This window comes from Juglans microcarpa x Juglans regia, chromosome 3D (assembly GCF_004785595.1).
Source record: "Juglans microcarpa x Juglans regia isolate MS1-56 chromosome 3D, Jm3101_v1.0, whole genome shotgun sequence".
NCBI classification, from domain to species: domain Eukaryota; kingdom Viridiplantae; phylum Streptophyta; class Magnoliopsida; order Fagales; family Juglandaceae; genus Juglans; species Juglans microcarpa x Juglans regia.
The window spans coordinates 37,904,964-38,049,142 of NC_054598.1; the positions used below are offsets into that span (position 1 = coordinate 37,904,964).

Consider the following 144,179-nt stretch of genomic DNA (forward strand, 5'->3'; position numbering starts at 1 on the left):
CGCAGATAAAGAAAAAATTAGATATAGCTACAGCTAGCAATCCATGCAAAAGCAATTCATGTATAGCCCTTATTTTCTCTATTTTTTTGGGTTACATACCTTTTTTAGAAAAGAGAAATTACACATACTAAGAGAAATTACACATACTTTTGATAGTAACTTCTATTGACAAAACGGTGTGAACACAAATAATGATTTCTTATCTCTTTACACAGGGCCAAGTCATTGAATCACATTTGGAATAGATTTCTTATCTTTGTATACCACCACCCACATACAAGGTATGTGACTAAATTTCCACCAAAAAGGAGTTGATAGACTCAAGTATTCTCAATCGATGGAAATATTTCCACCAAAAACCAAAATCGGAAACCCAAAACCAAAATCGGAAACCCATAGTACCCAAAAGTTCAACAACCAAGAAAAACCCAAACTCAAGAACCCTAACGGTTCAAATCATCCATACCTTCTGTCCGATAGAGAGATTGAGACACCGAGAGTGAGAACTGAGAGGGCTGAGACTGCATGAGGGCTGAGTGCGAGAGACTGAGTGCGAGTCTGTGAGAGGGCAGAGTGCGAGAGGTTGAGTCTGTGAGAGGGCTAAATGCGAGTCTGTGAGAGGGCTGAATGCGAGTCTCTGAGAGGGGAGTCTGTGAGAGGGCAGAGTGCGAGAAAGAGGGCTAGCGTCTGGAAGAAAATCCATTTTTGATAAAAGTAAAACGACATCATTCAGTTATCGGGTATTAACCGATTTAGCCGACTCAATTCGAAATTCAAACGAAAGTCTTCCGTTCCACACCGTTTCATTTCGGGTCGGATAATTCGGAATTTCCAGGTCAGGTCAGGTCGGGTAAGCGGCTTAAATGTACACCCCTAGTAATGTGTAGTAGGTGTGGAAGTCGTCACTCTTCCACCTACTATATACACACATACACAAACACTATGTCCACGGCTAATAGTTTATTGGTTGGGGCACATCAACCCAATTTATGTTATATATCTCAGACTTTCTAAATTTCCAAATCATTCGATCAGTTGTGCATCATTTATATTTAAATTTCACTCTTTCCATAACTATATACTTTTAATTTAAATTTAATTATTGGTTCCAATTAATCTTTTTTTTCCTCTTCCGATCACTCACTTATTTTTAAAAAACAAAAATATTAACTTCATCTCATTATAAAATTCATGAGTACTAACATTGAGGTGAAAAATCTGAATGTTTAAATTAATGAAAGTAATAATAGAAAAAAGTATTAAGTCAATTAGTACCTCACATTCTGATGATATTTATTTCCCTCTCTTGTAAGTGATATCCGCAGAACATCGAGTTCCCATTTCCCGACCCTTTTGTTTAAAATAATAGAACATGCATGCATTTGAGCGTCTTGATGCCAAGAACCAATGGTGTATATATATATATATATATATATATATATATATATATATGGAAAAAGCTATGCTTACCGTTGGGGGCTCCCGCTGGGAGCTCCCGTTGGTAATTTTTTTATTTTTTTTAAGTTTTTTATTTTATTTTATGATTAAGTAAGAATTTTTTAATAATATTGTGAATTTTTTTATTTTTAAAAAATATTTAAAGATGTTAAAAAATTTATATAAAAATAGTAAAATAATAAAAAAGCACAAAATGTATTAGCGAGCCGGAGCCCCCAGCGGGAGCTCCTAGCGGTGGGCGTAGACCCACCATATATATATATATATATATATATATATATATATAGCCAATCCTCTGATGTAAATGTTGCATTTTCCTCAATAATCTCTTTTTACTTAGAGAGTTATAAGTCAAAAGAAAATGTTAAGTGAATTGAGAAAAGGTGTCGACGAAATGCATCGATGTGCATTTTGTCTGTTATAAGTCAAAGGAAAATGCTAAGTGAATCGGTGCATTTCGTGATCGGTTCCTTTTATCAGTCCCTGTAGAAAGGTCCCAAGTCAAAACCATGCTACATATATCTTGCCTTCTTATCCAACGAATTATTGATCATCACCTTCAGCACACCTTCTTTTTTTTTTTTTTTTTTTTTTTTTTTCTTAATATGGGAAAACAAATTAATTCAGCATTGATTTTAAGGCTCGTTTGGGTACTAAGAATATATCAAAATATATGTGAATAATAGAAAATTATAATTTATATATAATAGTGAAATAGTAAGGAAATTGTAGTGAATAATTTTTAAATAATACTAGTGAATAGTAGTGAAGTAGTTCAAAAATATTTAAGAACAGTTGTGTTAATCCCAAACAAGCCTTAATGCATGGATGCATGAATTCAACATTTCTCTCATTGATCAATAAGTGAAAAATTAATTTTTTTGTAAGTTTTTAATTATAATTAGCATATCTCATTGATCATATATATATATTCCTGCAAACTCATCATGATCAACTCCTTTTTTTCATATATCGGTCGATGTAGACACAACAACCACAATATATATTAAAAGTGGTTTGTTAAGGGCAATGGTAGTTGATGGGGGGTTGTGTTGGAGGGGGTTGGTGCACAGTCCCACATTCTTTTTCCTTCCACAGTTTTTTCTTATTTAAATTTTTCCCCAAACGGGAATATTCTACTGTAGCAACGTCACCTAACATCTTCTCCGATTTGATCAATCGGATGCTTCAAGTGGGGATACAAAATCTCACAAAGTAGGACAATTTTAGCCATATTGTAGTCAAGGATCGAGTGACTTTGATCAGCTGGATGCATGTTCTCTTGGCAGTAAACGCTTATCCCCCTACGTCCTACGTACTCAAAATATGATCATGTGATCGTACCCATGCACGGCATGTATAAATGGCGCCCCGGGGGGGGGGGGGGGGGGGGGCGCATTATACGGTGGCCCCTCCCCCCTCAAAAATAGAGTACAGTACAATTAAGTTTAAAAATTATACTTGAATCTAAAAGTGATAAAAAATATATTTTTAAACTTAAATTGTAAATTTAAATTTGTAAATATGATTATAATTTAAAAACTATATAAATGTAGTTTTTAAATTTATTAGTGTATATTTTGTGTAAGTTATAGTGTAGTAAGGTGATCCTTTTATAGATTATCTTCACAATACAAATCTCATACTTCAGCAATGTGGAGACTCTTGTATTGCATTGACAGTCTATAAAAGAGTCACCATATTATGCTACAACTTATACCAAGTATTAAATAAAAGTTATATTTAATATATATTATTATATTTATATATGGTAAAAATAATAAATATTTATAAATATGTATAGTATAGATAAATATAAATATATATTTGTATAAAAAAAATTGAGTGCGAACTGCGAGATAGGGAAGAGACGGGGCCCCGCTGGGACACCCCCATCGTTCGGTAGATTAGGAAACATGAACTAGAAGGGTAGTTCTATAGCCCCCGCTTGTTTATCCCGCTCCCACTTCCTGCTTGATGTGGCTTGAGCTACGTGTCCGTTTTAATTATTAAAAAATAAACAAAGATCAAAACGAAAAGGAAATCCCACGTTTATTTTGAATCTCTGCCCTGTCCCTCTCCAAAGTCGACAGCCTGCCATGACCCACCATTTTTTTCCTGTGCCTCCTCCGTTGGCTATGGTTGCGGTTGACGTAAACAGAAGAGATCTTTTCTTTGAAAAATGCTGGTTGTAACCGGCTGGTGGAAACGCTACGGAACCGGCACACTTTTCGATAAAAAAATAATGACAACCTAGGAATCGAGAACCCAACATCCACTGACTTTTACTATGCTTCATTTGCAATCCAGGCACTCTCTCCTCATAACTATGGGTGGGAATTTCACAGTTCGGAAACCCAAACACTCGGTCGGTATTACAAATCTCTTTAGTTCTTCTCCAACACAAATGGCGAGATAGCCTTTTGGGACTCCATTAATGGCGGAGGCTTCCCGAGTAGAGCTATTATTTGACAAAAAAATTGTTCTTTTGTGAAACTTTATGCTCTTGCTATTGCTCGTTGCTTTTGACGCATTGGGAAGCTTTCTCCACTTCTTGAGGATCTGCCGAAGCCTAACAATCTCTCTGATTTTGTTAGGCTTAGCTAAAAAAGAGTTTTTTTTTTCCCTAGAATTTTTTCCTTAGACGAAGCTGAAGAAAGAATATAAGACTGGGAATTTCACAGTCCCAGCCACCTGCCACAAACCACTATTTCTTCTGAATTTCAGTCTCAGCCACCTCCCCCACACCCATTTATCTAAGTCTTTACCTCTTTTTTTTTTTTTCTTTTTTTTTCTTTTACCTTGGTTGAAAATTAAAAAGGAGAATGACATATTTACTTCCATCACCAAGAAGGTGAAATCCAAGTGGGGAAATTAGGTGGGACGTTATTCGAAGAAGATGTTTAGGACCAAGTTCACATAGGAGCAAAATGACAAGATGTTGGGGCTGGCCGAGATTCTAGGGTGGAGAATTCAGAAGCATGATGGGGCGTGGTGCATCAGTTCTGTAACAAGACCGGGGTCAAGCCAAGGATTTTTGTAGCGAAGCGAATGATTTTTTTACAAAGAAGCCAATGATTCAAAGCACACACTTGATAAGAAGCCCAACAAGAACTGAAGGAAAAAAAGAAAAAGAAAAAAAAAAGACACCCAAGGAAAACAATCTCTTTTGGACGACATCGAGAGATTCACCATGAGAACTAGCTCGTGATGAGAGCAAGCATTGAAAAAGGAATTCCTTTCTTTCTGAAGACATTATTTTCATGATTTAAATCTTGATCCAAGGGTGAAAATGAATGTTTTTTTTCCTTTTTTCTTAGACAGTTTTGTGAATAATGTTGAAGCTCAACTTTGGTGGCCTCTAAAGTCTTCCAGTACTAATCTTACAATTCAACCATTTGTAAAATTCTCATGAAAATCCAAGGATAGATATGTCCTATTTTATTCGAATGTTTGTCTAAAGTGAAATTGCTCCCCCTCTCGTAAAGACGATGACTGAAATCAAAACTTTGTTTTTTTTTTTTTAAATATCAACTGACATGGCATAATGCCACATCAGCCGATTACCCGGTGGTTCCCCACCACCGATTGTATGTAGAAGGACTGCTTTTCTTTACCATCTTAACAACCAATACAACTTCGATTTTAGGGTCTTCTCTCTCTCTCTCAATTCAACCCAACTCTCTCACTTTCAATTTAGCCCCACTTGGCAAGTGGCATGTGTAGGTTCTCCCTAACCCTTCATTGTATCCAATTAGTTTGTTCTTTTAAACGAAAGCAAGCTTGGCAAATTCTATTTTGCTGAGCCAAAACAAGCAACAACCGCAAGAATAATTTTCACCATGTATACTTATTTGTGAGTCCTAAATCAGTGTCCTAGAGAGGAAACTCGTTTCAATAAAAGCTCATTCAAGTATCATAAATTTTCCTATTATTATCCAGCACATCGCAAGTATGTGTCAACTTCGACTTGCCTTTGTAAGCGAGCTTTTCAATCTTTCCGTATTTCTTTAAATTTTTTTCGTTTACTTTCATTCTTTGGGTATAAATTGGTGAGCTACTTGGTCGAACTATGCCATATAAATTTTTGGATTCTTATTTTTTTTTTATTTTTACTTTTACATTGTTCTTGTGAACATGATGAATAGATTTGTTCTTTTAGGATCGGTTTCTGAAGATGGGAAGACGAAATGGGCTTAGGGTTTCTCTTTGGTAGGATGGATGGAGGCTTGAAGACGATCTGAAATCTCTAAAGATGAAGAAGACAAAATGGGCTTACGGTACGGTTACGGGGAAGACGAAATGGACATATGGTTTCTCTTTGGTGGGATGGATGGAGGCTTGAAGACAAAATGGAAAAAAGAAGACGGGAAGATGAAATACGTGGAGGCTCAAAGATGGAATTGGTTTGAATATGGGAAGACGAAATGCTTGGAGGCTAGACAAAATGCTTGGAGGCTTGAAGACGAACTGGGTTTGAAGATGGGAAGATGAAAGAAGATGAAATGGCTTTATTTTTTTAATCTATAAAGGTGTGCAACATAAAGCCACGTCAAGAGGAAAGGGAAAGCAGGATGAAGGAGCGGTGGGCATAACTTTTTCCTAACTGAAAATATGAAATGCAGGAAACATGAACTGCTTACAAAATGGAGTGCGCACTCTATAAAATGGAAACATGAACTGCTTACAAACGGGCAGGAAAAAAAAATGAAACGGCGTGACATGATTAGTCATGAAACAAAAAAAAGAAAATGATGTAATAACAACTGCATCACAATTAGTTTACAATTAAGTAATAAATAATTTTTTTTTTGGTACTTTAGACTGTTGTTAGGACAATCATTTTGAATTAAAGTAATAAAAAACAATTTTTTAATATGAAGTTGTAGATAAATTGTGGAGTAGTTGGTGATGTATCTTTATAAAAAAAAAAAAAGAAAAAGAAAAAATGCATGCTCTCGTCCGTCCGTGAATGATCATTGATCAACAAAGGTGGTCAGCTAGGTCCACCGTTCAAATGATTAATTATATATATATGTATATATATATATAACATTTGTACTAATTCTGTTTCGGTTTCTGAAAACACTATTCTCAATCTTCTACCGAAATTTTTTTAATTTTTTTATTTAATAATTAAGTAAATGTTTTTAAATGAATATATATTTTTTATTTTTGAAAAATATCTAAATAGTTTAAAAAATGGTGAAAGAAAAAAAAAAAAAAAAAAAGTGTTTTGAGTGTTCGGTAGATTCTCTGTGGACGTTGCAACGTCCTTCGGTTTCTGTGCTTGGCCGTCTGCCTGAAGGCTGAAACGATTGGATGGTAACGTGGGAGTGCAACTACTGGCCACGTACAACATCTTTGATTTATGCGAAATGATTTATACAATTTTAAATAGATAAAATTTTAAAATTACACTTGATTTGTATGTAATCTCCACTGACGCTTGTCCAAGAAGTTTTCACCAACAGTACCAGTAGTACTAAAGTGATTTAAAACCTTTTAGGTCAACTGTGATATAATTATGTTATGATCTTTGTGAAGAAAACTTCACGGCCTGGTTTTGAAACAAGCTATGTACTGTAGCATACATATATATATATATACATACATAGAATTAATACTAATGTTTTTCATATAATTATATAGAAAGAATAATTTTTTATTTGATAATCTATATGATGCGAAATTAATGAATTAAGTCGTTTTCTTGTTCAAAATTGGGGACGACAAAAAAAATTTAAGTTATATTAATTAGTGCTAATTATAGCTAAAAAGGGTCATGAACGGTATAAACATAAAGGAACAAGATCGATCGAATTCTACGGAAAAGACAAAATTCTAAAGCCATAGGAATATATAAAAAGCCAATAAGTAGTCCCTTAAATATATAAGATTTTATCCTTCAATAAGCCAATAAGTCCTTAAAAAAAAAAAAAAATCATGTGCGGTGTGAAAATAATAAGTAAAATTTTTCATTTTATATATTATTAGATGTGCATACGATAGAGAGATATATCACTACAAAAAAAAAAAAAAAAAGATTTTTATAACTATTTAATTGCTGCGAAAAGATTATTTGTGATCAAAACACTCATTTTAGTTATAAATAATTATTTTGTTAGAATTAACTGGTCACAAATAAGTAGTTTTCTTGTAGTGTATATGGACAAACTCCATTAATTATTCTAATTAATTGATGTATAAGTCAATTAATGTTAGTTCTTAATTAGGTAATCAATTAAAGCGAATATTCTTTCAAGAGCATATTATTAATTAATTAAATATAGGGATCTGCTATATATAATCTGATGATCTTATCGATATTTCCATTAGCGTACCTGCAAGGTATAGCAAGCTATATATGGCAAATAACTCTGATCATGATCATCATGATATATTTAGTCAACTAAAAGCTTGTGTGTAGTTAGATCAGGTAAATAAAAATGCAATTGGTTTATGGTTAGGTATATGAATATGATAACCACGTGAAATCATGGTAAAAATATATCATATTTTACGCTAATTACATCCATTTAAGGTAAAACGAACTAGGGGTCCGTTTGGTCAACAGGAAATACCCTGTTCATGTTTTTTCAACGGGACCCAAGCTGCGCCGGACCTAAAACGTACGGAGAGATCCTATTCTTTCAAGAGATATTAATGGCCTGGTATCATGCACCCGCTACATACCTCTATTTAATTAATATATAATTTTTAATTTTTAATTTTTTATCTTAATATTTAAATATGTATGTATTTTAATAGAATAATAAAAATGACATGAATTACGTATTGATTAAATGGAGTGTATAGTATAAGATTAGGTTTCCTTATAGGCTTATAGCATTTCTCTTTTGTAATCAGTGGAGGTTGAGGGGACACATAGAACATGATGCTAATTAAGAAGTAGGACGCGATGGTAGATAGATAGATAGGAGTAGTACCAATAAATGCATGTGAGGTTGGACAAAGGACGAGGCCGATTCTTCAAGATATTGCTCTCCATCAGCATTTCAGAATCACATGATCGTCGCAGATCTAACCTTTGCTTCCCAGCTTCCCCAACCACACTCTTCTGTCTAAGTCATCCCTAACTTTTCCATCTACTCTCACTCTCGCTTTTTCTATTGTCTCTTGTTGACTTAAGTACTGCGAGACTTAACTTCTCTCGCAGTATTCTATTAATTAATTAATTAATTAATTATTTCCTATTTTACTAAGGACGGTTGTTATGGGAGCAAAAGCACATGCAAACTCTCATCTAGAAGTATATATATATATATATATGTCACCCGTGAGTCAAAGGTCCTCACGTGTCAGTTGTAGCAGATGCACATAAACGATGCAAACCTCCCACACGTACGCGCTCTTCTCTCTAGATATTTCTTTGTTTTCCTATCTCTATAAAATCTGGTATGGACCTCACCGCATGACAAACAAGCTACATGGGTATGAAACCCGGCCAGAATATCATCTTCACTTGCCTCGAGGGCCGGACAAGGTACTGCTTCTTATTCATCTTCTTCTTCCTCTTTATTCATGATTCGTCTACTCCTAGTCCTAGCTACCAACTCAGGTTCTGTTCATTAATTTAGCTTCTCTGTGGCGTGATTTTGACCTTCTGACTAATTACATGTAGTTCATTAACTACCTCCAGATGGTTTCTGAGGTGGCCGTTCAAACTGAGATTGGAACACGATCAGATAACTGGATACATGCCGATCATGGAGTACAGGTGAGTGGATTCCATACCATGCCTGTTGAATGAGCAGTCTTTTTGCCGATTGATCTTTGGTTCTTTGTCTGTTCTACCTTGAGTACTTATGGTTTAGCTAAGGCTGGAGTCATGAAAAATGAAAAGAACCCTAATTGAAATTGCTTTTTGCACCAGTCTTTACCGGCCGGAAGCAAACCACTGTACTTTTAATTAGTTTCCTTGCCGATGAATTTCCCATAAATATGAAGTGATAGGAGTGAACCAGAAAATCTAGTATAGTATGATCAACACCATACGACTTTTTGTTAATTAGGTCTCTTTTCTCCCTCGCGCAAAAAGTATTTGCTCTCTCTCTCTCTCTCTCTCTCTCTCTGCTTTCTGAGTTACTTAGTTATGGTCGTCCATGATGATGTACATACGGGCATGAGCCTGACTTGAGAATTCTTATATGCAAGTATGTAGCTAGCTAGCTAGTGCGCATATGTATTTTATGCGCTAATACTCAGGAGCAAAGCTGGGCTTTAGATTGCCGTATTTTTTTGACTTCTAGGTGCACTGAAAACACGTAAAACATTGGAAAGAGTACTTGCTAGATTTCAGTGTACGTGTAGAGAGTAATCGTAATTCTCATGGATATCAGATTAACTTTGTTATTGGATCAATCAAAAGAGGTATAGGTTTTGATATAAAGAAGGGTCAATGATGAGGATCTTTCGTATCTTCTGAATCAGGTGATCATGATAATTCTGAGATGGTTTTGGATATATTGGTTTAGTCAGTTAGAACATAAGACCATGATGATAAAAGGCTCGAATTAAAGAAATTTGGCTGTTGATAGAAGGTAATTCATTATGGTCATGGAAAGAGTACTTAAGGTTTGGATTGATCATACAGGTTGAAGGTCGACTTGGGGATCGGGGGGTGTTGATTGCTAATACAGTACTGCAAATTAAGCAGCTGATGTCCTGATCATAAAACATTCTAAAACATTGAGTTGTTTCAAAGACTTGCACACCATTTTGCTAGGTTTTAATCTTTCTAAGTCTGATTCAATGCTCAGAGATGAGGAAAATTGGAGATAGCAAATGCTAAAATATTCACGGAACCTGTCTCTCCTCTTCCTGCATAAGTGTGTGCAAGTGCGGCAGATGTGTCCTAGGCAGCAGAACTTCTATAGGAGTTGAAAAAAAGTACGTACGTGGAGCTTCTATATATATGGGATCAATTCATTTGCTTTACCCAATTAGGGGATGAAAGACAGGGACCTGTAGAATAAACTGAACATATATATATATATATACACAGCTGACCTTTCTCTTTTAATGAATATTTTCGACAAAAAATGTAAAAGCAAATAAAAAAAAAAATATGGAAAGTTAGGTCTGTCATAGCTAGCTAGAAGATCAAGTTTGCTGCTTTACCCAGAAACGTCAAATTTTGAAAAGCCGCTGTATATATGCATATTTGAATCCTAGAAGGTGAAGCTGTGCATTTACTTTACTGGTATTGATATGATCACTGTCAACCACTGTACTTAATTCGTAACTTTTTGGAGTAGTACTGGTACAAAAAATACTTTTCAACGGTGAAAATGGTATATATTAAACTTCCACGTACAATTCTAAACTATATGTTCTTTTGCACACAGAGATACACTATAAGAAAAATGAGAATTTGTAACCGATTATTTGTGACAAAATTTAACAGATTCATTTTAATAAAAAATAATTATTTTTATAAGAAATAATTAATTATAAATAAATAACTTTCTTATAATAAGAGTTATTAATATTATTTTACAAAAATACTTTCATTTTATAATATTATTATACAATGTATTATATAATGTATTGTGCAAGATGTCTTGTGTATAATATCATTACTCATTACATTTGGTGCTAGCTCCAATTTCCTTTTCTTAAAAAAATAAAAAATAAAATAGATATGCTCAAGCTTACGTAAGTACTAATTAATACTCATGTGCACCGTACCATCAGTACGTACTTAAAATCTTATCATTAATGCCATATATGTAGTCAAGGAACAAGTTTTCATTAATTATCATAAGCCTGCGTGCATGCATGGTACGTAAGATATATGATCTTAAGATGTACAATATTGCAAGCAATTAACAGTTCGTACGTATTTTATGGTGCACATGATTGCCCCAACAATAAAACCAACAGATTATATATATAAAAAAAATGAACAAATATTAGCTAATTATTAAGAAAGTGGTGGGTTGTCTAATTTTAAAATTGCTTCTAGAAAGTTGATCATTTAAAGTCTTCGATCATATAGAGAATATATATATATTTTTTTTAAAAAGTAATTTATTTACAAGGTGAAAAAATAGCATTCCCAAAATTGGTACATATAATTCCTATATATATATATATATATATTGATATCTTTACAAGAAAAAAAAGATGTGAAGTAGTACTGTACACACACACACATGACACACACACATATATATTAATGGAATTGATCCACTGAATTAATGGTTGCAACTTGTGCATGAATTTGTGAATTAAGCTTGATTATGGTGATCAAATATATAACATTATAGATAAAATCAAATTAAAGTACTACTTAAAACTCTCGATCAATAAAATCGAAGTACTACTGCCAGCTTGACGTATAACTTGATCTGTTATTATATGCCCATTAATATAATTCTCTAAGTTCAATTAATACATGATACATATAATTGGAAAACTCATGAAAATGAACGGCTAAGGAAAATGATCGGTCATTACCCCCCCAAAAAAAAAAAAAAAAAAAAAAAAAAAAGTGTGGGAGGGCGCGCAGCTGGTCGTTGTTATAAAGAAGGGACGCGCGCACATGAATTCTTCATGTAATGATCTCTGTTACCTGTGAGTCAAAGCTCCTGATCTCACGTGTCGAACGTACGTACGTAGCAGGTGTGCATACCATTGGATAAGAGTTCACACGCTTCAAACGTCCCTGCTCGATTCTGTATGTTCTTATCTGATTATCTATTAAATCACTTCGAAACTAACTAATAATTAGCATAGTGAGTAGTTGGTTCTCTAACACAGCACAACCTAGATCGATGAGCTAGGGGTCGGATACCTTTCTTGATCTTGATCTTCTTCTTCTTCTTCTCCGCCTCCTCCTTCTAGCTTCTTCCTCTTCCTTTTATTTGTTCTTTCCTTGATGTGTTTAATATTTCTTGAGCTTGTTTAATTAGGATGCACTTGAAGCTTACTCGATCTCTGGCTTTTCTTCTGCATGTTTTTCAGCTGACTCGGTTATATATCTCAAGATAATATCAGAAAAGAAAGATGCTGTATACGACGACCATGTTATTACTTGTATGATCATCGGATGGAGCAATTTGATGATCATCGAATTCGGGTGAGTGGATTCCATGCTATGCTTGTCAAGTGAGCAGTCTTTTTGCTGATTATCCTTTGGTTCATTGTCTGTTCGACCTTGAACCGATGGTAGAGACTAAAAACCATCAAAATCCTAATCATAGCTAGCGGCTAATTTACATGATACGATCTAAATAAACTATGAGGTTTTGAGGGCATCGATTCAATAACTTTATGTGCGGCTGCATATATATGAATCATGAGCATATTTTATGTGTAATCAGGTAGGTTTAACCTATATATGTGTTATTAGGTAGATCGATGTAAAATCAAACGGATGGGTAGGGTCTTTTTTTTTTTTTTTTTTTTTTTTTTTTTTTTTTTTTTTTTTTTTTTTTTTTCATTTGTGGATACTGCATGCTTTGGCCATATGGTAACGCGGTGCACTTGAAATCTTGCTACATAATCCAGTGGATACAAAGAACACACACACACACACGCGCGCATATATGGGAGTAGGAATTCTGGCGCTAGATTTCAATCATGTTCAAACAGTTTTGATTATGATCAAATCTACATCATGTGTGTGTTCTCCAGCGTTCATTACTATCTCGGATAAGCTGGGGGATCTTCGATAAAATATATATAACATGAAGATCATAGTTGTGTTTATATATGTGAGTGTGTGTGTATATATATATATATATATATATATATATATATATATATATATATATATATAAAGATATAGTACTACAAATTAACGTCCCATATATATGTACCATATGGATAGAAAAATGGAAGATGGTGTAGCATTTTGCATATTTAAAAACTCGTCCTCAAGTTTTGTAGCTTTACCCTTTTGGTTCTATATATGTATACGCAATTTAATACTTTTTAGATGCATGTGTTCATATATATGGCCCTCGCCGCTTATAATGGCCGACTTGAACAGAAGTCTTTACAGAAACCCGTATGTATCTTTTGAGATCAGAATTCATTAGGCCAAGTTAATTTCCCTGATCAGTATGCCTAGCTAGCTAGCACCAAATGCCAAGATGTAATGATGCTATGCATGATGACATTAGCAACAAAAACTATGGCAGTAGTACTACTAGACAAGATGCTGTATATTTTTTGTAGCTTGGTTAATTGAACCCAAATAAACATGATCAATTAATTTCCATTTAGAAGGTCTAATTAGCTGCTTAATTTTATATATATATATATATATATATATATATATATATATATATATATAGGGAGAGACAATGAACTGTCCGACCTTTAATTTAACTAACAATATAACCAAGTTCCCAGATCCCAGTTAAATATAGTTGGGTAAACATGACCTCCTTTAGGATCATATGGAACTTTCGCTAAAGCCTAAATGGATACAGCAGCACCCAGTTCATGATGATATCCTATCGAGGTGCATGCTTGAATATATCATGGTAGTTGTCGTGTGAATGATCATTTCGATCGGAAGAAACAATGAAATCCTTCAGAAAATGTACTTTAATTTAGCACATAATAATACTATAGCGTTAGTACAATAACAATCACCAAACCTTCCACATAAAACTAGAAAATAAAACAAAAACTCTAAACTTAGATGAGATACAGTTTTGTCTAAAACTTCGAGGTCGATAAGACAATGCATCTGAGGAATTCGCAAGGACTGCTCATTTGACAAGGCTTCGCATGGAATTTGACACCCTATATATCCTTGGAATTTACCGGATCTGTCAGCCAAATATGTTTCCAGATCATGTGATTTCTCAAAAGCCAAGCATTCCCCAAAAAGTTTATGTCCGCGACAATTCTTGAAGGTATGCTCTATCTCTCTCTCTCTCTCTCTCTCTCTCTCTCTCTCTTCATTTATATATATATATATATATATATATAACATATAGAAAAAGAATTATAAAAAAAGACATGATCTAATTTTGTAAATATGGTTTTTGTCTATATATAATATTTAGAAAATTAAGTTCGCAAAAACTCACCTAGCTAGCTGTGTATGTAGGTAGTCCTTTGAGACGCCGAAGTCTCACCTTTTTGGGTGTTCCCTGCATGCAAGGCATAATTTCGCTTTAGACTTCATGAAGCTTATACCACTACAACAAATTTACTATTTAGGGAAGAAAACTTTCTGTCTCAAAAAGTTTTGATTGTCTCTTAAAGTGTTCTAGGACGAAATTTTTTCATCTCAAAAGGCCTGTTAATTTCAAAAGGTTTTTTTACGAAAGTTTGCATTTCCTTTCGAAAGTGTTCGAATGGATTCTTTTTAGACGAAAAGAATTTCGTCCCTAATAATTATTTCAACTTAGAAAATACCGTTCGCATGGATTTTATTTATTTGGGACGAAAAAACATTCTGTCCATAATAATCATAATTTTATTTTGGTGAACTAGTCACAAATGGTCGTTTGTGGTGATTAAGAAGCGTCCCAAATAACCATTTGCGGCTAAAAAAAAAAAAAAAATGCAAGACGGATCACGCATATAATATGCTCAAGGCTCCTTATAATCGAACAAAAAAAAAAAAAAAAAAAAAAAAAACAAAAGTTTCACAACATCTACCTCTTTAGTCTTTAACCATAAAAAATATATACGATCTATAAATATATATATATATATATAAGATGTATTCATGAATTATTAGAAGTACATAAGTGCATATATATATATATATATATATATATGAGTCGTACGTACATGATCTGCATTGGGGGAACCATGTTTAGCCTAGAAGCCTACAAAAAAAAATTATTATTCAGATTCAAATAAAATTTGATACTAAGTAATATTAATCATAAAATTTTTGAAAACTTCTTGAAACCATTCAGTAGTAGCGCCTTATCATAGAACAACTATTATTAGGAGAGTTAGATGCAATCATCTCACAGCTCCATACCCCATTTAGAAAATATGGCACTATATATATGATCTCGGCCACACTCGTGCATGCATGCAAAAAAACTATATCAATATATATACATAGTTATGCGCACATAAATGTAATATATGCATATTTGTCTCTGTATATACATAATGCTTAAAGCACACGTCAAGGTTTATAAAGTTATATATTAGAAAAGCTAAAATGCTATAAATTAATGAAAGGAAAATGTTATATACAATACCATTATCTCACTATGTTGACGTATCATTTTGATTTATTTTTAAAAACAAAAACAAAAAGATGAATATTCAAGGGTAATGGAAAGTAGCACATTTTCAAGTATGATAAAAGTTCTCAAAATGAAATCCAAATATTAAATATAATAACGATATAAATAAGGAAGATACATGATAGTCATGTTTCGTTCTTATAATACATAATAACGCAATTGGATTATTATGTAATCACAAGTAAATAATAGGTTAATTAGAGAATAATACAAGTAAAAGGATAGGTTCCATTTATCATGCTTCAATATCAACTATCATTTAGGGCTAGGACTATTAGAGTATCTAATCTCTTTTGCATGTAGACCATTGATTTCAAAATTATGCATGCCATGATGCCATCATAATTTCCTTCAGCGTTTGACGGAAAAAAAACCATACAAGTCTATGTACAATTGAAAATCGGGCTTAAAGCATTCCGAATGCCTATTTGATATCTTTTCTTGTTGACTCTTGAGTTGTAGTAAACTATTTTTTTATTTCCATGCGGATGATGAATTATTTTGATAAATGTCAACAACAAAGGATATATACTATCAGCAAGATAATATCTTATTGTACAGTCATTTTCATTGATTGAGTAGTTGACTTTCGGAGCACGTCATTCAACAAGCTTTTTAAAGTGAACATTCTTTCACAATTATCATGAGAATTTTATTTCACAATTATCGAAAATAAATATTCTAGTAATATGCTAGCTTTGAGAATATTATATATCATAATATAATATCTTTTTTAATAATTTGAATCAATTTAAATTTTGGTTTGTCTTATAAACTTGGATTAATTTGAAATAGGATATAATTATATAATATTGTATATGAGTAGATATTGCAAATACCAAAAAAATGAGGATATTATTGGTAGTTAGATGAAATATTTTAAATGATTAAAAATATTAAATTAGACATAGAAAATAAATAAATAAGTTAATGTATGATATATTGTAAAAATTAATATAAAAAAAAGTTTTAGTGATATATTTTAAAATATAAGACAAAGCAACCATTGAAAATCATGTTATTAGCGGACCAAATCAATTGTCTATCCTATCCATATCTAAACAGTCTCAACAAACTTTTTTGACAATTCTCCTAATTAATAGTAACTGAATCTTTTCATTGATGCATCAAGCCATCAACATGAGTGAATTCTATGGTGTTATGAAATGACAAGCCGTCTTGTCTTGTCTTGACCTTGTCCTCTTAATGGGCCTTATTGCCTCGCTTAGATTTTTAATCCGACCCAAAACATAAAAAGGGTAAATGCTTCCGCTTTCGTTTTGTTCCGTTTAAGGTTGTGTTTGGATGTTAAAATGAGTTAAATTGAGATGATAAAATATTGTTAGAATATTATTTTTTAATATTATTATTATTTTGAGATTTAAAAAAATTGAATTGTTTATTATATTTTATGTTGGAATTTGAAAAAGTTGTAATGATGAGTTAAAATGAGTTGAAATGAATTAATGATCCAAACGAAGCCTAAAACAGTTTGGTACGAGTGTAATTTTCCGATAAGTAATATTAAGTGCAACCGTGGAATACATAAATGCTACATAATCATTTTACAGAAGATAGGATAAAAATTGAAAAACACCTTACTAGATTAAATCTATAGAAGAACAAAAGGGAAGCCGAAAAGAACACATATAATGGAGAAGAAAATAGTTTGATTGGTATACTTGAGCTTTTTACCACTCATAAAGCCGTCAATTAATCTCATTGCTCCCAAGAGAACCAGCACGGCCTACATTTCTTCAAGTTTTCCCCATTACTACTACATATAAGAGTATTTACATCCGCTTCCCTATAAATTTCCCAAAAATCTAGCTAAAAAACACACTTCTTAAAATTTTTTTCTAAATTTTATTCATCTTCAAAAAAACCTCATACATCCAACGTGAGAGCCCTAAAATTTTTGTAGGTTTCCTTTTCTTTGTTCTTAAGGTAATTGGAGCCCATTTGGTTATTGTGGACTTATTCGGCTTGTTGTGGTTATAAGGGGCCAATTTTAGGCTTGAGAGAGGGAAAATGGGGACCAGCCCGTGAGCAAAGGGAAGCACAACCTTCCCACCAAAATGGCGTTGTTTGGTTGGCTGGTGGGTGAATTTTTTTCCCCCTCCATGGAGCAACATCATTTTGGGTGTGTAGGGTAAAAACCCTAATTCTTCTTCTCATTTCTTTCCTACGTTGGACTAGAATCGATAAAACCGAAAATACCGATTTAGAAGTGTAACCGGTGTGGTATCAGTTTCAGTTGTTCAAATCTCAAAATCGATATTTACTGATTCAGTTATACAATACATCCAAAATCGGACCAGTTACACCCCTTTCTGCTATGTCAAATTCTAAACACTGAAATGTCAAAGCTAGATTGAGTAGCAGATCAATACATAAATTTCACAAAACAAAAATCAAACTCGCAGTGAATCTATATAGAATACTCACTAACAGTGAAACAAAACAGCATGTCAAATTTGTCGCACACTACAATAGAAAAGCTAGATTGAATAACAGAACACATCAAATTGGTCACTCATTTTACAATTGTTTTTCCAAAACCTGTAACAAAAATCGCCATTACAGAAACCTTAGAGAAGCATACACAGAAACCATTTTGGTATAGTGGGCTAGGATTTTTGAGATCTACCTCAACATTCAACAATGGAGTTCCAGAGATACAAAATAGTACAGCACAAATGAGATCATGCACAAAATTTTTCTTAGAGCTGACGTCATGAGAGATAGGGATTGTGTGTGTGAGTTTGTGAGAGATGCAATGGTTATTGCGAGGTTTTTGTGTGAGTTCGTGAGACAAAATTTTACCTATCGTGAACAATGTCGAATGGGCTGTCGCCGATGGACGAGTGTGAGAGAGAGCCGATAGCAACTAAGACGTGGGAGGGAAAGAGAGAAAAGGATGGGAAAATAATTAAAAATGAGAAATGGGATGTATAGTGGTTCCCTTAGATTGGGAAGGACTGTGGCAAGCATAAATATCAACTCTAAAATAGGGAATCGGATGGGAGGACAACATGCAAAATTTTCCCAAAATCACATCTCAAGATTTGGAGAAGAAGAACGTATAGGAAGTTGAATGCCAGTGCTCTAACTTATCATAAGATTGAGTTAACTTGAGGAAATCCTTAATGAATCATATATTATTGGAACGGCTACGAAACCCACTCTTCTCAATGATACCATTGCTCCCGCATTTCTCTTCTCAAACCATGGCCTTTATGACCTCTAGTTATCCTTGTAATGGCCCACTGCAATACTAGAAGACCTAACATTCAATCTTGGGTTAAAAAAAAAAAAAAAAAAAAACCAATATGCCATCATTGGACCATTGGTTTTTCACGAAATAGCTCAAAGACATCTCATTACCCTTCTGCCAATCTTGGTAGCAAACCGCTCATCCATCTCAATAGTTCATGATAAACTTACAATTGGAGAGAAAATTAACCAATCCGAGTTAAATATTTACGAAATTTACAATTTATACAGTCTTTTTTCTTCCAAAATAAAAATAAAAATGAAATATTGTTCCGTTGAATATATATAAAGAAAAAAAAAATTTTGTTAAATAAAAGCAACCTGCACAAAGCAAAGCAGTATTTATGTTCAACCACTTCTAGCGAGAGAATTGTTGATAACATGAGAATTAAAAGAGAAAGAGAGAGAGACAGAGACAGAGACAGAGACATCAGAACAAACTCGTACTCAAATAAATCCAATTTTTAAGTTTAGTTCTAATTCTAGTTTTGGTTACTTTTGATTACGTAATTTGATACTTCAAACTGTGCATACTTATAGGGAAATATATATATCTAACTCGTACACACACACACACACACTTATATTTGCCAAAAAAACTCCTTTCTATAAGTGTCAATTTCTAAAAGATTTAAAGAGCTCTTTGTAAAATTGAACAAACTAAAATCTTGTCCAATTTCTTTTTCAAGATATTTATATGCAAACAAATTCTTTTGAAATTTTATTTTAGACAAGCTGGAGATATGAGTTTTGGTAATGGTCGTACCTTAGCAATTGATAACGGGCCATCACTAGCCTAGACCCATTTATATAGTATGCCTCATGGCCCAGACAGTTAGCCCATCCGTCCAAAGAGCGTGGAAAAACTCTTCTTATTCTCCATTATCTTATCTCAAATATTTAGTTCTCATTTGTTTTCATAGATGAGATGTGATAATATGAGTTAAGATTAAAATTAAAAATTAAATAAAATATTATTAGATTATATTTTTTAATATTATTTTTGTTTTAGGATTTGAAAAAATTAAATTATTTATTTTATTTTGTGTGAAAATTTAAAAAAATTAGAATGATTAGATTAGATGAGATTAGATGAGTTGAGATAAGATAATTATTATCTTTCATTCCGCTCCCAATCACCTCTTTTCTCCTCTCCACTTTGTCCAATTAGGAAAGTACAATATTGTTTTAAAAAAATATGATCAATAAAAAGAGATTAATTTTTTAAAACATAACTATTAGAAAGTAATATTTTGAAAATAAGTTAAATAGAAAAAGAAAAAAGATAATTTTTTAAAAGAAAAAAATGATAATATTTATATAATCAAACTACTTTTTGGAGGCTTTCAAATAGCCTGATATGGTTTCATAAACCTTTCAAACCATCTTATCTTAACATTTAAACATTGTTCAAACATGAACATTTTTTAATTTGAAAATTTTAACTTTTTCATCTAATCATTACTTAATTATACAAATTTTTCAAACTTTCAAACAAAACACAAAAACCAATTTAATTTTTTCAAATCTCCAAATAAAAATTATATTAAAAAATTATATTCTAACTATTTTTTAATTTTATAATATTTTTAATCAATTTGTTCTCTCTCTTTTCTAAAATCTCATAAAAATATTAACTTAGGTCATTTCACTACTGAGCTTTACTATTCATCATCCCACACACCACATTTATTTTTATTTTTTGTTTTATTCTTCCTAAACTACTTGAATTATTCTTCTCATCATTTATATATCACACATTTAATAAGAGAAAAAAATTAAAAAATCAAAAAATTATGTGTGGTGTGTAGTGTAAGGATGATGAATAAAATTTTTCTTTTAGTATTATTAACAAATTATTTTACTATTATTTATAAATTTTTTATCTAATCTAATCTAAGCTGTGTGTAGACCATGTGTGCTTGCAGATGACAAATGCAGATCATGATTCCTTGTGGGCCGAGCATATAAGCCCAGTCAGACTCCCTGATCTTTATGGTTTAATTATGATCATGATGAGCTCTGTGTGATATTGCATGATTTAGTCCTGCGATTTCCACTTATCACCCTACACACACACACATACCATGGACATTTTATTTATGATATTGATGATTTTTTGTTCAGATAATTTATCAATATTTTATTTATAAAATTTGTGAGAAGAAACAGAAAACAGATTGAATACTTTAAAGAGAGAAACATTTAATTCAATTTCCTTATAGAAAATAACAATTGTCTCTAAAGGAGGGTGGCTAGAATTAACCACTATCTTTCATTTTTTTTTGAAAAAATTGGTTTTAACAACATTTAAATTAAACTTAAAAACATAATAATTTTCAAGGAAATCAAAGAAAAGTATATGTTTTTGTAAGGCATGCATTTTTTCTTTCCGTTTCCTTTTAACACATGATTCTTTAGAATCAGAAAAAATAGCATGATAATATTTTCTCTTATTACTATTTTTAGCAGAACTATATTCATTATATAAATTAATTTCAAAAGTTCTATTAATCACAATAAACTGTCTGTAATGAATAGAGTAATCATATATGAAGTTGTTAGGAATAAAAATGAAACATCTTTTTCTTCTTTATTAGATTCTTTCTTTATGCCGGCTTTACCCTTAGATACGTAAGTATCTTTGGTGGCGTAATAAGTGGAAGTAACCTAAGAGATAGTAGAGACGTTTTTCAATTTTAAATCAAGTTTAACCGTTCTTACTGGATGTTTGAATTTTTTTTTTTTTTTTTACTATTATAGCATCAGAAATATATATATATTAATTTACCTCTGCGCGAGCTTCAACGTACGAACCCTAAATCTCTTTATGCTAATTGGTATGTTATTTAATTATCAATTAGCAATGGACAGGTCACGTACAATTTTCACTGCAGCTGAGTGATTCATTTATTTATATAATATTGATATTCCTGAATGAGCTCAAAATTGCATTATTGAAAGCTCAATCCGATATAAATTAAACTCTAGTCATGAACTTATAAAATTATATCCCGCCGGACTAATTTATATATTTATAGTGGTTGAGCCCGTTTTCTTTGGGACGACGTACGTTGATTATAATGTGGTCTACCACAGCTTGGAATTACATCGGACAAAGTAATTTGAAACATGCAGTTTGATTTTCTATTGTCTACAAATAATATTTTTAAAACAAATCGGCCTTATCATGCTCTAATCTTTGAAGACTAACGAATTAATAATGTGCTAAATTAAATAAATATTTACAAATTCGTATTTTAGTAGCATTCTTATAAGAACTTGATCAGACAGGTTCGCTGGCTTCCATTTGTCCATATATATATATATCTCTATCAAGCAATTTATAAATGTACGTGAGGATCCCGCAAGTAATTATATATGTGGATTGGGATTATCCAAATCAAAATGAAGAAAAAGTCATTAAGTCCACGGTCATTAGTCGTGCATACTGCGTGGGCGTGAAGAAGATGCATGCTAATTAACCTAGAAAAAATCAGCACCAGTACTAACCGAGCAATATCTATGCTGTTTTCTGTGAACCCATCAATATCTAGAAAGGGACTTGGAAAATGTTAGGAATTTACAAGGATGTGTAAACAAATTAAATTGTATTTGTTTAATTTTATTCAAACTTAAGTGAATTTGATCTTTTTTTTTTAATTATCAACAAATTATAATATTTTATATTTATGAACAGTTTATTTTTCTGAGTGAGTTTGAACTTATTTACAAGTTTAATGTTTATTTTCGACAAAATAGATTACTTACATTACTACTACTTCACATATGTTTTTTTATCTACAAGTGTTGACCATGCAACATTAGGCCGCCGGATTGGTAAATTTCTTTTAATTTATATAGTTTACATATACAAATATTTGCAAGGATTCAAGCAATACGAATTGTTTTGAATTTATTCGAGTTGATTTGAGCTTTAAATGAATTGTGCCTTCTAATTATCAATCATGATTTTATATTTAATTACCGCGATAAAAGCTCGCAACTCTTTTTTTTTTTTTTTTTGTTCTAAGAGATTGTAGATCCATTATGGAAAGTAAACTTGGCTAGCATTTTCCGACGTAATGTCGACACTTGATCTCCTCCCTCCAACAATTTCAAGCAACAACACTCCAGGTAAAATAATTAAAGATCTTTTAATAGGCTTTTCCATTTTGGGAGTCGAAGCAGAAATAAGACTTTCAACCTTTACTTCGATGCGGTCTAATTGCTGACCTATGACATGAAGAATTTGATTGATAAAATTGTTTTGTTCAATAATCTTTTTTGTTTTAATAAATTTGAAATCAGGATTGGGTACTTTAAAGTACAAACATTTAATTCAGTTTCCTTATGGGAAATAACAATTGTCTCTATAGGAGGGTGATTAGATTTAACCATTATGTTTCCTTATTTCTTGACAAAATTGATTTTAACAACATTTAAACTAAACTTAAAAACATAATAATTTTCAAGGAAATCAAAGAAAAATATATGCTTTTGTAAGGCATGCATTTTTTTTCTTTCCATTTCCTTTTTAACACATGATTTTTCATTATAAAAAAAGGTAACATGATAACATTTCCTCTTATCACTATTTTTAGCAGAACTATATTAATTATATAAAGCAATTAATTCAATTTTAAATGCTCTATTAATCACAGTAAGTTGTCTGTGATGAATAGGAGTAACCATATGATCTGAAGTTGTTGGAAAAAAAGATGAAGCATTTTCTTCTTATTTATCAACTTTTTCCTTTATGGCTTTACCCTTAGATATATAAGTAGTATCATTGATGGTATAATAAGTGGAAGTAACATGGAGGGAGGTAAATACATTTTCAATTTTAAATCAGTTTTTACTGAATTTTCGAAAAGTTTTCTGTTACTATTATATCAACAGAAATATATATATATATATTAATTTCCCTCTGCGCGAGCTTCAACGTACGTACGCACCCTATATCTCTTTATGCTAATTGGTATGCTATTTAATTATCAATTAGCAATGGAGAGGTCACGTACAATTTTCACTACAGCTGGGTGATTCATTTATTTATAATTTTGTAGCAATGATTTTAATATTCATTTATTTATATATTGATATTCCTGAATGAGCTCAAAATTGCAGTATTGAAAGTTCAATCCGATATAAATTAAACTCTAGTCATGAACTTATAAAATTATATCCCGCCGGACTAAAATTATAGAAGACGTGCGTCTTCTATGGGATGACGTACGTTGACTATAATATTGTGGTCTACTACAGCTTGCAATTACATCAGACAAAGTAATTTGAAAAATGTTGCTTGATTTTCTATTGTCTACAAATAATATTTTTAAAAGAAATCCTTATCATGCTAATCTAATCTTTGAAGACTAACGAATTAATCATGCTCTAATATTTACAAATTCTTATTAATTTAGTACCATTCTTATAAGAACTTGATCAGGCAAGCTGCGATGGCTTCCATGCGTCTCTATATATCTAGGAATTTATAAATGTGCCTGATACCGGCCCGCGTCACCACTTGTTATAAGCTGATTGAATAAATTAATAAGCTTCTGGATCGAGATCCCCGCCAGGAATTATATATGTGGATTGGGATTATCTAAATCAAATAGAAGAAAAAGTCATTATGAGGTCTGTATGTTTCGTGTAATCCATCGATATCTAGGAATTAGTTACTTGGAAAATGTTAGGAATTTTTAAGGTTGTGTAAACAAATTCAATTGTTTTTGTTTAATTATATTTGCATAATTTTTTAGCGAGTGGTACTGGATAATCAAATTAAATTTTATTTTTTTAATTTTATTCAAACTAATTAAGTGAGTTTGATTTTTTTTTTTAAATTATCAACAAATTATATTTTATATCTACGAACAGTTTATTTTTCCGAGTGAGTTTGAACTTATTTACAAGCTGTACTTTAATAGTGTTTACTTTCGACAAAATAAAATATTTGTTTAATGTTTATTTTTAATGAATGAAATTAACTTTAAATTTGTTGGAACCAATCTATATATAATAGCTTATCTAGTGGTTTTGAAATAAGCTAGTTTCCTAGCAATTGAGCACAGGCAGAGTACTATAAGATTAGCCTTCTATTTTAATTTCTTCCCCTTGTATAAATATGAAAGGACCTTTCTTAAAAACGACATTAGTTAAAGACTAGCAAGGCTGATCAGGCACTAACATTCGCCAGGTTTATTTATTCCAAAATCTTCTTAAATAGAAAAGATCAAGTGCTATATCCTATAGAAAAACTTACTGAATGATATATATATATATATATAAGGAATTACAATTAATTTAAAACCTACCGCCCATTGAAGTTGCAAGTGAATAGCACTGGAACTTCATGGAAAATCCGATTGCAATTGTAAGCTGGACAACATATATAATTATTAACTTACCAAACACTTGCATGATGCATGATATATGGTTGCCACGTGATTTGACTGATCTGAACCTTCCAACTTGCAAGCCAATGTGTAGGGTTTAACATGATTTTCTGTTTACATTAGTTGATTATGATATAGATTGTAAAAGAGTTATAACTATATTATTATAAAAATAAAAATAACAGAAAAAACTGTAAACTCAACTCCTGATTATTCCAACTTGGGTGATGGAGGCCACCAAGTAGGAGATCTTCTTCCACGATGGCATGGCTATGGATTGGATTCAAATACAAATAGTTGGTCTTGATTTACAGGATCACCATATCCTACTCCTACGTAATAGGGACCATTTTAGCTAGTCTTGAGTTAGTAGGCTTGGAGTCTAGTAATATTTGGTCTTCAATACGCGTATCTTTATTTTGTGATCGATGAATTTTATTTTTTAGCTAGTCAACAAATTTTAGTAAAATATTTCTTAATAAGTCAAGTAACTAACAATTTGTTAATTTCTTTTTCATGGTATAATTTCAAACTTCATTGGAATATATTCCAATCACGAGGTCAGTCAACTAACAACTTGCAATTTCTTTTTCATCTCGGAGTTGCGTACGACATACGTGTGTGATGGTTTTGTACCTATTTATAGGAAGAAGACTATTCGTCATTACTCGTGTTATCTTCTTCTTCTTCTTCTTCTTCTATTTCCAAACATCCAATAACATAGGTAATTTTTGTCACTCAGTGCTTTGCTGCCCGATTTGACTAATTCCTGTTGCTCCCTCGAGTTTATTTGTATGATTTTATTCGATCTTACTGATCATATATTTATACTTGGTATCGAGTAAGTTATAAGTAATTCTGATTATTCTTATATATCAATGCTGTGCATTTTTGTTGTGAAATGGTTCTCTTCTTTCACATATAATCTATAGAATGCAATTCCCTTCTTTTGATAGTATTTTTGGGATCTAGTTTCTCTATAATTTTTGTTCGGATTTTATAGCTGTTTAAGTGAATTTCTCGGGTGCCACATATATGACTGTTTAAATGAATTTCTTAGACAATATTATATGCTCAATAATAATATAAGATTTATTTTATCTGTCTATTTCCTTCGTCCAAAATCTTAGAGTTGAAACAAAAACTCTACTTCATTTGTTTTCACAACTCTTCCTATCTCATCATATTATTACAATTTTTTCAAATTTTCATACAAAATAAAATAAATAATTTAACTTTTTCAAATTTTAAAACAAAATAAAATAAACAATTTAATTTTTTTCAACTTCTAAAACAAAAATAATATTAAAAAATATATTTTACTAATATTTTATTCAACTTTTAACTTTATTTTCATTTCATCTCATCAGTAAAAATAAACGAGATAGATAGTATTAGTGAAACACAAAAATGTTCACCTCTCAAAAAAGAGTTTTCTTGCTATATACCATTTTAAAGAATTTACTCAACTTCTCTTGTTACATGCAGTACTGGTCTGGCTTGGAAAATATTTTTTCTTGAATTTCAGCTACACATTAATCGTCTATATATGAGGCTGTAACCAGGAAAATATTCATTGCCACCTCCTTCTAACCGTTACTTTCGGGCCATTCTTGGCTATTGAAGTAAATAAAAATAACTTGGTCCTAAAAGAATTTCATAAAAGTAAAATTTTAAAATGACGTAATTTTATATAGTATGTCAAATTATAAAATTATTTTTACTGTAAAGTAGATTTAATATATTACATAAAGTTACGTTAATTTGTAAGTTTATTTTATAAAATCTCTTCGTAGTTATAATATTTCTTTAAAAATATAAAAAATAAAAAAGGAAACAACTCGACAAATCCAAGAGAGGAAGAGTGTTTTAAGTAGCAGAGTTACATATGCATAAACAAATGAGTTCTACGCTATTTATTGAGCATCAATATAGATTTTTCCTTTGAGAAATAATAATCACAAGGATGAATAGGATATTGATTTACATTAGAGTCTAGTGGTTTGTACTTTCTTAATTAATGCTTATATATTTTTATCCAGTTTCTCAATCATATTTGTCAAACGGACGGTGCTACTATGCCGTCAAGTCAAGTGTGTATGGTTGGACGTGTTCTCTAGTATATTTATATTTTTTTAATTTTTTTTCTTTTTTTTTCAAATATTTTTAATTATTTTAAAAAAAATATTAATTCAGTAACAATTATTTTCTTAACTATTAAAATAAATTTTAAAAAATAAATATATAAACGATCAAATTAAAAGAACAAACTCAAACTATATAGTATCATTTTCTTTATTAAATTATGTTGAACATCCTCCTTTGATTCTCCGGCAAGGCAGATTATTTCAGAGGATATCAGAAAGAGAGGAAGTTGAGGGACGCTGGGAACAATGTTCTCTAATAATGAAATTTTCCACGAGACAGGACCTAAACATCTCACAGCTATGGACTGGTAAGACCATATCCTCAAAGAAAACTGATAACTGAATTTGCCACTGAATTGCCTTTTTTTTTTTTTGAAGTTTGAGTACTTTTTATCTTTTTAGAGACTATTGATTCGAGGTTATCTTTATCGCAATGATTAATTGTATGAATTGGCTAAACTATGAGTCATAATTATTATGAAATTACGGCAAAAACATATCATTTATTTATGTATTTTTTTAATAAAAATAGATGGTATTCTAATTTTATTAATTTTTTTAATATAAAAAAAAAAAAAAAAAGAATTTGGTCTCCAAGTGCTCCCCCACATCTAGCAGGGCCCCATCATATCTAGCTGCATTGCGAGAGAGCCACACCACCAATATAATAAGCGCTGGAACTCTATACATGCCCAATAAGTTTAGCTTGTCAGAGTTAGGGAAGAGGGTCCTCCAAAAAACTAAAAACCAATCCTTCCTTCCAACCATGTGCCACATCGGCATGACACCAAAAGCCTTATAGAAGAAACTCCAAACTGAGACAGCTGCAGGACATTCGTCAAAGACATGAGATACTGAATCAATCCCAAATTATGAGCAGCACCTACATTTAGACGCCAATGGAATGCCACATTTTTTTTTAACATTTTCATCAAAGTTGGCTACCCCATTATTCCATAGCTTCCAAAGAAAGACAGGAATTTTTTTGGGAAGCATATGATTCCAAATAGAAACTTGGAAAAAGGGAAAGCTGGAAAATGGGGCCTGAGCAGATTTTTGTAAAACTGCCCTCAATAGCGTGTTTCCAGACCCGCAAGTCTATGCCAGGTTTGAGCTTAACATTATACCTCACTACCTCTTGAATCACATCTTGATCAAAACATATTACACTCTCTTTTACAAACATATCAAAGTAAGTAAGTAATGGTCAGTTCCACCATATGAATCTTATCGGTCTTTGACGTAATTTTCTTGTTTCAACAAGTTGATACGTAGCTTCTTGAAATTCTACAATATTAACGATCGAGCAAACCTTTCGCAGCTGTTTCCACAGGATTAGCATCACCTAGATTTTAAAATACTGCTGGAGATTTCAAATGAACATGCCTAGTTTTAATCTTGTTGCAGGAAAAATACAGATTACCAGAGATCCGTCGTTGCCAGCTTAGTTCAAGGAGTATACTCCTTAGAAAGGGACCGCCAGACGAACAACCCTGGTAGGTATCGAGAAGGTAATGCTGAACCTTGGTGGACTTCCTTCAATTTCCACCTAGATGAACCTCTCATAGATGACAAGCGCATATTCGGTGCTATTTATAAATACAATGGCAAATACGCATCAGCTGATTCAGACGTCCCAGAATATGTTATTGCCTTCCGGGGCACACTCCTCATGCCAGAGACAATGATTAACGACCTCGCGTTAAACGTCAAATGCTTCCTTAACAAACTTGAAGAGAGCCCTCGCTTTAAACTTGCCCTGAATTATGTTGAGCGTTTTGTTGAGGCGAATGGAGCTCGAAATGTATGGTTGGCTGGACATTCTTCGGGGTCAGCTATAGCATTGCTTGTTGGAAAGAAGATGATTCTCAAGATGGAATGGTTTCCTAAAGCTTATCTTTTTAATCCTCCATTCCTATCTTTCCCCATAGGGCTGCTAGAGGACGAGAAAGTGAAGAAACGAATCCACTTTGTACAACGTGTGGTCAAGGCAGGCCTCACTTACTTTGCTGCAGAACCTAGTAAGCTTCGAATGGAGGACCATTTTGCTATGTTATCCAGCTGGACTCCTCACCTGTTTGTGAACCGAGCTGATATTGTTTGTGCAGAATATATTGCCTACTTCGAACGCAAAGTTGGAGCCGGAGAAACCATGACACTAGCAGAAAATAACAGTACGAGGAATCTAGTCAGTCATGTTGTATTTCGGAAAGATTTAAAAGATGCAACGCATCTCCTTCCTTCGGCACATCTAATTGTTAATGAGAGTCACCCAAACAAAAAAGCTGCTGATAATTCTTCTTATTCTCTTGAGGCTCATACAATTTCCCAGTGGTGGCGTCCTGATGTTCGTTGCCGATCAACTCTGTATCAAGATCGTCAGAGAGTGTTATCAATTGTTGACTGATTTTGTTACTGTTAGTTTGTCAGTTTGTTAGCGAAGAGCTGCTACAGCTCAACACCTGTCTAAATAGATGTACTAGTCGAGTGAATGATATCATCCGATATTCCTTTTTCATTTCTTTCTCCTCTGTTGCAGTTTCTCCATTCTCTCTCCCAACTCCATTTTTTACAAAACGGACTTGGAAAAAGGTTCCCCAGAGAGAAAAGTGGTGGTGAAGTTCTTAATCAAACATGATCATCAATCAGAGCCGCCTGTATTGGCGAGTGTGTAAACAGACCCGAAATATTTCCTGACGATGGAGTATGCCATATTGTGGTAAAAATCAGGACAACACACATATTCCACAACCTAAATGTTGAAACTAGAGAGAATCTCGGCTGGGCTTAAATGCCCAGTCCTAATGTAATAATAAAGTGGCTTACAAGCTTATACATTACATTCGTTGGGCTGTTGCATAAAGCTGCTTTCTTTGATACTTTTCTGGGGAGAGTTTGAATGGTTGGCCTCGCCCTTGCTCTAAAAGATTACCACTATCATAAGTGTGGAAATCACGAAACTTTTGTAATAAGAAAAATAACCATTTCCTTGCTTATGAAAAGCTTAAGAGCTCTTTACACCTAAAGAAAAGCTTAACAGCTACTTGTGGCAACTAGACCCCTGTTTCATATCCAAAGGAATTCGGTAACACATTAGGTTTCAAAAACTTCAATCATGCCGCTCTAAACTTGTCTATTTCCCAGGTGTCTGTCTTCTTTTTTCAAGAAAGCCTATGCATCTGAATAATATTGGAGCCTGCATACGTGAGTGATCTCTCTGTGTCTCTCAAACTTCAGTCCATAGTCATGAATTTCTTTTCTGTTTTCTGCATTATTAAGATCATGATTAAGTTTAAACAAAACTCTGAGATAATGATAGATTTATCTCAATAACTTCAAACATGCTAAACCTGGAGTACTATTCTTACTTCGTTGTTATAAAAAAGAAAAAGAAAACTATAATATAATATACAACAAGTACAAGTCACATAAACTAATGTAAAAATAATGTATTGGTATACACAACGTAAGTTCATTGAGTTGTAAATGTGTTCCGTAAAGTTTAAGTCGAAATTGGAACAAAAATTATAAAGATGACAAGTTTACTAGACTTTGTGAAATCAACCTAGTCGAAGTAAAATAATAGAATTCTGCTACATACAATTACTTTTACGTATTTTTTGTGCATTCCACTAATGTGATTGGCCAAATCAATTATTTTATATTAAAAAAAATGATAAACCAATTAAATTAATAGAGTGCATAAATAATACGCAAAAGTGACTGCATATAAAATTTTAAAAAATTTAATGACAACTTTGGATAGCATGAAGTTTAGCTTGGTGGCTCCGGAAAGAAACTCAAAGACCTACAATTTAATGTTTCATAATTATCTTCAACCCCAATGTTTAATTGGTCAAAATAGCTTGAGAATAAATTTCATTAGATGTTAAAGGCCCAACATAGATTAACACCTCATCTTAGATTTTATCAATTTTGTTCCTTGTTGATAGCATGTAAAGGCTCTATTCAACCATTTTTCTTTTCAAATTTTGACCTGGATACCTTCACCAATTTTTCACATGAGGCATTCCTCAACCGGAAGAATAGATTGAAAAAGACTTCTCCATAAATACGAAGGCCTTGGACCTAGCCCAGCATGTGAGAGAGATGTGTGAGGGAAATATTTAGCTTTAAGTATTATACTAAGCAATGAATCAAGATACATTCTCAATCTCTATGTCTGTTTTGTTAAAAAGGCTACATTAAAACTGTGTACGTCTCTAAATCCCAAGTCTCCACAAGATTTTCCTTCACATAAGGTTTCCCATCTTGACCAGTGGATCTTGATATTTGGAATGGAAGATAGTTGGTCAACACAGAGATCTTAAAGGCTTTGATATAGGAATTTAAGTTTTCAGTTAAGATCTATTCTGCCATAGTACTCAAATAAATCAATTTTTAAGTTTAGTTCTAATTCTAGTTTTGTTTACTTTTAATTACATAATTTAATACTTCAAACCATACAAATATATAGGGAAATGAGAAAATATATTTGCAACCGTAATTTGTACAACCGTCGCGTAATCGTTTTAAAAAAAATAAATAAAATATGGAATCCCCATGAAAAAATTAATTTATTAATAGTGGACCTCATATTTTTTCAAAGCGATTATATAGTGTTTACGTATTTCACAATTATATATTGAATTACTTTAAGAAAATATATATATATATATATCTAACTCGTACACACACATCTATTTATATTTGGCAAAACAAATCCTTTCTATAAGTGTCAATTTCGAAAAGATAGAGAGCTTTTTGTACACATCCTGTAAAATTGAACAAACTAAAACCTTAATCTTTCCTTTTTCAAAATATTTATATGCAAACTATTCTTTTGAGATTTTATTCTGGACAAGCTGGGGAGATGAGTTATGATCATGATCGTACCTTAGCAGTTGATGATGGCCCAGCACTAGCCTAAGACTACCTACCTAAAGAGCGGGGAAAACCTAAAAACATGTTGCTTCTCCCTCACTCTCAAAGCCCAACCCCCAAAAATGAACTTCACTACTCTTTATAGAAAAAAATTGATGGGTTTAGTTGCTTAAAAGTATTAGAGTTAAGGGGCCCGAATCCCATATAGTTGTCGTTATCTCTTTTAATTATTTAAATAGACTTACTAATATTTTTTGAAAGGCTACATTTGGATAGTAAGAATACTTGAGAAATAGTAGTGAAAAAGTAATAATAGAATAATAAATAGTAGGTAAAAAGTCATGAATAGTAAAAAAATAAGTGAAAAGTAATAATAAAGTAAAGAATAGTAGTGAGAGTACTTAAGGTACTCTTGGTACCCAAACCTAATTCTGATAGACGCCAACCTTAGTTTTTAAATACAGTTTTATATGTTTACCATATTGAGTAAAGAATAATAAAATAAAAACTTTAAAAATATGTATGAAACATATTAATCTTCCATTAAAATTATTTGTAATAGTCTTGTCATTCATTCCACTCCCAAGCACCTCTCTTCTTGTCTCTGGTTTGTCTAATTAAAAAAGTACAATATATATATATATATATTTTTTCTAAAATATGATCGCTAAAAAGGAATGTTTTTTAAATAATAAAAAAACTAAATATTAGAAATTTGCATGAAAACAAGAATAATAGAAAAAGAAAAAAAAATTAGTTTTTAAAATAAGGAAATGAGAATATTTATATAATCAAACCCAATTAGAAGTCCAAATACAAATTAATGCAGCACACAAACGCTTTATCATGATTTCATGTGGGTGAGTGTATGAGCCTTTTGAGACTCTCCTAATTATGGTTTAATTATGATGAGCTTTCTGTAATATTGCATGATTTAGGCCTACATGCATATATTTGCACTAACTCCATATATTTTTCATCTGTGAGCTGCTTAATTTAACGTACGTACCCAAGCCCACCCTATCTCTTTATGCTAATTTGTATGTTATTTATCAATTAGCAATGGACGCGTACAATTTTCACTATATCATGAGCTGCATGGGCGCACGATTCATTTTCTTTGACCTGGCCGTTTTATTTATATATTTTTAGCAATATTGATGCTAATATTTATTTTTTCAAAAAAAAAAAAATAAACGGTACTTTATAATTTCTTGATCAATGACCTCAAAATAATTATTGAAAGTTGATTAATCCGATATTATAAATAGAACTGTATTGAACTTATAAAATAAATCCCGATTCCTGTCTAATAAACTAATTTTTTTTTTTTTTTTGAAGGTAAAAACTGTAATTTCATTCAATATCAAATTGTGTCTATACAATGTGTATCGTGTATAACTGTGCTATACATTTCCTTTGGTACTCCCTCCATCCAGACCCTTTCTTCCTCACTAGACAAACCTAGTTTTGCCAAACAATGAGCCGCTTTATTTCCCTCTCTCTTTGTGAACTGTATCGTCTAGCCTTGATTTCCCTTCATAGCTTGCTTCACATCCTCAATCAGTTGCCCATACCAGCTCCAACACTCTTCCTTCTTTTTTACTGCCTCGATAACCTGTAATGCATCCCTTTCAAACACCACGACAGGAACATTCAACTATGCACAAAGCTGCAAGGCCCTCCAAAGGGCATGAATTTCTACTGTCACAGGATGAGCAACACCCTCCTTGTTCATGCATAAAGAAACTAGGACTGACCTTTATCATCCCTCATGATAATCCCAGCCCCCATCTTATTAGTCTTTGAATTAAAAGCCGCATCCCAGTCAACCTTTACTGCACTGCCCACTGGTGGCTGCCACCTTCCTACTCTACTTGTTGTACCTCTTTCTATTTTGTCCTCTTGTGCATTACTATGAGCCAACTGAAACTCATCTAGGCAGTCCCTCGCTTGCTTCACCACTGTCTTAGGACTAGAGAAGGAACTTTCGAAAATAAATTTGTTTCTCCTATGCCAGATTCCCCTCATGATCACTGCCACCACTTCCAGCCCCTCTTGTTGTAGATTCAAGGTCATTGATTCCCATATTCTCACCATGTCTCTCTCAGTACTAGGCCATTTTTGCACAGGACTCACAGCCTCAGCCCACACATCAATAGCAGCAGGGCAACTCCACAGAGTGTGGCTAATTGTTTCCTCTTCCCTTTCACAGATAGGGCACTTTGGATTCTCCATGACTCTTCTCTTAGTCAGGTTCACTCTTGTGGGAAGATAATCATTAAGGACTTTCCACATAAAGGTTTTAACCGCACATGGAACATTTAGGTTAAAGTTTTAAATTTCGTACCGACCGGCCGGTACGGTCGAAATTTTTCGTTTCGGCCATCCGGCCAGTACAGGTACTATACATGTTTCGTACCGGCCAAAATACCGGTCGTACCGGCCTCAATTTCGGCCTGTACCGACCTATATTTCGGCCGGTACCGACCGATATTTCGGCCTGTGTGTTTTTTTTTTTTTCGTTTTTTCAAACTACAAGCTTATTTTTTTAACCCTCAATTCAGACTAGACTATTTATAATTTATATATATATGTATTTGCATATAATTTATTTATATATAGACTATTATTTTAGAATATAATTTTTATATATAATTTATTTATAGATCGACTATCCCGAAACGTTATCCCGAAATGCTATCTCGAAACGGTACCGGTACCGAAATATTTCGTTCCAGTGCCTTGACCGGTACGGTATTCAAAACATTGATTTAGGTTCCACACTTCCTTCCAAACAAAATTCTTCACTGACACCCCCCCCCCCCCCCCCCCCCCCCCCCCCCCCCCCCGATACTTCTCCCCTACCCCTCCTTCTTCTCCCTATCTCCAAATGGTAAGCACTTTTGACGTTAAGCAGTCCAATTTTGGTATGACCCCAGATCATTTTGTCCCTTTGTCCAGACAAACTAATTGGGATATTACAAACCAACTCAGCTTCCTCTTCCCTCAAGGTCTCTTTAACTACCTCTGCCCTCCAGCAGCCCCTTTCAGCATCAATAAACTCCTCCACTCTAGCACTACCCTCCAAGTTCTTTACTGGAGATTGTATACAATAAGTAGATGCCTTTGGGATCCACCTATCACCCCATATCTTGTTGTCTCTGCCGTTACCCACCCTCCACATGAGCCCCTCTTTGAGTAAATCCATAGCTCCCCACAAACTCGTCCAAATCAAGGATGGACCCGAACCTAGCTTAGCCTGCAACAAATTAGTATTTCTGAAATAGTTCTCCTTTAAGATCCTTGCTGCCAACGAGGTGGGATTAAACAAAAGCCTCCAACACTGCTTAGCCAATAATGCTCTGTTGAAACTTTCCAGACTTCTAAAACCAAGCCCTCCATCAGCTTTTGATTTCCCCATATTACCCCAGCTACACCATTGGATTCTCCTATCATTTTGCTTAAAACCCTACCAAAATCTCGCCATCATCCCAAAAATTTCTCTGCACAGCTTCACAGGTAGTTTGAAGACACTCATGTGATAAGTTGGTATTGTTTGAATCACTGCTTTGAGAAGGATTTCCTTACTTGAGGGAGAGAGAAACTGGTTCTTCCAATTGTTAATCCTTTGCCAAACTTTATCCTTAATACCTCGAAAGGTATTATACTTTGATCGACCAATCATGGCTGGAAGTCCAAGGTACTTCTCATAGCTGCCACTAACCCTTACTCCCAACTCCTCTTGGATCATTTCCTTCACTTGTGCCTTAGTGTTTGTGCTAAAGAAAATATCAGTTTTCTGTTTGTTTAAACACTGGCCCGAGGCAAGTTCATATATATCAAGTAGTCCCTTGATTTTCTCTCATTCCTCCCTATTTGCCCTTCCAAAACAACATAATCATCAGCAAAAAGAAGGTGAGTCAGTCTAGTTCCTCCCCTTACCATGGGCACCCCTCTTATAACTCCCTTATGCTCATAAGAGTTGAATAAACTGCTCAGGCCTTCAACACATAGTAAGAAAAGATAAGGGGACAAGGGGTCCCCCTGTCTTAGCCGGCCTTCAACACATAGTAAGAAAAGATAAGGGGACAAGGGGTCCCCCTGTCTTAGCCGGCCTAATCATCCCACCTGGTTAACCATTGATTAAAGTTTCATAAGAGACAGTGGTAATACAGTTCATAATTAAAACAGTCCACCTATCATCAAAACCCAACTTCCTCATAACACCTTCCAAATATTTTCATTCTACCCTGTCATATGCCTTAGACATATCCAACTTTATGGCCATACTCCCCACCTTCCCAAATCTCTTCTTTTTCATGGAATCAAGTGCTTCGTATGCTACTAGAATATTGTCTGAAATAAGTCTTCCTGGAATAAATGCACTCTGAGCACTCGATATAATCTCATCAAGGACTAGTTTCATACTATTTGCTAACACCTTTGCAATAATCTTGTACAATACATTGCAAAGACTAATTGGCCTATAATCAGTCATTAGCTTGGGCTCTTTCACCTTCAGAATCAGTACTATATAGGTATGGTTTAAAGACTTATTTAGACTTCCCCCTCTCATAAAACTCAAGACTGCTGTGCACACTTCGTCGCCCACCACACCCCCCAAAACTTTTGGTAGAAACAAGCCCCATATCCGTCAGGCCCCGGGGACTTTAAAGGTCCCATTTGAAAAATAGCTGCCTCCACCTCTTCCCTTGTAAATTCTCTCATCAGCTTCGCATTCATTTCAGGGGTAACTCTCTCTTCTATTGTACCCAAGCACCCTTCAAGCATCTCACTTGATGGACCTATTGATTGGAAGATACCCTCAAAATACTGTCTGAAAGTTTCTAACACTTCTTTAAACCCCACCTCCACTCTATCTTCAGCATCAATCACAAACTTTATACAATTTTTCCTTCTCCTCTGGGATGCACACGCATGAAAGAACTTTGTATTCCTATCCCCTTTGAGAAACTAGTTCCTCTTTGCCCTTTGCTTCCACTTAAGATTTTCTTGTTCTAACAACAAGCCCACCTCTTGTTTCAGCTTTCTTATCTTTGCAACATTATTGATGCCCTATAGATTACTGAGTTTCTCAAGCTGGTCAGATTTTCTTTAAGTTCCTTTGAGCAAGCCCTCTCCATCTTCTTACTCCATCTAGCCAAAGCTCCACTGCAGCAACAGAGCACTGAACTCTCTGCAGTGGCTGTACATTCCTTGCCCCCCTCCTCCATCCCTCTTCGACTGCCTGCTCACACCCTTCCATTGAGGCCCAATTTGCTTCATATTTAAACAACCTCACCCTTCTCTGGACAGCATTGTGACCCACTGCCGTGTGTAATACTAAAGGCTTATGGTCAGAAGCCCTTGCCACCAGCCCCTCTACAACAAAATCCTTATACTTTGAGGTCCATGAAATGTTTGCCACCACTCGATCTAACCTCTCCTTAATAAAAGAGAGGTCCGTGTGCTGGTTACTCCAGGTAAACTTATTTCCACTATATCCCAGGTCATACAAGAAGTTATCCTCCAAGACTTCTCGAAAAGCCCTCATTTGAGACTCACTCATTTGACTACTCCCTTGTTTTTCTGATTGTGAAGTGATCTCATTACTCCCTTTCCTTTACTCCTTCCACAGTCCTCACGTTTGCTTTAGTCTCTATAAGGAACACAATCTTGGGTCTCTTTTCCCCCACCAACAGGTAGAGGTCTTGAACTGTCCGAGGATTTCCAAGCCCTCGGCAATTCCAACTTAGGAAATTCATAATAACTGGCAGGGATGTCCAGCAGCCTCCGCCATGATCAGCTCACTAACCTCCTCAAAATCATCATTCCCTTTCCTCACCTTCCCTCATTTCTCCCTCTTCTCTCCTTCCCCCTCCCATCATGCACTCATTTTATGCCCCATTGTTGTACACACCACCTTACTAGGAGGAACCTTAGCTCTAGCTCTCCTCTTCCATTGCCCCCCACTAGCCTTCACTTTTTCTTTTCCCTCATTCTCTACCTCCCTTTTTTCCACCTGACCATCCTTACTGCCTGGGATCACCTTCGGGTACCACACCCAGCACCATTTCACTACTCACCGTAAGCCCCTTATGCAATATCTCATGCCCCAACCCATCCACTCCCCAACCAGAAGCCACCAAAAGACTCTATTCTTCTACCTCAGCTCTACCCCCTCCCTCTACTTTCCCCCTAGATCTATCAGACTGCAACTCCACCCCTTCTTCAAAGACAACCCCCCTCCTTCACCTTCCCTACTTTCCACTCCAGTACCCTCTTTTGAACCCCTCTCCTCATCCCTTTTCCACCCTCTCCCAGATTCTCTACATGCAATAGGTGTCACTCTCAGCCAAGGGCCAAACTGCCCCCTATATTACCATCACACCCCTCTTCTTGAGAAATAATTCTTCCACATCAAGGAGCTTTCGGTCAGGCCGTATCGGGAGACAATGTATTAATTATAGTGGTCAACGCAGGCCACCTTCTATGGGACGTTCGTATCAAACGTCTATACGTAAAGGTGCTTAATTTCCAAGTCGTGCATTGACTTGTATATTTATAGCTGGTTGTGGGCGTACATGCCAATGACTAGAAAAATCAGCAACAGTAATGAGCATGCTTTCTACTAACCATAAATATTTATATACATGATTATTTGAATAGTGAGTTAAAATGAAATGATGTGAAGTAAAAATTAAAAATTGAATAAAATATTATTAAAATATTATTTTTATCTTAAATTTTAAAAAAGTTTAATGATTTATTATATTTTATGTAAAAATTTAAAAATATTATAATGATTAGAAGAGATAATGTGTTGAATTGAAATATTTTATCAATTCAAACAAGGCTAAATTTTTTGGTAAAATGTTAGGAATTAATAAGGTTGCATATGTGAACAAATTGAATTTGTGGAAAATCAATTTTTATTTGTTTAATTTTATTTTCATGACGTGTCTTTTCAATATCAAGGGGTCCGTCTTCTATGTAGTGGTCGAGCCCATCTTCAATAGGATATTGATTATGCGACCTACCACTTGACATATATAATCATCACATTGAGCAAAGAATAATAATTTCAAGGCGGAATTATTATTTGTTTAATTTCAAGGAGGAATTATTTCAAGGAGCAAAGACTATCTTTTCCCTTTCTACTGACCATATATAAAAGTTTGAATAAAAGTTTGAATAAAAAAGATCTTTTACTTTATATAATCTTTTCTATATAATAAGTCATTTTTGTGAAGGCTAATCGAAATCCTTCTCCGCTACTACCGCGGATGAATATTGTTTCATGATGCTCATATAATTTTATTGTGACATGTTAGTTATATTTTGTTTTTTAATTTTGTACCAACTTACACATCAACATTATTACCTAACCTCTAGTATTTTGCGTGAGCACAAAATTAATATATATATATATATATATATATAAATAAATAGAAATTACGTACGGCCCAAGGAAGTTGCAAGTGAATAGCACTGAAACTTCATGGAAAATCGATTGCAATTTTAAGGCAGTGTGTCTACCATGTGAGTACTAGTCAAAATCAATTAGCTCCTTCCGAACTACCAAATTTTATTCGAAACAAATATGGTCCTTTATGATCATTCCAACATCAAAAGTAATAATGTTCGGAATTCTTGATTTTAATATCTTCAAAACAAACTCCTAACACTTAATCAAATTCTTGGATAACGTCCAATTCTTGGCCTAAATGAGTCATAGGTTTCCGTTTATGGATTCTTGTAGGGCCTGGGGAGGCAAAAGGATTAGGGGGCATAATTAATTTATCTCCTTCTTCTTTCAACATTTGAACCACAAGTTTCATAGAAGGACGATCCATTGGGTGCCATTGGATGCACCGAAGTCCCACGATTGCAAGTTTTTTTACAATTTTCATATCTCTATCATCCTCAATAAAAACTCGCAACTCTTCTTTTTGTTCTAAAAGATTGTAGATCCATTCTGGAAAGTAAACTTGGCTAGCATTTTCTGCCGTCATGTCAACACTTCTGCTCCCTCTAACAATTTCTAGCAGCAACATTCCAAAACTATAAACATCTGCTTTATAAGACACAGTCCCAAAATTTCTAGAGAACACTTCAGGTGTGATGTAGCCCATGGTCCCCCTGCCTGTGGTCATAGATACTGCATTTTGATCCTTGGAACACAACTTTGCAAGACCAAAATCAGAAATTTTTGGAATAAAGTTTTGGTCTAGCAAAACGTTATGAGGTTTGATATCAAAATGGAGGATTCTTTGATCACATCCTTGGTGAAGATATTCGATTCCTTTTGCCACACTGAGAGAAATATCATGCAGTCTCTCCCAACCAAGAAAATGGCTCTTAGAATTCTTTGAAAATATGAACTTTTCTAATGAATAATTTGAAAAGAACTCGTAAACTAGTGCTCATCTAAATCCATCAGCACAAAATCCAACCAAGCGAACGACATTGACATGATGGATTCCTCCCATTATTCCAACTTCATTTATGAATTCTTCTCCATTTCCCTTGGAACTGTTCAAGATCTTCACGGCAACATGGATTTCATTAGAAAGTTTTCCTTTGAACACTGTTCCGTAGGCTCCTTCACCTAATTTCTTGGTAAACTGATTTGTAATCCTTTTAAGATCAGTGTACAAGTATCTCGTGGGCCTGTAGCTTCTGTAATCGTCCAAGAAATTTTCAATCTTCTTCCGATATTCTTTTTCTGCTTTGTCATTGCTATAGACGCGACAAAGTGCGAAGGCCAGTAGTAGCAAAAGAGTTCGACCTAAAATGGCACCTGCATATATATCAAACATTCACCAAGTCAAGAGCTCACGTCTTCCCCGATTAATTAGTACGTCCGTCTGAAACTTTCTAATATAAAAAGCCAAGGGTTAACTAACTTACCAGTGGTCACTAATTTTGTTGATGCACCTGTAAAATATTAATTTGACATATATAATCATCAGATTCTTGTTCTATTCTGATGAAGTAAACACGAGATTAGCAAAAGATCATCTATTACAAACTAAGCCTGCAAAATTGTTAAGAAATTGAGTAAAAAGTTGGTAATTGTATAGAAGATGATACCTTTGTTGTGTTTGGGGAAGCATTGAATTTCTGACTCAGTACTACGGCTATTAGTATTCATTGATTCATGCCTTTCAGTTCACAGTTTCCGCCAGCTGGTTTGGACCAGTTCAAATAAAGGATATCATCAGGATAAAATACAATACTAGATGGAATTGATCTTACACTATACATCTTTCTACAAGGTAGTGTGGGCAACTCGTTGATGTCGTCATATGTACTCAAGGCATAAACTTGGTGGCTATAGCTAGGGTCATTAAGACAAGAAATCGCACTCCAATCACTGTGTTCTTCTCCTTTACTACTATGGGAACAATTGAAAAAGGCAAAGTCATTAAGTCGCCGATGATCGTATTGATCGATTCCTGTGAATTGGAAAGGTGAGGAAGATAAATTGAGTCGCCAAATCTCTCTTGGAAAGCAACGATCAGGATGATATACTTGAATTTCCTGAGATTTGTAGTCAATCTTTTTGACAAAAAGCTTGACTGAAATTGGGAGCTCAAGTACTGTATCGCGGGTATCGAAGCAGGACAAATGAAACCCAGGAAAGCCACAGTGGTCCGGGTAGCGGTCCTTGAGTCGGAAAGGAAATCGGATGGCTGGGCCATGGCTGCCACACCGCCTTGAATCGGCACACTCATCATGTTGGCCTTGCACGTGGTGTAAGATAAAAAGCACTACCAAGAAGAAATATGACTTTGCCATTCTTATTACAATCGAGCAAATGCTTAATTGTCTGAACTGGTTTTCCGGCCTCTCTCGAAAGGAAAACAATCAAACTATCTTGGTGACACGACCAATTTATTGACGTAATAATCGTATTAAATAGAAAGAAATGTAATAAGACAATTAATTAGCAATATGTGATGCATGTGTAGAGTACTACTTAATAGTAAATATATGTTTGTATATTTAGAACTTATCACTTCTCACTAAGATATTTTTTCTGCACAGCCGTGGAAGCTATACGCATCTCTCCCTCTCTCTCTCTCTCTCCCTCTCTCCCCCATAATGAAGACAGGTGTACTGTCCCTTCCTGCAGAACTCATGGCCCTTATTGTTCTAGTTGTGCTACTTCTTCATCAAACTTGCAGTGCTAAGGATTCAAATCGGGACTGTGTTCCTTCTTCCTTGTCATGCGATCAGGACAACCAAACCGTGTTATACTTGCTGTCCGTAGAACACTACGTACAGGAAATCAGTTACACTTCCGAAACAATCAAGAGTTGTAAACTCCGGTATTCAGAAGGATAATTACTCCATCATCCCTCGTTATTCCAGTTTATTGGCCAATACTCCATATTATCAGCAGTATATCAGAAAAACCATGGTTTTGTTGAATTGTGAAAAGCGAGTGAATTCCCCAGGGTATCTGAACAAATCTACTTGCTTTGACAATAGAACGTATGCTTCCAACTCATCTTCATCCCAGCCTGAGGCTGGGTTTAGATATGTGATACATAACCAGACGAAAGCAGGGGATGTGGAGGACTTGTGCCAAGTAGAGCATATATTCCCGACATCGTGGCCGTCAGTCCGCAATCTACTACCAGAAGACCCAAGTAGTATTTCCTGCACAGACTTACACAGCCTATTGCTATACGGTTTTGAGCTTTTTTGGATGACCCCCGATTGTGGAAACTGCGGCATCTTCAAGTTTAGCGAATATCGTTCTTGCTGTAAAAGACATACGGGTGAGTAAACACCGCGGGATCCGATTTCTTATCAAGTAAACGATGAATGCTACTTTTACGAAATTTCTTTATGCATATATCCCCCATAATATATAGGAATGTTTCCAACCGCTAACATTATCTGTCTTTTGTTTGTCAAATCTATTAAGATAATTGATATTTGCAGTCATAAAGTGTATAAGCATCGCGCACTTGTTTGAAAAAAAAAAGGTAAATCCGAAACCTACATAAAAAAATAATAATAATATTTTTTTAATGACCGAATCTATTTTTTTCAAAGAGAATGTGCAAGATTTGCACACTTTAAAATTATATCTAGCATTACCTATTAATTAATTGTGAATTTCCAAATGCTTATGATGATATTATTCTTTTCTTTTTCAAAACAGGACGTCGGATTGATAAACATATCAAAGATTATTTTGATGGATATAGCTATAAAGGTGAGGTTTCTATGATATAAATGTTTAATTTTCTTAGGCCATGAATTTTATAATTCATTCAAATCACTTTCTTGGTTAATTAATTAATTAAAATGTATTCTTTCTTGTAGGATCCCTAATACTACTAATGATCATTATTATCGACCTTGGTAAGAAACTATATATCTCTGCCTTTCGTCTTCTTCATTTTCTATTTCCCCTTTTAGAAGATATACAAACAAGAAGAAGATGGATAGTATTAATGAAATTTACAAAAAAATAATAATTACCTAGCTTTCTTAATTAGTAGAATTTTGAAAATAGCGCAACAACATATTTTTTTCAACCACTGGATCAAAGGGTTCAACATGTTAACGCGATGCATATTATTGATTGTTTCGTTTAAGGATCAAACATTACTCTTATATATGAAGAACTTCTCAATAAATACATTTTTATTCACACGAAGGAGGCATTGATCCTTCTTAACTAAGAGAAGGTGTATGATGATATTGCTCTAGGAGTAGTAGCTTGTGGTATCGAATTATATCTAGGAGATTGTGTGTGAAATTCATCATATGTACCTTTCATTTTGATGAAATTTACATCGAAAAATAACAACTAATTTGCTTAAGTACTAGAACTTTTAACGATTAATAGATACGTTTTCTTACAATCCATTTCATTCGGTGATAGGAGTATACCATGGAGCAAATATGATAATGGGGACCCCATTTGTGCTTGCATTCTTGATATATATAAATGGCGCAAGAGACATTTATCAGTGTTTGACATCATTGAAGAATTTTTACAAAATAACAACAATCTCATGCCAATAAGGTATTTGTACTCAGAAGCTAGAAAAATGACAAAAAATTCTAAGGATAAAATAGGTGAAGGTGGCTATGGCACTGTCTTTAAGGGAACACTTCGAAGTGGCCGACTTGTAGCTATAAAGATGTTAGGTAAGTCCAAAGCTAACGGGCAAGAGTTTATCAGTGAAGTTGCAATAATTGGAACCATTCATCACATTAATGTAGTGCAACTAATTGACTTTTGTGTTGAGGGATCAAAACGTGCTCTTATATATGAGTTCATGCCTAATGGATCTCTCAATAAATACATTTTTTCACAAGAATGAAGTATTCTTCTAAGCTATGAGAAAATGCATGATATTGCTTTGGGAGTAGCTCATGGTATTGAGTATTTGCATCGGGGATGTCAAATGCAGATTTTGCATTTCGATATCAAGCCTCACAATATTCTGCTCGATAAAGACTTTATTCCTAAAGTTTCTGACTTTGGTCTAGCAAAATTGTATTATATGGATGACAATACTATTTCTTTAACTGCTGTAAGGGTAACGATAGGATACATGGCCCATGAGTTGTGCTACAAAAATATTGGAAGCATCTCATACAAAGCTGATGTTTATAGTTTTGGAATGTTATTGATGGACATGATGGGTAGGCGAAAGAACATGAATGCAATTGCAGACCAATCAAGTGAATACTTTCCCACTTGTGTCTATGAGGAAGTGCAAGATGAAAATGGCATAAAAATAGAAAATGCCCCGGAAGATGAAAAGAAAATAGCCAAGGAGATGATTATAGTTGCGTTATGGTGTATACAAATGAAACCAAACGATCGTCCTTCAATGAATAAAGTTGTAGAAATGCTTGAAAGAGGTATTGAAAGTTTACAAATACCTCCCAAGCCTTTTCTATCATCACTGGAGAGACAACCAGAGGATATTGAAGACAATTCAAATCAAACTTTCCTATCAAGTCAATGTATTCAATCATCGATCCAAAGTAATTGATATCTTGATTGTTGGTTTTACATGGGGAACCTATTAGCCCTAACTAAGAAGAAAATCTTGTAATATTTGACATGCTACATATGATTGTTTTCCTTATTCCCATTATCTTTTACTTAGAAATTTTATTTGCTCATACTTCAGTAAGGAATTTGGTCTTAATTTGGCAAGGTACAATGTGATTATTCAATTTTAATATAATCATGATCTCCACTTACTTCTTGAATTTCACATCTAAAACTCATTGTAAAGAGCTCCCGAAAGGTCATGAGGACGTTGCATTGGTAGCAAGGCTCTGTGTTGTTTGGAGTCCCTAAAAGAAAACCATAGGGATAACACTCTAGAGCTCTCCATAACCCAATAAAAACAACCACCGAGAGTTTGAAACTACAAAAAAAGTAAAAAAGAAAAAGAAAAAGAAATCAAAATGTAGAGTTTTATTTTAGACAATCTCATCTGCATAATTCTTGAAAAGAAAAAAAGAATAAGCCATTTTTGTTAAGGTTGCATGCCTTATTAATTCTCAAAATCGTCCTCAGCCACTACGGCTGATGAAAGTTTCATGATGCGCATACAATTTCATTCTTTTCGATCATGTTAATTATATTTTGTGTTCGAATTTTGTACCATACACAACAACATTATTACCTCTAGTATATGTAACACATATATACATCCTTGTTGCAAAAAAGTCCTTTTTATAATTACCAATTTCTACATGATTAGAGAGCTATTTGCACACTGCATCCTGTAAAATTTGAATAAACTAAAATCTTGTCATTTACATTTCCAAAATATTTATATGCAAACATTTCTTTTAAAATTTTATTTCGAGCAAGTTGGAGAGATGAGTTATCATGGTCGTACCTAGTAATTGATAATGGCTCATCACTAGCCTAGACCCAAGTCAGTATGTCTCATAGACAGAAAGTAAGCCCATCCTCGAAAGAGTGGAAAAATCTCAAAGCCTGATGCCCCCCCCCCCTCTCTCTCTCTCTCTCAAAGCCCACCCCTCAAAACATGGGTTTCACTACCCTTTGTTGAAGAAAATTGATGGGCTTAGTCACTTAACACTTCTCTTACAAGATTATTAAAGTTATCGATGGAGACACATTAGTACTTGTTATATCTTTCAATTATTTAAATGGACTTGATTAATTTAAACCTAAATTTGATAGATGCCAAGCTTAATTTTTAGATAAATTCATAGATGTATATCACATTGAGCAAAGAATAATAATTTGAAGGAGGAAACACCTACATGTACAATGCAGCTTTCACTCAACTTGGGATTCTAGAGTGATTTGTGATTTATGAGAGGACCTTTATTATCTTACTTTTTTTCTCTCCTTGATAGATCAGATCATAATGAAGATAACTCATAACTCAATTTGCAGGTAATAAGCCTTCAAACTAACCCTATATAATCTTGATAAACATGTAGAGATAGAGATGGAATCAAATACTAGTGTTTGATCATTTATAAATAAATGCGGACTTCCTCTAAGAATCGGAGAGGAAATTGTTCTTTACAACACAATGCATACATATAGTTTTGCACTTATTTACTTGTTTTTCAATTTTCAAATTATTTTGTCTAGAAATTAAACTCGCTTTCACGAAATTTCTGAAAAGATTGTAAACGTCAACAAGAAGGAAAGAAAGCAAACTTCTTCCATTTAAAAGACCGAACATATAATATATTTTAACAGGCATGGGACCAACCTCACTGATTGATCAATTGCCATGTTGTAGAAGACTCACTGGCATAGGCTCATTTATGTGTGTGTATATATATATATACATATTAGCTGTGGAGTAACGTGCAAGACATGTTTACCTAGTTGGCATAAAAAAAAATTAGAGATTACAAATGTCCACAAAGAGCAAAAAATAATATGATTTTTTAAATAAAATTGATTAGTCAATAGTTTAATGAATAGGATTAGAAAAGCAAATTTTAATAAGCATTTATAGATAATGATAACCAAAACGTTGCGATACTTTGAGTAATATGGAAATTGAAAGACAAATAGTTTTCTTAGTAAAATCTATGAATAAACTTAAAAAGTAAGATCTATATTACATAAGCTTATCCCGTTGTTTCTTTTATAAGGCGTTCTTCACCAAAGAAAACTCGTTTTGCACCATCATCATCTCTTTGGTTTCTCCCATCTTGGGAGCAAGCTAAATTGGCATCTATGAACATATCAGGGTGAGGCAGGAAATCAATAGACAAAGATTCCCATTCAAGTTTCTGGTAAGAATTTTAGCATCATGAAAATAATGAAATATGTGCACAAGAAGCATCTTTTGGTCCAAATCTAAATTATAATCATTAAAAGAATAAATTGTGAAATAGTGGATCAATTCAAATTCAAACGAAGGGAGCAGAAATCCCTCCCCCCACCCCAAAAGAAACTGACCCTGAAAAAGGAAATGAAGAAGAATTAAAAGCCACCCAATGCACACAGTGATATACGTGCCAGTATTCATATTATTGATAATGAGCATATTACTTTGAACACATATATGTACTTTTTGTTACTAGCAAAGTCTCGCACTTATCGATTTCTCCAGTAAAAAGTATTTGAGAATGTTTGTGAATAGTAGTAAAAAATTAATGAAAAATAATAATTGAATATTGAATAGTAGTGAAAAGTATTGAATAATAGTAAAAAGTATGTGAAGAATAATAATAAAATAAAGAATAGTATTGAGGTATTCTGATAAAGTACTCTCAGTACCCAAATGTACCTATAAGGATGAGTTGTTAAATTAACTTTTGACAGAAGAAACTAATCAATAAATTATATAAAAAGTATAACCAGTAATTACCTGCCAGTTTTCATCTGTGGTATACGCCTCAACCACAATTTTGCAACAGTGATTATTAGAGCCATCAATTAAGCCTTTGATTATAATCAACACATTCAAAATTCCAGTATCTAAGAAGAATACAATTTCATTATGAGTAAGTCACTATTTACATTAACTTGTCCAGGCAAGACAAGATTTGAAGATGAACAAAGTGAGAAAACAAATGAACCGTAATTTAGTTATAACATTCCCCTGACTATTAATAAGAATTAGTCCTACACTTGCACACTGCAAATCATAAAACATGGCCCCATCTACATTCAACTTCATAGCACCCTGTGGAGGAGGTTCCCATGTACAACATTTCTGAATATTCTTCAAAGGTTCCTTCTTGAGGATGGTATAAGCTTTATGCATTGAAATAGTATAGTTGATCACATAATCAGTATGCAAAGACGTATTTTCAAATATCAACTGGTTTCTTTGATACCAAAAACCCCAAGCAATCATAAAGAATCTTTCAAGATCTTCCCTCTTTCCTTTTTCCCATATTTGTCTTGTTGTACCTATAAAATCAAGTTCATAAGAACTACTGCTTAGGCAAAAAAAAAAAAAAAATTATCCAACTCTCCTTCAGGCTTGGACAGTGAATTAAGGCATGAAGTGTGTCTTATGCGGCATGTGAGCAGAATTTGCAGGTGTCTTCATCAAGTATCTTCCTTTTCTGAAGATTAGACTTCGCAGGTAGCTCATTCATGCATGCTCTCCAAGCAAATATCTTAACTTTGTGAGGAGTATTCATTTTCCAGATAGTCTTCCATAACCGATTCTGTCTACTTACACTGGAACACTCCCCTTCTTCTCTAGGCCTTTCTAGTTCTCAAAATAATCTGTAAGCACTTCTAACACTGAATTTTCCATCCTTCTCATAGGCCCATAACCATGTATCTTCATGTTCACCAGCACCAAGTACTATCTTCATAACTTCTTTAGCTACTACTAATGGAAGAAGATTTCTGATTTTTGAAACATCCCACCAGTTAGTGTGCTTATCAATCAATCCTCCACCTTAGCCTCCTTATTCTTAATCTCAACCTCATTTATTGAAAGCTTCAACTGTTTGAATCCAGGAATCTAAATATCATTCCAGATTTGAATCACACTATTATAGGAATCTGCACATGACTGCAAATTCACATCAATCTCAAGTGAAAACTGAAGCACTAACAGGGGATTTCAAAAAACAATTATAAATGAAGCTGCATACCAAACTTACATAAAAAATACAATTCTACACAAACACAAAACTACACTTTTAATAATCAATAAAAAGTTTTAATATTACATTTAAATTTTAACTGAATATAAACAAAATAGAATAAAAGTAGTGTAATTTCTGATTTTATCTACTTATCAAAAACAAAAGTTTTAATTTATCTATAGATTTTAACAGGATTTAAAAAGCCAATTCATCATCTTGGCAAACATTGGATGCTTCCACTATCAAACAAATCTAGCCAACTTATCTTTTCCATATAACCAAAAACTAAATACTGAAATATAACAACCAGCCAAATAGGGAAACCGAAACCAAAAACTTCACCATTTCTTAAAATTACATAAACCAAAAACAGAGTTTATGAAGCAACTGCAAGTACTATTTATGATCCTAAACGTAATCGAAATTAGAACATTTTACAAAGATAAAATTTTCATGTACCACCATGTCCATATACAAAATAAAAACCACATTTTTCACTATTCACAGATTCAATGATAGTTATATATTCTACTCTACTCAACATTAAGATTAACAAATAACTTGTTATGTTCCTCCTTTAACCCAATACTTTTTTTTCTTTTTAGAAACCATACCCAAATAAAGAAACCATTAAGAGAATTATTACATACAAAGTAATAAATTTGAAAAAAAAAATTATAAATAAAGACATAAAACTACACAAAATCAACGACCAACGAAAATATATAGAAATTTCAGATCTAGTAGAAATTTACCGTTACAGACCGACTACGAACTTGGTTAGCCGTTATTGAAGAGTGAGCGTAAAATAGGGCTGACAATGAAATGAGTGACTATAAAAATATAGATTAGAGAACATGCACGTCTCTTCAAGATGTTTTCAACAGAAATCTGCTGGTTTATTTGTTAAATGCATTTATTTTTTGCACTGCTTGACATTTGTTTGCCTCTTCAGCTGCCTTTTGTACCGCTCTGTTGTTTGTAAAATGGTGATAAAAACTTATTGTTGATCAAATGGGCAAGACTATAGAAACTTCTAGGTTAATAAAATGGTGTAGAATATAGAAGCACCTATTGCTTCTATATAGACAAAATGGAAGCATAAGTCGGAAATGAGTTTCTCTCTAACAAGATGGACACCATTTGTTGGCGTTCAAAATCCACTGCAAAAAAAAAAAAAAAATTGCGGCGAACTTGAAATCTCTTCCCAGGTAGTCTTCCCAAATGAAGTGCTGTCAGCCAACATCCGAGGAGCCAAATTCTTAGGATTTCCCATTTATGGGAAAAATGGGTGTTTCTTTAGCGAAACTCCTCACCATAAAAGGCCAATTTTTTTGTAGTGCTACTTGGTGGTAACAATAAAAACAGACTAAGAAATTGATAAGGGAAGACAAATAAACAGTTAGGCAAAATTGTTGGAGCACGTGAGATCGATGTTTCTACCCCGTTTCAAATGATGTATCTACAACTACATAATATTATAACTCTTAACTTTTATCTAATTGATCATGCAAGGTAATAGATTTATAGATCATTATATACTTGATCATGCATGCAAATTTGTTGGAATCTAAGTATCAATTGGTATCTCAATACATTGGTGGAATGAGGAAACAGTTCCAATATACACTGAATTTTTATTTTAATCATCTTAACATGTTTGAGGCTTATTGAAGCGCCTTGCATTTAGAGAAAACTTTGTCTAGGCTCACCAACGTGGATATGATAATGCAACTCACACCACAAATAAAGGCACGAAGGAGCCTTTTTTTTTTTTTTTAAAGGCACGATGGAGCTTAGGGACTGCCGAAGAGGTTTTTTATGGGAGAAGATCGCAAGGCAAGCAAAGGCCTTGATCAAGAGGTTCGGTGATAGGCCTCGGTGTTAAGAGAAAAGCCTAAAGCCAAATCCCAAGTAACAAGGATGAGGTTGTACGTGAAGATCTCGTCGTATGCAAGCGGCGTGGACTGGGTCATTACGTGAAGATCTCGTATGCATGCTTCGTAGACTAGGTCATAGGCAGTTAGAGGATGTTTTCTGAATATTTACTTCGTTAGTTCATGTACGTTGTTTTTCGCATGTTTATTTCGTGTGCTCTATTTTCATGTTGTTACGTGCATGTCATGTGTTTCGGTTACTAGCTACTCAGCATGTTTATTTCCTTAAATTATGCTTTCTGTTTTACGTGGTTTGTATTTAGTTGCTTTTCTATTTCGGTTTGTATGTGGCCTTGCTTATTTAAAGCAACCAGGAGTTATCAATAAGGGGATCGTTAAGCTTATTATCCAAACTGGTGGTACTTTCTCACCCGAAGAGAAACAATTTATCTTAGCATTTATACTCTCTAAGTTTGGGACCTATTATTGGTATCAGAGCCAGGTTATTTATGGGAACCAATAAAGAGCGTATTGAGCAGTTGGAGGCTAGGCTCGGTAGAGTGCAGGATGGGTTACACAGGATGGAGCTCAGCATGGCCGACAGGCTTCGTTATTTGGAAGAAACTCTCAATCGCCTCTTTGATGTATTGCTCACAAACCAAGAGCCTTCAAACCACGGTAACCAATACCGTGAAGGCCACAATGGGGGACGGCTGGTTGTATCTTCCAAAACAGCAAAACTTGAATTTTCTCGATTCTCAAGAGATGATCCGACGGAGTTGGTCAATCGTGTGAACCAATTTTTTGAGTTCCAAAATACTCCCGAAGCCCAGAAAGTTTCTTTGGCCTCCTACCACTTGGAAGGAGAGCCAACCAGTGGTGGCAGTGGATCTGCAGTACAGTCCAAGAAGAAGGACGCGTTCTCTCGTGGACAAATTTTGAAGACGAACTCTGGGCTCACTTTAGGCCTTCAGAGTGTGAAGATTTTGAAGAAGCTCTTTCGAGAATCATGCAGACAGGCTCTCTGCGTGATTACTAGCGAGAATTTGAAAGCTTGGGCAATTGGGTACGAGGATGGACTCAAAAGGCTCTAGTCGGGACATTCATGGGCAGCTTAAAGGCTAAAATTGCCGATGGGATCCGAATGTTTAAACTGCAATCCCTCAAGGATGCCATTAACTTGGCACGGATGAGAGACGATCAACTCACACAGTAGTGGGAGTTATTACGACCACCCCCACCTGCACAAGCTCCTCTAGCTCTTCCACCAACAGCTCGTGTAGCTCTCGAAGCACCTGCTGATCCAATCAAGCGATTATCATGGGAGGAAATGCAAAGGAGGAGAGCACAAGGCCTCTGTTTCCATTGCAATGATATTTTTACAACCGGGCATAGATGCCAAAGACCCTAGTTGTTACTCTTGGAGGGACATGTGGGTAACGTGGTATGTGAAGACATTACTGATCAGCCGACGTTGGAGGAAGACCAAGGCGGAGGATGCCACGTGGGAGAAGAAGCAGTCGTTGTTGGACCAGTTTCCTTCTGTGGACCTTGAGGACAAGAGTCGACTTGATGGGAGGGGTATTGATAGGCCTCGACATTCAGAGAAAGGCCTAAAGCCCAATCCCAAGTAACAAGGATGAGGTTGTACGTGAAGATCTCGTCGTATGCAAGGGGCGTGGACTGGGTCATTATGTGAAGATCTCGTATGCATGCTTCGTAGACTGGGTCATAGGCAGTTAGATGATGTTTTCTGCATATTTACTTCGTTAGTTCATGTACTTTGTTTTTCGCATGTTTATTTCATGTGCTCTGTTTTCATGTTGTTACGTGCATGTCATGTGTTTCGGTTACTAGCTACTCAGTTGCATGTTTATTTCCGTTAATTATGCTTTTTGTTTTACGTGTGTTGCTTTTTGTTTTACGTGGTTTGTATTCAGTTGCTTTTCTATTTCGGTTTGTATGTGGCCTTGCTTATTCAAAGCAGCCAGGAGTTATCAATAAGGGGGATCGAAAAGTTTATTATCCAAACTGGTGGTACTTTCTCACCCGAAGAGAAATAATTTATCTTAGCATTTATACTCTCTAAGTTTGGGACCTATCATTCCGTCGAATGAGAGATCACAAGCAAGATTAAAGCTTTAATTAATTTGGTACATTCACCATGTTTGTGGCATCATATCTGATTTGTATTCTGCAGCAATCATGCATTAAGCATCAAGCAAGAGCTTTATTTTAGTAAGCAAGAGCTTTATTTTAGTAGCATTCTTGCAATAGTGATGCAGTTTTGGTTGCCTAACCAGTCTTTTCTCTTTTATGGAGTCTAGCTTTTGTCGATTTGAATATTTGCATTTGGGGCCTTTGCCAGTCTTCTATTCAGTTCGGTCTTTATTTTCCGATTAAGGGTCAATCTCAAATTAGTTGTAATTTTTAGATTATTAGCTTCAGTAAATAATTAAAGATTAGTTTGAATTATGTAAGCTTAAGTACCTTCAAAGAGTTCATTGTAAGGATCCATGAACTATACCAAGTATTTTTATTCAATTTCTCCTCATTTCTCTCTATTTTATCAATTCAATTAATCATGCTTGAGTTGATACTATATCTGTCGTTTCCATATTAGGAACTATCTACCCTTATAACTTCATAAGGAATTAATATCAGAAGGTGATCAATCCCCTCGAAGGGATCATCTCATTTATATTTGTCTGGCTCATTCCTTGCCATTTTCCTTGCATGATTTCTACAGGTAGAATCCCTTGTTATGATTATATAAAATAAATAATAAAAATCTACCTCCATCAGGTTAAACTTTTGGGATAAATGATAGTTTTAAATGATATTAGAGTATAAGTTTTGAGTTCGAATCTTGACTCTGCACCTCACACAATTAATTAAATATTTCACGTATTGGGCGCCCTCATAATTAAGGGAGAGTCTAGCTCACATATGAGGCTAGTGTTAAAATATAAAATAAATAATAAAAATTTATTTTTTTCCATTAGCTTAACCTTTTAGGACAAGAGGTAGTTTCATATCCCTAGAATCATATCATTACTTAAGCTTCAAAGCCCGTGTAAATCCTTTATTGAGGAAAGTACAAATCCTTCCAAGCTACACCAACAAGGCGCACTACATCAACTCATGACAACAATGGCTCTTTCTTAGCACAAATCATATTTCCTTGTATAATGGAACATCACTCAACGGTTGAATACAACTTGTACAACTCATAGTCTGCAGCATACACATGAATAAAGACCCTCACAGTGCTTTTTTGGTTAGTGAGGCATTTTTACAAACGCTCAGACTTCAGTGTCTTTAGTATGGAATCTGCCACTTCTATATATATTCAAGACAACATTTTTACAACTTAAAACGTGTTTTCTGGATTTAAATAATTTCCTAATGTGAATTTAAATAATTAAAAAAATATTAATTATTTATCTTTCAATCATTTAATGTTATATATAAAAATGTTGTGATGATAATTATTAAAAAGAATTGGTAAGTTGAATTGTGTCCATTCAAGCTGGGCTGGGTTCGCCCAACTAAACATGTTTTCTGGGTTGAATTGTAGGTCCAAACCTAAGGCTCAGGCTCAAATAGCTCGAATCGCCTACGACTCAGCCCATTAAATCATGTGGAACGTCGAGTCTCGAGTTAGGCCAGCCCAACTTCCTCCCCCACTACTCGTGAAAGAGTTGCAACTTTTCCACAGGAGTCCGTTCTAACTGATCACTTTACTCTTTGAACTCTTGACTGATAAGTGGCTTGTTGTAGCCGGTCATCTCGCCGGAGGTACAGATGGCATTCTCTAGCATGAAGCTGGTGGCAGGCCCACTTCCTGCCCGGCTCGGAGATCCAGACTTACCCCTAAAGCGGCCGGCGATCATATCCACAAGGAAATCTCTTCCTCTTCAGGTTCGAACTCAGAAGCTCTCATGTAAATAGAGTTTTATCAAGTTGGCTACTTAACTATGAAATATTCTCCTGGGTGCTGAGTTTAACATTTTTGGGAGACATGAGATGCGATTCAGGTTCACTTTTTTGTTTCTGTTTTTTTTTTCAACTCCATTTTTTTCAGCAAAGGTCACTGGTTTTATTCTTGAAATTTTGACGGTAAGAATTCGTGTTATCATCGATGATAAATGAATGGAAAGGTATATCAGGTGTAATGCTTGAAGGCTGTGATTTATATAGATTTTGTGGGTCTCCTTGGAACGTTGTACAAAATGGGTCGGCACTGGCTCTCTAGATTCACTAGGAAACTTCTACCTGACCTTTGTACGAGGTAGCTTTACAAGAATTGAATTCTGATTATGTGAGTTTTAGTTCAAAATTTAGTATCAAAGCCTTCAAAGTGAGGAAAAGACTCCCTGAATGAAGCATCTTCAGTTTTAGCACTCTCGGGTTATTCCTCTGCTGCTAAGACTGAAGAAGCTGTTATCACTCAAAACATTAAAGAGGGAGCCAGAGCAAATCTATAAAATTGTTCTCATATATTGATCCTATGAAGTGCATATCTATCAAATCCCTAGTCCTAAAATCCTACATCCAATGGTTCAATAAGTTGTTTGATTTTTACTTTTCATTTGTTTGTAGCTGCTACTTTGTTTTCTGCTGCTTCTAGTTTTGCAGCTTGCTCTTTTGTAGTTTCATTTGAATGAATGTGCTTATTTGAGAAGTAGTGGGAAAAAAAGCAAAAAAAAAAATGTGAACTATGCCACTTATATAGTTGCACAATTTGTAGATTTTTTGTTGGTGCGTAATACAAAGTTAAATATCCTCTCTATGCTGTAACTAATGTGTGTAATTTGTGTCATCATGAGGCCAGCTGATGTGCAATCTGTGAACACAATTCAACACTATGCAATGCTTTGCTTCCATTGCCATATTCTCTTATCATTCTTGAAAACGGACACATTTGCAGTCTTAATATTATAATAACATAGGGTACTTTAAGTTATGGTTTTCTATCGAGATAAGATGCTCTATACTCTTTCAGGGCAGTGGACTCTTGGACCAGATATCTTGTAGCCATATTTTACTTTTCTATGTTGCAAAAGTGTGAAGTATCACGCTAATGGTGGATATATCAAACTCGTAAAGGCTTACTATGGATTGAATTCGTTTAAAAAGCTGTGCTAAGTATTAGTCATCCGTAGTTTAAGCTGCTCTTATGGAATCTAGTATAATAATGTTCTTAGTCTCTAAAGAGTTTTAGGTCCTAGATTCTTGAAGTTGTCTTCACCTGATCAATTGCAGTTTGTATGTAACCATGATACATTTGAAGTTGGATCTGCTGTGATGTTGACATGTTTTTGGTGGATGGGCCAGTGGTGCAGGCGTTGGGGCCAAGTTTGAAAAACTTAAAACAGTTAAACACATATCTTTCTGGCTTTATCTTGAGCAAAACTTAAAATGGACATTAACAGATACTAAAGTGGGTATTTTGGATAGAGACAATTAGGGTTTGAAAAGAGCTTTTGCATTATGGTTAATTTTTTTTTTTTTAATTTTCTAACTCTTTGCAGGTTAAAAGTGAGGGAGAATGGAAACCAGAAGCTCCATTGAACTTGGGTGTTTCACGAAGAGAAATGATGATATATTTGGCTGGTGGGACTTTGATTGGCCAGACAGAACCTGTCGAAGCACGCACCACGAAGCCTGAGATCAGGAGAAAGATCAGGGAAAAACTGGAGATGCTTAGGGAAAAGGCTGGGTTGTCAAAGCCAAAAAATGAGAATGGGATCAAGGCGCCCCCGGCAGAACCAGCGGAGAAAAAGCTTTCACCCTCGCAGCCACCCATACCTGTGGTGGAAGCAAATCTTCCCTGACCACATGATAGTAATGACACTCCATCATATGATCTTTTGTTAAATTCTGAATTATGTCTTTGTTCAAAAGTTCAGATTTTTCGTTTATCTTATCTTCAAATTATGAATAATAATGTATACGCCACGGAATCAACAGTACTGGAGGAGAACCCATGAGTTTTGTGAAGTGGCAGTTAAGCTTGGGCTGCCTAAATCATCGCTTCAGCTACTACTGAGACAGTTCCTAAAGGCATTTGTTAGTAGCCCATCTAGATTTTTTACTTTGTTGTTGGGGAAAAACCAAATCCGTACATAGATTCTGAGACCAATCCGAACCTTACAGACAAGAGTTAGAATTAGGGCCGTTATTCTACCACATCATGCCACGCGGTGTGTAATATAAAGGTTTTTAAATAACATTATTTTTATCTTTATTGATCTCCGTATGCGTGATTCCCTCATCTACATATAAGAATGGGTTTAGGGGTGGGCTGAGGCCCTACCCCCCTCCGCACCCCGCCCCCCGGGCTGGGCTTAAATCCAGCCCAAAACATATAAATATATATATATATAAGCGCACACACACTCACATATATATTAAAAAAAAAAATTTATTATCAAAACGACGTCATTTTGATAATAATTTTTTTTTTTTAAATGAACACCAAAATTGCGTCGTTTTGGAGGGTTTTAAGTTTAATATTTTCCCTCCCTAGAGATAGCTAATCGTGTTAACGGATCGTGTTCGTATCGTGTTAAAGCATAAATATTATACTATATGAATCAACACAAATACGATCTATTAAATTTTTCGTGTCAAACTCTCAAATCTTAACATGACCCATTAACATAATGGGTTGATACAACACGACCCGTCAATAGGGGTGGACAGCGGGGCCCCGCCCCCACTGCCCCGCCCGGCTTCCGCCCCGCCCCCGCATGGGCGGGCGGGCTAACCCGCTCCGCCCATGCGGGGGCGGGGTTCCCCGCCCCGCATAGAGAGGGTATAGCAGGGGCGGGGGGCGGGATGACCCCAGCGGGGCCCCGCCCCGCCCCCGCCCCAAATTAAAAAAAAATTTTATTTATATATATTATATAAATATATTGTATATAGATATACACAATTTATAAAAGACTTAAAATTATATTCAAGTCATTGGATTGTTTTGGCCTCCTAGGCCAATCTTTATATAGGAGGCCAAGGCAATACAATAGTCATCCTTAAGCAATGTGAGACTTACTACTAAGTCCCACATTGCTTAAGAATGACTATTGTATTGCCTTGGCCTCCTATATAAAGATTGGCCTAGGAGGCCAAATCAATCCAAAATCTAACTCTAATGAGTTTAAATTTTTTTATATTTATAAATTTTAATTTATTATTTAAAATATATTATAATTTTGGTCTAAAAAAATATTTTTAGACCAAAAAAATTTTTTTTTTAACATAATGGCGGGGGGCCGGGCGGATGGGGGTTTTTCCCCCGCCCCCGCCTCCCGGGGGCGGGGGGCGGGGGAGAAATCCCCAACCCCGCATGGTGCGGGGCGGGGTGCGGGGAAGGGTACCCCCCGCCCCGCACCATGCGGGTAGCAGGCCTACCCGTCATGAGTTAATCAAAAAATGGATCAACATGACACAACCCATTTCAATCCATTTGATGTTATTGGGTTGAATTGATATGTTTCAATCTGTTTTATTTTAACCTAATTCACATAATTTCACATCAAAATTAAAATCACAATATCTTCTAAAAACATAAAACTAACTACTAATAAAAAAAAATCATTATTATTATTCATCTGCTAACATCTAATAAAATTAAAACCCATATGATAATTCAATATTTTTCAAAAAGAAAAAGGCCCAACTGCAAGTAGAATGGGACATGACTTATGTAAAGGATGAAACACACAAGTTCACAACAAATAGTTAACTTTCAGAAGAAAGATAGAACAGGTTACCCATTAATAAAGACACAATACAACCAACCAATATCACAAAAACAATCTAGCCAAGTTCCAACCAATAAGACAAAGTCCAAACTTAAGTCGCAACGATACCAAATACCAAATAAAGGCACAATACAGCCAACCAATATGACAAAGTCTAAACTTAAGTCCCGACAATACCAAATACGAAAAATAAAATCCTAACAATAACAAATATTAAATATAAGTCCAAACTTACAATAAACAAGACAAACATAAATATATTGTAATAACATTAAAGTTACAATCCGAATAATAATAAACACAACTAAACTTTTGATTGATTTATAGAATGAATTGAAGCAGCCTCTCTCATTTTGATCGTTTGATCGTTTCGCCTTCCCTCCCTCATTTTGACAACTTGCATGCCAAGTTTGAATATTGTTTTGCCTTGTCTCAATTTGATCGTTTCCTTCGTTTTAAATTCTCTCCCTCATTTTGACAACTTGCTGAGACATCTTCCAACAAGTCCAAGTCAATCAAATCATCGTTCTCGCCTGCTACCTCAGACATCTGACATAACAAAACAAAGTATTCACTGAAATGAGGCTATAACAACACAAACAATTTATCACAACACAACACAAAAAATTGTTCAAGCAAATGCGCACTTTCCTCTGCTTTGGTTTATTCATACAAAGTAATGTCAGATTAAGTTGTTAGTAATCACTGCATAAGCAATTATCTAACTTTTGTAAGCAGTTACACATTTTTTAATAGAAAATCAATAAATGACATGACATATATTAAATTGATATACACTCCTTAAAAACAAATGCACAAAAAGCAGATGCACTCTCCAATCTTTTGGCAGCTTGATTGATAAGTAATCAATTAGAATCAAAACAGATCACCCAAGAAACTATAATAGCGAAGAGAAATCAAGATCTGTAAGCAGTTACATATATTAAATTGAAGTACCACAAAGTAAAAAAAATCAAGTATTTTTCCCAAACCAGTGCCCCACCACAAAGTAAAAAACCAAAAGGAACGGAAAGCCTCCCTCAAAATCCACAAACTTCAAACCAATAGCCTCTCTCAATCAATCGAGAACTTTATCATCAAATAAAGAGAGAGAAATGAAAATTTTACAAAGAAACATTAAGGAAAAAGAGAAGAAATGTAGAACTAGAACCTGATTGAGCGGCACTGTGAGACAAGGTTGAGACTTGAGAGACACGATCGAGAGTCGAGACTGAGGGTGAGAGTCTGAGATGAGACACTAACGGCTGAGGGTTGAGTGGCGACCCTACAACACGCGAGGGAGATGGGTGGCTCAGGTGGGAACCGTACTACCGTGGGTCACTGGGTTAGGATTTTTTGGATATGAGAATCGAGGGGAGGAGGCGGTGAGTGAAGACTGGAGTGAAGAAAGGAGTGACTGTGTGCACGAGCGTGGCTTGGGAACTTGGGAACTTAGGGTTTTTTGAGTTTTTACTTTTGGATATAAGGATATAATTTTAATTTTAATTTTTTTAACGGATTATAATGGATCAAAACGAGTTGATCTGTTATCGACCTGTTAAGAAATCGTGTCTTAACGGGTCAACCTGTTTTGATTCGAACCTGTTAATAATAAACTCAAATCCGTTATTATCGTATCGTGTAGAGTTAACGGATCGTATCACATATTATCCTATCTCTCCTAATCAATTCCCTCTCTCTCTCTCTCTCTCTCTCTCTAAGCTCTCTCTTCTTTGCCGTTATTCATCATGCGACGTTGCCCTCTCCCCTTCTCCCTCTCACAATCGCCATGGCGGGTAGCACTCCGTAAATGGATGAGTTTTGTTACATAACTCACCACACTCCACACTCCACATTTTTTTAAATTTTTTAATTTTTTAATTTTTTTTTAATTTTTTTAGTTTATTTTTTTAAAATTATTTCAAATTTTCTATTTATTATTCATATAATAAATAATTGATAAAAGAAAAAAATAATAATAATTAAAAAAAAATATGGAGTGTAGAGTATTAGGAAGTTGTGAAGATTTTTTCTAAATGGATTAAAAAGCCCAAACTTCATTCCTTACACAAACCCAAACTTCATTGATTCAATAAGATCTCGTTTGTTTTTACAGTACATCTCAACTCATCTAATTATTATAATTTTTTTAAATTTTCACGTAAAATAAAATAAATAATTTAAAATTTTCAAGTTCTAAAACAAAAATAATATTAAAAAATATATTCTAATAAAGTTTTATTCAACTTTTTAACTTTAATCTCAACTCATCTCATCCTATCTCATATGCAAAATCAAAGTAGACTTAAAACTATCACTCAAATAACCAAACAGAGAAATTACAGACAGTATCTTTTTGTCGAAATGGTATAATGCAGCTAAATAAAAAAAAAAAAAAAAAAAAAACTGATATGAGAAAGAAAATGCCAAAATATTAATTGGTCTTTTTGTCTAAGTTCTTAACAAGCTGGCCCATCTGAAATCTCCAGAACAAGAAATAAGCCAAGCCCAACCCAACCAATACAAACACCCAAACATTCTCTTCCCCACTCTCCTTCTCTGACCTCACCTCTTCTATGCCAAACACCTCCCTTCCCGAATTCCCCATTACAGCCTCCAACACATGCCCATATAACACATATACCCTGTCCTCCGCTCCCACAGCCACTGAAGTTGGAAACCGCTCCACGTCAAGGTCAACTTTGTCAAATACCACTCCCTCGCCCCAACTGTCCGAGCTCTTCAGAAACCGTAGCATATTTTGGGACACCACCAAAACGACGCCGTCTCCTCGGATCGCGATCCCGTCGGCCAGAGTCAAATCCTCGTTCAACAACACCTGCCTTGCCGTGCCGTTGTCCTCGTCGACCTTGAACATCTTTCCCGTATTAGATTGCACCACCAAGAGGTAACCCTTGCTGACGTAAGCGATCCCGTTCAGCCCGCAGTAGCTGAACGGTGAGTCATGGTCCACTGGGTGGGCCGTGAAGGCCCGTGATCGGGAGAATATCGACGCCTCTCCGGCCACGTTGACTTTCCAGATGTAGTTCCCGATCGAGTTGGTGACGTAGGCGTTGCCCCTGAAATCCACGGCGACGTCATTCGCGGTCTGACGCGTTCCGGCAGTGGCTTCATCGGAGGGTAGGAGAGATAGGAAGAGGCGTTTGCGGGAGCGGAGGTCGTAGGCCGCGAGGGCGTTGAAGTGAGGCAGTGGATCCGAGGCGTGGATGACGGCGAGGAGACGGTGGTTGACGGAATCGACGGCGAGACCAAGAACAGTGACGTTTACGGGGAGGAAGGGATCGGAGATTAGGGTATCGACGACGCCGGCGTCTGACACGGCGGCAACTGTGCGGTTACGAAGGGACCCCACGAGGAAGTGCTGGGCCGATGGGTCCCACGCGAGGCCCTCTGGGTAGAGATTAGGAGATCGGAAGCTGATAGAGTGCGGCTTTCGGGCGAGGGTTAGGGACGCCGGGCCAACGAGAAGGAAGAGGAAGATGATAAGAAGGGATGGTGCGGACATATCGAGAGACATGGGCGTGGTAGGAGGAGAGTCGAGAGTGGAATTCGTGTGATGGTGCTTCGCAAGTTGGAGGATATTTATTTATAGAAGAGAGCTATCGATGTTTTTCTTCTCTTTTGCTTGTCAAACAAACCGTGTCTGGTTTCTTGATTGCCAAGAGAGTTGTTGCCGTTCATGGCTTGAAAGAGCAATTTTTTAGGGTTCAATGGGAGATTCTATTTCCGGGAACGGCTAATTGGGAGGCAATGGAAGATATATATGAACTTTAAGAAAATTGCAATTAAGTTACTCAATCAATTTTGTGTTAGAAAAACTAGAGATTGCCATGTGTCATATGTTGATTTTTTAGGGGATTATTTCACATCGCTAAAACCCATGGATGTAGTAGATTTTAGTGTTCCAATCCAACCACGTAAATCCATGTGTTTTCCCTCATTTTATCCATACTTTTGTGCATTTATTTCCTATTCATGCAATGAAGTAGCACACCACCGTCCAACTGCCATCGAGAGTCATGCCACAAAACTACTAGCACCTAGCTCCAAAAAAATACATCAATATAAATTATTTTAATATTATGACAAATTGTTTACCAAAATTGCTATTGTGCATCGGTGCCTATGCATGACACAATACGAAGGCTAGCATGGCATTATCACATTGGTATGGTCCAAGATCAACGTTAACTGACCAGTCAACGCTAGCATAATATGACACGTGTCGTGCCACATTATTGTTGAGTAGTTGATCCAAACAATGCATTACCACATTAGTCATGCAGGGGTGTCATGATGTACAAATGTTTGTCCACATAACACTGCTTAGGGTTAGGGGTGCTATCCATAGCCGCCCTCACTAGCACCCATCCTTGCTTGGGCGGGTTGGCCACTTCACCTCGTTGGCCACTTGCCCTCGCATGAAAGAGTGGGTGGGTTTCCAAGGCTACTGTTATGCTATCCTGCTCAAAATTGAAGTCATCCAAACAACCACATTTGAGCTATGCATAGCAAATTCCAAACAAAAACCACCACCTCAAACAAAGTCAACAATACAGTCACGCAAATTTGAACTATGTCTCATATACATACATTTTCGAGAGTTTTATGACTAGATCCGTCGTGCATTTGAACGGATGAGACCAAGTGCAATAACCAGATCCCAATATTATTAAGGACTTAATATTAATAATTTTATTGAGCCTAAATTAGGTTTAATGGGTCATTTTGAGTAAACCCATGAGCTATAATTTATTAAGGTTAAAGATGTATTTTAATTAGGTTCATGGACTCAAAAGTTTATTTTAACATCCATTAAGGTTTAGTAGATGATTTTGGACGGTATTAATTGGTTAATATTTCTGGAAAGCTCATTTGAGATTTAGCGAATAATTCTGAATAGGCCACAGGCCCAAAACCCAGGAAAAAGCCCAACCTATGTACTTATATAACTTGTTAGCCTTGCACGTTGTCATCTTCAACCTACTAGGGTTACCGCAGATTCCTTTAGTCCACATCCAGCCTCTCCACCCGGTCAAAGAAACCCCACGTCCCACATTCACCACGCCAAGGCAACGGCCAGCTCCCATTCATGTCAACTGCCATAACCTTACTCCAAGTCGTGCACCTAGACGTTTTCCCTCCACCCTCTTGGTGGCCTTACGTTGGTTTGGCCTTCACTCTCACTTTCTCGACTCTTCCTTCTATCTCTGCGTAACTCTCTCTCTCTCTCTCTCTCTCTCTCATTTTGTGTTTTGCCACCCTAGAAAGCCATTGCCACTCCTCGCCAGAAACCACAGCCACAAACCAAGTTGCACGACTGCCCACATAAGACCACTTCTCTCCTCTACGTTTGTAATTCAGTCCTTATAAATCAAGTTACGGAAATGCCCTTGCACAGTGAGTGGTCCATAGTTTTTGTTGTCATATCCGTGTGATAAAACTATGACAAATTAAATGTTTGAAGGTGGAAAATGTTTTACAGTTTAATCACATGATTATTTGGAGAAATTATGTGGACATCAATTATTTAACAAGTGAAGATATTTTAAAGTTAAGAAAATTTTAGGTTTAGGGAATATATGTTATCGAAGTGTTTGAGGTTTATAATTAGACTATGCATGACGATTTATTAATAATTTATATGACGATACATATATTTTATAGGTAATTAGTCGCGTCTTTGAAATATTGGATTAGCGCTAGAAGGTAAGTAACTTGATCATAAAATTAAGATTAGCACACGTTAGCTAGTTAGATATATTATTAAAACTAATTCTTTAGAAGTTAATGTTTATGTACCATGAATGTCATGATGTCTACAAATGCATCACTCATCATAATATTTGATCATGTTTAATTTCGCATATTATAGTTTAGGTATGTATTATGTATGTTATACATATCACGTTGCATAAGACACATAAACTTTCATAAGATTAAGTTTAAGATAAAGATAAGATTAATAAGATAGTCATTCAGATGCATGGTACCAATAAAATTTATGGGTGTATGTGCAAGTCACGAACCTAAGAGTGGTTCACCGTATTATGCTAAAATATTATCAGTGATTCCCCTTATAGTCATAGGATGTGAAGTTGGTGCACAACTTTGTACATCAGATTAAGTTTGTTAGCTAGTCAGATAAGTCAAATAATTCAAGACAAGTCATACATGTCATAAGCATAAGTGTGAAATAACACGATTTGAATTTTCTCTAGCATGAAGTGTTTTATGAAAAAACTTAATGTTTATTATGTTTACGTTGTGATGAGTTTCTTACAGAGTTTTCAACTCATTTTAATTTTATTTCATGTTTATAACCCTCAGGTGAGGTTGATGATGGGTATGAGCATGCAAGCCCAAGCTTAAATGGAGCAGTTTAATTTAGTTCCAGTCTTCGTAGATTAATTTATTTTATGATAGACATTTTACTCAGTTACTTAAAGGATTTGATTTAATATTATTGGAGACGATTTATTTAACAACTTTTTTATGAATTAAATATTTATTTTATTAAATTATGAAATCTCTTGTCTGGGTTAGTTTATGAAAATACGTGACATCCCTAGCCCTAGGGAAAGGGGTGTTACACCAAGGTTGTGGGTCTTGGCCTTTATTGACAGAATCAAATCCCACAAAATTAGCAATCTCTTAATTATTTAGGAAATTTGTCATTTAATTGTAATTATTTCCTTTTTAATAGTTACCATAGAAAGGCTAGGTATGTATCTATATATTTTAGACGCTTTGACATTGTAATGCACACTTTTCAAAAATATAGAGTTTAATTCTTAACATGGTATTAGCCAAACAACATTCCTAAGCCTCCAACCTCAAAGCCTTCCATGGTCACTCCCTCCAACCCCCCTCATTCCCCTTATCTCCTTCACCCATCTGATTCCCCTAGCCTCATTCTAGTCTCTGGAATACTCACTGGAGATAATTATCCCAAATGGCAAAAAGCCATGACCCGTGCACTCAATGCCTAAAACAAACTCAGTTTTGTTGATGGTACCCTTTCCCCACCCGCCACAAATTCACCAAATTATACTCAATGGAATCAAACCAAGGACATGGTCCTTACCTGGCTTCTTAACTCCATCAGTCCCTCTATCGGAGAGAGTTTCATACCGATCCTCGTGAAGTGTTGCTCGACCTTCAATCTCGTTTCTGCCATGGGAACAACGCGCGGGTCTATCACCTTAAACGAGAGTTATCCTCCCTGCACCAAAATACCACCTCCATCCATGAATACTACAACCAGATTAAACAACTCTGTGATGAACTTAGTCACCTCCAAAAATGCAGTGATCTCAAAGAATTTCAACAACAAGCGGAGGATGAACGAGTTTACCAGTTTTTACTCAGCCTCAATGATTCATTCTCTCAACTGAGAACCCAGATTTTGGCACTAGAACCCCTTGCCCCCATCACCAAAATTTTCTCTATTCTATTTCAGGAGGAACAACAGAGACTTCTTCAAATTCGAAATTCTCCATCAGACCTCCAAAGCTTCGTCGCCCACTCCAATGGCTCCCAAAAACCAGAATTCAAATGCTCGAAATGTGGCTGGAACGGCCACACGCGTGATAGGTGCTAACGCCGCATCGGGTATCCTCCAGGCCGTAAACCCCGCACAAAGTCTCTGCCCTCCCTTCTCGGCAAACCACCTCCTAGTCTGCTGCCAATGGCTCACCAGGCCTCTTCCTCCACCACGAGCTCACCTGTACCTGGTCTCACTCTCGATCTCTACCAAAAACTCTTGGATTTGCTCAGCCCACCAAACCCTTCTGCAAATTTCGTGGGTAACATCTCTTACATTATCTCTTATTCTCAAGGCTGAACATGGATCATCGATAGTGGAGCTAGCCACCACATGTGCCATGATCGGACCCTTTTCTCTGAACTCTCATCTCCTTCCCATGCGCCAAATGTATGCTTACCCATGGTGTTTTGCTTATTGAAGGGATCGGCACAATTCATTTGGCCGAATCCCTCACTTTGTCTAATGTCTATTTTTTCCCTTCATTTCATTTCAATTTACTTTATGTACCCCAACTCACCTCTAATAATACTTGTCTTGGCTTTTTTTCCTCTACTTATTTTTTTTTAGGACCCACAGTCGGCGAAGTTGATTGGAGCGGATAAGCTTTGCAATAGACTTTATGTGTATCGGCATCAACCCATCACAACTCTTTCTACTCAGACTCTTGCTAATAAGATCCTGTGGCACCAACGCCTAGGTCATCCTTCTCGTTTAAATATTCTCAATCTTTTCAATAATAACGCTTGTATTATTTCTGGTTGCGATATTTGTGCTCGTTCAAAACATACTCGACTTCATTTTCCTTCAAATACTAATAAAAGTACTTTTGCTTTTAATCGTATTTTTTGTGATATATGGGGTGGTTACCATACTTTTTCAATTTGCGGTGCTCATTATTTTCTTATTATTATTGATGATTTTTCTCGCTCCACTTGAATCTATCTCATGCGACATAAATCTAAAGCATATACTCATCTTATACATTTTTTTACACTTATCCAGAATCAGTTCAACACCATGATTAAAATTATAAGAAATTATCTTCATGACCACGGGATCATTCATGAACGTACCTGCGTTGAGACTCTGCAACAAAATGGTGTTGCGGAGCGCAAACACCGGCACCTTTTGAATGTCCCTCATAGTCTCCGATTTCAAGCACATTTACCGACAAAATTTTGGGGTGAATGTGTTCTCACTGCCACTTATCTTATCAACCACACCCCGAGTCTTATTCTTCAAAATAAATCTCTTTTTGAACTTCTCTTCAATACCCCACCAAGTTACGCTCATTTATGCATATTTGGATGTCTTTGTTACGCTCAAACCCTCCATGCTTTTCGCGACAAATTCTCAACTCGTGCCTCAAAATGCGTCTTTCTTGGGTATCCCGGTCAACATAAAGCTTACAACCTTTACAACCTGGAAACCCAAGCTACCTTTTATTCTCGTGATGTTATTTTTCATGAACAAATATTCCCATTCCAAACCGCTTCTTCTCCTCCAGATCCATCACTACCCATTATTCCTCTCCTCATCCCCGAACCCATAACTCCTCCTCCCCTCTCCACTCCTATTCCCGACCCATCACCACCTCCACCATCTCCTTTTTCCATTCGTCCTAGACGCACCATCACTCGACCTGTATATCTTCAGGATTACGTCTGTCCCACCATACATACGGAGTCCACTGCATCCTCATTGGCTGCATCAGCTTCAGGTACTGCTCATCATTTATTTGGTTTTCTTTCTTATTCTCTTTTTTCTCATTCTCTTCTTACTTTTCTAACTGCTCTCACCACATATGTTGATCCTTCATGTTACTCCACCGCCATCCTTATTGGCGCGAGGCCATGACTGCTGAGATCCAAGCCTTAGAGGATAATGCTACTTGGACTCTTGAACCTCTTCCTCCTGGTAAGAAACTCATTGAATGTAAATGGGTTTTCAAAATTAAACTCAAAGCTGACGGATCCATCGAGAGGTACAAACCTCGATTAGTTGCTAAAGGTTACACTCAGGTTGAAGGTCTTAACTAGGGGTGTCAAATCGTGTTAACGAGTCGTGTCAAGGTATGTACATTACACTTAATGGGTCAACACGAACACGATCCGTTAAGGATTTCGTGTCAAAATTTCAAACCCGAACACGACACGGTAAGATAACGGGTTGACACGACACGACCCGTTATTGAATAAGAAATAAATTGACACGACACGACCTGTTCTGTTTCAACCCATTTAAGTTAATGGGTTGAACAAACACGATACGACACGACACGACCCGTTTGACCTAATTGATTTTATATAAATATTTAAATATAAATAATATCTATAAAAAATAAAAAACTAACCACAAGTTTAAAATTACAATCCAAACAAATATGATCCACACAATTTGTAATAATATTCATTATTAAAATTACATCTCAAATATAATAAACAATACATACATTGTAAATATATTAATATTACAATCTCAAATATAATAAAAAAATTAAAAACACAGATCTAAACAAATTTAGAAATTGAAGAAGGAAGTGAAGCGTTCTCCTTGCCCTTTAGGTCTAAGGGTATAAAGGTAAATTGAATTTTCATAACGGGTTGACCCGTTAGTGACCTGTTAAGCAATCGTGTCTTAATAGGTCAACCCGTTTCGACCCGAATTCGTTAAGGTTAAACCCTAACCTGCTTTTATCGTGTCGTGTTCGTATTGAGTTAACGGGTCGTGTCACATATTGCCACCCCTAGTCTTGACTACCATGAAACATTTGTTTCGGTTGCCAAAATGACCACTGTCCGCTGCTTACTGGTAGTCATTGCCACAAAAAATTGGGTCATCCAACAACTTGAAGTCAACAATGCTTTTCTACATAGTGATCTTGATGAAGAGGTCTATATGACCCCACCACCTGGATATTGCCCTAAGGGAGAGACTCGTGTGTGTCGGCTCCGGAAATCTCTATACGGCCTCAAACAAGCCTCTCGCAACTGGTTTTTTAAACTGACCATTGTGCTTCTTGATGTAGGTTTAATCAGTCTCAGGTAGACCACTCTTTATTCACTCTTATTACTCACACCAGAATCACTATTGTCCTCGTTTATGTTGATGACATCTTAGTTGATGGCAATGATATTTCTCATATCGATGTTTTCAAGAGCATCTCTCTATACACTTCAAAACAAAGGATCTCGGCTCCCTCAAATATTTCCTTGGTATTGAAGTTGCTCACTCTTAGAAATGCATCTTCCTCAACCAACACAAGTACACACTTGATATCCTAAATGATAGTGGTCAACTTGGTGCTCGAACTGCTCACTTTCTCATGGAACAAAATTTAAAGCTCACAGACCGTGATGGTTCTCTCCTCACCGACCGTGGCGCCTATCGACTACTAGTTGGACGTCTCATCTACCTGACTATAACACGTTCTGATATTGTTTTTGCAGTGAATATTCTCAGCCAGTTCATGCATGCTCCTTGAGATCCACACATGCAAGCTGACATCCGCCTTCTTCGTTATCTCAAAGGCAGTCCAGGTCAAGGCATTTTTTCCTTATCATCTAGTAATTTGCATGTTACCGCTTACACAGACTCAGATTGGGTTAGCTGCCTCACTACTCGAAGATACACCATAGGGTTCTTCATTTAGCTTGGCACGAGTCCCATTTCTTAGCGAACAAAAAAATAGACGACAATAGCACGTTCCTCCGCTGAAGCCGAATATCGCACCACGGCAATCACTACTTGCGAACTCACTTGGCTAAAACAGCTCCTCACAGATCTTGGTGTCTCTCATTTTAAACCTATCAGTCTTTATTGTGACAACCAATTTGCTTTATACATCGCTCACAATCCTGTCTTTCACGAGCGCATCAAACACATTGAGATTGATTGTCACATTGTTCGTGATAAAATTCTGGCAGGCCTCCTTATAGCCACTCACACCTTTTCTCATGAGCAAGTCGCAGGCATCTTCACCAAAACCTTGGGACAGGAACTTTTCTAACACTTTCTATGCAAGTTGGGCATTACGGATCTCCATGCACCAACTTGAGAGGGAGTATTAACAGAATCAAATCTCACAAAATTAGCAACTTCTTAATTATTTAGAAAATTTGTCATTTAATTGTAATTATTTCCTTTTTAATAGTTATCATAGAAAGGCTAGGTGTATCTATATATTTTAGACGTTCTTACACTGTAATGCATATTTTTCAGAAATATAAAGTTCAATTCTTAACAACCTTAAAGACCCACGGTCTTGTTGGCCTTTAATGGTCGTGGGTCTTGACGTTGGAGACCTCATTCTCGTTGGACTTAGAGAACTCAATTTTTAAAAAACACGACATGGCCAGGGTTTGCGCATATCAATGGAAGAAAAGAAATAAGAGAGAGGAATGAGAGAGAAAATAAGAGGGAAAATAGGCGGAGGAGAAAAAAAATGAAAAAGGATAAGGACTAGGAGTTGGTAGAAGAGAAAATGGAAATAAAAAGAAAGAAGAGGATGGTGGAGATAAGAAAATTGAAAGAATAGGTATGGTAAAAAAAAGTTGAGAAGACATGGCAAAAGGCACAGAATGAGAAGCCCTAATTTTATAAATTGCTTATATATATATATATATGGGTAGGCTGGTTTTTTTGGCCATCGTAATTTGCCCATAACTTGCCTCTCGCTCGTACTAACTATAAACAAAGACTAATCAAAATCCATTTGGAGAAAAGGAGTTGATTCCCACCCATTAACCTTGTAGATGGGTCGAGGGAAGTCCTCCTATTAGACACCCTACTCCTGGCTGAGACAAATGACACGGTATAAGATGCTTGAGCAATGTACCGCAAAGCTTGTCGTAATAGTGTTATCGGTGAATTGAACAATCTGGTTATTGATCACTTCTGGGGGTCAGAAATCTTCTAATGCAAACAAATATGAATACCATATTTTTTTGTTTTTCTAAATTTTTACATAAAAATATAATAAATAATTTAATTTTTTTAAATATTAAAATAATAATAATATTAAAAATTAACATTCTAATAATATTTATTTAATTTTTAATTTTTATCATTACTTATCTAATCTCAATTCTGTATCTAATCATCCCAAGCTGATGGATCCGTAACAAGTAGACACGTTTCTTAAAAGAAAAAATATCTGAGAACCCTAAAAAGATCTATATTTCCTCGTCTGCCGAAGAGAAGTTCCGGAACCTTCCCGATAATCATCACCTTCAGATTTTTTTGGCCAAGTAACCATCACCTTCAGAATTCATGAAGAAAAATCATGGCCGCCTTTGCCTTGTTGCCTATAAAGCGACCCGATTTCACTTTCGTCAAGAATCATTGTCCTTACGAGTTCTAACTCTCCCGAGTCCGCTGGCACTTCATAGGCTTCCCTTGAAATTGAGTACTCATACAAGACAGTGTTCAGCTTCTGGGTATTGGGTTTTTTCGAGGTTCTGAGATTGGTGGGGTTGTGACGGAGATGCAGATGGAGGCTGACAAAGAGCCGCTATCTTATTACGGCGTTCTTGGTGTTGGTATGAACTCGTCTGCCGAAGAATTAAGGCGTGCTTATCGCAAGCTTGCTATGGTAAGTCTGGCCTAAACACAGGAAAAAGATACATTAAAGATCCAAAAGTTGTTGTTCTAAGTGCGTGTGGAGTTAATATATGCGTTTGTTTTGTTGGTTGTTGTTGTTGTTTTTACTTCTTGGTGCAGCAATGGCATCCAGATAGATGGCTTAAAACCCCTTCTTTGTTGGGCCAAGCTAAACGAAAATTCCAGCAAATCCAAGAAGCCTATTCAGGTTTTTTTTTATTTTTTCTTTTACTTTCCGGAGAGAAATTAGTTATCTTGATTACCTGTTTTTTTTTTTATCTTTTGTTTGGCCTACGGAAGCGTGCGTACGAGTTTTATTAACCTTTTCTGTTGTTGGAGCAGTGCTGTCAGACCAGAGGAAGAGGACGCTGTACGATGCAGGGTTATATGACCCCGACGATGAGCAAGATGAGGTGGGTATTTCGAAGGAGTGTCTTTCTATGATTCCTCCGACGCATTTTGAGATCATAAAGATACTGATAATCTGGCAATTGAACTCTGTTTTAGGGCTTTTCTGATTTTCTCCAAGAAATGGTTTCTCTCATGAAGCAGACCAGGAAAGAGGTACGGATCTTGTTTCTGTTCAGATATCAGTTTCTTTCTTCTAGTATTGCTCTTCCTACTAGATCAACTATGTTGAGTTTCCGCAGCTCTAATGTTGTGATTTTAATTAAGCTTTCGACGTACACTGGCGTAGAAAAGGGGTATGGCGGTTGATTTGGTTTGACAGTTAGGCCTATTTATATCTTAAATAACACAGCTGAACTCTGAGTAATGCTCTTGAAATAGAACGTTGAATTCATAAAATAGGAAACTTGTTATGCAAATTGTTAAGTTGTGCGAAAAGATGATTTCTAATTATGTGATTAATTTCATTCGAACTTATTTTATCTTATGAAAGAAAAGGAAACTGCTTCTGTTGCTTAGATATTTGCTCCTAGGATACGACTGTTCTGTAGTTTTCTGATAATGATTAAAATGGAAAACAGAGTGACCAGTTCTGGAATTGTACTGGGATTCTGAGAGACATGTTTTCTTCGTTTTCAAGGGAAGAATTGTCCAATGGCTGCTTTAAGTCCAAATTGTGTGGGGAAATGGGGTGATTTACGAGGCCCTTAAGTGGAAGAATGGTGATCAGAAGGTGCTAGTTTTGTTTTCTCAAGTTTTATCTAGTCAATTTTAGTAAGTTCGAGTGTCCATTGATCAGAAGCATATCATAACTTGAATGCAACACAAAGATTCTCATGGTTTGCTTACCTAAAATCTTGAAATCTTTGATAATCCAGGTTGTGAAGTTTTTTATAAGTCTTATGTTGATATTTATTTCATGGGTTGCATGCACAGAAAAAGAATTATAGCTTGGAGGAGCTACAGAGGATGCTTGTGGAAATGGCTCAAGGATTTGATTCTCCTACATGGTCTTGCGGACCCTCAATTGTTGGAAACTCCGGATGCTCAAAGAGAACACGTTGGGAAACAGATCAAATGCCGCGTAGAAGCTCACGTTTGCATGCATCAAGCTTGGGGATGTCTGGAAGTAGCGGCTGTTGCAATTAATGAGGAAGCTTTCACCGTTCTTCTAGAGAAAAGATATGATCAGGATTGGACATGGAAGCAGATGATTAAATCTTGGATTCAGTCATGAATTCCAGATAACTACTAATTCAATTTTTTTTTCCCTGCTCACCTTGTGATTTCGAATGAGACAATTCCCGAGCCAGAGGGCTGAATGAGTGTAGGCTTTAGACTGGAGTAGATCAGAGAGAGAGAGAGAGAGAGAGAGAGAGAAGGTCAGCAATGTTTTGTATATAAGAGAGAGATTGGAGCTGCCTGTGGGACATGGCGTCTTTGATGAATCTTTTTATGCAATGTCTTCATACAGATGATAGGAGTTCTCTCATCTTTTTACTGTGCTTTTTTCTGATTTCTGAAACATTTTGGTGTGCGTTGTTGGAATAAATTATAATTGTCTTAGGTGGGCTTTAATTTTGGGCTTAGCTTATAGACAATGCAAGCGGCTATTTGACTACGGAGGCCCACTTCATGGGTGTAACAACTAGATATTGAAGTTTCGGACTCTTCAGACTGTTCTGGTGTAAATAAAACCCAAACAAGGGCCCTTTCTATCCTTCATAAAATGAGGAACGAAGATTAGGATGGAAGAGTCGGGCTATCGTCCAGAGTCGTTAATTGTTTTTATATTTTTTATTTATATTTTTTAATATATTTAAATATTTTTAAAAATAAAAAGAAATATACTAATATGTATAAAATTACTTTCTTAATCACGAAAAAAAAATTAAAAAAAAATATTTCTCAGGTCAAATTGGGAGGCTAGTTTTTTCTAGGATGGAAATGTTGAAAGACAGTTGATTGGTAAAGCTATAAAGCTTTATGTAAATGAACAATAAGGTTATAGTTTGGCTATGCAATTGAGATTAGATATTTTGTTAAAAATTAAATAAAATAATATTAGAATATAAATTTTTTAATAATATCTTTTGTTTAAAATTTAAAAAAGTTGAATTATTTAATATATTTTATATGAAAATTTTAAAAAATTATAAGATGAAATGATAGGTTTTGTGCATATCCAAACCGAGCTATATCACTGGGCGGCAGGTTGTTGAGATTGATTCGATGAAATATGACCTTAGGCTCGAGTATAAAGTTAATAATCTAGATTATTAGATATACTCTTAATTATTTTTTGTAGTATTTTGTAATGAGAAAATTAAATATTTTAAAAGATAGAAAAGAGGGTATTATGGGAAAAGAAGAGAAACAAAGGATGGCGATAGATTCTGGCTTTCAAACCAACCAGTTTGGTCCAGTGTCAATTATTGAAAAAGAGGAGATTACTTTGAAGGTAAGAACTAAGAAGGTTCCCAAAATTAACACTTGGGGCTCCATTTTAGGCTGTCTCATTCGGAAAGTTGACCGACTCGACTCCGATAAATTCCAACAGCAAAAAGGGTTGGAAGATGCTTTAAGAAAATGGGACGGTGCTCTCTCTCTCTCTCTCTACTAGCCTTTTTCTCTTCCACTCATCTACGTGTCCATATTCTATCTTCCTAACTTTTTGCATACATTTCTTCATTAAAACGTATTGGTCTCATTTCAGAGTACTTAAAAGTTAATTATTGAATATTTTGGAAGATAATACTTTTTGAGTTTTACATGAAAATTAGGGGAATATGTAATTGTTGAACTTGATAATGCTTGCGTATGAAAAATAATATAGAAAGCAAAGTAGAACAACCAATTAAATAAACGGAGGAAGAATCATTCACGAAAAAAAAGGAAAGGAAAAGGTCATGTAGATATGACTTGATGACTCAAGAAAGGTGCAGGCAAGTAGACCCCAGCTTGACAGTGATCTCTCTTCTTTAATTGGGGTCTGAATACATCATATGGCAGTGAATGTGATGAGCTATCTATGATATTGGTTAGGGTTTCTTAGGGTAATGACAATATTGATTTGTGGTGCTTCAATATGCAAGACTACTTTATTATAACTCTTTCACATGTCTTTTTCTTATCTTTTTTTATCTTTTGTGTCCATGTAAGTATAATCATAAGTTTATTTTTTAATACATGATGAGTATAATTTGATTATAGAGTTCTGCTACTTACAAAACTGGTATACTGTAAAATCTATTACAATCATAAAAAACCGAAATATTAATAATTTTCTTTTATTAATCATTTTAGTGATGCACTGAGAGTATTTGTATTAATTATATATAAGTGAGCTTGTAAATGTTGTTTTTAATTCCATCCCTCAAAGTAAAAGATAAGGTGTTTTTTTTTTTTTTTTTTTAATAAGTAAAAGATAAGTTGATCGTGCGAATATATAGCAAGAATATATATAATCTAATGTCAGGCTATCCAAGCTTCAAACCCCATTTTTTTTTTTTTTTTTTTTACAAGAAAGTTATAGCTTTTGTTATCTGCAGATCATGTACTATATATATATAATTCCTTTATACGTAGCTCTGATCTCGCCTCAATACTGCCTGCAGCTAGCTCTACACCAATCATGTCTAGCTCCTATCTTCACTAAAATCATCAAAACCTAACACGTACACTTCATTTTTTCTTTGGCCCAAATTCTCCTAAAATATTCCATTAAACATTAAAGTAGCCTTATATGTAGATAGATTACACAGATTGTACACAGAATCGGCCTGCATTAAGTGCTAGAAGTGTGTAATATGGGTCCCATAATTTTGGACCATCCACATGCACAACAATACCCCGAAGAAAAAGTAATATCCTACGAGAAGATCAGAGTCCTTGCAGAACATTTCTTACTCACACCAATTTGCATTTGTAAAAAGAATAAATAAATAAATCCTTATCAGTCATTATTTACTACCTCACACCTCATATTTTATAAAAAATATCTTTATACCTTGCGAAAAAAATATAGGTACAGAATATGAAAATCAATAGTAATTAATACATTGCATTCCTCATTTTACATCAAATTGCCTTTCAGTCTTTTTAAGTCTCCCCATGCACCAAATAACGTAACCAAACCACTCTCCCACACCCACCTTGGCGTTGATCATCCTCTCTACCTTCCCCCAGTTTACTTTCTTCAAAGCAAGCCCACGAAAATAACACTTTGGCAATCGAATTTTATTCCAACTGGCCTTAGTAAAGCAAACAAAGATGCGTCTTTTCAACGCTCGATTGCTGCTAAACTTTTTCCTTGTGATCGCCGTTTTCACAGTTCTCGTCACAGCTGATGATCAAGGTGGTCAGAAGTGCATGCCGTGCAATCCAAACTCCCAACCACCGCCATATCCGCCGCCTCCACCAAGCCCACCACCACCAGCTCTTCCTCCGCCATCACCACGGCCACCGTCTCACAAGAAGCCGCCAACGTCTCCACTCTGCCCTCCGCCTCCCTCGTCGTTCTTATACATAACTGGTCCGCCGGGGGAGTTGTATCCCATTGACGAAAACTTCAACGGCGCCGCAGGGAATTTGGTCACTAGGACGTTGCCTGTTTTCATCAGCTGTGGATTGTTGGGTCTTCTGGTTTTAATTTGATGACTTTATTCCGGTAAGATTTAGAACCAGGGAGGCCAGAAGAACAGAATTTTATGGACATAGATGTTACTAAGGTCTAAGATTTCATCGACAGGACAATTTGGTACCCTGTTTTAGTTAGTACCGATCTTTGGTACATGCTTTTATCTGAATTCTACAGTAATCTTGAATAAAAATTCTACTGATCTGTTGCCAGTTATCCAATAATTCATGTTCATCTTTCTTTTTTCTTTTCCCTTGTTTAGGATTTTAAACTTGATCAGAATTCTTCTCTATCATGAGCTAGACTTGGTTTGATTCTAATTTTGTGTCATAATTTTCTCATCACCTCCATGCATGCTGTTCATCATTTGCTCCTCTTTTTTGATTTGTTAGTTTTCTAGGAAAATTGTGATCAGATTCTGTAAATGAAATTTGGGGTTCCAAATGCAGAAAAAAACAAATTAATGTCTAAAACTCGTACGAATTAAGCATTATTAATTGATGTAGAAATAAATGGACCGCCCACTAGTTCAATGAACCACTAGCATTATTAATTGCTTATGTGCGTAGGCGTGTCCTTATTTGTAGACGTGGCAAGCCCTCTGTGGTGAACATTCAATGGGTCCCGACCTCGGTGTGCCTAGCCTAGTAGCCTAGTCCAAAATTTTGTCTTTAAATAAAATTACAAAATCATTGATCTTATTTATATATTTAATTTACGCATATTCCTTATATTTCACAATAGCTACAATTTTACCGACAAAATGACTTGAATGAAACGCATATATAATATTTTTGAAAAATGATATTATAGTGTAAAGCTTGCATATTTTTTTTTTTTTTTTAAAAAAAAAGTAAAATTAGAGCTCACTAGAAAAACTTTTTTTTTTTTTTATTAGTAGATCTCACGTTTTTTTTTTATTATTATTACATAAAAAATATGCAAAACTTACCCTTTCTAAACCCTACATATAAAGTTACTCAATATCTTCCAAACTCCTTCAAACATATGTAAATCTAATTTGATGCCCATTGTAATAAATTATATTAATGTCGATAAGAGCATGCAAAAAAGTTAACGGGAAATTGGGTTCAACCTTAGATCAAGTGCCAAGGTGCACATGGGTCAGTCCATGGATGTTGAAACAAAAAAGAGAGAAAAATCCTAGGCATCTTGATCAATAGGGAAGTACCTTACCAGAGATCATTCCTGCAGAATGGTACTGGGTGTCAGTTGTCAGTGGATGAAATCAACATCGGTTTCGCCAAACCAACTGTATTGGGCGGGTCCCACACACTTACAGCAATGACTGTTAGTTGCATTGTTACGTTGCACGTCATGTTTGTAGTGGGGCCATGGTCTCGTAGCGAAGTCTAGGAGATGAGGTTTGGTCGTTGCCTCTTCTTAGACCTCTGAGTCGGATGGAAGTAATATGGGAAGATAATTTTATAAACATATAATTTATAAATAATAATAAAATAATTTGAGTTGATTATTTTTTAAATTTTAAAAAATAAGAGAAAAAAAATTAAATAAAAAATATTATAAAATTAAAATATTATAAGAATATAATTTTTATTTGAAAATTTGAAAAAGTTAATTTTTTATTTATTTTTTATTTAAAAATTTAAAAAAATTATAATGATTAGTTTGAAAAAGTTATAATAATTAATTTATAAATTTTATATTTAAATTATATTTAAGAATAAAATCAGATAAAATCATGAATTTTGTGTTTGGTAGTATGAGAAAAAGGTGAGATAAAGTTAACCTTATCTTCGCGTGTTTGCTTGATAATTGTACGCTGTCTAGTGTCAACTATTTCTATCGTTTGTAACATCACATCAATTATTTTCGATCACCCTTGCCAAACAACAAAGCAGGTTGTATGGAAATTGTAGTACACGGGCTAATATAGCGTGCATGCCACGTCATCCAATCAGAGGCTAAATGTTGATCGTCGAGTGGTTAATACTATCATGGCATGCTACATCCCCATATTTTCATCATAGTTAACATTAAATGACACGTGCCATACCACGTTAGCGTTACCGATGAACAGTCAACATTTGACTCTTGATTGGGATAGCGTGACAGTCTCCTCTTGCTTATCTCTCATTTGTATTCAAAATTTATATCAACTCATCTCATTTTATTATTATAATTTTTTAAAATTTTTACATAAAATATAATAAATAATTTAATTTTTTAAATTTTAAAATAATAATAATATTAAAAATAATATTTTATTTAACTCATCTAAAACTATTTTAATTTATTTTTAAATCTAAACTAGGCCTAAACTTGGTTGATGGGGATATAGGTCCAATTGTGATCTCTTTATGAGCGATGTTAGCCTTTTTGGAAGAGTTCGATTTTTTGATATTACGATAAACCTTTGAATGTCTCAAATAAAATGGAGTGGTTTAGATGCAATGCTACTTGTAGAGGATGAATATAAGTTTAAGTTTCTCCTTCTTTGTTTTTATTTTTTCTTTAATTACAACGCTATTTGATTTAAAGAGTGGGAAGGATCAACTTTTATCGGTTTTCATCAACGCACTAATCCAATAAAATAAGAGCGGTGGTATTATGCTCCTTGAGTACTCCTTGAGTAGCACCGCTGGAAGGTAGTGTTGGATTAAAATTAACTTTTTATATATTTTTATTTTTTATTCATATTTTTATTATTATTTTAAAATATTTTTTAAAAATATAAAAAAATCAATATAGTAATAGTCATTTCTTTAAATATTAAGTAAAGAAAAAAAAATTATAATACATGATGCGTCAAAATAAAGGGATAAATTGAGTGAACAAAATAACATTTTTCATAAAATAAATTAGTTGTTTCACAAACTCCCATTAAACTCAACATAATAATTAGGAATTTCATAAGTCTCCATAAATCAATTACACATACTGAAAACCAAACTACCGAAAGTACCCTTAGGTACTCAACTTTCTACCCCCAGCTAATCTTGCCCAAGTTGTCTATTCATAATCACCACTTGTATCGTCTAAATCATCTAAAAATATTATCCACAATTCAGTAAGCAGATGATATATACTAGTATATAAATATAAATATTTGCAGAATACAGAATATAGAATAAAAACATTTTTCAACATCAACTGCATAGCAACGGTCCAAAATATTTATATTTCAAAGTCTTTTGACATATCATAGTTGGGCATTATCATTTAGATAGTAAAAATATTTCATCTCATCTTATCTTATCTCATATCAACATTATAATTTTTCTAAATTTTTAGACAAAATATAATAAATAATTTAATTTTTTCAAATATCAAAATAATAATAATATTAAAAAATAATTTTTTATTTAATTTTCAATTTTACTTGAGGCTAAGCTGATGGATCCGTAACAAGTAGACACGTTTCTTAAAAGAAAAAATATCTCAGAGCCCTAAAAAGATCTATATTTCCACGTCTGCCAAAGAGAAGTTCCGGAACCTTCCCGATAATCATCACCTGATTTTTTTTTTTTTTTTTGCCAAAGTAACCATTGCATGATTTGCATCCATGAAGAAAAATCATGACCGCCTTTGCCTTATTGGAAAATGATAGGGATCCCTCTGGAGAATCCGCTGGAGCTTCTCGCTGCAATTTTTTTTTTTAGATTTTTTAACTTAGTGATTAAGAAAGTTTTATTTAATAATATTGTAATTTTTTTAAAATATTTAGAAGTATTAAAAAAAAAAAAACGTAAGTTTTTTTCACATATTGTTTTAACACTTTAAAATTTTTTTTTTTAATTTACAATATTATTAAACAATACTTTCTTAATGACCAAAAAAAAATTAGCGAAAAGCTCAAGCGAAATCCCTAGCATGACCCGCGCCTTATTGCCAATAAAGCAACCGGCTTTCTGTGACACGCCGACAGTGAAGAAGATGTGTTCTGTCGGCTGAGATGGGAACCTAACTGATTAAAGGTTAAACACGTGATGGGCCACTGGCAAATGGACTACAGACGTTGAGACAGCGGACTGTGAGAAGTTGGTCTACAGTCGTTGGGCCATGGCCCAAGAGTTATCATTTTGGATTAGATGTTATTATCTGCTTTATGCAATAAAGTTAATATCTCTTTATTGAGTAGACGGGCCTTTTAGTAAGAGTGGTATTTCAGTATTTTACTTATGTTATTTAGAAACTGCGCAAGGGACAGTGGTTTTTTTGTTTAGAAGTTTCTACTGTTAATTGGTGGGGTTCTGACGGAGATGCAGAAAATATTTCATTTGTAATTGCATTTCCAAATATTTCTAGCTATTAATTTCAAACTAGTTGCCAATCTCTGTTCGTCACATATGAGAGAGCTCATCATAAATTTCTAAATGCCGCAATTAAACTTTACAAGGAAGAAGAATAAGAATAATGCAAAAAAATCTACTAACCTCAAACAATTAATTAAGATAAAGCAATTATATGGTATCGAAAAACAAAAAAAAAGGCCAAAAATCTTTTAAGAACCAAATGACTTCAAGTTGGTCTCCAAATAAAAGAATCATGCTGTTCGAATCCTCTACTCCAGTATAAAAAAGAAAAAAAAAATTACAGTCACTTGAGTAATTTTGTTAAGAGAAATGATAGTTGCAGTTATAAGTGCAGAAACGGCGTGCCACGCATAATCATTTTTAAAAAATGAATAAATACGAGACTCGCATAAAAAAATTAATTTTTTAATAATAGATCACATTCTTTTTTAAAGTGATTATATACACTTGTATATTCTACAACTATATGTAATATTATTCTTTTATCAGTGAAATACGAACTTACCAAAAAGAAATCTAAATTTTCAACTTGTCAAAAGTCTTTATTTTTGACATGCATGCATCATGCCTCACCATGGATGTGTAACCTTCCTTAAAGCTCCGATCTACGTGCCATCTAAGCCCCGATCTCTCCAATCCTAGCAGCTGATTAGTTCTTCGTTTTTCAGATGTGGATCTAATGGTTATAATGAAAGCAAAAAGTTCCATCTTTTCTGTTACAATTGGGATTCTCTTGAATATTCTCCAAGCTTCTATAACTGTTGTGATTTTGAGCAGATGATACAGCTGTCTTAACAGAATAAAAAGTAGAATGAAAAATGAAATCAGTTACACACAAGCATGAGATTTACCTACTTTGACAGTATGCTTAAGACTACGTTTAGATGTTGAAGTGAATTGAGTTGAATTGAATTAAGTTGATAAAATATTATTTAAATATTATTTTTTAATATTATTATTATTTTAAAATTTAAAAAATTAAATTATTTATTATATTTTGTATTAAAATTTAAAAAAAATATAATGATAAATTGAAATTAATTGAATTTGATTTAGAAACCAAACACCCTAAGTCTACGAAATTGCAGAGAATTTTATTCTCTTAAAAGTCAAATATATTGTGCGGCAATACAATGTGCCGTCATATGAAAATATATACATATATATATATATATACACACCAAAACCTTAATTAGGGTAATTAGCGCATAAACTCTAACCAGGAGTCGGATCGGTTCAAGAGTTAAATCTAGTGAAATAATTAACAAAAAAACTCACAAAAAGAAAAAATAGAAAATTCTTGTAGAATTAGATCATAAAATCGGGCTGCCACAAAACAAAATCAGGATCCACACAAAAAATCCAACATACGGTCTCTTTGTTAATTTACAAAACATGCGTACAGCGTACTTTCCATTTGTTATTTTTTTAATGGTTTTTAAACAAAAATATATAAATACAACTGCTTTACAACTTTTAAATAGCTATTCAATAAAATACTATTATTTTTTGAATTTATTCAAAATTTTGTTTTGACTTTGATGGTTTAAATTAAGATAAATAAAAATATTTAATTGAAGAGTTGTGTGAAATTTGTAAAATAGTTGTGTCCATTTATTTTCCTTTTTTAAAAGCTTTGTGTTGATATTAGTGAGATTTTTGTTTGGAATGGCTCATCCGGAGGTATGGATAGTGAGTTAAGTTGTGATAGAAGTTGAAAGTTAAATAAAATATTGTTAGAATATAATTTTTAATATTATTTTTATTTTGAGATATGAAAAAATTAAATTGTTAATTATATTTTGTTGGGAAGTTTGAAAAAAATTGTAATAATTAAATCATAATATGAGATGAAATGAGATGAGATAAGTTGAAAGTGTTTTTGAATCCAAACAATGCCTAAATCTTCGATATTTGTTTATGTGTCAAGTGCGAGAATAAGTATAATTTTAAAGATGAGATTTGTTAAGTGTCATATAATTTAAATAAGATTATGCATTGTACAAAATCAAGGAAACAATGGTAAAAAAACAAAAATAATAATGCAAGTGAATTGGGAAAATAAAATCCTCAACAAATAAAGCCTAATTAAAATGTATAAAATATAAAAACGGAATGTAAAAGCGAAATATGCTTAAGCTACGGAACAAATATACATTGCCCAAGCTAAAATTGTGGCAACCCATTTTCTTTTGGGACGTTACAATTTATTTATTTTTAATCAATTTGGAACATATACTACAATTAGCTGTAATCCAATCTTCACAAAAAACAACCATGTACCCAGCATGCATACAATTGAACTAAGCGGGTACCAAAGCAGGAAAATTATGTCTAAATTAACTAATGCATGCAAATAATGAAAATTAAAGAAAAAGAAACAAACTCAAGCAATGAGACTTCGAATTTTGAAAAACTAAATTCAGAAATAATTATTCTTTGAATCTCTTATAAAATTTTCCTTGCATGGCTTGGAACATGGGAATAATGGCATGTATGAGGTTGTGTTAGGAGTTTTAAAAAGTTCATAAATGGTCGTAAAAGTTCATTGATGAAAAAATTAGATTGTTTGAATGTTACATATTAAAGTAATTTTTAATCTCAAATAAGTTAAAAGTACGTTCGATGTTTTTCTTCAAATTTGTTTTTCTGGATAATTCGGAATGTAGTTCAAATTTTAAAAAGACTGTCAATAGACAAAAATATCTATATAAATTTCAGATAATTACAACTTTCAAACTTTTAAAGATATGATCATAATCTTCAAAAAAAATCAAATGATCGTCATTTCTATATCAGAAAGCACATTTTAAATTTGTTTTCAAACAAATTTAATATGTTTGAAAGTGATTTAAACATATGATTATCACAGTAAATAACTTGTTAATATTATAATTTATTACTTAAACTATAAGTTATAAACTCTAAAATTATAAGCTATTTTTCCTACAGCAATCTCAAACATACACTAAGTATTTGTCAAATGTATATTTCCATTTTATGTCTTCGGCTTGCTACTCTGATCATATGACATCTTGCACAAGAATCATCGCAAGTGCCTAGGTATGAATTTTGTGAAGAAGTTGTAGCTGGCCCAATTAGAAGCTTATTTTTTTTAAGCAATCAAATTATAAATATATAAAACAGTTATAGGATACAAGATATAACAAAATGGGAGATCCTACATTAATCCAAAACTAGCTAGTACCAAAAAAAAAATAAAATAAAATAAAATAAAAGCAACCTCCACCCATTTCTTACAAGGAGAAGCTATCTGAAACAGTTTTGATACAGTCTGATAAACAGACTATAATACTACGATCGAAAGTCATAATGAATGGATCTATGTTGCATGTCGTTAATCTGAATTGATTAAAAGAGACTTTTACTACTTTTTTCCACAATATTTGGTTAAGAGGAACAATAACATAGGAAGATATAAAGCAAAAGAAGCGTTGAATCGTCAAGGAGCCACCACCAAGAACTATAGAGGCTCATGAAGACCATGCGCCACGCTAGGAGAGTGAAGATTAGTCGGATCTAAGAGATCCGATGCCGCTGACCCCAAAAATGCAGTGCATAACTTCGACAAACTTTCTCCGACGCATGATTTGAGCCACACGTAAGACTCACGCGCCACTCCTTTTAATGATCTACTTTTGTCATATAAATGATCGGCGACTATGGAGTCTTGCGGTGAGGCGCGTGGCCGTCATGGGTGGTCGAAAAGCAGTAGATTGACACTTCTTCGTGTTAAAAATAGAAAAAAAAAAAATATAATAAGATAGTGTCGAGACTATACAGACAGAAGGAGGGTAGCAACCACCAAGCGGATAGAGAAGGTAAGATTTTTCGGCATTAGGTAGAGAGTGTTTTTGCTGGAGAGAGAGAGAGAGAGAGAGAGAGAGAGAGAGAGAGAGAGAGAGAGAGAGAGAGAGAGAGAGAGAGAGAGAGAGAGAGAGAGAGAGAGAGAGAGTCTATGGCATTAGTATCCCCACACTTTTTTTCTAAGCAAGTATTTCATAAATAAATTAAGTGATTACAAGATACTAGATTTAATAGAATAGGAGTTCCTAATAATTATCTTAAAATAAATAAATAAAACACAAAAGAGATAAAACATAAGGATATGGGATAAAAAATTTGACTCTCATCACTTTTTTCTATTAAAGAAAAATTGCTTGGGATTTTTGTATAATCTGAAAACAGATTATAAAATTATAACAAAAAGTCGCTGCTGATTGTTTTGTGCTGTATTTTCTGGTCACCAATTAGGTGAGAAAAACAACAACGTACGATCACTGTCATTGAACAATTAAGCAATTAGGTGAGAAATTGAATGGATTAATAAATGCCGTTCATACCGTTCAAGCTTTTTTCCAAATTTTTTTCCTCCAAACTTTCTATACCGTTCAAGCTAGCTTTTCATTCACACCAAAGTCAACTGATTATAAATGTCGAAAGGATGCTGAAAGATGCACGTCTGATCGATCATTAAATGCCCCGCGGCCCGCAGAAAATTTGGCTGGCTGGCTTTGATCGAGAAGATGGTCCCCCAAGTGAATGTGGAGTAGTACTTTGGGGGCAAAAGATTACCTTAGGGCTGTATATAAGTGGAAGGGTTAATCCAAGTGGAGGGCAGTATGATATGGTGTGATCTTGGAGTACATAGATCATGCACTACTGCTTTCGCGATGGATATATATATATATATATATATATATATAAAAGATGTACGAAAGAGAAATGCAATTAAATTATGTTGACATGCATGATCACCATGAGATCATCAAGAAAATTGAATAATGCACTGTTTTGAACACACGAGGGAGGAGTGCAAAAGACGAAAAATTGAAGCAGTATTAGCTGAATTAGTGGAAGAGACGATTATTGTAATTATGAAAATAAATAAAAAATTAAGAAAGACTAATAAAATAATTAAAGAATAAATTTAATTAGAATATCAGGTAACTTAATAGATTACAAAAGATTACTTTAGGAATTATATAATCTTTCTGTCCAAAAGGATCGATAGTAATATTATCTTTGTTAACAAGAAATGGATATAAGGATGAAATAAAATGGATCTTAAAATAACATTGTTAGGCATATTTCTAACAAATACAGAAGGAATTTTAAAACAGACAATATATATATATAGGTAACATGCATGCATGCATGAGATGCATCAATCATTAAAAAAAGAAAACAATTTCTTATAATAAATTAGTTAATGCATTAGTTGGTATCTCTTAAAGTTCATTTGGTAGTCAATAATAGAGCGAGCATAACAGCCTTTTCATGCGGGCAGTTGAATATAAAGCAAACAATTGATAAAGGTAATTGATACTGAAAAATGGTAAATCTTTGAAATATGACCAGAAATCATGTTGCTCTCTACCTTTTTAATGCGTCAAAGTTAGGTAATTAAAAAAATCAAAGAAAATATCACTAATTAGAATCCCCTCACTACCTCTCACCACTCTCTCTGTTTTTTTTTTTATAAATCAAACATGCATTAAAAAAATCAGAGATAGCGAATTTGCTATATATATATATATATTCACCTTAATTTTGTTGAACTTAAAAATTCTTTCTTCTTTGTTCTTCACGAGCTGGAAAAAACTAATGGTCGAACAAAGCTCAGAAAGCTGTAGGGTTTTGATAGGCGAAGAGATTATATATAATGTTAAATAGAAGTAGGTGTTTGCACTTGAGAATCTTGACCAAATAACTCATTAATTTAATCAACGGTTCATCATGAAACAAAAGAAAAGAAAAAAAACAAAAAAAGAAGCAAAGCTCCAAACGTGTGTGTTTTTAATGGGTTTTGGAATCATTGGGAGCTGAAAACCATTACACACGTCAAAATAAATGGTTATATTGAAAATGGAAACAAACTAGATGACCTTAATTTCCACCGACACATTGATAATGTGGGAGAAAGTGCTTGGAAAACAAGAGGAGGAGGGTTCCTTTGGAGTGATCTGCCCCTCTATATAATGCATCTCCAAATATTATAAGATGTTGATCAACCAACCTCTCCACCAGCCTTTTAATTATATATTGGAGATTTGGTACAATCAAAATTCAAAGCAGTTTAAAAAAAAGTACCCTTTCTTTTATTTAAAACCAATGAGCTTGATCTTGTGTTGGGTTTTGTCCTACACTTCAAACTCACTCAACCTCTTTCCTTTTCTAATAGTCAGCAAAACTAGTCATTGGGGCGTTTCAATATTAGAATTCTCCATCATGATTAACTGAGTGTTACAAAAGTCTTAAGAATATAGATTTAGTGTAGAATTCTTAGTGCCCATGAGAAAAGAACAGAATAAAGAGTAGCAATTGTGTGGTGTCAGACACGAATGGTATTTCATGGCATTGTATATTTTATATGAGAAAAGATATTTACAACCGTAAATTGTGCAATCGTCGTATAATCGTTTTGAAAAAAGTGAATAAAATATGAGATCTACATAAAAAAATTAATTTTTTAATAATAGACTACACTCTTTTTTAAAGCGATTAAACGGCATTTACATACTTCATAGTTGTATATAGAATTACTCATTTTATATTATATATATATGGCCTGAGTACGAAGGAACAGAACATTTCATACAAATTTTGGCAAGATCCAAGACAGCGAGTTAACACACATTTTCAATTATTGTAGGGCTACCTACCATACAAGGAGATGAAGAAGCTGTAATCAACGCTTTTTATTTTATTTGATTATGTTTTCAATAGTCGAATTGATTATATAACTTGCCACCATTTATTACTTTACAGAACCTTTTTTTTTTTTTTTAATTCGTCGACTTTTATACTAATTATATATGCAGAGTAGGTCACCTCCATAATGATCAGTTGGGGTTCAAAATTCTATCTTAGGAAAGAAGAGAAGTACCAAGTCATGATTATAGGACCATATATATAATTTCATTGGCATCAAAAGAATGACAGCTTACATGATATACAAATTAACCAATTAAGACAACACTTTTCATTAATTTAAGAGCTGGGATATATAATTTCAACTAAATAACTATTAAATTTGTTATATATATATATATATATATATATTATATACTGGAATTTGGTAGTCTTAGAGGTTCAAGGATAAGTCATAAAAGGCCATATTTTTCCTAGACTATTTCTTTAAATGAAATGTGAAAATTTGGATAATGAGATGAGATAAGGTAGTTTTAGATAAAATGTGAAAGTTTAATAAAATATCATTAAAATATTATTTGTTAATATTATTATTTTAGAATTTGAAAATATTAAATTATTTATTATAATTTATATAAAATTTAAAAAATTATAATAATAAGATGAGACGATATAAAATTATTTTTTTTATCCAAAACGGACTTAAATCTGCATAGTGTTCAGAGATGTGTCCAGTACTTCATCATCATCGCAATGAGACGTTCGAAAGTAGCAGCTACAACTTGCTTTTCACTCCTTTTTATCGCTTAGCCTTTTGTTCTTTTTTTTCCTTAGTTCTACGACAAAAGACTTGATCAAGACTCGTATTAGTTGGGCTTTCAATCCCACTCCACTCCCCACTTCTTTTGCTCTTTTAACTCTTCTCTTTTCCTTCCTCCTGTACATGTATCCCATGGCTGCAAAGCTAAACCAAGTCCTCTCCACTCTCTTCTTGGCCTCGATATTTCTGAGTTTTCTCGGGACGACAAGGCCCGACGACTCCAGCTGCCCGTATCCGTGTTATCCGCCTCCTACTGGCCCCGGCAGTACAACAACTCCGGCAATCACGTTGCCGCCTCCGCCGCCATCTCAGGTCGTGTCATACCCACCTCCGGCTGGATACAACCCTACACCGGCAGGATATTTACCATACTACTCTCCACCGCCCTATGGTACTTCGTATGGTTCCCCTCCCCCTCCTGACCCCATATTGCCCTACTTCCCTTTCTACTACAAAAAACCTCTCCATCGGACTGACGACTCTGCAGCAACCACTACTCTTGGAATATCAGTAATCATGATTGTTACGGCTAATCTTCTTCTGTTTGTTTCCATTTGTTCTTTCCATGTATTCTAGAGAAAACTTGTATGTTCAATTACTTTTATATTAGCTATTTCATTATGAAATGAAAAGGTGATGAATTTCAATGTTGTGTGAGAAAGAATCTGGCAGAAATACTCATGTCAAGTGTTAAGTTGCAGAAATGTGAAGCAATGGTTATCAAGTGAGAGAAGAGATTGTGCGGAGGATGACGAGGGCCCAAGAGCCTGACTTTTTGTTTGGGAATGTAAAGGAATATTTTTTTTTTTTCCACCCTTTTGTCTTAAAGATTTGGGTAGCATTTCACAACCACTAGATTACATCACCTGTTTTGGATGCGTGCTTAGTGGACCACAATGGGGTTGAGGAGAAGCCGATCGAGGAACCTTTGGGAATTGGGATTCCAATTCCTACTTTTCTTTCTTTGTTTCTTTCTTCGATCTTTTCCCCAAGTTTTTTCTTCTGGTTTTCTATTAGTTCAGCATTAAGCTAACCTAAATTATAATCTTTGCTTACGTGGGAATGAGTCATAATATTGTTAATTATATACGCCATAGTTTGTATTAAAGAGCAAAGAGTCCATAGGGACAATTTCCCAGGTTCGCGGGTCGGAATTCGGATGAACAGTCTTAACAATTTCCTTGAGGAAATCTAGTAGCAGAGGCTGCAAGCATACTTCTTCCGATGGTGAATACTTGCGAGAAATAATGTCGTCACAAACTGTATCTTGCTTCAAAAAGGTTAAACTAGAAATGAAAAAGGTTAAACAAATTAATCTTTTCAAATTAAGCATAATTCCCTACCGTTCGTGACATGATCTCTCACCAATTAAAACTATACTCTTATCTGAAGAATATCTCCTTTGTTGGGTAAGTGTCTTATCTAAATGTTAAACCAACGTCAGCGTATCGCAAGTTTTTTTGTGGCAAATAAAAAATTAAAAATTAAAAATTAAAAAAATAATAATAATTAAAAAAAAAAAAAAAAAAGGTTTTTTTGTGGCTTCATCGGACAAACGACTCAGCAGCAACCTTTCTTGGACGATGATCAATAGTCAAGATGATCCCCACGTACGGCTAATCTTCTTCTCTTATTTTTATTTCTGCGCACTTTAGTGAAAATTTAGATTTGACGTTATTAGTTTGATCTATTGCACGAGAAAGAATTTGGCAAAGATATTCATGCAATGTGATTTGTTGCAGAGATGTGAAGCAATGGTTATGGAGTGAGAGAAGACACTGAGTGGGATGATGGCCCAACAGCTTGCAATTCCCCTGTTTTGCTATTTTGTCTTAATGCTTTGATCGGTATTTTATGATCATTCGATTACACAATCCGTTTTATAAAAGAAGGTGCCATGTAACCTTTGTTGCAGAAATGCCAATATATGATCTAATACTAGCTAATTAATCGTCAGTAGATTGACTGATAGACTTTCGATGAATATTAGAATGTTTTTCCTTCCCTACTTCAGAACTGGATGAGATGCGATCGTTTCGGCCGAATCAATGCCAATGAAAAGTCACTACAGATCTACACAAAAGTGTCTAATCATCTTCTCTAGTTCTCAGTATGATGAGATCTGAAGATGAATATTATTCAGATAGCATGTAGTGAACATGAATAGGCTGCCATACAGAATGTATGTATATCAAAATGCTAAATACAAATCTTATTACCTTATGATTATTGCAATAAACTGAAAACTCTAAGTTGTCTTCCACATATTTGGTGGCAAGATCATGCTCTTCCTCAAACACTTCCACCACTGTCATCTATTCCAGCTACATCTTTACGTTACGCTACACATACATAAATAATGACAGCAATAATGATTAAGGGAATTAAAATGCTAACCTCAATCCTAATTTCTCACATTTGCGTTATGGACACACCTCCTACCACCTGGTAGCTTGAGATCACCCTGTGCCTTTTATTAATTTTGTATGGTGGCAAACATCTGATTTCAAGTATTTGCAGTGGTAGCTTGGGGCGGAGAACATATATCAGGAGACGGGGAATCCGTGTTCAAGAGGCAACACCAACGGCTAGATTACTCATTTGAGAACCACTACCAATGCCAATGCCTTTCATGTCCTTCTTGGCAATCTCTTTGCTACTTCTCTGCCCACCCGTTTTCTGCTTCCCCTCAACTTTTCGGCCTTTCATCACCTTATGACTTTCGGACACATGATGTTTATGCACACTAGTATCCCTTTCCTTTACTCGTTCTTTCCTCCCTGAAATCTCATTTCCAGCTGTAGCTTCTGGGGAACAGCTTTGGCTGCCATATGGAGCCTGAGAGGCTGCAGTGACTTCCAAGTCCTCACCTGTGGGGCAGTTGGTCGCCTCTGAGGCATCAATTGGTTCAGTTGTGTTTACCGATTCACAGGTAGACAAGGCTTGGTCATTTCCTTCCTTCAAACATGATTTTGAGCTGCCAGCAGCTCTGCTCCCTGGACTATACTTATTTCGAGCTTTATTAACTTTGTTGTTACTTGATTGTGCCTGACAAATCGTAAGGACTTCCAACATCAGGACAATATTAGGCTTCATTTGTCGCCAAATTAACATCTAAAGGTCTCATTATATACAGATATGAAATACTTCTGCTGAAATGAAAAATGAATCTAAGAAAGATTAAAGAAACATAGAACAAAGGCGCAGCAGGATTGTGATTAAAAAAAAAATGTCACAGGGCAGATACTACGGCGAGAATGATTTCACATGCCGAAGATGACATGTATACATGGGTAAACTCAGAACATAGCTGGATTAAGTTGTCTTAATCCTAGTATTTTCTTTCTTTAGAAGTTTTCAAAGTTCTTCCAATAGTAATCCATAAACACTGCAGTTTATTTTTTAAAAATTTTCAAGTATCAAGCCCCTTTTTGATTGATATGCTTCTTTTGCTTCACAAGATGTTCTTAAGGCTTCGTATTATTTCACCAATGTTCATTGTCATGTGATCCCTGCATGTTAATTTCAGAAATCCCAGTAGAATCAATAATCTTTAAACCTTTGGAATCACAAGCATTAGCTGAAAGCCAATGGTCTTCTAATTTCACTTGCTTGTGGGTGAGAATTTCGACCACGCTGAGTGTCTATATATCAAATGTGAAGAAGGTGGATTTCCCTAGTTATGTTGGATAGATTTTTGTAGAGTAATGCTATATACTTAACTCCTATCCCACTTTCATCCCACTTTGTAAAGTAACACTTACCATCACCTGTAGATCATCTCTTAATTTATTCAAAGGTTGATGGGCAATGCCACCTCATCATAGTGAGATGATGGTGGGATGATGGTGTGGTATATATAGAATTTTCCTCTTTTATGATAATCATATACCCACCCAAAAAGGGAATGAGAAAACCAAGTCATAGCAGAAATATACCTTTTTCCCATCTGACCCTGGAGATACAGCTGCATGATAAAAAGAAGGCATTGGCGTTGCTTTAAAGTTTAGGCTTCTCCGGAATTGTTTTATCTCAGCTTCTGTCTTTTCCTGCAATAAGAATAGCTGAACCAAGTAAGATGGATACCATTCGGTCCCTATCTGCTTCATCGTTGTTAAGAAAATTACATAAAATAAACCAACCTTGAAAATTTACAAGTTTGAGTTTGGAAAATGTTTTTAACAATACCACATTTAAAAAGACAAATAAAAAAGGAAAAAAAGAAATCTGAGCATTCTTAACAAGTTACTCATATGATCTAGTATCACACGAGCCTTCAGCCAGCAGTATAGGGTTCTTGGTTAGGATCTCGCTAATCGAGCCATTTTCCTGATGGCCAAAGACAGCACCAGGATGGTTTGAATGATATCACGGTCTCTTTTTAACGAAAGAGGCATGTGATCGATTAATTTTCAGTAAATAACAAAAAACTACCAATTAGATGATCCAATATACCTGTGTTCTTGCTTGGACCTGATTCATCTCAGCCTCCTTGGCATGCATTTTTTGCTCCAACTTTGTATAGAACTGAATTTGATGAAGTCAACAGAGGTGTAAGCTACACAAAGTTTGATCCCTAAAATCAAGCAAAATAGAACTAAAATTACAGCATTCCCGCTTGCCTCTTTCCTTCTTTCTGCTCGTTCATCGCTTTTGAAACTGAAAGCTGCAGCACCTGACCTGACATCTGCCTTTGTTGAATTCACAGTATGATTGAGCCTATAAAGATAATTATACGAAATTTCAGAAGCTAAATCTTTAAACGATATGAGCATTGCTTATGGCATTCACAATAAACCTGTGTGGTGCTTGATGTCCTCTCGTTTCAGCCTTTGTTGGAAAAGGTTGATATTCACCAACTTTCTTTCTCCTTGAATCTTTTTCACCACTGCAACTAGAAAAGCATCAGGGTTGAGGTTTAAATCAGTAAACCATACAGGTTTTCCACTTCCAAGAAACAAAAAGTACCTTTTATTGTCTTGCATTAATTTTGCTTTCTGACTTCTAGAATCCTGTGCAAAAAAGGCCGAGCAATGACAAGAAAAAGAAGAAGATTACTCAGTAAACTATCCTATTGACTTCTAAATATATTGGCATTGTCAAAGCTTACCTCTAAGATTGGAGATTTCTGCATAGCAGATGTAGTTGGAATGTCAGTTTTTACTGAAATCTTTTCTAGAAGATTACTCAGTAAATATCCTGAATTGACATCTAAACATATTGGCATTGTCAAAGCTTACCTCTAAGATTGGAGATTTCTGCATAGCAGGTGTAGTAGGAATGTCAGTTTTTACTGAATTCTTTTCTTGATTTGTTCTTAGGGTACTCTCTCTTTCTCTTCTATTTGGATTTTTTGCAGGATCTTTAGCTCCAGCACCAGAAATATCTGTCAGGACTAGAGCAAGATTGGCCCGACACTTCTCTTTGGGCTTCAAAGCTCCCATTTCCATTGCAGCCCTCAACTAGAGTTAGAAAATCAAGGAGTTAATCCAGATGGTAAAATACTTGGGAAGAGCCAAGTGATGCAAGCGTAATGCTGCGATACTCATTTGAAAATGAAAAACACCTCCAGAGCATGTATGCAGATTCTACTACATTTTAATCTTTATTTCAGATTATGACTCCTTATTGACTATCCAGTGATTGCTTTTATAAAATAAAGAACCATAGAGAAAGATATAAAAATTTTAATTATGTCTCTAGTCTTGAATATCCACACCTTTGGAGAAGGATACTTCCCATGTTCCAAGTGAGTTTCTTCTGATTTCACAGAGGGTCCTGTCTTGGGGGATGGATCGATGTCTTTTGGTGAGTTTTCAGTACTGAAAATGTCACAATCAAGGTCCTGATTTACTTCAATAACCGGTTCGTCATTAACTAAGGCTTTAGATGATTCATCAGCATTTACAGCATCATCATTAAGAGTTTGATTTACTTTGATCTCAGGTTCATCATTAACTGAGAGAAAATTGTCCAACCCATGCATCTCTGATTCATCCTTAACTGAAAGAAGTTTGTCAAGCCCAGTTTCAGTTCGTTGTGTTTCCTCAGCATTAACATCTTCAGCAGCAGCAACCAAAATATCAGCACTGTTCAAAGCAGGTTCCATCTCAGGAACAGAGAATGGAACCTCTGGATTTTCTGTTTCGTTTCCTGTCACTTCATACTCTCCTTGATACTCTGAACCTTCAGGGCTCTCATCAAAGTGAGCAAAATGTCTACCTTCATTTACATGCCCGGATTCTTCCCTGCTCTCCAAGACATCATTCTCACTGGTTTGATACTCCTTTTCGTTATGGAACTCAGATGAATTCGGACGAAGTAAACCTTTCTTTTTGAAATGAGCTTCAAAATAAGCTTTCTTCTCGATAACTGAACCTGGTTTCGAGCATTTCGCAACCTCTTCAAGGTATCTGTTATGTGAGAAAGACGACCTCCTCTCCCACGATAAGGATTCCTTTTCAAACCTTCCAAATGATATAGAACCTGAGTGCAGAGAATCTGCCTGCTTATGTCAATGAAATAGCTGTTAGATCGAGAATAAATGGAAAAAATTTAGCCAAGAGAGAAATAACTAAAATTATATCTTTAAACTCATCCAGTTTTCCGCTAATGCAAATTTCTAAAATTTCTGGTGAAAAAGGAAAGAAATAAGACAGCATATCCAATATAAAGGAATGCTTGGATTTTGTCATGATCACAATGCCAACCACAGCTATAGTGAATTAACGACACAATTCAGCGAGCAGGAAAATAACCGTGATTAGATATATGATAGATGGAAAAAGAAATGTATAGATCAAAAAATGATAAATGCCAAACAACTACATTCTTTGCTGTAGCTTAAAGCAGAAAGCAAATCCATTGCAATGGACCATCTTGACCAGGGAGGTGAATACTTTTTATGCTTGATAGAAATAAAGAATGGTTATTAGTAAGAGTATCTATCTATTTGGAAGGGAAGACAGTAAATTCTGAAAACTCCATATATAGAGCCGATTACAAATTTATTAAGAGTTATTCTATTCTCAAGCCGGTCATCCACGTCACTTACACGGTACTATTTGATTGAGCTATAAGATTCAAATTTTAATTTTTTTTCAAATCTAATTATCCAGCGTAAGCATTTTAATGTTATCCACACGGCTTATAAATAGAATTTTTCATCCATTAATTATGATCGGTCAACCTTTTGTTCCCCATACAATTCTGCCAGACTCAAGTTTCTACTACTAATCGATTGCTAATTCAAGAGTAAAAGTTAAAGACCATTTTTCCTAAATAAATTTGAATCTGGGTTGTAAATACTTTACAGAATATCAAGTAAATCAAACACAAGCACACCAATTCAAAGATCCACCATGTAAATAACGAAGAACAAAACTTATAATTGGATGCTTGGTAAGAAAAGAATACCTGTAAGCCGAAGCTATACGATTCTTCGATATCTCCCGCCATTATCAGCAAAACTTAAGCCTCAAACACACTCCCTAACCGCCGCTGATCCAAATGACTGGTCGTCAGTAAATCTTATTATACCGGCAATGAAAATTACACACATACAGAGAGGGAGAAAGGGAGAGAAAGGGAGGATATCAGGTACCTTAAACGCGCATTTTCCAAAGAAACGTTGAACTAAGAGCTTAAACACCGAAAGGAATCTTGAAAACAGCAGATTTATAGAAATAGAGGGGAGGACGCTTGGTATAGAATGAATGGAAAAGGAATATGGAGGAAGCGTGTTTGAGAGTGAAAGGACAGAAGCACCAAACACTGTTTTCTTCTCTTTTTTTAGTTGAAAGCAAGCTTCGAGATCCTCACCTCCTCCTTCCTTCCTTCTTCTTCTTGTTGTCGCCGTTCTTCTTCTGAGAGAGAGAGAGAGAGAGAGAGAGGCTTTCGATGTCGTTGTCAGTGGTTTGCAGTGCAATGTCATAAATCTAATCTTAAATCTAAAGGGCTTGCTTCATTTTATTCATAAATAAATATAAAAGACATCAAAAGCTTTGTCAAATCGGTCAATCATGTGCTAGTTGTCCTTTTTTTGTCTTCTTTTGCTCTGCACTTAGCAGGCCCATTATTTCGTGGATTTTAATTTCTACATAAAAACTCATTTATCTCTTATTTTATTTTTCTATTAAGAACATCACCTAACAAGAACTTATAGAAGATTATCCTTTTTGCTGAATCTGTACAATTCGTTTAATCAATGAAGAATTATTATTGGTTTCCCTTCAAAAGAAAATTAGATATTGCATGTTTATATGTTAGAGAAAAGAAGCAACATCAGTAGCTTGGCCCCAAATAATGAGTTGCTTATTTTAGAGCCAGGGCTGGGAATAAATTTAAATCTTTTTCATAAATTTTTAATTGAAATATTTTAAAGAATTAGTAAATAGATGATACCCCATGTGATTTTAGGTATATTTAATATTACAAAAATTATATGTGGAGTCACTTTTGTATACTCATTGCACACTCTATTAATGTAATTGGCGACATCACTTTTTTTACTATAAAATAATTATTTTAGTCAATCACATTAGTAGAATGTGTAAGAAATACGTAAAAGTGATTATGTGTAGTAGAACTCTTAGTACACCCAATTCATAGACAACATTTAATATTGTGAGATGGTATTTATAAAAAAGTTTATCTCTTTAGAATTATAGATGAAGATAGAGTTTCTAATAATTTGTATTATTAGATTTTTATTTAGTTATTATTGATTAAGGGCCAAGATGATTATATATGAATGAAGAACTCATTTATATATATATATATATATATATATATATATATATTACGATTTTTGTTCTAAAAAGACCTATACTCATATATTCACTTTACATAGATAGATAGAGACAGAATTTCATGTAGTTTTGGACATGAGATTGTTCATATTGATTGAAGATAAAATAAAAAATAAAAAATGCCCCCCAGTTTACTTATTTTAATTGAAAGATAAAGTTTTCATTATATATATAAATATATATATAGTCTTGGGTTAACTAAATAAAATTAATTGTGAAGGAAAAAATGAGCTAATGAGATTTGTCAGCCAGTCCCACATTTTATTAGGTCTGGGAGGACAGGACCCACCGATGGAAATGAACTTTCAGTGGGACCCCAAAACTTTATGGACGAATGATGGGATCAATGGATTTGATTCAATCATTACCACCGTTCGATTTGGATCCATTGGGTTTTAGGCTTCGTTTGGTTACCAAATTCATCTCAATTCATCTCAACTCATCATTACAACTTTTTCAAATCTCAATACAAAATATAATAAACAATTCAACTTTTTCAAATTTCAAAATAATAATAATATTAAAAAATAATATTCTAATAATATTTTATCATCACAACTCAACTTAACTCACTTCAACATCCACGCACACCCAATCATAAATAAATAAATAATAATGCTCAAATCTCAGGGTAGGGTCCGGTAATCCAAAATTAGGGACAAACTTCGATCCTGTGTGTGCATGTGCATGGGCCCTGCCGTGTCTCACTCTACCAAACAAATAGATGGGTCCCGGGCCGGGGCCGCCCACGGCAATGCTGAACCAAGTTCGGATCCCGACTCGTGCACTTGCATCCACCTTTCACGTGTGCCCTTGGGTCCCCACCTAATAATAAATTTCAATTACTTCATTTTCTCCATTAATTTGGGATAAAGCAACACAACAATACCACATTTTAAGTAGTTTATATGTCCAATTTTTATACATCTCACCTTGAGTTATCTATAAAATTAGATTATGAGATAGATAGCTTAATTATTCAGCTCAATGTTAATGCTCTTAAGGCTCCATTTGGATGGTGAAAAAATTTCATTTTATCTCATCTTATTTAACCATTATAATTTTTATAAATTTATACACAAAATATAATAAACAATTCAACTTTTTCAAAACTCAAAATAATAATATTCTAATAATATATTATTTAACTTTCAACTTTTATCTCAATTCATCCCATCTCAATTCACTATTCAAACTGCACCTAAGTGTTGTTGTGGAGAAATAATATTTATAATTTTAGGGTGTGTAAGTCTCGTGCACTTCATTTAAAAAAGATTAGTAAATATGAAATTCATATTAAAAAAATATTTTTTAATAACAAAACTTATTTTTTTTTAAAAAGAACGCGCAGAAGTTGCATATTATAATATTGTATCTAATATTACTAGCTCGTTGTTGTGAATGCAACGGTAGTTTTTTGTTCACATAGCACTTGCTTCTCTCTTTTACATACTATGATTAAATTAAGAAAACATCTATTTAGGAATTTTTTAATAAAGACATCTAGCGCACTACCGTTGGATAAGATTCTATAATAGTAAATAATTATTGATGTTTTAATATTTTTGTAACTATAATAAATCTCACAGTAAATAATACGTACGTTGGCACATCAAATTCGGTAGCAGAATTTATAAGTGCTACTACAAGCCGAAAAATCCAAGACTGTTGTAATAATGATCCGCAAAACAAACTGCATGCACGCAGGACTCCCCTCTTCCTCACAAAGAACTCCTATCAAAGGTCTACGTACGTCATGATCTCCACCATAGCTCATGGTCTCAACTCTCTCACAAAACCGGCAAACTTTCCCTCATCATTCATCGTTTATCTTCTCTTCTTCTTCTTCTTGATCCTCTCTCCTCATATTCACTAGTTTTATTTTTGTTCTGTCAAGCCATTGAATGCAAGATCTAACGCATTTCATGCTTCCCACAAACACACACTACCAATGAAAGCACGTTTTATGAATTCGATCAAGTTAGACCTAGCTAGCTAGAGCTTTGATGGGTAATCTACTCGCAAAGAACTAATTAAAGATACTGAGTACCACATTTGACAAACATCAACAAATTTTTTTCTTATTTTCTTCAAAAGTTCGAATTTTGATTTAAGATCAATATATATATATATATATACTCATCTTTGAAAAAAAAGTTGTTGATAGTTGTCAAATTTGAAGTATCATTTTCCAAAGATGATATTGGTGACAAGATGCACCACTTGTCTCTGCAAGCTGTCACGCGGTGAACCATATTATATATAATTTGATAATGACTTAACCTAATGTCTTTATTTCATCCAATTAAAACCCAAAAAACAATTATCAGATGTCTAAATATATAAGGCTATTATAGATGGTTAAGAAAATATCATTTTCATAGCTAGCTAGTAGACAGAATATCATGATATATCTTCCACTTCAATTCGTGTGTTTGGTGTCGATGGTGCCATACTGCATGTTATCCTTTTATCAAACATAATTTAAGATTTTTTTTCTCTACTTCACAAAGCCAATTGGGCCTCAGCCCAATACCTGGCTCAAAGGCCACCAAATGATCCGCATAAGGGGCGAGTCATCTACTAGGAAAAAGAGTCAAGTAGTCGACAAGACAAGTCAGCCTGACAGTCTGCGACCGCATTTAGAACCTAGAGACTTGCACATAGCACAGCAGAAAATGCAGACAACCCTTAATCGATCGACATCAGATCATCTACGACCCACATGGGACATGTACAAAGTCAGAAAACCACGCTGCATTACTAGCGTCACTACCAAACTACAAGTCACATTTATGGTACCATCGAAGAAGTCACGCCACATTAAATAACTCTAACAACAGAGGGGGCATGAACTCATTGGAGACAAAGACGATCTGCACCTCCCCCAACCTGCAGTACTATAAATAGCAAACTCCAGATACGAGAAAACTCTCTGATTCCTAGACTCCTTTACTTATTTATAAACTTTCAAGAATACTTACTAACTTTGACATCGGAGGTTTCTCGGCCCCAAGGCCGCCTCTCTTAGTTGCACTCCCTTTCATCTTTTCCAGGCCCATTTAAGAAGACTTGAGTTGTCGGATCCTGGCTCAAAGGTGTGCGAAACACGACGTTAATAGAAGTAATTAATTAATAAGTATCATTTTCAAGGATTTATCTAGGTACATAGTTTTGATTCGTTTGAAGGTATATATTATATGCATGCATGCGTCGTAGGGTGGAGCTGGATGAACCTTTAACGTACATAGTTGGGAACTTACTCCCCAAAGGTACTTCTAACCAGACTGCACACAGATGATCATTATATTAATGTACATACTGCCTAATCTAGTATGTATGTGTTCTTCGGCCTGTATTTTATAAAGTGCATATAATATTAAATTTGTAAGAGAAAAAAATCTGGAGACAATATTGATCGTATATCGATATTGAAATAAAGTTCATAATTAAGAAAATAATATTGAAGCAAAAAAGGACCCCACCATGTGAAATCAAATAATCATATATATTATCAATGATCTAATCTAACCTATAAAATTAAATTTGGTAAGGGCCGGCCGGGAGGACCATATTATAAGGCAAGTCTATTATAAATAAATATATATATATATATAGATATATATTTGGTAGCGGCCATGGGAATGTCATGTGACAGTGTCACATGATTGGCAACAATGTGATAGCTCTTCATGTCATGATGTATATATAATATGAATAATCATCATGTGGCAGCTTCATGTGGCGTTTGCTACTTTTTAATTTCCTGACGAACCATTAACCCATGATTATTTTCAAGAACATATATACATATAATATATATATATATATATATATATATATATATATCATAAAAGTACTAGTACTGTGGCTGCATTAATCCTCTGTACACTTTCAGATATATGCATGCATGCTAGCTAGCTAGGCCTATAAATTAATTAAGCATGAATATTAGAAATCAAATTCGACAGTAGTACTTTACCTCTTTTCTATAAATAATAAAAATATTTGTGGTTTTTTAAACTATGCTAAACCTCGTTTGAGTTTCATTAATGTTGAACGTCTTGCCGTGCTAATTAATTGTTTAGTACTTGATCTACTGCATGCTCACTTGTTTGTCGGTCATGAATATTAATGTTTTAAGAAAGAGTGGCGAAAGATCATTACACATGTAGACATGCACTTATGCTCATCCTTGATTGTCTCGTTTGATCCAATTGAATATTGGTTTATATGCAGAAGACGATCTTATTCACAAACCATGCGCGCTCCATATTTGTCATATTTCTTATTAAATCACACAAAAACTATTTATTTATTGTTAGTTATATCTTACAAAAATGATTATTTCTCGTCAAATTTAGTCTATTCTTATCACAAATAATATTTTTTATTGGATAGAACTTGTCATAAATGTTTATTTTTTCAGCCACGCGCTACTACAGGGGGAGCTCTATCGCCGTCACAAGTGGCATTTTTGAGATTAGGGCTATTGATTTCTTCAGACTCGACTGTCTACCGTACTCTCAGGGCGGTACGTGTCCCTCACGCCATCACAATCTCTGTGTTTGCTTTTTTAATTTCTTCTTTGGTTGAAAAAATGGATCTACAACTTTCCAAGATATATTTCATTATTTTTCCGCGTATCTTTTACGTTTTCTATTATTTCGTTTTTAGTCTCTTAGACACTTTGTTCATAGAGTGAAAGTCTTCTTCTCCTTCGGAGGGTGGGGTTTGAAATCTCTGTTTTAAGTAGAGTGTAGTCTCTTAGACTGTTTGTCTGTAGAGAGTTATAGAAATTAAGACCATATCAGTCACAAAGAAATTTGTGTAAGGGTGGGCAGCGAGGCCCCGCGCCTCGCTGACCCACCCCGTTCGTCCCACCCCCGCCCATGCGGAACGGGGGTTCCGGCCCGCTCAAGCAGGATGCGAGGGGCCCCGCCCACATCCCAGGGCTCATGCGGAGGCGGGGGATGGAGGGTTCCACTTTTCCCCCGCCCCGCTTATATATATTATATATAAATTAAAATTATATATATATATAAACCATAAGTATGTGAAACGATGGACAAAACGGTGCCATTTCACTATTAGAGTTTAGTTAAAACTTAACTAATAGTGAAACGGTACCATTTCACTTTTAGTTAAGTTCCCCCCCCCCCTCTCGTCCCTCGTCCAGACTCCTTCTCGAAGACTCGAACTCTCTTCTATCTTCTCTCTCACTCTCAGACCCATTCTCTCGCACGATTGCACGGGCAAGACCACAATCCAGTCACTCCACCTTCGTTGACTCGTGCGAACCTATTTTGAAACCCCTTAACTTCGCATTCGCCGTCACTCAAAGGTAAGAAATCCGAAACCCTAGATTTTATTTTTTTAGTTTAGATTGGAGATTGGAGGAAGGATGAGTTGAATCGGAGATGGAGGATAGGAATAATTATGAACTTGTGTGCTGTGGAGAAATTTGTGCATGTGTTTGATTCGTTGTGCGTTTGTTTGTTTTTTGTAGTTTTTTTCACTTCTTGGCCTCTGGGTGTTCAGATTTGGAACCCTAAATCAATTTAGGGTTCCAATCCGAAACCCATTCTTGAAATTTAGGGGTTTCAATTTTAGGGTTTCGGATTGAACCCCTAAATTGATTTAGAGGTTTAGAGGTTCAATTCGAAACCCTAAATTGAGTTAGGGGTTTCAATTGAAACCCCTTAATTTGGATTTTTCCTTATATGTATCGGTCATAATTGTAACTTCACTTTCATGAATGAATGAAATTTTTTCTCATTTAAAAAAAAAATGTTTATTTTTTCTTATAGCTAGTGACGGCAATTTACCTAAAATGCTTAACATGATATAAAATCTTCTCCATCAAGTGATAATTTAACATGATATTAATTAAAGTAATAAACATTAATATTCGCTTCGAATCAAAACTTCACACTTTACTCTCATTTCATTTTCAAGCGTTGGACAATTTATTACAAAGAAGTATAACCCAACTTAAGAGAAATAATATAATTTAAATAGCTAAATTATTTGTTTCTTCTCATTACTTGAAACTTTTTAACAGAGTACTGTTACATACATGATACACCTCATGGGTCCTAAGATTTGCATGTAATAAAAAGGAAACCTACTTCTGTGTTTTAATTTTGTTCATAATGATCAACTAAATAAAAAGGAAATGTAGGTATTTTTTTTAATCTTTTCCTCCTCTAATTAACCTAGTAATTATAAGCTGCCACTCGCTGACAGCATTGACAAGGTTCTAAGCACTGCAGATCATCAATGATGATTAAACCATGCACACTATTTTCTGGATATGCTTCTGAGAAAAGATCCACTCTTTGTTAACTCCCTCACTGGTTTATCAGTGAGTCTAATCATATTGTAGGCCAAACCACCAAGTATGGTCCCTACCAATGGCCCTAGAATATATACCCAGAGTCCCTTGTATATGTGCACCAGAAGAGCTGGCCCTACGCTCCTTGCAGGGTTCATAGATGCCCCAGATACTGGCCTGAAAATTTAAATCGTAAACCAATAAAAGATCGAAGTTTTCTGAGAAATTTTGATTAAAGTTTCAAGTGTTTGCTATATGGCCGGAATTAGAAGCTAGCTCATGTATTGGAAATTACCCAGCAACAAAGACGTTTAAGGTTATTGTCATTCCTACAGCAATTCCAGCCAACTCTCCAATCTGCAACAAGATAATTCGCTAATTCTCAAACCTTCACCAGATCGGAAGTATAAAGCAATATTAAGCATATATATTAAAGAAGAAGGAAGAAATAAGAAACATGAAAAGTTACTAACTGCTCTATTATCTGTGGAAACGCCTGAAATAACAAACATCAAAAGAAAGGAGATGATGATTTCCACAAGAAGAGATTGCAAATTGGATCCAACAGGCACCGTCCCAAAGAAAGACTTTTTGTCTATAGGGAAAAGGGCACATAACGTTGCACTACCAAGAACTGAACCTAATATCTGCGCAGCTACATACAGAGGAACCTGCAGAAAAAAGAAAATATATATCACAATAAGTAATACGTACAAAAGAAGAAGAAGAAGAAAAAGCAGCAGCATTAACATACGATGGGATTTGAAACGTGCCTGTTTGATAGGGAATTGTCTAAAGATAGCAAAAGTGATAGTCACCGCCGGGTTAAAGTGGGCGCCGGAAATGTGACCGACGGAATAAACCATGACCATGACAATCAAACCCCAAACTACACAAATCCCGGGAAATGATACTGACCCGTATATCTTATTCACAGCAACCGAACCACACCCAGAAAATATCAAGAAATATGTCCCTATGACTTCAGCAATCACCTAAAAAGAAAAAAAAAAAAAAAAATAGAAACTTGATTTGTTGCATGCATTAATGGCAGTTGAGATAGTGGCATTTGTTTTGCTGCATGGCCTACCTTTTGAACGAGCTGAACAACCTGGGACGAAGAGCACAGCCCCCCCGAGTTTCGATTGCTTGTTGAAGAACTCTCCCCTACTTCCATCTTTGAAACTGTATTGTCGTGTGTGGACATTTTTCTCGATCCTCCTAAACAAAGTAAAGCAATGTACGTACGTACGTTCTTAGATTATGATTCTCAAACTACCAAAATAGTAGTACTGTCTGTGCTCTTCTTTAATTTTGTGTGAAGGAGAAACTAGGAATCGGATTTGAGGGTGTCATGAGACGGGAATTTAAGTGCCAACATAATCGAGGATTGGTGGTTTTCCTTAATATTTTGGGAGTCGTTTACGGAGTTAATTATGTGCTTCTAGTTTCTTATTAAATCTAGGCCTTTAACTGAAATAACCGCCACAATTTTCATGTTTTATTTTCCTCATGAACCAAACAGAGTCTAGCTAGGAACATTATGATATAAACAGCCCAATCATGGATGGTTATTGAGACTATCCCACCCATATGTATATATATAAAGGGACCTAAGAGGCTAAGGCCCAAAATGGAAACAGGCCCAAAATGAAATATCAGCAATTACTTTGGGTTTTCTTAAATGAATGAATCAAGGGCACCTGCTCTCAAGGTTCTAGAGTTTGGCTGATATTCAGGCAAAATAAAAATAAAAATGATTGGATTCGTTATGCTGATAAAATTAAATGACGAGATTAATTGCAGTGAATAAATAAATTGATTTTGTCTGTTGATGATTTTTTTTTTAACGCCAATTGATTTTTTTTTTATTCCTTACAATTATAATTAATGGCTCTGAAGAAAATCAATTGAACGACTACTAATTTTAAAATGTAATTTTATATCTTACTGAGCCTTTCTTAGGTTTTTCTCTCTCTTTTTTTTTTTTTTTTTATATGAAAAAAAAAAAGAAATAGAGAACGTAGGAAAGAACAAGTTCCCTTTTGCTCATTGCAGTGGGGGACCAGAAGGTACAGTGTGATCGGTAGCATAATTGCATGGTGACCACATCACATGTGGGCAGAGGAGGTCTATTATTATTATTATTATTATTATTATTATTATTATTTATAGGAAATAGATTTTACATTTATTCGTGAAAACGAAATTATATTTTTGACCTAATATATATATGAAAAATTTTATATTACAAATCAATTATTTACGATTAGAGCTTTACTAATACATAAATTCTTTTATAATTGGTATGGTCTTAATTTCTATAACTCTCTACGTATAATCGTATGAGAGACTACACTTTATCTAAAATAGAGATTTTAAACATTACTTCCATAGAAGAAAGAACTTTTACTATATGAAAAAAATGTTTAAGAGATTATTTTTTTTTTACCTAAAGAAAAGAAAATAATAATAAACATAAATATAAATGTAAAAATGATAGATTATAATTGAAAATTAGAATTTTCAACTTGCAAAACGGTAAAATATAAAAATAAAAAAGCCTGTAGTGGCGCGTGACGCTAGGAGTGTGACTGCCAGAGGAGGAGGTCTATCCATCTGTATATAGATCGAATTGCCCTAATTGATCAGACTTTGTATATCTTCCTCGTCATAATCTCATTGCATACTGATCTGAAAGTTTAGCTAGCTAGAGTACTGGGGGATCGGATATTGTTCAGTCTCCTCGGTCACTTACTGTCCGAGTGCAGCAGCAAGAAATTAAGGACCCACCCACCTTCAAATCAAACCAAATTTAATTAATGGTACTGTCACCTCCTCGATATAATTCATTCCAGCCACAAATCCGTGGGTCTATATTGGACCAGCTACCTAGCTCACTCATATCATGTAATGCCCCCCACTTTGGTAAAAAGCTATATATAATTCCCAAAACTTTCACAAACAATTCATATTTAGCAGCACATGAGCTTGGTAAAGTCTAAACTTTAACTTTCTAGCATATTATGTATCAGCATTATTAATGTTGATAATTTCGGTGTCTGTGTGTTTAATTGGACTATTACTACTCTTAGGAAAAAAACATTATTGATTCTCTGGGTCTGGGTACTGCATAATCTGAGCCATTCATGGATACCCTTGAGGCTGACAGACATATTGACAGTACCCTGCTTCCTTCTCACTCCTGCAAGTAATGGGTTGAAGCACAGTTTTGACAGTCTGCTTTTTCCTCAATCAGTGCCACTTAAAACGTTCACCTTCTGAGGCGAGCTTTAGAAAATTCAAAAGCTAAATCATCAGTGGAAAAGGTGTAAAAGAGAGGTTCCATCGAAGAGGGAACATGGGTCTGTTTGACATGATGTAACCCTAAGTTAGATAGAATAGTGTGTGTACGTACATGCTGTGTCATGGATTGGTCCGTAAAAGGAACTTTTTCTTTTATAGGTTTTGGGGTACTGTCTATCTCAACCTACCTTAATGGTCCCATCTAGTTTTGGTCCAGCCCCAAAGCTCCTGTCCCTGGTTTACCCTACACTGACCTTGACACCTCTCCTCTCTCTGATTTTTCAGTGCAAGCCTCGATTAGTTTTCCGTGTGCATATATTTATGAATTCCTAGCTATCTGAAGTGAAGTTCGATGTTTCTTCCTCCAAACCCCACTTGCACGAAATATTAATATCGTTGAATTTATCTTATGATCTGAAAGACGTGTGTTTGAAATATATATGTTACTCATGATTCTCATTTGCGTAATTAGGTTCAATATGTCGCCATAGTCAACATAAAACATCAAAAATACTCAGCTAATTTTGGATTTAACAATTTTTTAAATACTGCTTTCGGTATGCATGCATGCAGTCTAATCATAGAATCGACATGATAACTGGTATCCAGTACTCCAAAGTCGGAAGGTTTTTAATTTTTTTTCGTTATTTAATTCATGTACTAGTTGGAACCACCGAATGATCAATTAGATGCATGGCCCCCATGTGTATGCTGGAGAATGAAGCCACGCGCACGAGGACAGCACCATATGTTCTTTCGATTGGTATGCTCATCGTTTTCATGCCAATGACTTATATGCAGTTATTGATGTTCATAATTATATCGCAAGGGAGGGGGCCGGGCTGGGGGAAGCAGCTAGCTAAGATGATTTTTCAGCTTTATTTTGGGTTCTTTTTCATCTCATATATTATATATACATGCATTGCATGCGTCTATTGTCATTTTGCTTTATGCAGGCAATCAAAGAGTAGGAGTGGAGAACAGCTTTAGAATAAAAGGTTTTTTCTTTTTTGGTGGTCATCACAACGTACACCTTTATAATTTTAGTCTATTTACATATATATATATGTATATGAAGTTAGCAGCCTTTCTGGGTGATTTATGAACCAATGATGGATTTTTGTATGACTATATATTGTATGTACGTACCGATCGATCGAGCATTCATATATATATTTGGTGGCCAGGGACTGTTTTTGCAGCCAACCAATTTATGATACAATGAACACCTTTGCAATAAATATGAACTAGATCAAAATAGTAATAACCATACATTAGTCTATAAGATTGATTGACTAATATTAATGTCACAAATATATATATATATATATATATATATATGTATGCATGTATGTATCATGGTCCCGCTAGCCGCTTTGTATTCAAAGAAAAATACCGAGTGACAACAAAGAACAAACTCCTCCAACAGTCTCTGCTGCATTTATTTTCAAAGTAGTCCCTACTTCATGCGTTGAATCCCTATCCTCTCCAACCTTCTTCTAATTCCCCGGCTTCTATTCTCCTGATCCAGGGCCTGGCCTGCAACAATACAAACCATGTACATAGTTTGGCTTCAATCGCTGTTTGAAACCCTAGCATCACACATGAACGCAGTATGGGCAACCGCATGAGCATGGACCACCAATGTTTCTGCCACGTGTGCATGAATAGTAGGATAAACTTTGACCACGCCCCAAACTCTAGGTAACTATGTGTCACACCCTGCCACGCAGGACTTGGTCCCTGCGCACACATTTTCTGTAACAAATTAAGGAAATTAAATTACTATTAATAATGCTGCTACGTACGATGCGATCTTTTTCAATTGGTCAGGTTAAATGTTCATACATAAAAAACCTTGAAAATTTAAAGTTGAACACGAGATGTACGCGGTATGTAATACCGTGGCGAAAATGTTAACATAGTTTGTAAAATTACGAAAATAGAGATTGGCGAAAATTGATGATGCATGTTTGTAAGATTTTCAAACTAGACGTGAACAGCTTCCTACAGCTTGCATGGTCCTGTTTGTGCCGCAGAGAAGACTAAAATTTCATCAATGGTTGCATAGAAAAAGACGTTGAGTGCACGTGCATGGTTGCTGAGTGTGCATGCCTTTTGTTAATTTCTGTCGTTGTAAATCACAAAATTCCATTATCGCTTTCTCGTTGAGCATGTTGGTCAAGTTACCTCACCATCTAATGGCCGTCCTAGTACTAGTACAACTTCCCCAGAGTTACACTTTCTAATTGCGAAAAAACGGTCGGTCTGGACCGAAAAAATTGACTGGACCAATATTGAGATTGATAAGTCTCAAGCCATGTTTTAGAAAATCAAAAAGTTTCAGTCTGATCTCGGTCTAAAGTTTTTTCACTTCAGACTGGATCGGATTTGATTGAATGAAAAATAAAAATAAAAAATATATTATATATATTATTTATATAATAATTTTATTATGTAATTTTTATCTAACTTATCACTATTAATAATATAAAATATATAATATCAATTAATTAATTATATAGTAATTATATAAATTAATAATATAATTTTTATCTAATTTATTATCATTGATCATATAAAATATTTTTTTATTGAGTTAGATACATAATCTATATTAATAAGTCACTTAATTTTAATTTAATATTTTAAATAATTTTTATATTAATTAATTTTAAATAATAATAATTAGACCCGACCAAATGAACCGACTTGATCGAACCGAACTGATAACTATTGTCTGGTCTAAAAGAATAATGAACCATCAGACACGACCGGATCAATCTATTTGCACCCATACTTTCTATAACCAAATATTAATTTAACTCTTAGGGCACTCCCAAAGCCATTAATTTCGCTCCAAGTACTAGCGAGAGACGACGTCATAGATCATCGTCGAAAATCTCAATATATTTGCTTTTCCATGTATGGGGATGATCATGATCCTGAGGTGTTCGATCGAGGGTTTCAAAACTAGTTTCTTGTGCCTGTGTTCCCTTCTTACCCAATTCATGAATACAAGAGTACGTACGTACGGTATATTTCATAGATGGAATGTTGTGCAAGATGTCAATTTCTTGCACTCATAAGTTCGCTGAAGCATATATATAGAGGTACTAAAAATAGGATGATAAGGTCAGGCCGGGCACCTTGGCTCTCGAAAAACTCATGTAACTTGTTTACAAAAACTAACGTGAAAACAAAGAATACCCGCAACTGAGTATTGAGATTGATTTCATCAAATTTATTTTTAAGATTTTATGAAAAATGCATATTTTTCATAAATTTAAAATCTCCTTAACCATAATTAACCCTACATTAGATTAATCATTAGATTAGTTAAAATAATACTATAATATTATTTTTTTAATAATAATATTTTTTAATTTATTTTTTTTATATTTTACAATTATACTACCTATATGTTAATTAATAATTTAATTTGATATTTAAATTATTATTTCTCAACTTAAATATATTGTGGTTCAAAATTTAAAAAAATAATTTAAATAAATAAAATAATAGTTATAGATCGTGAATAATTAGTTTTTAAATTTAGAGATGAACTTATAATATAGTTTAAAATTAAAAATTTTAGTGTATATTAAATCTAATTCAATAATTTTAAATACAAATTCATTAAATTTTACAAATAATACTCATTTGACGAATGCAATGACAGTACTAACTTAATGCGGTTGGGCAGTGGTATCTCGACTATTATTTAATACCCTTATCTTTTTAACTTTCTTATTATTATTAATTATTTTATTATTATTATTTATAAATTATCTTAAATCACGTCGCTACCTAAATATAGCCTTAATCACGTGACCGTGACATGTTCCTGAATCGCGTGACAATACGTTTCCAGCAATTGTCTCTTTGAAGTTTGAACGCCCCTCGGAAATTCAGTATCATCTTTGATTCTTTACTTCTTCCTCTCAAAATTAAGACTGATTTAAGCGTCTGAACAGTTCTCCGCCGACAACATGATGATCCTCTGCGCACCTAGCAATATGATGTTGAGGCGCCGGAGACTGGAGAGATATTCTCCAGCGCAGATCTGGCGGCGTTAACATAATTCATTTGTCCTGAAATTGCTCCTAATGACAGGCCCGAGTTGGCACCACGTACACATGCTTTTGTGAGTTGGGAACGATTACAGCAACTTTGAAAGGTGATGTCTTGTCATCATTGTGAATGAATTTATGAGCGTAAATTCGTTCCAACACGTGCTCGTCAAAATCGCCAGCTTGCTTGTCAAAAAAAAAAAAAAAAAAAAAAAAAGGTTGAATTGCTGCTGGTTTTAAGCAGTTGGCAGTGGTGATAATGACTCTTCGGCCTCCTTAATTTTGTAGGGTAGAAGAGGGCTGGATTGTTTTGTGGGCGCATCAAAAGCCTAAAGCCGAAAGCCACAAGGCGAAAAGTTGGGCGCGCATTGCGCTTTGCTTTTGACCCTTTGCTTTCCGCTGCTTTCTTATCTCATATTTTTCTTCAGTTTCTTCTCGATCAGCCCCAGGAGAGAAGTGATCATCACTTCACAACAAGAAAACGTACAAAAACCACTCAGCAGAAAGACGCTCGTGCCACCCAGGTCTCTCCGCTTTTTTAGTTTTTGCGCTTTCTCTGCGTACGTGTGGAACTTAAAAACAAAATAAAATTGATATGCTTTTTGTCTGAATGCAAAAAATACATGATCTTTGTATCAACAAAATGACTAATGACCCCTTTTTTATCATAATAATCCTAATTCAATTACAAACCAACTAAAGAAAAAACGACAATATATAGCAGATAATTGCCGAATCAACTGACAATCAAAGCCAACACTAAGAACAAAGCTAGCTACTTCAAAAAAAATAAAACAAAAAACAATAAAAAGTTGAATATGCCCTCCTACGCAGGACTGTTCTTTTTTCCTCAAATTCATTAAACAAGTTTGACACTTTCTGCGCTGTTGAGGGGAATTGAGAAATCATCAAACTTAATTTACATGTCGGAACTCCGATCCTTTAATTTCCTCGTTTCCCTCTGTTATGCTCCCCTTAAGCTGGACGAGCATTACTTGTTCTTCTCAAACTTGGCTGCTAATGTTGGCGGTGAATGCGATCCTCGTATTCCGGGCTTTCACTAGTTAGTCAACACTATCTTATCTCCAAAACTCTGGAACTTAGCGACTTCCGAACTACCAATAATTTCTGCCGGAAAACCCTCGTGTAAACAACAACATATTCCGGTACGTACCGAGGTCAATGCCCAGCAACTCAAGTATGACATATAATTAATCACATGCATTTAGAATTCATGACTTCATACTCTTTCGTATTTTGGCTGCTGCTAGCTATTGTAAAAATTCACAACCCAAGAACAATGTAGTAGACAAGAGTAATTGGCAGTGCTATCAACATCCCAAAGATCACCCTGCAATATCATGATCACATTCATCCGTCAAAACAAAAGGTCTCAGACATTAATACAATTACCATCAAGTCAAAGATGGATGTTAATTACTAACCCAGTGCTAAGAATTGCTGGATGAACGTTGTATTCTTTAGCAAACACAAAGGGGACAATTCCTTGTGGAAGTGCAGCCTATTGGATACATATATTTACCAATTTTCATGTTAGTTAACATGACATTTTACTCTATAAATGGGATCAAAGATTCAAAACAGTAGAGGATCAATTACCTGAACAATAGCTATGTGGAGGAGGGTACCACGCAAGCCGACGGCAATAGAGGCGGCAGCCATGACGGCGGGGCCGGTGAGGAATCTGACCGCCATCGCAAAAGCAGCAATGGAGTTCCCACAAGCAATTATCTTGGGCTGAAGAGCCATAAAAAGACCTATAAAAAATAATAATCAAATCAGCAACATTATTATATACATACGCACCCACCACCCGATCGATCAAACTACCTTCATCACCCTAATATTATTGTGCCCACAGGCCCTGGACCAGAAAGCGACGCTGCCTGCCGGGTCCTACATGTCGGGTGGTCAATCCCATTTATTTATTGCCCAGAAAGATAGAACAAAGATCACCCAATAAATTATATTGGAAGGTAGTCCTGAATTTGTGTGGCCGTGAACCTCCCAGCAATACCTTAATTTGACAGAAGACCCAATTCCGACCGGACTATATCCTTATGGCCTCAAAAGACTTTATGGCACTCTGCTAAATTGCTAATCTTGCTCGTCATCTTTCAAAGTTCAAAAACTTTCAAACGTAGGAGAACAGTGGAAAAGACTCACCTAAGCTAAACATAGCCATTCCCAGCCCGGCATCCGACAGTATGGAGATTGATTTTTCTATTATTTTCGGCATAGCCACGTGCCACCTTCAACAATATGTCCCAAAAATAAAAATGTTTAGAACCTTTAAACAACTAATGACATTAAATTTCTATATATCAGTGTTTCTAGTTTGTTACCGGAAAGCGACGAGGGACCAAACCAGACCGATGAGGCTGGAATAGGTGTTGGGGTTGCGGATAAGCTTGCGCCACACCATGATTAGGATCAGACGGGTCATCACGCTGGCCGGAGGCATTTGTTTTCCGATGCCAGAATCCGCTATTCCGGACGCTGATTTAGGGTGGAGCTCTGTCGTGGAGCTAGACCCCAGCTTGTTGAGTACCGTGGGGCCACCTTCTTTCTCTCTCTCGTCATGATCTCCTTCTCCTTCACGTTTCCCAGCAAAGCTAAAGTCTTCCCCACGAAAACCCTCCCTTTCCGCAGTTGCTTCAATTATCAACCCAATAAAATATGTTGGAATTGGCATTCGAACATCGGAATAAATAATTAGTTGCATTAATAATTAAATTAAATGGGTCTCTTGATTCCTTACCTTTGTTTTCCCCATTTTGCGGATGGTCAGCAACCAACATCCGAATCTCCTTGGCGCCTAGATCGGACCGTCCAGATTGCTCCGACGCGCCGAACTCGGTTCCACCGAATACGTGGAGGCCACCGGCATCGGAGACCGGGGATGCGCTTGAGCTCCACACAAACATGTGTAGCTCCTTCGCGTCATGGTTGGCCTTACTATTGGGAGCCTGCTGCTGCTGCTGATTTTTGGAGCTCTTACTATTAGTCATGGTGGATGAGTACTCTGGGTTTGGCGCAGGGTATGAGGCTGCGGGGACAGTCTGCGCCGGATAAAATCCGAACCTCGGTGAAGAAACTGTCTGAGCCATTGGAGTACAATTCTCTTCGAAATTCGACGGCCTGGGAGTTGGGCCCCTAGAGGACTGTACGGAATACAAGTCCGTGGGACCGAAATTCGAATGCCTTGCCGGGAAGCCCTGGTATCCCATCATGGAGTAAAAGTCGGCGTTGTTAAAATTCGATCCCCTGGGCGTCGGGTTCCTCGAAGAACTCATGCTGTATATTTCGGCCCCGGTGAGATTCGACGGCCGAGGCGTAAATACCGACCCACCCAGGGATCGTCTCGACGCATTAGACTTCCTCACCGTGACGTGGAGCTTACCGTCGTCGCCAATTTCGGCGTCGGTCTCCAGAAAGTCCCGACCATCCAACGACATCACGTCGGAGTCTACCTTAAACGACACGATTGACGCCGCCGTCTCTGGGAACTGCTCCATTATCAGCATCTTGGCGCCGCGGTACTCGAAGAGAAATAGGAGGAGGGTGTACCAGATAATGCACTGTAACACCACGACCTGCACCATAAGGCTCCCCGAGTACTCTCCGTACATGGCGATGAGCAGAGGGATGCCCATAACCAGAGTATTCGGAAGCGTCGAAAGCGAGAAGATCGTTATCATCCACTCGAGGCTACCATTCTTGGTGAAGTTAGTCCAGACGGCGAGGACGGCGAGCATGATGATCTTCTGGAGGGTGTCCGCTGCAATGAATCGGAAGTTCATTGCATAAGGGTTGTTGGTGGAGATGAAATGGAAAGAGAGGAGAGGGACGGCGAAGATGGCCACGAAACGGTTGATACCGGAGCACTGGTCGGGGGAGAAGATCTTCCACCAGCGCACCGACCCGTAGGCCAAAATCATCGCCACATACAGAGGAACCACCGCTGTTAACACGGTGTACAGGTCCCCCCAGGTAATCATCTTGCGGAGATCAAAGCGTTTACTATTCTCTCTACTATCTGTTTCAGATCTACTGGTTCCTGATGATACTGAATGGCATTGGATAGTGAAACTGAATCAAACGAAGAGATGAATAAGAAAAATGGGTAGGGGAAAAAACCGTTAGCAGCTCTGTTCTGCTCAGCTGAGCTCTGCAGCTTTTGGGTACTTCTGAAGAAGAGAGTGATTTTACGAGTGGTGTAACTTTGGTGGGACGTGTGTGTATATATACATATGTCCAGGACTAGGAGTAGAAAGAGAGAGAAGAGTGGATTGTGGATATGTACGAGAGATTTTGTGCAGCTTCAGAAATTGAGTTAAAAAAGTGGTGGGTGGTCAGTGGTCACGGTGTGTGAAGCTTGGTTAGGAAGTGACTGCCCGACATAGTTAGGTTAACCCCATATAGGGTTGGATTTTTGTAGACGTGGCAGTCTTCCTGTGGCATAGGATTTTCTTTACTTGTTTCGGTAGAAGCTAAAAGAATTCAAGTAGCTGCAGTCCCATGTAAGTAGTCAAGATAAATAATTTGTGTAAGTTATAGATAGATAAATTTTATGTAAATTTTTATAAAAATTTAGATATTATTTTAAAATAATATTAAAAAAATCATTCTTTATTAATAAAACTCATTTTTTTATAAAAAGAATTTATATGAGATCTATTTAAAATTTATATTTAGCTTTACTGAATAGTGAATACAATGTTCCACGCACAAACCCACCTACATTTACACCCATTCCTTCTCTACCAAATTACCCACTTTGAACTCAATCTTGTACTTATGTACACGTCCCTCACTTCCTCTTTTAGAGTCAAACACCACTTTCAATTTATATCATCATTATAATTTTTTTAAATTCTCACATAAAATATAATAAACAATTTAATATTTTTAAATCTTAAAATAATAATAAAATTAAAAAATTATATTTTAACAATATTTTATTTAATTTTTATCTAAAATCAACTCTCATCTCATCTCACAATCTAAACAGCTCCTCCATCTCTCTCACTCATGGAGTTCTTGGTTTGGGAGGAGTACTTTCGCTCCCAAGACAGTGAAATATTGTAAAAGAGAGCTAGCTAGCCCAAGTGACCCGATCGAAGAAATAAGGATGCATATATAAGGGAATCGAAGAGTGGAGGAGCTAGGGGAGAAAAAAAGAAAAGAAAAAGAAGAAGATTAAAATTACCCATATATCATGTGTTTGCATGCATGTATTGTATAAAAACAATATTGTTCATGCATCTGCTGCATGGTTGTCCTGAAATTACCCATCTGCTTATTTATATGAAAGGTACATCGCTTAATTAGTTATAATTAAGTAGTTGCATGTAGTGAATGGATGATGATGTTGATGATGATGTGTAGTAGCTAGTAGGAGTACTCATATTCGCATTTGACCAAAATAATACATATATAATGATTAGTCATGCATGCTTGCGTACGTACGTATATAAGAAGATCAACAACCTTAATTTCCTCACTATTTACTCTCTACATGTCTCGCACGGATTATTGCACAAGCCGAAGATCATGGGATTAAGGACGAAAAATATCCTTGATTATTAATGGCTTGGCAGTACCATCCAATGCGCGCGCGCAAGCTGGGGTTGCCCACATTATACTAGTCCTAATCACGTAAATTAAGCCTCTTCGGCAATCTTGTGATCAACACATTAATTAGGTAGTATATATAATATATAGATAATGAGAAACTTTTGAAGATTATGATCATCCTTCATCAATGAACTAATACTTAATTACTTACCTAATATACATGATATGATATTGGGTGCTCTTTCTTTTATATTCTATCTAGGAGCTGCCTTTAATAGTGACTAAATTACATGTGAAGCAAAGGGAATATAGTTGGTTATTTACAGAGCAATCAGCAATCATATATGTTGTGCTGCGTGCGGCAATTATGATAAATAGTACAGAAAAGAGAAAACAAGAAAAATATAAAATTTAACGTAGTTTGGTAGTGTGCCTACATCTGCAGAAGCGGAGGCTGAATTTTCATTAAGTATCAAATTAGGATTACATCATATGTATTTATAAGAATAAACTCCAACCATACAATAGGTATTAGAAAATTTCAATAATACCTCTGTAGCATGTGTTTTCCGCTTCACTTTCGGCATTAGCTTGCTTTCTCTATATACGTATTCCACTCAATGAGCCACATACTACAACAATATACATACTAATAATTAACCATGGAAGAGGGCTAAAACAAATTAAGAGCCAACCAAGAGCTCATTATATGTGAATATAATTCATAGATTAATTATATAGAATAGAAGATGGAAGTTCTTGTTCTTTGGGTTATAAGCATATATGATCAGTCACATTCAAATGATCAGTAAAATATTATCAGATCGTGATCGATCGATGGCATAAATAAAGATCTAGCTACAGCATTTTTCATAAATAAAATATCCTTTGGCCCTCCCCTTCATGATGATTGAAAACACATCATCAAATCACACAGACATAAAAAGTAGCACCCGTTTGGCCACTGACCTGCAAGCTTACCCACCACAAAATTCCTCCAAACTAAAAAATAAAAGAAAGACTTCGATTGGGACCGCACTTTGGACCATAATGGTGAACCAGCTGCCACATAAACATACTAATAATAATAATAGAGTAATGTTTTTCAACCATATATACCTTTTCCTTTCTCACATGGTCGAACCATGTATGTACTGCATACATAAGCATTCTTAGTGGTTTAATTTATATGAAACTACGTACGGGTTATTCTATACATATATATATATATATATAATATATATATAGTTAGCATGAATTTGTATAGTTTTTTTTTTTTTCAATTTTCATAGAATTATAATTAATTATATATGTTATGAAATAATCTATTCGATTTATATTTTTTTCATATGTATATATGATTTATCTCCCAATGGTAAGTACTGCATCTTATATAAAACGATTCAGTATATATAGAATTGGCAGGCCAGAATCCATGGATTTTGCGCGCACACATATAAATCTGCCTCTGTGGGTCTATACAATATTGAACAACTTTAAAAAGGCAAGGCTCAGAAACTATAGGCATGATAGGTTTCTATCAATGGGAGGGGGTCCAATTGTACCTTATAATGGGAAAAGCATAAAGGATCCCAAACCCTAATAACTTGGCAATGCACATGGATATTATTCATGCCAGTTAAAGGGGTCACCACACACGTGCATATCTCTACCTATATACACGAGTGCGGATTTCATGCACCTAACCAGAAGACTGCAGGACCAACCCTACCTCCTTGGGTTCATGCATGATCTTCCTCAGAATTTTCTCTCTTTTGAAACCACAACTCCTTCTTTTGCTGCAGTTCTTTTTAACCATTCGGTGCCCACTTCTTGGCCCATCTCCTACCATATATGCACTGAATACACAAGAAATAACCATGTGAATACAGAAACATATATATATATATATTATATTTGAAATTCTTTTTTCTGCAATTTTGCATCCACACACATACACGCACGCACACATGATATGTAGTACTGGGACATTAACTCGATTTTATTTTGTCTTTTTAGATTGCAAATTGATAAAAAAATTATCACTCAATTACCAATCTCACTATGAACTTCTTCAAGTTTTTGCATAGTTCGTGGTTATAATAAAACAAAGCTCACAATAGAGTTGAGAAGTAATTAATATTGCCGCTAGACCAAACGTACAAGATCGGTGATTGAGATGAGAGAATAAAGGGAAAAAAAGTCATATCAGGGTCCAAATTGAGTGGTTTGAAGTGGCTCTCTTTATTGCAATTGCTACATTTGAAGGACTGATAAAGATGATCATGTGCGAGTCAAAAGAGGTGAGCCCTGTCGGCCCCATTTGAGCCTCTCCGGCCCCAATCCTCATCACCAGTACCGCTCTCCCATGCTCACCATGCTGCTGGAGACCCCCCCCCTCCCAACATCAATTCCCTTTACCAATGCCACCATAAACTACTGTGGCATCTGTTGCAAATTTCAAAGTACTCTTCCTTTACACACACACACGCGTATAATAGACACCTCTCTTTAATCTTTCATGCCTCCTTCGAAACTGTGATCTTTTAATAACTTTTAAGATGGTTGGGTGTTATCTCTTTTGGTAAACAATAGATAACCCACAAATCTATTTTTTATGCAATTAATGTATCGAGTAAGACAGGTCAATTGAACAATAATCACAGCCCGCACCATTCACAACCTTTTCTTTCTTTTTTTGCACTCTCTCCTTTTTTTTTTAAGTTCTTTTGAGGAATGATAATTGCTCATTTGAACTCCCCTTCCTTAGGCCTGGAAGAAGAAATTAAAAAGAAAAGGGCCGGGTGGGGGAGGTTGAGAGAGAGAGAGAGAGAGAGAGATCACAGAGAGAGATCCACTTTCTTAGTACTAAAAGTTTTATGGGAAAACCTTAATGATCGAGAATAAAGGGGAGTGGGGTTGATGCTAGCTAGTCAGTGGAAGGGAGAAGTTGCTATATAAGTAGGCCTACAAAAGAATGTGGGCATGCATGTAGTTGGTTAATTAGCAAGTTTACAAACCAAAATGCCTGACCATCAAAACTATAAACTATAAAAAGTATAAAATCCAACTTGTAGCTACGCATGCATGTGAGTGTAAAAATCATGTCGTTGGGTTCTTTTCAGCTCTAAAGTTGTATTATAACTAAATGAAAACTCATAGGGCATGTGAATGCAAGCTCTCTGCTTCGATCTCTGCTTCTGCTGACACTACTTTAATCAAGCAATAATCTTCTCGACAGTCGGATTTGACTCCTTATTTGGCTGGCCCTATCTTCATTTGTTAAAAGCTCAACATTGATTATAATGCTACCACTCTAACTACCAAAGTCCTTTATTTTTCAATCTCAATTAATTTCTTTTCCCTGACTAGCTTCACACAGAAGTTAACCTAGAAAGAATGACAAACTATTAACTAATACGCATGTTAAGCATGCATCCGGCCTGTTATGGAATCGTTAAGTGGACAGTTAAACCACGGTAACCACCAACAAATGATAGTTTATTAAACACGTGAAGATAAGGTTGACTTAATTTATCTCGGGCCGTGACCCCTTAAAGATAAGGTTATTATATATAATAAGATAGTGTTAAGTTTGATAATTGATTAATATAATTAACAGTAACCAATGCCATTAGCAGCAACAGATCAGTTTTTATAGGAATTAGAGGTTTCGTGATTGTAGGGTAGTGTGTACCATAATATTTGGGTCATAACTTACAATTCCAAAGCTAACCATGTGAAAGAACATTCTTTTGAGATCGATGGTGTCACTTATTCTCTTTCCTCGGCCCATACCATTCTCATATATCTTTCTATCTCTAAGAGGAGCAAGTTCCAAAATACAGCTAAGAACTACATGTTATCTTAAGCAGAAAAACTGCAAGAAAGAGAAAAACAAAAGAGCAGCATATTTAATGGCGCTTGGAGACATGTTGAGTTCATGTTTTGACACATTTTAAGTCAGAAAGGACACTTTGTGGTAATTTTCTGAAGATTTGTCATCAAAGATATATGTGCCAACAAAATAAAACCATTCATTTCGAATAAAGCTCTCTAGTTGGTGCGAACCCCGTAGGACTGATCATGTTGTTTGGTGCTCAGTGAATTTATTCTACATGTTCGGTTGAGAGGGGAGTTTGAATTAAGTGCGCAACAAAGTCATCTATGTACTGTGTTGTTGGAAGTTGTAGTACTAAAATGACTGAGGTGATTTATTTCTGTTCGCTATTTTTTGCACTTTTTCCTTTATCACGATCATTCAACCTTCTTATATATAATTTTGTCCAAGAAAATTTTAGAGGCAGGGATTTTGTTTTGTTTTTCTTTTCTTCTTTAGGTTTTGATCAACCACAAACACACACATATATACATGTTGAAAAAATTTAATTGCAAGCAATTATGCATACTAATACACGCACTTATTCAATATAATTAGATTGGTACGCAAATTTGCTTGTATATAACAAAACTCATGTATGTTTTATGCCTAAAGTATAATACTAGGACATGGGCATTTTTTTTGTTTTTCTTTTTCTGTTTTTACATAAGGTGGTTTCGAATATTTTGTTTGATCGGTGATCAGTATTGTGAAATTGAGGCTTATAATCATCTGACTAGCTATGAATTAATTGTTAATTTTGAACAAAGTGTTGCTAATTTAATGAGTTAACTAATATTATAGTATAGAGCAGAAATTCACCGGCCAGTACGTTATACCTGATCAGTTTTAAGTAAAGATAGAATATTATCTAAAATATTGAGAATTGTCGGAAGGCTGTCTCTTGGTGGACATATCACATATGTTTGGTTGGTGTTAGTGATCATCAAGATCATAAGCACTCACTATGGCGCAATTACAATTAGTCATTGATATGCAATTATTGAACTAGCTTAATCATTCATTCACGCACATTCCATATTGATCATCATGAGCTAAACTTCAAAAAGAAACAAGCATTGTTGGTTTTCTAATTTATATGTTTTGTGTACTTTTCCCTCCCTTTCCATACCCATATAATAGAGGTACATATATATATATATATATATACACCTGACATCACTAATGACGGACTAATTCCAACGTGCATGCAGCTATAAACTATATATAGTAGATCAACTACTCCGGCTTATTGTTCTTGGATAGAACCGGCCCGCTCAGGCAGAAATTTCTCGATTTCGATCTATTTCCGATCACATCGAATGTGTCTGCAGACAACATATGTCAAAGCAAACCTCTAAATTATTTTAGTGTCCAATATTGGCCTCCACATGAATCCAGTTCACTACTTGAAATTGCATGTACTGTACTTATACAAAGCTCCATGCATCAGATCAATGTGTAGTAGAAAAATTTAGAGGGCTGTGTCTGATCTGTTCTAGGAAAACCATGCCTGCATAATGAAGGAATTATTTGACCCCACAGCCACTGAAAGAAGTACTGATCATCTAATGCAACTTGACCTGAGCATATATATATATATATATATATATATATATATCATGTCCGACATACATTAAATCTGAAATGAAGGTTTGGTCCTTGTCTCAGACAGGATAAAAAATTGTTTCCCTTGGGGTTTATGAAAAATCAGAAATGGGACTAGATCAATATCTCCAACATATCTTAGCTGTTCTTGAAACGTTTTGTCCACTTTCAGTTTTCCTGATCTTCACAGCGAGCTCCCTTATTTTTTACGAGAATCATGTCAAGTAGGGCACGATGCCAAAGAACGATCGAGCTTGTTAGAATATTAACTTTAAAGATTCGTTTGTTTTTACACTTCATCTTATCTCATCTCATCATATTATTACAAATTTCTTAAATTCCTACACAAAATAAAATAAACAATTCAATTTTTTCAAATCTTAAAATAAAAATAATATTAAAAAAATATATTTTAATAATATTTTATTTTAAGTGCGTTGGGCTCGCCTTCAAATTCCACAGCTATCATGAGTTCAAGAGACTGCTGGTTGTTTCTCAAGTTGAAGCGACCAATCTTCGGCTAAATTTGGGCCCCCGACTTTAGGCCTTTCGTGAAAGAGTTGATCCTATATAATATATTGGGTTACACACATTCTTCATCTTTTCATTGACTTATTGGACATGTTAAGTTCATGTAGAGGCTTTGTTTTACATAGTTTCCCACTTCCTGGAGGAACCAAAAGAAGGCATTTTTCTTAAACGCGGAAGACATGGGCTGGTTTTCTAATTGAGAATTACTATTCATTATGATTTTAGCCATTATATTTTTAATATTTTTTAACCTAACATCAAATGATTAAAAAATAACAATTTTTTTTTCTACTTGTTTACTACTTATGAGTTAATATAAGGACGAGATAGTAAAATTACGATGAATAATATTTATTTTCCATTTATATGGCTCGGGTTTCAATTTTATTTAAGTTTGGGTTTCTATATTGTTGATGCAATTTTCAGGCAGAGTCAGAATCTAACAATACAGTTGAATGACCCACGATGATTGCTTAGATGCTTATCCGATGCTGGATGCTCATTCGTGAAATAAATAGTAAATAAAACGTAATAAAGAGAGAGAGATACAAAACTGTACATAGTTTGGCATAAAAGTCTAAGTCCATATGTAGTTTGAGCCAAAATCCAGTACTATATTTGATGATTATACAGTCTCTCATGACCTCCCATAACTCTCAATACGGTAGAGAAAATAGAATTAAAAAAGATGCCGTCCCTGTAAAAATCTGGAGAGAGGGGGATCCCGAGATTGTGGAGAAGTCTTTGATCTTGAGAAAGTTACTAGATTCATCCAGCCCAAGTTTGTATTAGTCCCCCTTCTATAGAGGTCCCTTTTGTTACTTAGATCAACTGAGTCCTACTTATTCCGCTTTCATCTCTTTGTATGTTGGTCAACTTTATTTGACTTTCTCTTTCTTGTCTCATCCTTCCTTTTATTATCGGTAATGAGTTTCAAATGGGCTGGACCCTATTTCATTTTGTATTCATATAATGAATGCTAAAGCCTGGAATTTCACACATGGCGGTCGCGCGGGACGCATGCACCACACGCACGGCTGCAATATGAGTAAAGGCTTGTGTGTGTATATATTTCTCTACATATATGTACTTTTGAAACATGGCCCAAAAAAAAAAAAAAAAAAAGGAAGAAGAAGATCAGGCCCTAGCTTGTGAGTATGGTCTCAGTCTGATCTCAAAATCACAAGTCAATTTCAAGGCCAAACTACTCGACCCCATCTCAAGTTTCAAATCCACCTCGTACACACACAAACATTATAAAGACCCCACCTGCATGCATGCATCGGCATCTCGTGCTAATTGTATCTAATCTCGATCCCAATTTCTACCAGCTTTCTAATAAGGAGAAAGTGTCTTTTACTTTAGACTTGTAAATTGCATATCTAAAGAAAAATCCTTCATTCAAAGGACAGACAATATTAGTGGTGCATATAATAATATGTACATCAAAAAATCAACATCCGCCAGCTTCCAACCACCTTGCATCATCCCCAAGTTTTCTGAGCTCATCTAGCTCTCCTCAATTGATCTGCTTTAATTATGTCGGTCACAACATTTTTTTTCCCCTTTCCTTGTCCAAGGCCTGTCGGTTGTGGACAACATAAAATACTATAAACTTTGTTCTATCATGTATATGGTCTTGGATTGACTCGTTTGTTCTCTCACATGATCATATAAAATTTTCGTTTTTTTTTTTTTAATCTCCTTTAATAATTCCTCGGTAAACAAAGGCAAGCTTGACCAATACATGATGAATAGAAACTAAAGCAATTTGGTTTTTCTATGAACATTGTTAATTTAATCTATTAGTTTTTTTTTTTATTTGTTTTTTTTTTTCCCTCTTGATCCGTAGGTCATTAATTAATTACACCTGATAATTAATAGTTGCGTACTCCTAATAAGCTGCAGTCAAAGATAGCCATGACTAAAGAGGAGGCACTGCCACTTTAGTGGACAGCGTGGTGGTGGCGGTCTTGGTAGGGCCCTTGTTGATGAGGGCGGCGTTGGAGGTCACACGCTCGCAACGAGGGCACATAGAGAGAGTGGATGCTGGGAGGGGCTCGCAACTATTGGGGGAGATGACGGTGGGCGGACCAACTTTCATGGCTCTCAGCTCTTCCACCTCCCTTTGAAGCCTGCGGTTCTGTTCAGTTAGTGACCCGAACCGTCTCTTCAAGAACTCACATTCCATCTCTGTTTGCTTCAGCTTGCTCCTGCATGTGTTAATTATTATTGCAGTAACCATCATTATATTATATATATATATATATATATATGCAGTTTTACATTGATCATTTGTTAGAACTCAAAGCTGCCAAGTTCATGACTTACATTTTTGGTTAGTTTCTTAATTAACACCCTGCATTTGGATATATATACATATAACAAGCTTGGTTGTAACATATATACATGGCATACATGCATGCATGCATTCATATATTACATACACAATACATATATATATATATATTTATCCATGCATGTTTTTATATATGTCTGTATTCAAATGATCTAGTAATAACTACAATATCAATGCCTTCTCCATATTGATTCATAGATAATTTCGCTTCATAGGTACTTAAAAACTGTCGCTGCAAATGAAAGCTAGCTAGCAACAAATTAAATTAACCTAATTAAATAACAAATCAAGTAGTCGTTACTAGTGATAAAAAAAAAAATGAAGAAAATAAGAAGATTGTTGTCGAGTTGATGTATGGATATTATTATAGCCATTAATGATCCATTTGCATGAATAATGTAAGACACGTTATAACATGTAGTATTTAATTGCATATAAATAAATAAAAATTAAATGCACGCAAGGATGGGCAAGTCTAAAGTATAAATCAATGACTGAGTCAAAGTTGCAGTAGTTATGATGTGAGGAGTAGCACACGAGGCCGATCGAAGAAGAACGCATGCATGGACCTTATTAATTAGGAGGTACCGATGCTGGCCCTCACAATAAATATGCAAGCAGCTGCATGCTATCATTGTTGTTATACTTTGGACAACCGTACTACTCATTATGTTCATGCACAAATTAGCTCTATAGCGCTAGCTAGCTGCATGAGCTCATCATCATCACTCGACAACTACATCATTTATTGCTCATATATATTTTTTCTCAGCTAATTCTCATGTACTTTCAGCTTTCTATAGAATGTACTGCATGTATTAATAATAATAATAATAATAATAATAATAATTATTATTATTATTATTATTATTATTATTGGCGGTCGGTCTACGGTGAGACTTGGAAGCCACCTACTCCATTTTCTATCAGTAGCGATGCCGAGTCGCCCATAACGATATATATGCATGACTGTGTTACCATATATTAATTTTTTTACATTCAACCACTATATCTAAAATTTCTATATTCGTTACTATTTTCTATATTTTTTACTTTCTTAATTGTTATCAAATGCATTCATTCCTATTTATAAGAAAATTACATTAAAATAAGATAAGGTAAACATATGAAAATCAAGTCAATACAATATAATCAAATCAAATATATATTATTGATTTGATATTATCTTTAACAATGTTTGATATTATATAATTAATTATTCTGGAAAAATTAATAAGCTTTTTCTTAGATTTTCACAACCCAATAATAATTTGCAATTTGGGGTGCATTGCGGATTACATGTATTATATATTAATTAGTTAATATATCATTGATTCTATTAACTTTATGCAAAATACGGATGCTTATATAAGGAGGAATGTTATGTATTAGCTACTATTCATGACTCTTATATCTCACACCTATAATTTTTTGATGTAGGGTGTTTTTCATAGAGTACTGTAGAGTGGTGAATGGTGGATGATGAGAAAAAAATTTCTTATATAATTACCAGATACAAATCACTCATCATCATGTCTTTCTTCCTTATTTTGTAAATAATAAATTATAAATAACTCATTAAAAGATATATGGAAGAAAAACAACAAAAACAAAACCGCTGGACACACTGCACAGACATGCATCCATCTAAATATAATATACATGCATGTGTTTGGTTGAGAACTGAACCCAAACCTACCTGCTCCCTCCCTCTTGAAGAGTTAGAAAAAGTAGCATTTTGCCATTAGGCCATTGATAAATTTAAATATATATATATGTATGTATATGTATAGGTGCGTGTATATATATATATATATATATATGCTGAAATTTAAGAACCAGAAGTTTTTCTTATTAAAATGACCAAAGCAACCCGGCCATAAGAATCGTTAACATGGTGCTATATATTATATATGTTGCAGATGTTGTCACAAGAAAATCTTATCAACAAAAGGCATCGCTTTCCACTTTTTATAGATCAGTGTACGTACGATTGATACGGGTAAGAATCGGATTCAGATTATATACTCTGCAATAGTATTATTATTATTATTCTGTCAACCTTAAATGTCTGAACCCAATCAACCACCACCAAAAGAATAACAACATTGAAATTCATCTGATCAGCATGTTTAGGGTACAGTACCTGGCCCTACGGTTCTGGAACCACACCTCAACTTGCCTTGGCTTCAGCTTCAACTGCATAGCCAAATTCTCTTTTTGCTTCTGTAGGAAAAAAATATCCAAAAAGATTAAACATTATCAAAATATTTAATAAATTAAGGGAAGAAAAGGGAAAAAAAATAAAAGCAGGCCTGGCGTTGCACCCTTTCCTTTAGTTTGGTTTCTATTTATCGAAGAATAAATGGGTGCGGGGGAGATAGATCAGCTTGTACATATATAAAGGAAGAAGCTAGTGAGAGGATTACCGGGTTTAAGGTATGGTTTAGTCTGAAACTTTCTTCGAGAAGACGGGACTGTTCTTTGGTAAGACGGAGTTTCTTGCGGGGAGGGCCTCCGTTGCTGCTTTCTTCTTCATCTTCCATATTCATCGTTATCCACTGATCTTCTTCTAGACCTCCTGATGGCACTTGGTTTATGTCCAAGTTCCTCACTGCACAGATCACTTCACTTTTAAACCCTGATATTATTCCAACAATTTTTTGAACACTATGAAATGATCGACTGCATACATATAAATTAGTACGTGTTGTAAATATCTGAAAGGGGCATGAGAGAAGACAGCTATGGAAGAGAGAAAATCCATTTGATTAGTCATGCAAGAGGAAGAAGATCATGCATTAAAAACAAATAAAAAAATGAATTATTGAAGGGGAAACTGATATATGTGATGACAAACCGATACGATTATGTTAATTAAAGGTAAAAAGAAAAAGAAACTTTCCGATCAAATTAGAAGAAGATGAGAGAGAGGGATCAGAAGGGGGGGGGGGGGGGGGGGGATATGGAAGAAGTAGAAATGAATAAAGCAATAACTTTCTTACTTACCAGATGGAGGAAGTGATTGGGATGAAGCAAAGCCAGGCATAGATATGGTCAATTCCAAGCTAGACGGGCTTGAAGGCAAAACCGCCATGGAACTTTAAGAACAAAATAACAACAAGAAGAAGAAGATTTCTGGCAAAGAGAAAAAGGTAAAGTGAAAAACTCAAAAGAAGAAAGGGATGAAAACAGAGGTAGATGATGAAATGGAGAGGAAAAGGTTAAGATACAAAGGTCAAATAAATAGAGCACGGAAAAAGACAGATACTGATCATCAGGATGTGCGTTTTGGTTTCGGTTTTGGTGTGGAGTCGGTTTAGGGTTTTTGACTGTGGTCTTCAAGTCAAAAGGTCTGACCCGTCTGATGTTTGACACGTGTCAGACTGATGACAAAGACCTAGTGTAGGAGAATAACCGGCAGGTTTTCCTGTTTAAGCGATTTTACAGGGAACCTGAGTCTGGTTGTCGGTTCTACGGTCAGCTGGTGAAATGATTGGGAGCTTAGACTAGGGCTTTGAGCTCTAGCTCTGCACCTATGACATTTTTTATGCCCCCAAAAGAAAACATAAAAAAATTTCAAATTTTAATGGCCCGAAAAGATAAGTGTCATGTGCAATATGTCATTCTCAGCATATGGGTAATTAATTTCTGTGCATGTGTGATTTTATCTTGGTAGTTGAGAATTTGACCTGAGAATTGAGATCAATGGAAGAGGTGGTGATTTTTGTGGGAGGTGATCAGTGAGGTTGGCATAACATAAATGCAAAATATATGTAGTTACTGTTTAGGTAAGGAGGAATTTAATGCTAATATTTCATCTACTAGCTAGCAGGTACAAAAGAATTGTAACGCCTAGTCTACTTTGCATTGATGCTAAAGAGACATAATTTTGGAACCTGAAGTTTGGACTAGAGTCATTTATGTTGGGATGGGCATGCTTGTGTGCAGAGACACTTGATCTGTAACTCCCTTATATATATATATATATATATATATATATATATATATATATATATATATAATGCTGGTGTTGCCATTTTAGTGACAGAAGTTATTAGTCAACTTCTTGGTGAGGTTTTAATTCATGTTAGCAAAGAGAGAGAATGATATAAAGTTTGAAATATTGATATATGTATATATATATATATATATAAATATTTATACATGTATGTAGGGATATTAACGTCCTAGCCACAATATTTAATGTTTTAATACTTAGGTCTGCATGCACCCTTCGCAGGGCTCCATCCCTATACATAGATCCAAAAATGGGTCAAATGAAGACTCAAAACAATTACAACCAACAGTAGTCTGCTCATTCACACAGCTGGTCATATATATATGTCAGATTCTTTAATTCAATATCAAGATACCAGGGAAAAGAGAAAAGAAAAAAGAAGAGCCCACAAAATTGGAATTTTGAGGATTTGGTTGCCCCAATATCAGTAAACAACGTCTTTGAACATGATCTCCAATATTATTCAAGTTTAGACCAGTTTTGAAGAGAATAGCTGCCAGAGATCGAACGTCTGCAAATATATATGATCCGAAGGTAAGCTGCTGCAAGATAGCTGTACTATTCAAAGTCATTTTTTCTCGTACGTACGTAATTAATTAACTCTGCTTCCCTACTCGCCAACTACCCCTCATTTAGTTCACCACGGCTAAAAGTTCCAGTAGTTGACTAAGAAAATAATGGACCTACCCTTATGAATTACATGCATTTATCACCAACCTCTCTCATTTTTTAACAACATGACTTAATTTCTAGCGCGTATCTTTCTTTGTATATTGGTAATTAATTCATGTACAAAATAATCATGTTAAGGTATTGGATATTAGGTAGTGATCATTGACCTACATACATACATGAATACATGCATATATATATATATGCAGAGATCAGGAATTAAGTACTGCCTCCGCCGGCCCTTGAATATATATATATATATATATATATAATTATATGCATACAGCTAAAAGAAGAAAGAAAAGAAGACCACGAGCAAATGATTTCGTACTAATGGTTTAAAGTTCTCTAGCACGAGTTGACCAGATAGCTTTAATATTTCACGTCTTCGATCTGCATATATAATCGATCGAAGCTATCTCAAATAATGAGCGCTAGCGCTAGCTCTCTAACATGCAGTACAGACACATGGCTTGTGCATGCTCTGTGCTCATCATCAAAATAGATGAATTTAACAGTACTGGTAAAGTTTACTTTAATATGGCCTAGTCCAATGCAAAATATAAATAGAAAAAAGTGTTTTAAGTGAATTTTTATATCAATTATTTAAATAAAAATTCGGTATTTTATATATAAACTAATATGTTTAAAAATAACACAAAAAAAAAAAAAAAACAAGATTAATTTATCAGATTTGAATGGGACTGAATTTTGGCGTGTAAAAAAAGGAAGCAAGTGCCGGTGAAAGGGCCAAGTCGTCAGGTCATGCGCACGCACACGGGTTCGTCGGGCTGGAAGCAACTTTCCACACGGGCGGAGAAAACCATATATATATTATATAGGGGGGTATTCATGGCAAAAGCGTGGGGAAATGTGGGGCCAACCTTGATGATTAGGTTTAGGGACAACACATGCAACATGGGAGACGTGGAACCTAGTCTTGATGATTGGGTAGGGAACCATACTGGGACCCACTTGTCTGCTTGTCCTCTCAAACCTCCCCTTGCATTGCTGATTGGGCTGCCCATGAGCATACCCTGTCTTGTAATCCCAGTGGATTACATGTGGGGTCCTCATTAACCATACATATCCTTGACTTCCCCCCTTTTACAATTCCAAAGTGGGATTCTTGTTTTCTGTTCTTTTCTCCGTCGGCAAACAAAGGAGATGAATTAAGAAAAAGCCGTGAAAAATGCTATAACCATTTCTTCTCTGTTTAGGGTTTTTAATTTTTTTTTCCTTTGAGGAAAACTAAGTGGAGGGCAGACTCTAGTAAACAGCTTATGATTACGTCCATTGAATATCATATATAGATCAGATGCATAAACCAATAGAACTCCTTCTGATTATACATAACTCAATATACTTGAAAATAATCCGATATTGAACATAAGTCATTGATATCATCATCTTTCTCGACTCATACTAAGTATATGTAAAATAAGAAAACAGTTTTCATGAATCTACCAAATATACGTCGGAAAGTTTGAATGAAATCCCATAATGCTCAAGAGAATTTGAATATAAATGTTAATTTAATAATCCGTATGCATATACGAAGGTTTCAATGGAATCCTATATATAATGCTTGAGAGAAGTTTAAATTCTTTGCAATGGTTCTAAGAAACTTCAATTACACTAATATTGATTTGTATTTTTAAAATTAGTATTTACTCAGATGTAACTCGATCGAATCTTCAGTATCGAACAAATTTTCACTTGACCATAGTTTATGTGCACATTCTTGCAGTATGAACAGGGAGAGAATCACCATGATGAACTGTCATTTTAGTTGCTTGCTGCCATAAATGCTCCACTTTCACGAAATAGGAAAATAAAGCCCGAATCATAGCATATGCTGGACAAACTGAATAATGATACAGTAAAGCCTTATAAAGACATTAATAAAACTTTACAGATAGTAGGAAGGAGACATGATAATAATTGAAAAAACAAAAACCATAATGTCAATTGGTCAAGACATTTGATGCTCTTTACTTTCTTTTAATTTTATTTACAATAAAGGGAATTGTATCTTCAATTTCCCCCACCATGCCATTCCACACTTGATGATAAATGAAAATGCAATGTGACCCATAGGCAATTGCCGTTATGCCATTTTTCCGAAAGTAGTAAAATAAAAGACTATATGCACAAGATAAGTACAAGCTCTGTTATAACACAATTCTATTTATTTTGTGACTGACCCACTTAGACTAGAGGTAGCAGTTTCACTGTAAAGAAGTAATTTTGAGTTTCGATAAACTAGTAATTAGGGACTCATATTGGATGATTCAGCTAAGAGAGATGGACAACATTAAACACTCGTGCAAGTTTACAAATGCTTGTAAAAAGTTCTACTTTTTAGACCATTAATCCAATCCCAAACATGGCCAAACCTTGTAAATTGTCGGGCCAATGTTGTAGTTGGAAAATCTTTAACTATATTGGAATTGTCGATCCAATCCAAATTGACTAACTTCAATTTATAACCTATTAAGATATAAATGATTAAATATTTCTCTTTCCATCAACTTAAGCTTTTAGAATAAGAAGTGATGTTTTACATATATCAGAACAAAAGTTTCGAATCCTGACTCTATACTTTATTCCATTTAATTAAATATTTCACGTATTGAGCACACTCATTGAGAGAGAGTATATATAATACAGATAGAGTACTGAAGCATTGCGGCAGAAGAAATTAGAACCACCAGTAATATTGTTATAGATTAAAAGTATCAAGCACAGAACAATAAGATGTATACAGCTGCAAAAGCAGTATTAATTTTGTGGCCAACGTACCATGAAACATCTTGAGCATATAATAGTGGAAGTTCAATATGTTTACAACTCAATCGCCTAGAAGACAAAGAGGCTGTCTCATACTAAGTTCTGCTTTGAGTGCCAGGAATCGCTCCAAATCATGGGAATCACCTAAAATTCTCTGCATTCAACAAACCAACATTGCTCGTTTTATACTTTTGGAGAAAAAAATGTTTAAAAACAAAACAAAAGAGATTATGATCAAGGCCATCAAGTATGAATAAGATACCGGTATATTTAAAACCAAAAAAAAAAAAAAAAACACAAAAAGGGGTTAGAGAAATAATGTTTACCAGTGCAGCAAGATGTGCCTCTTGTAAAATATTCCCATCTATCTCCAACCGGGCAATAGGAAACTCCGGAAGATGGCCTGACTGTTTTTTACCAAGCAAGTCGCCAGGTCCACGCAAAAGGAGGTCTGCATTTGCCAAGTAAAAACCATCCGATGATTTCTCTAGCACCTTTAACCGGTTTAGGCTACTGGCGGTAGATGCTAACAATATACACTTAGATTTTCTCTCTCCACGTCCAACTCGTCCTCTAAGTTGGTGAAGCTGAGCTATTCCAAACCTCTCGGCATTCATAACAACCATCATAGATGCATCTGGAACATCCACACCAATCTCAATTACTTGTGTAGAAAGTAGTATACGTGTTTCTCCAAATCTAAACCGCTTCAATGCTTCTTCTTTCTGGTCACTCTTCATTTTTCCATGTAACAACCCGCAGCTGTATCCCTGAAATCTACGAGATATAACTTCAAGATCTGCAGAAGCAGCATGAAGCTGGGGCAGCTGTTCAGACTGTTCAATCACTGGATACACAAGATACACTTTGCCCCCTACTTCTAACTCATCCAGCATCATCTGTAAAAGCAAAAGTAATTAACAGAAACATAAGACTGCTGCACACGTTCAATTAGAATCCATTAAAAACCGACCTTCATTCCAGAATAATAAACCTTTAAAACCTGAGACACGTCTATATAGAAATACTAGAAAAAAGAAACACAAAAACATATATATGAAGTATGTATTTTTGGTGCAACCAATGGGTAGGCTTTCTAGGGATGTGACCCCCCCGCCCCGTTTTTTGAACGTTCACAGATTCATGGAGTATATTGTTCCATATGGTTAGTATACAAAGAATAATTTAAAGGCCCAATGCCACAGCTTCTATGACTCTCCTTGCTGAGGTATTCTTTATCTCATTGTTTTACAATCCTTAAAGTCCTTAATATGTAGTCTATGATTGGTGTAGAAGCAATCTAACGACAAAAAATAATAATAATAATAATAATAATAATAATAATTTGGAGATAGGAGGTGAGCACATTCTGATGTGAGCATCCTATGAATAGTGTAATCTCTTCTACGGTAAGGTAAAGTGAGTTTCTTCCCAAGTCTTTAAATGATACGAAGAGAAGTGACAGTGTGAGAGAGAAGTCCAATATGAGCATCTCATCTGTTTTATTTTATCATATTTTTTGCTTATTCTTGTTCTCTAATATTGCAGTTTACTTCTAAAAAATATACAATACTGGGGAGTCCTTTGTTTCTAAAAGGGCAACGATTTTTTTTTTAGACAAAAAGCAGATATTTTGCTATTATTCCCTCAACGACTACAATTTAAGTCCAATACAAATACCTTCTTGTTTGCATTGATGGCTTTCTCATGTTTCAAAATAAACAATCACTCTTAAACCAGAGACCTACTAAAGGTCAGAGAAATGATATTACAGAGAGAACTGTTACAGACATAAAGAGATTATACAAAAGTAAATCCACAAGTTGACTGGTTTTACGTGATCCGTTAGATCTACTTTACAATAAAAGTAACTTTACAATCTAACATACTGCATCAATCCACGTCAGTTTGTGGATTTACTTTTGCGAAATCTCTTTGTGACTGAAGTATTTCTCTTCCAAAGAATAGCAGGTTGTTTACAACAAGAAATACAATTACCTTGTAGACCTTCTCAAAGCCATCATCATTTCCTTCAATAATGAATGTTTCAACTGGTATTCTTCCAGGAGGTAAGTCAGTAATCTGTAATAGATAAACCAAACAAATACATTTACAAGGAAACAAAAAGCTAAATAACAAATTGTAAGAACATGAGGGATCCAAATATTTGATCATGAAGTCAATTTTGTGTGTGTGTAATATACATATAAAGAATAGCACAAAACTTTCCAATCTACAAAACCACATCTTGATAACATCCAAATATTCTTGATCTACAAGGCGGGTATCCCTCTTCGCCTAAATACCCCACTAAAACCCTCTATATTATAAAAGACCATCCAATGTCATTTATAAATGACTCACCCCTAGCACCCCCACCCAAAAAAAAAAAAAAAAAAAGAGAGATAAAAGGACCATCCGAGATTCCCTCTCCCAATTAAATTCAATGAAATAACAAATTGTAAGAACATGAGGGATCCAAATATTTGATCATGAAGTCAATTTTGTGTGTGTAATATACATATAAAGAATAGCACAAAACTTTCCAATCTACAAAACCACATCTTGATAACATCCAAATAATCTTGATCTACAAGGCGGGTATCCCTCTTCGCCTAAATACCCCACTAAAACCCTCTATATTATAAAAGACCATCCAATGTCAGTTATCAATGACTCACCCCCAGCACCCCCACCCAAAAAAAAAAAAAAAGAGAGATAAAAGGACCATCCGAGATTCCCTCTCCCAATTAAATTCAATGCACAAGTTCTTATAAACATCCTACTTATGACCAGGAAAAATCACCAATTGTATTTCAAATAAACATCCTCCTTATGACTTAGAAAAATCACCAATTGCATTTCAAATCACCAATTGCACAAGTTCTACAGTCTTATCCTCAACATACATTCTTTTTTATGGTTTTTTTTTTTTTTTTTTTATAGGTCTCAACATACATTCTATAACATTAAAAACAAAACGGAAGTTACTAATAAAGAAGCATTTGCAGATTGCTTCAAATTGTACATTAACAGACTCAAGAACGCCATTTCAATGCGGCACCAGATCATGGAAAATGCAAATTGTTTACATACCTGTGTAAGCGACATATCCCCATATAATGCCAGAGCAAGTGTCCTCGGGATAGGAGTGGCTGACATGGCCAGAACATGAGGTGCCATATGCACATCACCTTTTGAGGACACCTCTAAATTGCCCGCCTCCATTCTTGAACTCAAAGAGGTATAATATAACTGCAGGGAATAGCTCTCTCAATCACTTCAACTTAGATAATGAATTGCAGAACATAAAACAATTTAAGCATTAATTAGAAATTTCACATGTTGATGAGGCAAAATGAAAAGGCCTAGCTGACCTAGATTCTAGGAAAACAAAGAGAATGACAGCTTTTCATGGCCAAGAACATGGTTTCAGAAATAATCTGACAGGTGATATTTTAGATCAGAATCTTGAATGTTGATATTTCTACCAACAATGTTTTATTCTAAGTGAATAAAACTCAGACGTCCATAGGATGAACGAAAGAACTCATGCTCCAGACGCTAGGATCAACATGTCAGGAACAGGAGTTCATTGTGTGAAGTTGCGAAGACATTACTCAATTTTGCTCAATGAAAGATTATCTTCAAAGTAGTACCCCACAATCAGAAATTTAAGATTAAAATAAAAAATTTGGAACTGCCTATTTTCTGGGAAATGTGAAACTGCTCACGCAGGTGCTTCCCCCTAAGGCGGGATGCTCCCCTACCAATGCCTTTTAACATTCAGTACTTCACCAGAAAACATATCATCTCGAGCCGATGAAAATAACCACCTTGCTGTTAAACCTTCCTCTCTGAATCACACCAAAGCGATGTTGCTCATCCACCACTGCAATGCGTAAAGCAGAAAACTCCACATTCTCAGCTATTAGACTGTGGGTCCCAATGACCATTGAGATATTTCCAGTATGGAGACCCTGCAAACCACAATCTTAATGATAGGTATCTCAAAATGGTCAAAGAAAAAGAGCAAAGGAAAAGATGATAATTCCATGCCTCACGAATCATCCGTGATTGTTTTGATGGGGTAGAACCAGTTAGTAAAGCAACTGAAGGTTTGCACTCAACCTCCTCTATATTCTCTAGCAAATTAAGCAACTGCTCATAATGCTGAATAGCAAGCAACTCAGTTGGAACCATGAATGCTGCCTGCACATTAGACATAGCATTCCGAAGAATAGTTAAATATTACAGAATATATTTACTGGACTAAAGTTCAAATCAATTAAGAAACATCAAATTAAATCCATGAAACAAATGCAAGCTACATGTCACAGAAGCTGAAATTTGTGAAACTGACATGTAGCTTGCATTTGTGAAAAGAAATTAATAATGAACTAAAATATTTTTTTAGATGTAAAAAAGCAATTTTTTTTGTGAGCAATAACAAAATAAAATCTTTACAGTTACTACCTGATATCCAGAGCCAAGAACCTCCATACATGCCAAAAATGCTACCACAGTTTTCCCGCATCCAACATCACCCTGAAAGGAAGTGTAACTAAATATGACCTAGATGGAAAACCTTTTCATTTTTTACACTCTTGGTTGCATGTGCACAGACGTCACTGAAAATACTGCGACTCAATATTTGGAATAATCTCTGTTAATAGAAAACTGGAGTAGAGAGTTCCTTTTTTTCCCCCTGGTAAAGGAAGTAAGATGTAGAACAAACTTGAAAATGCTTACAGGCCTACTAGGAAATCAGCAGTGGATGATCAAAGGAAACCAAAACAATCAGACAAGAAGTTGTCCTCATTAATAAAAGGTAACTTTAAGTTGGGTATGTATGACATTTGTCAAAAACAAAGTTGGGTATGCCTGATATATAGGCACCGATTCGCGGGAGGTAACAAAGGGAAGTTTACTAGATGAAAGAACATAACCCAAGTAAAAATAACATATAAGGAAGCTCAGGATTTCCAATATAAATCAGCATATTGAAGCATATCTCTTTTCTATAGCTTTATATAAAACAGGAGATGACAGACAAGAATTCTAGCTACATACTTTTCCAAATTATGCCACCCAACTCCAACGACAAGAGGGAGAATGTCATTTAATTTTAGACAATTTAGTCCAAGATCTAGACATTACAACCATAGGAACAGCATCCATATACGTTTATAGGATATAAGCCTCAAAATAACTAAAAATGGGCCGCAAATAATTTGGCATGAGAGCAGCACTAATGATGTCAAATGTAAAACCTGTAACAGCCGATTCATAGGTATTGGCCGCTTCAGATCCCAAATAATTTCTGAAACAGCTCTTAGCTGACTAGAAGTAAGGGAATACGGAAGAGCCTTCAGGAAATTCTTGGTGAGACTGGACCATTCTTCCACATAAGTAGCATTTAATTCAGGTTTTCTATACCTATCCAGCAAGCCATCTTTCTCTATTTTTGTACCAAGGCCTTCAAGCATTTGGTATAAGCGTCCTAACTGACAGAGAACAATGATTTGATTAGTTTGAGTCAATGTGTTACAAGTGCATAACAGCAAAGCACAAATACCACCAGCATTAATAATTCCAGAAGGGACTTCAGATATGAAGCCATTAAGAACATACTTCACTATAAAACCATCAAGTAGCAAGTGATGTGAAAAAGAGAAGCAAACAGTTAATAGGAATCAGATCCATAATACCAAAACAGCAATCTCATATCAATTTTTTTTTCGATTGGCACCGGGTGTCCAGGACAAAGTCCCTAGCTACTTGTCCCAGGGGAGCATTCTCATATCAAATTAAAAGTCTTTATTAGAAAACATAAAAGTGCTTTTTGAATGGAATAAAGTTTGCAACAAAAGTACAGCTGCAAAAAAATTTCCTGAAGTCCATAAACAAACTCAAGAGTCCAATGCATATAGAAGCACATGATGCTTAATGATGGTTGTGATATGTGCACACAACACATAGTACAGAAGTTTTGGTGTGTCACAATAAAATGTGGAGACTTTACATTAAGAACAATGAGGGAAGTTACGAGAAAATCCTTAAATAGCTGCTATTGAAAGGGCATCAGATGAAAAAGTAAAAAAACCATAAGCATCCAACCACTGAAGATAAAAGTATGGCTTCATAATAGCAGCAAGGAGCCAGTGACCAAAAGGTAGCTATTTAATTACCACCTCAACAGTAGGAGGAAAAATCTTAATTAGCAATGTACTGCAAATAAAGTTTCACCTGCAAATAAAAGAACTCATCAAATATAAGCCTTTTGCGTGCCAAATCAGCCTCATTTATATTCTTTGGCTTGTGAATCCCAATGTATGCCTACATCATTTAAAAACAATATTATTTAGCTCTCCACTGAAAATCTGCACACTGAAAGCAAAGTGAACACTAACACAGCATGTACATCCATATTTCATTGTTTAATTAAAACTGCTAAAGTATGAACAATCAAAGAATGATTCAGAAATAAGCAACTAGGTCAGCACTTGAATAGCTGAATGAAGCACAGTGTATAAAAGAAAGTTCCCAACGAGAGCATTTAATGGAATTTAGGAGGAACTGGTAGATTAGGTAGTGGTAGAGCAACCCTCTCATGCGTTATGCCGTGCATTTGGTAGGAGAAGAGTGGAGAAACAATGGGTAAAATCAAGTGGAATTTTCTTACAGTTCCGTTTTGAGGTCAATTTTTCTTTTGGAACCTCAACATCTTTTCTCATTTTTTAGATTCTCTTCATTTAGATCTTGATTATCAATTTCCCAATTTTCCAGAGGTTTTTATGCCCTCCATATTCTTCTTGTGTACTTGGGTTATGCACCTCTTGCAATTTTTAAAGATAATTTATTGTTTATCCAAATGGAAAATAAAAAATCTTCCTTCGATAAAAGAAGATAAGTGGCTGGTTTATGATAATACTAGGTAGCATAGATATCTGACAGACTCCAATAGGCTGTGCGTTTCTACATTAATATCGCTACAGGACAGGAGCAGGGTTCTAGGTTCCCATATGCAACCCGCATACCTCAATAATGCCTTTTATAATACTAGTGAATGATGACTATGCCACTTGTGAATAACCAAGTATGCATCGGAAAAAAAATCAGAATTAAAGCTACTTACATCGTGAAGGCTTAACAGTCCAAAGTCTTGAGTTATGTCTTCAGGAATAGGGTCGACATTAATAGGCAAAGCTTGTAAGGTTCTGGGAAAAATCGAAATAATAATTTTGCTATCAGTAGAAACGCATGCTTACAGACAGAAAACCAACCAATTCTTTACTTTAAGGAAATAATAAAAAACAATACGAAAAAAATTTATAGTGAACAAACAAGGAACATCATTACAGTTAAATAACTTTTTTGATGTCATGACAGCCAAATAACCAAAGTGTCAAGCATCCAATTGAACCTACTCAGCTTTTTCACTAGAATAAATAGATTGCATCCAAAATTGTGATGTAAACAATGGAATAAAAACCCCTAGGGGTTGGCTCAAGTGGTAAAGGCCTTGGGCTTGGGGGTATACTCACCCTAGGTCTAAGGTTCAAATCCCCTTGGGTGCAAACAATCTCTAGGGGCCTCCAGGCCACCCGGGATTAGTCAGGATGCTGTTCCTGGACACCCAGTGCCAATAAAAAAAAAAAAAAAAAACAATGGAATAAAAAGAGGATAAGCTAATTAATAAGATTGCATTTCACACCCTGGAAAAAAATTGGACTTGGGACATTTATCCAGTTACTGAAGTCTCTTTGAACTGTGCATATCCTCTGTTCAAACGCAGTTAGATAATGCCTCTACAAAGGCCTGGAGGCATTCCTCAATTTACTAAAAATTTCCAAATTTCACTATCAAAATCCTCAAGATAAGTATACTTCTTTCCATTAAAAATGTCTCAAAGAAAGCAAACTCCCTTCACAATTCAAACAATTAGATGAAGAGGAATGCCATCACACTAAAAGTTCATATTTCATTACCAAAAACGGCCATTTTTCAATGAAGAAACATGATTCTTCAACTAAGATAGCTTCCCACAAATATTCATAAAAGAATGTACATAACCAAGAAAAGGAAAGTTCAAGGGTGTAGTCATGGTAAATAAAACTATGAAAAAGGCAGAAGGCACCAACCTTGCAATAATGTCTCTAAGAAAAGTTGGATTTAAGCCCCCTTTAGAAGGGTATATAGGATATGGCCTCCCTTCTGCACAATAAGATGGATCATTTTCATCTTCCAGCACATCGATATGATACTCTCTCATTTCAAAGTGATCTTTAGTACGCATAGTCCTCACCTATATCAAAAGGCAATATTTAAGAAAAAGTCTTACATATTTTTTTTTTTGCTGGGGTAGATGGGAGGGAGTAAGAACAATTCTGACATTTAGCAAAACAAGGAAGAGATTCATAGTATTCGAAATAGCATCTTCAAACAGAAACTACGCAAAAACTGTGCTTAATTTCATCAAGATAAAGTCTAGCCCCTTCAGTTGTCATTGTCCAAGTACACCAACTGATGAACCAATTTATACATATAATAAAAGTTAAAAAAAATTACATCTGGGCTACAATGTAATGTAATTCCCAGGGGAGACTTTAACCAGTTGTATGGATCTTAGAAATATCTTACATTCAAAAAATCATGATGCAATCATGTGCTGGCTGATGCTCTTTTGGCTCTACCAACCACTACAAGAATACATAACAAATTCACGGGTAAAATGTTTAGAGCAGGAGCTAATGCTATGTTTTAGTTGTCTTGGGCCATAGGATAGGCAGTAAATCTTGGAAAGGGCGCGTGTAAAATGGAAGAGAGTAACTAGTCTCTCATGCACAAACTTTACTACAATATGCTAGCATAACAAAAGCCCCAGAAGGGAATAATACTAAGTACATTAATAATGAGGAAACATTTATGTTCACATATTGCTAGGAGTATTTTGTCCAACTAAAGTGGCACATCATATGGAGAAACTACAACGGGACTTCTTATGGGGGGAAATAGAAAACGAGTTTAAATTCCATTTAGTGAAATGGGCAATGGTATGCACCTTGAGGGATAGGAATGCAATAAATTTTGAAGATCGTGAGCTGTCAATCAATCAGCTTAGAACGTTCTTTTTTAACACTTTATACCATTCGCCAATTGTAATTGATTTTAATAGCTTGAACATTCATGACTTTCTTGTCTCATTAGATAATCATGCATAGCATAGCCTGCATGTCCCATGTACTTAGGCTAAGCCTATTATTATTTTCAATAAAATCTAGTTTGACGATTAAAAAAAAAAAATAGTTTAGAAATCACTTTCCCATATCTTGGAGATCTGCCTACACCACAACATCATTCCTGGTTTTGTACTTGAAGTTCTTAGCCTTTCTGTTTCAATATCCAAACTAAAAGTGAACATGCATTAATCCCCATTGTCAAAAATCCCCACCAGCTCATAAGAATAGAATGTGACTTTTAAAAATCCTATCTATGTTGTTTTTCCAGTCTTGCAGCCAATTCCAAAAAACAAAATGTTCTAAAAGAAACCATCTGCAGCAGCATGCCTGTGCATGATACTCACAATCTCTACAATAACATCACTAATGATAGCATTAAGACCATTTTCTTAGAGGTTTAATAAAAGCAATGATGTAAGTATGGCATAAATAGTTTGTAATTCAGCAGGATTATACAAGAATCTCATAGCACAAACGTACACAATGCCCTTTCTATTTAAATATTGGTAAGTTACTGCCAAAAAATTGAGTGAAGAAAAAGGAAAAACCTCATCAAATTGATGAGTAAATAGAATGCTTAAAACCAAAAACATGTTCACTTATATCCAGTTTTAAAATACTGGCAATAATGTCTCACTCAAAGCATTAAGATCACATAATGAGGATTTCTTAGATTGTTTGCCTTTTCTCAAGGTATGACTCTTGCTATATAACTCCATAAAATGGAATTGACTTCAAGACCCGTCAAACCACATCGAAGAACAAAACAAGTAACTCAACGACAGAGTATCTCCAAGAAACTCACCTTACCACTTACGCAAACAATCTCTCCCTCTTTATGCTTTGCTTCAAGACTTTTCAGAAAAGGTTGAAATGTAAAACGAGTACCACGAAAAAACTTCTTCAGATGCAAAAAAATTGTTTTATTTCCCTTGCTATTAATATCATTGATTGTATCCTCAACATTTGATTGATTTTCTGTAATCTCACAGCCCACTACCACCTCAAGAAATGAAAAAGAAGAACTAGCTCTGACTCCCCTGCAAGAAAAACCATAAAAGTTATGTATAAAAAAAGATTCCATCTCCCTAATGTTCTAAACAGCTACTGACTTACACGATTGGAATAGACAAAATCAAATGATCTAAAAAGATACAAAATATTAAATCAAAAGTAAATATGTCAGTTGATGTGCTTTTGAAAAGGTTGTTTTACATGGAGAAAAGCACAATTGTATATAATGCAAACCCTTTGCACTGTGAGAAATACAAATGCTTTCGAAATTATCAAAAAAAGGAACCAAAAGTGCTCTTTAGGGATCATAGCTCCCGTTTCCTAACCCCTCAGAATCCCTCTGTTCAACTTGAAAGCTCATTTGTATCTCTTCTCTACTCTTTCTCTATTCGGTCTTAGTGATAAAGAGTCTATGACGATGGAGTTGGTTTCCGTTCAAAATGAACAATTATGACTACAATTACTGACTCATATTGATGAGGGTTAAAAATATTATATCAGAAAAATTGACGAAAATTTATATCATACTACATAAGACTAAAAAATACCTCATGATATATTTTACATATTTCCAATTTATTTTATATTGAAAGTGATTTCATAGAATTTTTTTGTTATAGCCATAGGCATGACCAATCATATTGGTCAAACGGCAGGCCTGGATCAGCTGTAGACTCAAATCTTGGGTTTGATTTCACACTAGGTGTTTTTCTGGGTTACC

At 35.0% G+C, this 144,179-nt stretch overlaps 11 protein-coding genes, 1 long non-coding RNA gene and 2 pseudogenes across 18 annotated transcripts in view; 7 read left to right on the plus strand and 7 right to left on the minus strand.

Moving 5' to 3' along the window:
- The first annotated feature begins 26,016 nt into the window (after positions 1-26,016).
- Positions 26,017-30,070, plus strand: LOC121256459 (GDSL esterase/lipase At4g10955-like). 2 transcript variants are annotated; one of them, XM_041157264.1, is made up of 3 exons: positions 26,017-26,126; positions 27,745-27,857; positions 28,957-30,070. In XM_041157264.1, the coding sequence occupies exons 2-3, from the start codon at positions 27,796-27,798 to the stop codon at positions 29,954-29,956; spliced, it is 1,062 nt and encodes a 353-aa protein (XP_041013198.1). In that variant the 5' UTR covers positions 26,017-26,126; positions 27,745-27,795; the 3' UTR covers positions 29,957-30,070. The 2 variants fall into 2 exon arrangements, with proteins under 2 accessions (XP_041013198.1, XP_041013199.1); XM_041157265.1 differs by having other exon boundaries at positions 26,078-26,126; positions 27,757-27,857.
- A 10,036-nt stretch (positions 30,071-40,106) lies between these two features.
- LOC121254097 lies at positions 40,107-42,141 on the minus strand (annotated as a pseudogene).
- A 1,882-nt stretch (positions 42,142-44,023) lies between these two features.
- LOC121256757 lies at positions 44,024-45,569 on the plus strand (annotated as a pseudogene).
- Positions 45,570-55,098: 9,529 nt separating this feature from the next.
- Positions 55,099-57,496, plus strand: LOC121254862. Its single transcript, XM_041155047.1, has 2 exons — positions 55,099-55,352; positions 56,966-57,496. Exons 1-2 carry the CDS (start codon positions 55,236-55,238, stop codon positions 57,266-57,268), a joined length of 420 nt encoding a protein of 139 aa, XP_041010981.1. The 5' UTR covers positions 55,099-55,235; the 3' UTR covers positions 57,269-57,496.
- A 4,128-nt stretch (positions 57,497-61,624) lies between these two features.
- On the minus strand, positions 61,625-63,034 carry LOC121254861. The gene has a single exon (XM_041155046.1). It carries the CDS (start codon positions 62,736-62,738, stop codon positions 61,635-61,637), a length of 1,104 nt encoding a protein of 367 aa, XP_041010980.1. The 5' UTR covers positions 62,739-63,034; the 3' UTR covers positions 61,625-61,634.
- An 8,867-nt stretch (positions 63,035-71,901) lies between these two features.
- Positions 71,902-74,252, plus strand: LOC121256388 (dnaJ homolog subfamily B member 6-like). Of its 2 annotated transcripts, XM_041157169.1 has the most exons (6): positions 71,912-72,363; positions 72,492-72,579; positions 72,714-72,784; positions 72,879-72,935; positions 73,716-73,973; positions 74,026-74,252. In XM_041157169.1, exons 1-5 carry the CDS (start codon positions 72,256-72,258, stop codon positions 73,926-73,928), a joined length of 537 nt encoding a protein of 178 aa, XP_041013103.1. In that variant the 5' UTR covers positions 71,912-72,255; the 3' UTR covers positions 73,929-73,973; positions 74,026-74,252. The 2 variants fall into 2 exon arrangements, with proteins under 2 accessions (XP_041013104.1, XP_041013103.1); XM_041157170.1 differs by lacking the exons at positions 73,716-73,973; positions 74,026-74,252 and adding an exon at positions 73,420-73,512 and having other exon boundaries at positions 71,902-72,363.
- Positions 74,253-76,867: 2,615 nt separating this feature from the next.
- Positions 76,868-77,634, plus strand: LOC121256184 (protein TRACHEARY ELEMENT DIFFERENTIATION-RELATED 7A-like). Its single transcript, XM_041156854.1, has one exon. It carries the CDS (start codon positions 77,052-77,054, stop codon positions 77,433-77,435), a length of 384 nt encoding a protein of 127 aa, XP_041012788.1. The 5' UTR covers positions 76,868-77,051; the 3' UTR covers positions 77,436-77,634.
- Positions 77,635-89,129: 11,495 nt separating this feature from the next.
- LOC121256377 (leucine-rich repeat extensin-like protein 3) lies at positions 89,130-89,862 on the plus strand. The gene has a single exon (XM_041157154.1). It carries the CDS (start codon positions 89,335-89,337, stop codon positions 89,785-89,787), a length of 453 nt encoding a protein of 150 aa, XP_041013088.1. The 5' UTR covers positions 89,130-89,334; the 3' UTR covers positions 89,788-89,862.
- A 598-nt stretch (positions 89,863-90,460) lies between these two features.
- Positions 90,461-91,017, plus strand: LOC121255884. Its single transcript, XR_005938872.1, has 3 exons — positions 90,461-90,665; positions 90,742-90,821; positions 90,954-91,017. It is a non-coding gene; the product is annotated as an uncharacterized LOC121255884 (long non-coding RNA).
- Positions 91,018-91,411: 394 nt separating this feature from the next.
- LOC121255885 (protein WVD2-like 7) lies at positions 91,412-97,165 on the minus strand. Of its 3 annotated transcripts, none has more exons than XM_041156433.1 (11): positions 96,815-97,165; positions 96,628-96,701; positions 94,931-95,716; positions 94,452-94,673; positions 94,180-94,223; positions 94,010-94,105; positions 93,834-93,930; positions 93,667-93,738; positions 93,150-93,260; positions 91,743-92,259; positions 91,412-91,661 (listed from the first exon to the last, which is right to left on the minus strand). In XM_041156433.1, the coding sequence occupies exons 2-10, from the start codon at positions 96,667-96,669 to the stop codon at positions 91,780-91,782; spliced, it is 1,950 nt and encodes a 649-aa protein (XP_041012367.1). In that variant the 5' UTR covers positions 96,670-96,701; positions 96,815-97,165; the 3' UTR covers positions 91,412-91,661; positions 91,743-91,779. The 3 variants fall into 3 exon arrangements, with proteins under 3 accessions (XP_041012367.1, XP_041012368.1, XP_041012366.1); XM_041156434.1 differs by having other exon boundaries at positions 94,010-94,099; positions 96,628-96,711; XM_041156432.1 differs by having other exon boundaries at positions 96,628-96,711.
- Positions 97,166-104,033: 6,868 nt separating this feature from the next.
- On the minus strand, positions 104,034-105,940 carry LOC121254088 (probable aquaporin NIP-type). Its single transcript, XM_041154051.1, has 5 exons — positions 105,449-105,940; positions 105,132-105,353; positions 104,832-105,029; positions 104,654-104,715; positions 104,034-104,535 (listed from the first exon to the last, which is right to left on the minus strand). The coding sequence occupies exons 1-5, from the start codon at positions 105,563-105,565 to the stop codon at positions 104,325-104,327; spliced, it is 810 nt and encodes a 269-aa protein (XP_041009985.1). The 5' UTR covers positions 105,566-105,940; the 3' UTR covers positions 104,034-104,324.
- Positions 105,941-112,314: 6,374 nt separating this feature from the next.
- LOC121254966 (auxin efflux carrier component 3) lies at positions 112,315-116,044 on the minus strand. 2 transcript variants are annotated; one of them, XM_041155219.1, is made up of 6 exons: positions 114,520-116,038; positions 114,104-114,413; positions 113,925-114,010; positions 113,358-113,515; positions 113,183-113,259; positions 112,315-113,088 (listed from the first exon to the last, which is right to left on the minus strand). In XM_041155219.1, exons 1-6 carry the CDS (start codon positions 115,757-115,759, stop codon positions 113,022-113,024), a joined length of 1,938 nt encoding a protein of 645 aa, XP_041011153.1. In that variant the 5' UTR covers positions 115,760-116,038; the 3' UTR covers positions 112,315-113,021. The 2 variants fall into 2 exon arrangements, with proteins under 2 accessions (XP_041011153.1, XP_041011154.1); XM_041155220.1 differs by lacking the exons at positions 112,315-113,088; positions 113,183-113,259 and adding an exon at positions 113,589-113,655 and having other exon boundaries at positions 113,374-113,515; positions 114,520-116,044.
- Positions 116,045-124,740: 8,696 nt separating this feature from the next.
- Positions 124,741-128,941, minus strand: LOC121254007 (homeobox-leucine zipper protein HOX3). The gene is made up of 4 exons (XM_041153965.1): positions 128,726-128,941; positions 128,146-128,330; positions 127,863-127,942; positions 124,741-125,570 (listed from the first exon to the last, which is right to left on the minus strand). The coding sequence occupies exons 1-4, from the start codon at positions 128,811-128,813 to the stop codon at positions 125,282-125,284; spliced, it is 642 nt and encodes a 213-aa protein (XP_041009899.1). The 5' UTR covers positions 128,814-128,941; the 3' UTR covers positions 124,741-125,281.
- Positions 128,942-133,113: 4,172 nt separating this feature from the next.
- The window catches only part of LOC121255736 (ATP-dependent DNA helicase homolog RECG, chloroplastic), a 13,706-nt gene continuing 2,640 nt past the window's right edge, over positions 133,114-144,179 (minus strand). For both annotated transcript variants that reach the window (XM_041156225.1, XM_041156226.1), the window contains 12 exons: positions 143,250-143,484; positions 141,347-141,510; positions 140,341-140,422; positions 139,452-139,541; positions 138,476-138,709; positions 137,679-137,750; positions 137,262-137,414; positions 137,039-137,182; positions 136,299-136,457; positions 135,201-135,284; positions 133,529-134,101; positions 133,114-133,356 (listed from right to left, as the gene is read on the minus strand). In XM_041156225.1, the coding sequence (XP_041012159.1) occupies positions 133,264-133,356; positions 133,529-134,101; positions 135,201-135,284; positions 136,299-136,457; positions 137,039-137,182; positions 137,262-137,414; positions 137,679-137,750; positions 138,476-138,709; positions 139,452-139,541; positions 140,341-140,422; positions 141,347-141,510; positions 143,250-143,484 (2,083 nt within the window). In that variant the 3' untranslated portion in view covers positions 133,114-133,263. The remainder of the gene's footprint in view (positions 133,357-133,528; positions 134,102-135,200; positions 135,285-136,298; positions 136,458-137,038; positions 137,183-137,261; positions 137,415-137,678; positions 137,751-138,475; positions 138,710-139,451; positions 139,542-140,340; positions 140,423-141,346; positions 141,511-143,249; positions 143,485-144,179) is intronic.

Excerpts from the sequence above, each read along its gene's own strand:
- LOC121256459 (XM_041157264.1), top strand. The coding sequence starts at position 27,796 with ATGTTCTCTAATAATGAAATTTTCCACGAGACAGGACCTAAACATCTC. Across the intron at positions 27,858-28,956 it reads CATCTCACAGCTATGGACTG|GAAAAATACAGATTACCAGA; the intron begins GTAAGACCATAT and ends ATCTTGTTGCAG.
- LOC121254862 (XM_041155047.1), top strand. The coding sequence starts at position 55,236 with ATGGCATTCTCTAGCATGAAGCTGGTGGCAGGCCCACTTCCTGCCCGG. Across the intron at positions 55,353-56,965 it reads GGAAATCTCTTCCTCTTCAG|GTTAAAAGTGAGGGAGAATG; the intron begins GTTCGAACTCAG and ends AACTCTTTGCAG.
- LOC121254861 (XM_041155046.1), bottom strand. The coding sequence starts at position 62,738 with ATGTCTCTCGATATGTCCGCACCATCCCTTCTTATCATCTTCCTCTTC.
- LOC121256388 (XM_041157169.1), top strand. The coding sequence starts at position 72,256 with ATGCAGATGGAGGCTGACAAAGAGCCGCTATCTTATTACGGCGTTCTT. Across the intron at positions 72,364-72,491 it reads CTTATCGCAAGCTTGCTATG|CAATGGCATCCAGATAGATG; the intron begins GTAAGTCTGGCC and ends TTCTTGGTGCAG. Across the intron at positions 72,580-72,713 it reads AATCCAAGAAGCCTATTCAG|TGCTGTCAGACCAGAGGAAG; the intron begins GTTTTTTTTTAT and ends TTGTTGGAGCAG.
- LOC121256184 (XM_041156854.1), top strand. The coding sequence starts at position 77,052 with ATGCGTCTTTTCAACGCTCGATTGCTGCTAAACTTTTTCCTTGTGATC.
- LOC121256377 (XM_041157154.1), top strand. The coding sequence starts at position 89,335 with ATGTATCCCATGGCTGCAAAGCTAAACCAAGTCCTCTCCACTCTCTTC.
- LOC121255885 (XM_041156433.1), bottom strand. The coding sequence starts at position 96,669 with ATGGCGGGAGATATCGAAGAATCGTATAGCTTCGGCTTACAG. Across the intron at positions 93,931-94,009 it reads GGACATCAAGCACCACACAG|GCTCAATCATACTGTGAATT; the intron begins GTTTATTGTGAA and ends TTATCTTTATAG. Across the intron at positions 93,261-93,666 it reads AGGTCCAAGCAAGAACACAG|GAAAAGACAGAAGCTGAGAT; the intron begins GTATATTGGATC and ends TTCTTATTGCAG.
- LOC121254088 (XM_041154051.1), bottom strand. The coding sequence starts at position 105,565 with ATGTCCACACACGACAATACAGTTTCAAAGATGGAAGTAGGGGAGAGT. Across the intron at positions 105,354-105,448 it reads TTGTTCAGCTCGTTCAAAAG|GTGATTGCTGAAGTCATAGG; the intron begins GTAGGCCATGCA and ends TTTTCTTTTTAG. Across the intron at positions 105,030-105,131 it reads GACAATTCCCTATCAAACAG|GTTCCTCTGTATGTAGCTGC; the intron begins GCACGTTTCAAA and ends TTTTTTCTGCAG.
- LOC121254966 (XM_041155219.1), bottom strand. The coding sequence starts at position 115,759 with ATGATTACCTGGGGGGACCTGTACACCGTGTTAACAGCGGTGGTTCCT. Across the intron at positions 113,516-113,924 it reads AATGGCTATGTTTAGCTTAG|GTCTTTTTATGGCTCTTCAG; the intron begins GTGAGTCTTTTC and ends TATTTTTTATAG. Across the intron at positions 113,089-113,182 it reads CCAGCAATTCTTAGCACTGG|GGTGATCTTTGGGATGTTGA; the intron begins GTTAGTAATTAA and ends ATGATATTGCAG.
- LOC121254007 (XM_041153965.1), bottom strand. The coding sequence starts at position 128,813 with ATGGCGGTTTTGCCTTCAAGCCCGTCTAGCTTGGAATTGACCATATCT. Across the intron at positions 128,331-128,725 it reads CCAATCACTTCCTCCATCTG|TGAGGAACTTGGACATAAAC; the intron begins GTAAGTAAGAAA and ends TGATCTGTGCAG. Across the intron at positions 125,571-127,862 it reads TTCCAGAACCGTAGGGCCAG|GAGCAAGCTGAAGCAAACAG; the intron begins GTACTGTACCCT and ends TAACACATGCAG.